This window comes from Drosophila willistoni (assembly GCF_018902025.1).
Source record: "Drosophila willistoni isolate 14030-0811.24 chromosome XL unlocalized genomic scaffold, UCI_dwil_1.1 Seg142, whole genome shotgun sequence".
Taxonomy (NCBI): Eukaryota; Metazoa; Arthropoda; class Insecta; order Diptera; family Drosophilidae; genus Drosophila; species Drosophila willistoni.
In genome coordinates this window covers 3054336-3198514 of record NW_025814053.1, presented here as the reverse complement: position 1 = coordinate 3198514, position 144179 = coordinate 3054336, and the positions used below count along the sequence as shown (strand labels likewise).

The 144179-nt window shown below is 36.1% G+C and overlaps 4 protein-coding genes across 4 annotated transcripts; 2 read left to right on the top strand and 2 right to left on the bottom strand.

Annotated features, from left to right (window-relative positions):
- Positions 1–75481: 75481 nt before the first annotated feature.
- Positions 75482–119948, top strand: LOC6652805. Its single transcript, XM_002075411.4, has 5 exons — positions 75482–75519; positions 86406–86541; positions 99686–99711; positions 115528–117520; positions 118661–119948. The coding sequence occupies exons 4-5, from the start codon at positions 115966–115968 to the stop codon at positions 119902–119904; spliced, it is 2799 nt and encodes a 932-aa protein (XP_002075447.3). The 5' UTR covers positions 75482–75519; positions 86406–86541; positions 99686–99711; positions 115528–115965; the 3' UTR covers positions 119905–119948.
- LOC6652807 (RING-box protein 1) lies at positions 87145–87834 on the bottom strand. The gene has a single exon (XM_002075413.3). It carries the CDS (start codon positions 87733–87735, stop codon positions 87253–87255), a length of 483 nt encoding a protein of 160 aa, XP_002075449.1. The 5' UTR covers positions 87736–87834; the 3' UTR covers positions 87145–87252.
- An 11518-nt stretch (positions 119949–131466) lies between the features above and the next one.
- On the bottom strand, positions 131467–132644 carry LOC6652803 (proteasome subunit beta type-5). Its single transcript, XM_002075409.3, has 2 exons — positions 132350–132644; positions 131467–132288 (listed from the first exon to the last, which is right to left on the bottom strand). Exons 1-2 carry the CDS (start codon positions 132494–132496, stop codon positions 131500–131502), a joined length of 936 nt encoding a protein of 311 aa, XP_002075445.1. The 5' UTR covers positions 132497–132644; the 3' UTR covers positions 131467–131499.
- Positions 132645–134842: 2198 nt separating this feature from the next.
- LOC6652802 (loricrin) lies at positions 134843–135468 on the top strand. The gene is made up of 2 exons (XM_002075408.1): positions 134843–134848; positions 134908–135468. The coding sequence occupies exons 1-2, from the start codon at positions 134843–134845 to the stop codon at positions 135466–135468; spliced, it is 567 nt and encodes a 188-aa protein (XP_002075444.1).
- Positions 135469–144179: the final 8711 nt, after the last annotated feature.

Below are 144179 nucleotides of genomic sequence, written 5' to 3'. Positions count from 1 at the left end.
ACCAGTTAGGATGAAATTTGACTTTTACAGAAGTGTTGTATGGTTCCCAGGTGTTAAATAAATTTTTCTGTTTTACCATAATATTGAAATGAAAGTTTGAGATAGAAAAGATTGTATAGATATAGATAGATGATATACAATAATATTACGAATGTTTCAATCGAATTAATAGTAAGTTATGTCCGTATCCTATAGTTCCGATATTTTGGACAGACTTGAAGAAAATAGTAGAAGTTGTGGCATTTGTGTGCGTGTATTAGATTTCAACGCAGAGTGGACCACCAACCCTGCAATCATTCTTTTCACATTGGTTGCATTTCACTTCGCGAAGGTGCTAAATCAGTGTGCCCGGTGTGTCGTACTAGCTTACAGTCCAATGTTCTTAATTTGGCGGACGACTTATTGTTAGCAGGCGTCGGCGACATGTGAAACCTTCGATCTTCACGTACCGTTATGGGATCGGCTGAGGCCGTCAATTCGAATGGATTCATTTGACTTTTCACTCATTCATGCAGCTCTCTAATATATCTCTCTAATATAGTTTTGTTTGTCCTATTAATTAAACAGATAAACTCATAGAAAAAACTGGGATTTTAAAGCAAAGACTTAATTCAGTGGTTTTATTTGCTTAGTTTCTAGCGCAATCGGTAAGATTAAAAAGTATTTAATGCATATTTTTGTCTAATCAAAATGGAATTTATGCACAAATTTGCATAAATAGTTTTTTACATTATTAAATTAAGTACCTACAAATTAGATAGAAAGTCATTTAATGCTGCATAATATGCATATTTATTTCTGCGAGGTATTAAAATGCATACACAGATAAAAGTCCCTACTGATCGCTATAAACACCCTGTATAGATGTCTGAGTGATTGTGTGAGTGTGTGTGCATAACTATGGTATTATATTCAATAGGATTTAAATGCTTAAACAGCGGCACGTGCACTTAATTTTCAATAACTAATATGAATAAAATATGAGTTTTGCAGTTCATTAACTAAACTTCAATTCATTCAACCCCCGCCAGCCCAGGCCACCGCACTTATTAAAAGAAACAAAAGCTAAAGCTAAAAAGACGCCGGGGTGCGGAAAAATTCGACCCTTTTCCCAGGCCGCCAGTTGAACTTAGCGAAACGAAAATTAATTAGTAAATCAAGTAATGAGAGTGACAGAAAACAGAAGGCAGAGACGGAAAGGACAATTAAGTTATGTGTAACACGTGCCCAAAGAAAAAAAAAACCTAAGGGTTCTTTTGGTTAGGAGAAGGGAGAAAGGTGATAAAGAGTCCAAAATAGCGAAGGGTGACAACGACGGGGCAAAAAAGAGAACAAACAAATAAACGAACAGACAAAAAACCGAAAGGAAAAAAAAAACAGAAACAAAACAAAACCAAAACCAAACTAGTTTTGGTTCTTGTTACAACTCATTAGTTTCACGTGGCCCCATACCCGACCAAAAGAACCATTGAAAATCCTTTGATGCAGTCGTAAACTTTACTACTCTCTTAAGAGAAAGGCAGAGAGATAGAGAGAGAGAGAGAGAGAGCAAGATGGTGTGAGAACCCAAAAAAGCCATGTAGAACATGTATTCACTTGGGTTTTTCTCCACTTTTTTCTCAGTTTACTTTTTTTTCGTGTCCGTGACGCCGTCTGTGTGTCAACGTGTTGATGATGAGGAGGGACAAACTTGAAAGCAGAAAGGAAAACAAGTCAAGGGTCGCTGCTAGACATGCCCAAACCAACGAAGCAACCAACTAACCAACCAACCAACCGACCGACCATCAGCCACCCACGCTGCACCATACTCTAACCAACACTGCTTAACCATCTTTCACTCCCAGCACCCACTCCAAGGACAGCAACTTTTATGTGGAATGTCAAGAAGTCAGTCAGATAGTCGGCCGGCCGTTTCGTTTCGTTGCTAAACAAACAGAAAGAATCGTGACAAAACTTTTTAGACTCTATTGCTCGAATGTCGCTTGTCACCCGTTTCTTTGAGTGTAACAATACCACACTTGAACCCAATGCGACTGACCTGGTCCTTTGCCTTTTGTCTCGTGTGTACAATTTTCTACTTGGTGGCTCCAAGTGAAGTTATGCCATTCTCCTCCTCCTCCTCGCAACCCCTTTCTTTTTCCCTACATATTTAATGATCTCTCAGCATACAAATGTAGTGTGAGAAGGTCCCTCAAGGTAGGCCCCAGAGTATGGGAGGAATGCTTGAATGGATTTCTTCCCTCGCTCTTCCTTTATCTCTTTTTTTTTTTCTTCTTTGGTCTGAGTGTTTGCCGCAATTAGCCAAGCCTAGGGGTAAATAAAAAAAAGAAAGAATACAGCGCACAGAATCAGAAATCAACCTAAATTAATTTGTTAATCTCTCTGTTTAAGGCATTTTTAAAGTTAGTATGAAATGGTAGTCGTAGTTATTAAATCATTTGTCTGTTTAAGACGTTATGGATTGCAAATTTAAAAGTATTTTCTAGAAAGCAAAGAAAAGCTCCTGAGAATCTAAATGATGTGGGAATAAACCGAACTTAACTAAATAGTCGCATAAAGTCTTTTCTTCTTCTTAAAGAAGATATCCAAAATGTGTTCCGTTAAGTTAAGTGTAAATCTATGGTCACGAAGAAGCAACAACTTGTTACAGAAAGATAGAGAGAGAGAGAGAGAAAACCCACACCCAGACATTCATTTCTGGCTGAATACTTTACGAGACCACCGAAATCAAATAACTTCACTAAAAATGTAAGCTTGTCCAAGTTAATATATATGCTCACTCCCCAGCTTCCCAGGTCACCCTATCCCTCAGTCTAACTCACTGGCAAAATGCGGTGAGGTGGGGCGAATTGGTAAAGGGATGCCTTAATGGCAATGCTCACCTGTAAAAAGCCAATAAAAATGCTGGGGCCAAAACAACAATAACATATTATGCTACAGCATGCATGCTCCATAACAATGAACCCTTCAATGGTAATGGATGGGCTAAAGGGAGCTGGAAAAGAGAAGAAGGGATGAAAAGTGTCTGCCATATGTGTGGGTGTGTGTATTGGTCTTTTTGGGGGGAGTGTGCCCCTTCGTGCGTGACCTTCAGAGGCCAATGTGAAAATGTCAATAAAAGGTCGTCGCATGGTAATACCAGAAACCCAACCAACAAAACCAAAAAAAATAAAAAAAAGAACACACTAAAAACTCACCAAGTACAAAGAAAAGAAAAGTTACGCATTTTATGCCAAGTTTCAGTCTCTCTCACCTTTACCAGCATTTGACTGAGTGGCTCCTGGGAGTGACAATATATGTTAGAGAAGTAGTAGCAGTAGTAGTAGACCTTCTTCCTCCTCCTGCACCGTTGGCAATCCAAGAGTAGTAGCCCATGCTCCTCCTACTTGTTTAGCATCCCTTTTTCTTCTTCCACTAGCCGTTCTTGACTTAGTCTTTTATTTATTGCTTTTTTCCCACTAATTGACAGCAATTTACCAGCTGAAGAAGTCTCTTCCGAACAGTTGAGAAAATAATAAAAATATATATACATATATTGTATGTATAGCAATTCTACCTATACCTGCATACATATATACAAACATATACAAATCTATATGTACGTACACTCTTGATATATATATGTATGATTGTATGTGTGTGGGTGTGTGTGTAGTAAAAGCCATTGCGTGCTTGGTGGCATCATCTATGTCTCTGTTCTTACTTCATAATTGACAGCTAATTTTGCGCCTTTATTGCTTCCATCGTGTAATTCACTTAATTTATTAATATTTATATGCCCAAATGCCCCCAATGTCGGTCTAGTCTTAGTCAGTGGGCATAGTGTCCATAACTGTCTACTTCTTTCCACACTCACTGCCCCGTGGTATTGTATAGTGACTTGTTTACTTTTTCCTGGCTGGGCAACCACGCAATGAAAATGTCAAAACTAAAGCCCATTGATGACTCTTAAATTAGGTGGGGTAGATGTCATTTGTGGGTGGCTAGTGCCTGGAACAAAATACCCATTAGTTCTTAAGCACCAAGTGCGTTAAAATGCCACTAAGAGCAAAAGAATACTTAAGACCCATGAAGTTTCAACTAAAGATTGAACCTCGACCGACTTTTGACCGACTTTCTAATGCCAAATGTAGTTAGTCAGGATGATGGGTAAAGGATTTCGAGCAACAGCAATCAGACGATTCATTTATAATTGATACTTTCAATTTACTAAATTGAACTTTTGTTCGATTTAATAGTTTATACTGAAATTCGAGTTACAATTGATTTTGGTGCTAATCGGTCAATATAAATTGCCTTTGTTCCTATGGTCAGACATTTTGCTCATTTCTTATTTAAAAAGTAATTGTTTTTATTAAAACATTTTCAGTTGAAAAAAAGAAATACTAAACTAACATATCTACTAAATTCTACAATTTTGTAGTATGATTGAATTTTCTGGTTGCCTAAAAAAGTGATAACAAGCTATGATCGATCTCTCTCTCTCTGCAAATAATACCACCAAAGGGTCATTGAAAAAAGTTCAATGGACATTACGAGTGGTAAGATTTTTGAAGTCTCGTTACTCGTACATATATACAAATGTACATATGTGCCAATATACATACGTATCGCATACACATATGCATATCGTCTAGCTTCCGGATGGATAAACACTTATATTAGTACTCACTGAATCAGTCATTTTCTTGGTTAGTCAGACAGAATTTGTCATTCAATTGCTTGATTGACTTGCAATTGGTCACGGATTGTTTGTGTATTTAGCTATTATATGTATGTATGTATGTATATGTATATGTAGATACATATGTATGTATACATAACACATTTATGTATATACAAGTCAATATAACGAAATCAAACCGTCTTCTTCTTCATTCATTTCATTTTCTTCTTTATGGGTTTTTCTCTTGAGAAACCACTAGCGACTGTCGAGACAGCGCGTCACAGAGGAAAACAATAATAACATCAACCAAAGGCAATAGCGAAAATTTCATTTTAATGATTTTATTATGGGGCTGATTTTACTTCAACTTGATTTTATGTAAACAAACAAATAGCAATCTATATATATGTATACACATACATATATACCAGTAGGTAAATAAACTTACATCAGTCTATATCTATATATGTATATGTATTTCCTGTTTAAGAGATGTAAATGACAACTGAAGTTCTATAAATTATGCAGAATTCCAATAGCCGATGGTGATGACAACTAGAAAAAAAGACTCCCGCTTCCGCTCCATCTTCTGGTCACTGTCTCTGGCTATCTCGTATAAATTGTTTTTCACATTTCCTTTCGGGCCAATTGACAAGAACGAAGACAGAAGCAACACTGAAATTATATTTGCCATCGACAAGGACATCGTGGACATCGTGGCTGCCAAGAATGTAAAAGTATAAGAAGGCGGCAGATCTTGAAGCTTGTGGGCGACATGGAGAAACAAAAACGAATCATTTTGACGAAATGACATTTGCAAAAATTTTAATGACAAGAGAAGATTAATCAATACCCGGGGAGGTCCATTTCCATTTTGACTTCCTTCTATGTCGTTTCTGGTTTTGTTTTGTTTTTCTGCTGACAAACGGAAAAATAGGCTCAAAAAATAGAAAAGAATGTGAAACACGCACGCATACAAAATGGCTAGTGAAATGATGGAAAAAAGGGGCAAGAAGTGATATTGAGGAGCCAAAGTTTTCGACTAGAACACGTATGGAACGACACGTTGTAAACGAAAAGTGCCGAAAGAAAAAAAAGTGCCGAAAATATATGTTGTTTTTGTTTTCAGTTTTTTCTGTTGCATTTTCTATCTTTTGACCTCTTTCATAGAGTTTATCCCATTGCCTGGTTTAGGGATGAGCAATCGATGCAACAATATTCAAGTTTAACCCACTTAATCTAAGATCATTTATTTTGATGTGTAGATAGATAAATGACTATTGACTGTAGTTTATTTGATGTCATAACCAAAAAAAAAACAAACCTGTAATTCGATTGTCGAACAGTTTTACCAGTTTTCAATTTGTGCTAATTCAACCTTTCATTCCAGAAAAGATTGTTGTATCATTTGAGAACTCATCGCGACTGACCCACACATCTCTAGTTACTTTGTTTATTGGTTTTCCCTCACATTTTTGTTTTCCTGCTGTTTCGCCTTTGTTTTACACTAGCAATTGTTTAAAGGCCTGACACAGGACAAAATTAAATGGGCTAACAACAAAAACGACACAAAAAGAGAAAAAGAAACATAAAACAGTAGGCCAAAAGTCTACGCGTGGGACACATCAACTGAATAACGGGTTTTTCCTTTCTCCACATGTGTGTATCCACTTATATAGATATACATATATACACATTTATATATATATATATATATATAAACTCGTAGACTAAGCAGCACCTCCAACGTCATGAGCCCCAGTCGTGGACTTTAACTGCTTGGTAATTTACTACTCTTACTATTGACCTGCAAAAGATAATAATAATAGACAATTTGGTTTTTGAGTTGATAATGTTGGCTGAGCCATAACAATTGCGTTAAGAACTAGGTTAAAGCTACTTACTTTAAATGGATGAAAATAATTTAAGAAACGAGTCAAACTTAAAGGCAAAAGACTGCCAAATCATCTGTTTTAATTGATATTCTACAAAAATAACGTATTTTGAATTGTTCTCAGATGTTTCTTTCAATGTTATTTATAATTATAATACAATTCTTCAAATTATAACAAGATTTAAAGATGAAATAAAAACTACATTCTTTTATTGTGTGAAAATTCATTAAGAACTACTTGAGAAACACAAAATCAATAAGTAGTTTGCCCATTTATGTATGCTACAAAAACAGAGCTGAGAATGAAAAGGAAACAGATTAAAAGAAGTCTCTTTCTTTTTGCATATTATCTGAAATTAACTACAAAATAATTTTATTGATATGTATATCCTGCAAGCATTCATGACATTCCATTTTCTAATTAGAAAAACGAAAAGTAAGTTAGTTCATAAATTGTAACTTGTCACCTCGTAAAAAGTCATCTAAAAATTTCACTGTGAAAATTTGTCAAAGTTCAATAAGAAATAATGAAACAAAAGTCATTCATCAAAGGACAATTTTGTGCTACATTTTTCACATTCTTTGCTACTTTCTCTTCCCCTTCACCACCCGTCGCTTGGTATTAATCCTCCAAAAATAAGTAACCACAAGGAAAGGAATGTTTTGTGAATTATGCACTTCAACATGCGTTTTTGTAATGAACTGCCGCCCACGCTCCACACTCTGCACAAGCTACCCCTTTACCTCATTTCGTTTCTTGTTCACCATTCTTATGCCCTGCAGTTGTGGGCCAAAACCCTTCTCAACCATTCCTCAACTCCTCGAAAAAACGAACCCTAACAAAAGGCACGCTTTGTGGTCATTTGTCCGAATACGCGAACAAAAGCCATCAGAGGAAAAAAAGTGAAGCAGTAAAAGCTTAATAATAAAACACTTCAAGCAAGGAGAACAAGGCGAAGGCAAAATATGATAGAGTGAGAGAGACAGTGAAAGAGCGAGTAAGAGAGAAGCGCGAGGAAGAAAGGGGAGCCTGCACTCTTGAACTTAATTTTTGTTATTGTGTAGAAGTAGTTAGTTCTCCCTTTCATGATGTAAAGATTAGAAGAAACACGACCAAAAGAAAAGAAAAACAAAAACAGTATAAAAAAGAAAGTGTGTTTAGTTTACCCTATCCAACGATTACATGCCCTTACATGTACCTTTTGCAAACTCTCAACTCTTCTAGTCATGAAATGAAAACCGAAGTTACAAATTATAGTTCCATTATGCGAAATGGGTTACATAATATTGATGCTCCCACTACTAGTATATGTATGTATATGTAAAAAAGAGCATCAAAAAGAAAATACTCTAAAAAAAGAAACCGAAACTTGTCATTTTGTTCAAGATTTTTTAGATCTTTCTTTGCTCTTTCGCTGCATGACCCTAAAACTTTATCATCTTGATCTTTGGTGCAGGACAACAATGACAGCGAATGCATTTTGAACTCGACGAAAGGACGAAAAAGAAAATGAGACACGCACACACACACACACACACACACCGAGACTGGAATAGACAGTGATGGAGAGCGAGGGTAAGCAAGCGGTAGCCAAGAAATGAGTGAGATATGAAATAATTTTTTATTAGTCCAGAAGAAAGGAAAATGAAGGGAAGAAGAAAAAGCCACAAGCTAGAGACTGAAATGAAATGGAATGGAAGTGGACAACGTGGCGAACTGCTTGTTAGTGCAACAAATTACTCAGAAAACACAGGGACACAGGGACAGCCCTGCAAGTGAATGATCGAATGAAGATGAAGGGGATAAAACGAGGGCGAAAAACAAAAAAAAAAACAAGAGACAAAGCTATATAGTTGGGGTTCATATGAATGCTTTCCCGTTGACCAAATGACTAAGAAAATTGCTTAGTCAAGCACTTTGCAGGCGTCACTTTTATGTTTTATGACATTTCTCTAGCTGACTGTCAGTTGTTTTTGCACCCTTTTTCCCCGCCCTGCACTCGTTTCTGTTTGCACCCTTGGAAAACCTACGGTTGGCCGATTTAAAGCTTTGCCTTACTTTGGCAAAGGGCAACCAACCAACTGTCCACTTTTCTCTGGCTATCATCCACCAAAATGAGCCAACATGAGTTTTGTAAGTACTTAAAAAGAGCCCCAAACTCTGACTACAAGATATTCTAAGGCTAATTAAAGTCACTCTAGACTGGCGCCATCTAGTAGACATAACCATTAGAAGTATTTTCAGCAGATTCCAGCAAACAAAGGTTTTGAGTGCTGATACCAATCAGGATGCTTAGATATATCCTCGAAACCAGATACGCCTTTAATATGAACAAAAAGGTTTTACCCTTATTTAGTTAAGACCCAAAGTCTATTAAAAACAATTCCTTCTTGTCCAGTATCTACTTCAAACATCTGCCTATCTCAAGCTAAAGTGTTTTGCATTCAAGAAACAACACAAAGTCATGTCCTCTATAATGACGAAAAGACAACATTTTGATTGATTGAGCTCATTAATTTGAGTGCCATCCATATGATTTTTGATTTTAATATCAATAGATAGATTTTTTGTTAAAATCTGACAAGAGCTCTCTTGACATTCCACAAATAGAAGCTATTAATATTTCAAAAAATTCAGCCATTTATTTAAATTTAAAAAGACAAATCCTTGTTAGCAATTCCAATGGCATTGCTGGGTGACATATGTATGTATTCATAGGTGTACAATCCCTGACCGACCGACAAAGTCCATCTGTCATCGCTCAACCCAGAAGACACCTACCAGCTCGTTCCGCCTTCTTCTGCCTATTACTTTATGCACAATCTGTGTCCATTTGTACATACCCCATAAGTATAACTGTCATCACCTTGAAAGGAAATACATACATTTCAGCTTGTATCCAACCTAAAGAAGATGAATTTGATACTCTGTTCTGGCCCATGCTGCTGCTGCTGCTGATGCTTAAGGAATTCAATTTGACTATGTGTGGATAGTACCTAAACATAACGAAACGAAAACCTTTTTTATTTCATTTTATTTTTCTTTTTGCCAAGCAAAACCATTTTCACACGTGAAGAAGTAGAAGTTGTTTCCGAGAGGCAACGTTTTGCTTTTTGCATTTTAAATATGCATGAAGTTGGTTTATGAACACACAACACACTCACCGCAGACACACATCACACACACAGAGAGAGAAATTCACATATAAGTGGCAAGAGTACCCCCAACAACATTTACGCATTTTCTGTGCTTGAATAAAAAAAAATCAAATGCGTTATGAAAATTCACTTTTTTTTGTACCCTTCACTTGAGTTGAAAAGGTATATACGTTTTATGTGTGGATATAAAATTCAAAGTTCATGCAGAAACTGATCAAAAATTACTTTTGAACTGATTAAGAATTTTCGATTAATTGTTTTCTTTCAGTTTCCTAATAAAGATGTTTCCTTTGAAATCAAAACAATACGGAATTAGAAATTAAGATGAGTTTAGATTGTTTAAAAATTCCTCGAAAACAGAATCGGGTTTACATACAATTTGAAAGGTCTAAAGCAAACGAAAGACTGAAATGAAGTTCTGCAAAACAAAAACACCAAAAAAATGAAGTAAATAAGTCGTCTCGCCGACTTAGGTATACCATACACCAGTAAAGCAAATATTTCAACTTTTTTAAACAAATGCATTTTCACATGCTTTTTACAAGCATATCTTAGTATCTCGCTCACTCAATCAAACGAGCACCCTAGCGCCCCCACCAGCCAACGGCCAACTCCGGCCTTATGGAAAAACGTTTATATGCATAACTCGACTGTTTTTTGTCCGATTTTGATCAAATTTGGTATTTTGCTAGATATTAGTATTAAATTTAAGTGTGCCAAATTTGATTGCATAAGATAAAAAAGACATAAAAATACGGGATATAATCAAGTTTTTCAAATTACGGGGGCGGAAAAGGGCGTGTCAAAATTTGTATGCATACAAAATGTGTGCATTTACTAAGCGAATATACATACCAAATATGGTGTCTCTAGCTGGAATAGTTTTTGAGATAAACGCTTTTTTTAAATTGCGGGGGCGGAAAGGGGCGTGGTAAAAATTTGAAATAAACTTGATCACTCTACATACTACACGAGTCTACATACCAAATTTGGTGGCTCTAGCTCTTACAGTCTCCGAGATCTAGGTGTTCATACGGACAAACGGACAGACGGACAGACGGACGGACAGACGGACATGGTTAGATCGACTCGGTTGTTGATCCTGATCAAGAATATATATACTTTGTGGGGTCGGAGATGCTTCCTTCTGCCCGTTACATACATTTTGGCGACTTTAATATACCATTTCACCCTATGGGTGTATGGTATAATAAAGGCAACATTTTTGTTTTAAAACTATTATATAAATGGAGTGACATTCCAAAAAAGGGTAAAATAAGTTCTTATAGTTAGAAATAATTACATGATCCTAGTTTATTTGTTAAATAAGAACAAACTCATATTCCATCTACAAAAAAAGGGACGAAATGCGTTCTTTTTAACTTAAATTTTGGTTGCATTTTGGGTTAGGGCTATTCATAGTCGAAAATGATGTGGCTTTAATTGATGTTAAAAGGTATCCTTAAGTCGAGTCCTGAAGTAAATTTATTCTTGCTCTCTCTCTTTTTACTTGATGTTTTGTTTTGCTTTGCCTATGGTATGGTAGTCACACACAAACACACACACACAAAATAAATGTGGCAAATTTTGTTGGCGCATCGATGAAATTTTTTCTTTTTCTCTCGGCCTCCTCCCCACTACAGCTCATCTACTTTCCTCCCGCACACCTCGTGCAATACTTTTTGCAAATAAAAAGTTAAGAGAAATACACACCAAAAACTGTGATATGATATGCGTGTGTGTGTGTGTGTCTATGTGTGAAACGTATTTGTGGCTGGCGAATTTGTTGAATAATTTTTGAGCACTTTTGCCCCCTTGCCCCACACCCGTTTACCAAAATGCGTGGGAAAAAGTCGGAATTAGAGGGGCAGAGAGGAAGTTTGGGGTTGCACATCAGCTTTTTTTTTTCTTATTTGTTTTTTGTTTTTTTACTGACGCAGCTGGCAACTTGTGAAGAGCCTTGTGCATGATTTCCATAGAGCATCACTCCATGTTCCATTTCATCCTGTTTTGGCAACCTAACCCACTTCTCTGTTGTCCCCACATCTCCCCTCACCTGGTAGCCCCCATTTTCAGAAGCTGTGCATTTGAGCGAAGTTTTCTAAGCCGCTTGCTAGAGATGGAAAATTTTAAATTTTGATCTCGTTGCATCGAAGAATTTAACAAACTACAAATGGCTCACTGTAGTTTGGAAAATCTTTTAAATTTTAATAGAAATTTTGACGTTTTATTTATCAAATTGCACTTATTCAAATGAGTAATTCCATATTCAATCGACTGCTATTTAATTCCCCTTTTAGTGATTTTTACATTACATATGCCTCAAGGGGAGAAAAGTATTTAATTAGTTTACTGGTTTCAGGTCCTAGATAAGTTTATTTTTTGTATGCCTATACAATCCAAGATTAATAGCTCAGATTGTATATTTCAACTAAGCCAATGCTATATTTTTTCAACAAGTCTTATTTAAACCGTTTGTTTTGGTTCATTATTTCTCATATTTGTGTATATTATTCAATTCCATTAAAGTTAAAATTAGAATTTCCCTAAATTTAACCTTACTTAAACATTTCAATGTCAAATCTCACTTGCTCTTTGTCCTCTCCAGTGCAACCCTGTAAAGTGATTTAAATGGGAACTCTGTCGTTTTGGCCCCATCTCTAATCGTTGCGTACCTTAACACTCACACGCACACACACACACACAAATTATCCAGTCATCTCTTTTCTCGCTCAAAAGCTGCTTTCATTAAGCCGCAGCTCAATTTTTTTTTTCTTGTGATTTTGCCGTATCTCTTACCTCTCGCGCTTGTCCATCTTGTCTGTAACTTTTGAGTTTTACGTCATGGATTCGAACAATTTTTTATATGAAAAATAAAAAAATTTTGTTTTGCCTTCATATGTATGTAATTTACATAACCACACATACTCCTTTTACACACACACACAAACATTTATTTTCCTCCCAGTTTTCAACGCTGAAATATAAACTTTTAATTGCAAAAAATCTCTCCCTCTCTTCTCTTTCTCGCTCTCTATATTTATCTCTCGCTTTAAAAAACAAAACCCCCTGGAAAAAATTAATGAAAAAAAAGCATTAGCAGGCAAAAAATTTGAAATTATTAACCATGCATGTTGTTGCACTTCATAAATGCTAGGGTTTTAACGCTTAATTTAAATATTTATTAATTTGCTAAAACTTTTTCTGCTCCTGCTCCATGGCGGCGGCACGCATGCTGGTCCTGTGTACCCATTAAAATCCATTGGGCTGGCCAAGTTTGCATAGTTTTTGCATGAAACTTTTCGGTACCCAATCCCCACATCATTGTGAGACTGGATATCAAATGAGTCGAGCTTAGTATCAAATTTTTTTTTTTTTTTTTTTTTTTTGATGCTTTGTTTTCTGTTTTATGGTTTTATTTAATTAAGTAGTGTCAAAATAATATGAAACATTAAAAGTTCCATTAAGCGTGGTGAAAGCATAATTGGAAAAATAAATGGAAATTATTCAAACTATCGTTAAATGTTTTTTATTGCTTGCATTTCGCACACCTATTTGCTGGTTAATTAGGCGAGTAACAAAAATATATATCAAATACAAGTTGGAAATTTATTCAAATTACTTTAGTAATATGTATAAAAAATTTTTTCTTTAGAAAAGTTGCCTATTTTTATTTCCAACTATTTTGACGCAGCTTAAATTTCTTCAAGTGAAGCAAATCAAATCACATTTAGAGTTTGTCCAAATATAATGCTGACCATTATCAATCTAATTTCAGATTTCATTTAGCGCCTTAACACTATTAGCCCAGATGAAATCTTACCACTAAATTTTAGACAAACAAAACACAAACGCAAATCCAATAAGAAAAGTGCCAAGTGACCCAAGAGAAAAACCCCTCCCACTCTCACTCGGCTAAGACTCAAGTGGTAACAACAAGGACTTTTGGCCACGTTCAGCCTACCCAGGCACACGAGTTTCAATTGAATTGAGTGAACCAGGCGAACGATGTCCATGTCCATGTCGACGTCGATTTGGATGTCGTTGCCAGCCGAGAACCTCCAGATTTCACTCTGTCACGCGTCGTCGTCGACGTCTTGGATGTCGTCTGCCGTAAATCGCTGCCGCCAAAGACCCTGGCACGTACGTTTCCAGTATGAATGTACTACGATATGTACGAAATGTCAGTGGTGTGCAATCCCAAAACTCGTTAAAAGTGAATTTTTGTGTGCCGGCCTGTGCGTTGTCGTCCAGCTGCCACTGCTACAGCAATCTACTTCTCCTTCTACTACGTCTCCTTCTGTTGCTCCCGTTTGTTGCCGTTGTGTCTACTTTAATTGAATAATATCAAGAAAAGCGGAATGATTTTCAATGGGCACTTGCATACAGTTCTCCTCGCATTTGTCATCATAATTTCTTTTTGGCAAAACCAAAACGCAATTGGCAGTCGATGTGCTAAGTATGTGCCAAAAAAGGTTTGACAACAAAAACAAAAGCCATGAATTTCAATCCAAAGGACAAAAGAGCAATCGATGATGTTTGGGCCAAAAGAAATGTCAAAATTGTGAATAACAAAAGAGAGAGAGAGAAAGAGAGCGTGAGAGGCGGAGGGAAAGGTAGAGTGGAAACATGATGCAACTTCTTTCATCGGACTTCATGTCTTTAAAATAAAGATTTTTCTTTCCCGTTTCTCAATAGTAAATGACAATTTAAATAAATTTTAAAAATATCAAAACTTCATGTCGAAATTTAGTCTGCATTCATACAACTCAATTGCATTTATGTTTTTATAAAAATACATATACATATATGTATGTATAATATGATAGTTATGTGTATATGATGGAATCGAAAACGATTAAAAAAATTAGCTGAAAGATGCATTCAATAAATTTTTATATTGCCAGCAAATAAAAAAAACAAAAAAAGAAAATGAAGAAAACTGGTGCAATTTGCGGTGGGAATTTTTAAAAAACTTCATGCATTTTTCATGAATTAAATGTGAAAATATATATAACTACAGGCCAGAATGAGAGTATCGTATGAGGGTGTGTGTGTGTGTGTGTGTGTGTGTTAGAGTATCTGTGTGTGTGTGTGTGTGTGTGTGTGTGTGTGTGTGTGTTTTTATCCATTTAATGACTAAAATGTCAAATGTTAATGAGTTTATTTCTGTTGATTTTTCCCATCAACTCGTTTATACCCTGTAGACAAATAATTTTGAAGTGTATGAAGTCTACACAGAGAACAAATCGCTGGACTTTTGAACCGATGTATGTATGTACTTATATATATTAAATGTATTTCACAGTCTTAACATTTAAAATAAATTGGCAGAAACCATTTTGAAAGTAAGAAAATTTATTATACCAACGCTTTACTAAGTTTTCTTACAAGTGGAATTTATAAAATTTCCATTTATATTCGATTCAGTTAAAGGATAATTCAATGTCGGTGTAAATTTTCATTTAAAGGTTTCAATGTTTATTTTGCGTTTTTGCTGTTTTCAAAAGACATTATTATGTCTGCCGGGCAAATTAAATAAAAAACTTCGTATGGTCAGGCATAAAAAACGCAAATCAGTTAAGGGCAAATAAAAATGATCTCAGAACAAATGAAAATACAATGTCCACATTTTTCATAAATACATCAATTTGAAATAATTTTACAACGAAACTCGTGACTGAATACTAAGGTAATTGCTGGTAGTTGAATTTTCATTTATAATTACCAAATTAAAAATTCATAAAAAAAAATTGAACAGTTAGAAAATTTTGTTTTTTTTTTCATAATTTCTACATGCATACATATACATATGTGTTGTGATGTGTGTGTGTTATGTGTGTAAGTGTGCATATAAAAGATATTAAATTTCCCTCTGTAATATGCAAATTTTCAATAATTTTCAACGTTTTCACTGCCCGCGTTGCTTCATAATTGAAACTGTCAACAAATTTGCACATTTCCAAAGAAATTTTTATATGTAGAGCCAAACCGGAGCTCAGAGCAGACTAAATCGGACCATAGTGAACCGACGACCCTTCCACTAAAATAATAATAATAAAAATATGGCAAACTATATTAAATGCAAAATTTCAGACAATAAACGGCTACATAGCCGACATTGAAATACCCTGTGAAATGTCCATACAATTGTAAGTCTATAAATCAGTTCAATTATGAGCAATAAATATATTATTTGGTGAGTTGGCGGCTTATTCCTTAGTGTCGTCCCCTTGGAAAGCAAAAGGACTTTAAAGACAACCCTCTGATCCTTCAAAGTATAGATTGCATCGTCCCAGTTGTTTATACTGCATTTCGATATACCCTTTTGACCAATGCATGGCTAAAGATATAGGGTATAAAAATGCTGACACAAGTCTTTAATAAAGTTTCCCCATTTTGTCTTCTCATCGCCTGCTGCCTCCGGTTAAAGTCTCTAGCGCCATAAAGGGCAGAAGAGAAAAAGTAACAAAAAAAAACAACAACAACAAGACACAGAAAAAAATCATAACAACAACATTTTCATGACTTTGTTTACATCGTCTTTGGGTTTTTATTCCTTTTGCGCTTCAGTTGTTCTTGTTGTTTTTTGCTGTTGTTTGCACATGCCAAGACAAGTTCAATATCCGCTGGTCTCACTCTCTCTCCATCTCTCTGTATCTCTACCTCCTCCGCCTTTGCTAAAGATCATGGGTGTAGTCAAGATTTTAATTGCCAGGGGCACATTACTCAATTGAGATTCAAATGAGAAAGAGTCAGAAGATAGTCTTATGCTTACAAAGGATCGCACAGCATTTCGATACTGTTTTTTAAGAATAAATCAAAAGTGATCCCACTATGAAAAAAAGTCAAAAGTCGATAGTATATGCAGAAAAAATGGTGGTATATTTTAACAGTTTCATAGTTGACAAATAAAACTGCAAAAGTTTTGTTCTAATAATGAAAGAATGAACATACAAATATACATATTTATAAATGGAAAAGTATATAGAATATTTAAAAATATTATATCAATGGTTTTACAGACCTGTTACTAGTATTTAATTTAATTTTCTATTACAGGTCATTGAAATTATTGAAAACTAAACCAATTAATTTACCAAAATTTGCGATATCCTAAAACCGCTTTATTTTGGCTATTATTGGCTAAAACACAAATAAAAATAGCCGAAGTGAAGCTCTTTTTTTTGGATAATCTTCGAAAAAAGTAATATTCGAAAAAACAAAAATTGTATTTATTTGAATTTTACGACCTTGGAAAACTAGGTTTTCTTTGGTACCCCGGAAATTATAGCTTAATGAAATATACTAAGGTCATATTAAGAAGCAGCGTAACCAAATTACCCTAGTATTGAAAATGAGAACCTTGCACTAAAATGGTTCTCTACTAGCAATCCTTATTCTAACAGAATTGATGCCCCTTTTTCGGAAAGTTTCAAGCATTTTTCCTAGTCCATTATTCCTAGGACCTGTGTTAAATCAAATCCACATATCTAGAGTTAAGTGTCTAATGTCTATTTCTATGATTGTTGTCTTTGGAATTGTTGTATCCTTTGCCCCCTTTTGATGCGGTCGTGGCCCATCCCATCTCCCCAGTCTGTGTCTTCCTGCTCTCTTCTCTTGGACGTTGTCTTTCTTTTTGATTGAGCTAGCCAATCATCATCAGTCCGCGGCGTTTAATTATCCACTTGAAAGGCTTTGTTCATAAACACACACACACACACACACCCCTACACACCCAAAGCGGTAACTTTTGCTATTTCTTCATCTTTTTTTTTTTTAGTTTTTCTCTTTGCCTCTCTCTTTACTTTATTCATTTTGCTGTTGTTGTTGTCGTTGTTGTTGCATTTTGTTTATCAAAATGCACTGCGGTCTCATCTCTCACATCCCATCTATGTATTTGTTGCACAGAGCTTTCAATTAGAGCTCATTAATATGGTGGAGCAGTCATCTATGGATGAAGCAGGAGGAGCACGAGGCGGCAATATCTATGGGGAGATGGAGATGCCGATGGTTGCTGGTGCTGTTGGTGGTGGTGGTGGAAGAGGAGCTGAAAGGTGAAACAGTTGGGGTCATTGTTTATAATTGGCGGCAAAGAGGCGGCGGATGTGCAGTCGTGTGCATTGGTCATTGAAATTGCTTTTTAATGTTCAACTCACCGCCCTGTGCAAACAAATCAACAAAGAATCGACGACGACGACGACAGCGACGACTATGGTTACGAAGACTACATAAATACTTCCATATAAGTACATGAACATAGTATATATGTACATACATACATACGTACATACATACAATGTATATTCGTGAGTTGTTGATGTTCTGATTCTGCTCCTTTCTTTTTTTATATGCAATACACTGAGAAAATGAGAATAAGAAAAACTCATAATGGATCCACTAAACTTCTGATTCTTTGAAAGTTAAACCAACCTTTTAAATGGTATACAAAATTCGGAGACATAAATAGGTATATTCATGATGTACATTAAAAATCTGTCAATAATTAACCTATTCTCATACCTGTAGCCGCATTTGCTCCTGTTGGGCCCATTTGGCCATTTTATTCTCTTTTGTTTTGCTGTGGTCCATTGACCATTAAGTAAAAGAATTTAAAATTTGTTTTTTGTGCGAAATATTTTACACATTTTAATCGATTTATTTAAAAATTTAAATGAATTGTAAAGAACATAATGGACTATGGTAACTTCAAGCATTGCATTGTAATTATTCATTAAATAAGGAATAAAAAAAAACTTGCTGAAATCAGCATAAATGACTTTACATATGGCTTTTATTTCAATGGCAAAATGAATGCGAATGAAATCGATGTCTTAATATTCGCTTTAAAAAGATTATTTTTTATCTTATTATTATATAATTGACTGAAAAAATATAATACATGTTAAGGTTCCATACTGACTTAAACGAATTTTGAATACATTATGACACGTGGGAATTCTTAAAAAGTAGATTGGGTAGATTTTTTTAAAAGGAATTTGTATGGTTTAATCTATATTTCAATGTTAGATGATTAAAAATCAGAGAGATACGATTTGTTACCTATGTATGTCTGAAAGAAAAAATATTATTCCATATTCCATGTATTAAATAATGTGCAAATTTTTATTTCAGTGCTTTAAAGTTTTCATATATTTCTGTTTATTTGAGTATGTAAACATACTTTGGTCGCATTGATAACTAACTGTTTGAGGATTTACTTTACGCCTCGAAACAAACTGTAAATATATATGTACGTATGTGCATAGATATTTATATATGCAAACTCTATCTCCGCCCTACCATCATATTTTCAATTGCTCCTGTTTCATAATATATCACAAACACTTTGAGGGTTATCAATCTACAAACACATATGCATAGGTTAGTTGTAGGTGTATGTATGTATGACTCCCTCTGTGTGTGTGTGTGTGGCTTTTTCATTTAACATATTACGTATACGTCGTGTGTGTTTGCCATTATTTGTATACACATACAAATATATATATTGTATATAATATATACATATGAGGAGGAGGATTTATAATAGAGAACTAAACTAAAGCCAAATAGACAACAGCAAGAACAAAAAGTGACATAAATGACCCTGCAGCTGCAGCTCTGTTGAGCTCAAAGGCAATCAATGAAATGCATGTTCATTGGACTGAACTGAACTGAACTGAAAGTGGACTAAAACTGGGCGTGTTTCTAGCCTGGTCGGATCTGGTCTGGTCTGGCCTGGCCTCGGCTTGAGAAGCAAAAGAGTTGAAATGCAGTTGCCCTTTACCACAAACATATGAGTCACTGGAGAGATATTGAGTTAGCACTACAATGAATTCCATAGAAATGTGACAGCCGGGGGCAAGGCTTACACACACACACGCACTCAATAAGCGAGTGTGTGAGACGCTCACACAAACACACACGCACTCATCATCATGAGCATCGTCATTCTTATTGTCTTTATTCAAGTCCAGCCCCTTTGGCCATTTTTCTTTTAATTAATTTATGCATTTCACTTATGGGGGCTTAGCTTTTGATCATACGGAAATCGAAATGAAAATTGCACATTTCCATGACAAACACACGAAAAGGCATTAAGGTTAAACTTTAAATTTACCTTCAACTTAAATCGTATTTCTATACAAAAAAAAAAAAAAACTTTTTTAGTACCACAAAGTTTTCAATTGGTCCTGTCTAATGAGAACTTTGATAACAAATTCCGTCCCAAAATGCAGGCAAGTGTTTAGTATTGGTAAATGCAACTAAGACACATCAGCAATTTAATCTCAGTTTCTCACATATCAAGTCAAATTGGCACGATATGCAAGACAATGGGAAAGTAAATTAAAAGAGACAAAAAAGGCAAGTAAAATGTGAGTAAAATTGAAAACTGAATGCATTTGCCACACAAGAACTTGGTCAGTCAAGACTTTCTTATTAGAAGGAAAAATTATTACCAATTATCCTTGACCAAAGTTTGTATGAATGTATGTATGTTGTCCAATTTGATTGCTTCAAAAGGTAAAACATTCCTTTACCTTAAATTAAAGTAAGATAAAAGTAACTAAAAGTGTTTAAAATCCAAACTAAATAAATCGGTTAGTTTCGGTTATTCATACAATAAAACCAGGTCGACACAAGATAATCGCATTTAAAGATTATTTGTCTTGAACGATTCATTAGCATAAGTGGCTTGGCAGCAGTTAAGTTTTCACAGCTACTTCCAACGGTTTTGATTTTACCTTTAGGAAAACTCTATCTCTCTGTCTCACTTTATCGAGTACACACACACACATATACACACACACACTTCAATTCTAACAATAGCTTTACCGCATTTACTGAGGCGTCACTAAAAGCCAAACAAAACATGGAAAATAGCCAAATGTATCTCTGTATCTGTATCTGTATCTTTGCTATATCTGCTGATGTTGATGTATCTGCATCTTTACACATGCTTTGGCCATGCTTAGTGAGCCGCTCGGTCGCTCGTTCGCTTGTTCGCTTGTTCGCTCAGTCAACACAATGTAAAATGCCAGCAAATATTAACAAAGGCAACAAAGGCATCAAACGATGATACTCAGCCTCAGTCAGTGAATGCAAAAGAGAAATATAAAGCTAGATACATAGATATATAGGTAGATATACATACAAACATGGCACATTGTTTGTGAATATGTCCTACTCTTTTCGGCTCGTTGCTTGCTTGATGGCTGCTTTATTTGATTTCGTTCTACTCAAACGATTCGAATGGACAACAACTGGACCAAATGGACAAAGCAACTAGCAACTAAGAGTGGCAGCAGCAGCAGCGGCTTTCAGTGTAAGAGATATGCATAAGTAATTATTAAATGGATCTAAATGAAACCACAAATATGTAGAGTATTAAGTAAACCCATAGCAAACACTATCTATGCAAATACCAATACCAAATATCATACTATGAATGATTCTGACATTTGAGCATATGGCTAAAAGCTTTGCCCAACTAACCGACTAACTAACTAACCATCTAACTACTATTCATGCACTTATGTATATATGCACTTTGCAAAGTAATGGCATGGCATGTTTCAATTCAATAGTGCCGCTTTTCGTTGACTTAAACCAAGTCATTACCATAACCATTACCATTTTGTAATTGACCAAGCAAAAAATACACACACACCCAAAAAAAAAACCAAAGAAAAACCAACTAACGACCAATAAACAATTAATGGCAAACTGTGCAGTATTTTCACCATTCATAAAAAGAAGCAAAGCCAAAAGCCAGGGCAATCTATCTATATGTACATATGTCTTTCTGCCTCCTTCGATGATTTGGTAAAGGAAGCCAACCAATATATATATGCACATACATATATATATATATGTATATTCAAAAACCTTCGCATCTTAAAAGAAAACTGGTTACTATGGCCATTTTGCATTGGAGTTTTTGGGTTCGTTTTCGTTTTTCATGGCCTGTGGCCTGTGGGCGGCAAAGGATGTGATGCCATAAAAAAGCACTTTCAAAAGCATAAATTGATAAATTGATAATATAAATTAACCAATACGGAGATATTACACTTGTCTGCTGCTGGGTGTGTCTGAACGTACGTGAACGTGTGTGTTTGTCTGCGCGAGTGTTGGTAATAACAAAAGGACATTACAGGAATGAGAATGAGGACGCACCCACACACACACACAGACTTAAGAACGTGCCACCTGAGTGGGACAGGTGTGATACATACTACCATTCTTATTCTTCCTTATTGGGTTGCTTTCATGATGTTGTGGAATCATAAAAATTCTTTGTACAAAGTCATTATATATACAGTCTATATATATGTATATATATATTATATACAGTCATTAGTATATAAAAAAAACAAACAACAGTCATGGAGGTTGCCCGCAAGGTCATCGATTTTCAATTAAATTGTACAATTTTCAAGTACTTTATTTTGATATTAGTTTGCATTGCAGTTGCTCTCTCTTTTGCTCCCTCTCTCTCTCTCTCTCTCTCTCTCTCATTATTCACAATGAAAGAAGTAGCAGAATGGTGGGGTAGTAAGTGTTTGAATTCCAAATTGTAAATGCATTTCCACTTAAATTGGCGCCCAACGTGGCGTAAAAATGAACACAGACAGCAGAGACCAATCATCATTCACACACATACAATATTCCTCTCGACCACATTATCAGAATACATATACCTACCAGGGACGGATGTAGAAAATATTTCTAAAGGGCTTCCAATCAAAGAATCAACTTCAACTTTGAAGTGTCTCTCATTGGGCCGAGAAAAGTTTAAAACTGTTCGATAGGCCAAAGTTTTGGGAGTACCCTCCCCTTTGGGATCCGTCCATGAGTCCTACCAACACATAGATGCTCATAAACTTTAATTAGACTACGTTGATTTTGTCATAAACCACACACAAAAACAATGCAGCAAATCAACGGCGAGTAATGACCCTCCAATGAGAACAATAAATAAATTTTCCTCCTCAATTAATTAATCACTTTTCATAAGTTGTGTATCGTTTAAAATTTTCAATTTGTCTGTTTTTTTCACGCATATGCAATTTGTTAAAGTCTGCAATTAGATTTAATATAGACTTAATTAAAAAGCAAATTGCGGAAATCATTAATTTTACTTTATTGTTATAAACAAATTTTGAAAATAATAAATAGAGTCAAATTGGAACTTCATTTAGTTTAGTTAGTTTATCAAAAACTTGTTCATTATCTTTCGTTTCGTGCAATTTAATGTGAAAGTTTCTATCTCTCTCTTTCTTCTTGGAATGCGTCTGGCGGTAATTTAATATTTTTGTGTGTGTGCGTGTGTGGGTGTGTGTGAGTGTGTGTGTGTTTTTTTTTTTTGTGGCGTTGTCCTTGCTGTGGTCTCTGCATAAAGTGAAACATTTTTTACATATTTTATTTTAGACAAATATATTCATTTGCCGTGAAAATAGGATTTACACCCACATGTGTGTGTGTATGCGAGTGCGTGTGCATGTGTCTGTCTCTCTGTGTGAGTGTGCGTTTGTATGGGCGTAGAGCAGGCATTTTTAAGCCTCTGCAAATCAAAAATAATGAGACACCAGCCGAAAGACGAGAGGAACATAGAGAGAGAGAGAGAGAGAGAGAGAGCGAGAAAGAGAGAGATAGAGAGTTTCAGGGAGGACAGCTGGGAATGTTGTGGGGAACATACATAGACCCTCATCCTGTCTCTGCCCACACGCTTGAATAACTAAGTCACAGGCACTCACCATATGGCAAGAAGAGAAGAGACCATGGGTTGCATGAAAGAGATGCGGATGCTTAGATGACGATGATGATGATGACGACAACGATGATGCTGTGCACCCAGCGTATCCAATGTCACCGACTGAGACTATTTAATAGTGTACTCGTACAAGGCAAAATGCAAAGAAAGAAAAATAATTGCACCATTAGTCAGGCGTGCGTGTTATTCTGGATGTATGACTCCCTTATATACATATATAAAAAAAAAACACATGGATTTCAATTTATAAATAGTTTAGTCTTGAAATTCTCGCCTAATATTATATCTTTCTTTTATATTTTCAGGTAAATACCAACAATTCATTAAAAACTAGCAAATAACCATTGAAATGTTCCATTTAACTGAATTCTAACTTTGGTAAGTCATACAAAAAATAATAGTAAACGATCAGCTCTAAGTTTCCATTTAAAGAGTTTCGAAATCACTCTGTAGATGATTTTATTAAATTCGTAGGATTTAAAGACTAGTTTTCTTTGTGAATTGGCCAGACTGAACAATTAGAAATCAGAAGACTATACCAAAATGTTGGCTTAAAAAGAAAATTACTTTGACAGTCCTGGGCAACCTTCTTTAGGAATCTTCTTTATCGATTCGTTCAGTGCCCCTATGTAAATGTAGAGCAAGTGGCAATTAACTCAATACATGAAATGTATAGCAAAGTTCCAACTTCAACTGGCAAACTATAATAGGGAGAACTTCTTCTTCTACTTTTGCTTCACTTATTCAACAGATGTTGCCTTAATACTTATGGGTTAGGGAGGGAAGGGGGATAGAAATAGGCGTGAAGTATAGAAACAAATGCTTGTCAACTTGTGTTAGCTATTTCCTTTGACATTCCCAACACTTCAGTGAGTGTGAAAAATAGAAAAATCATTGCTCCCTCATTTCCATTTCCACTTCCATTTCCATACATTCATAGACATTTCGTTCATTTCATTTCGTTCGTGTTTCCAATTTTACCATGAGTCATTGGATGATGCAGTGGCAGTGGCATTAAAATATTACAACAATTAACGAAAAGTTGAAATGTTGTCAACGCCATTAACTAACCAACTGACTAAAGCCCCCGGCGGGACTCTTCAGAGACCTGGCATCAATGTCAACGTCATTGTCGACGCCGCCATCGTATTACAGCTGATGATGGTCGATCCCTGGGCAATGGAATTTTGACAGTGAGAATAATTTCAATTCTCTTCGGGCATCATATTTTCCACAAGAAAGTATTTCAAATTGATTTCATGGGAAACTGACAAACATGTAGTTTCCACATACATAATTCTCGTATGGGAATATTCTAGAGTAAGTAGCTCGGCCAGTCCGATAAGATCAAAAGGTCTATATAGTTTTTTTTTTATCATTTTTCTGTTGTTGTTGTTGTTGTTGTCGTTGTTTACCACTTTTACCACCATAAACTGTACCCATTAATCTCTGTTGTTTCTTTTTATTTAATTTTTTGCGTCTTTTTTTTTCTTTTTAACCTTGTTCCACATATGGATGGAACACGCACCGGCACTGCATCGCCATGGTCTAATCAAGAAAACCACTTAAAAGTCTGGCCACAAAAGCCACAGCAAGCTGCCGCCACTCCTCATCGGCTTACCCCTCCCTGCCTCCCGCACACACACACACACCCACACACCCCCTTATCCATTTAGGCTCCTTTGGCTTTAGCTCTGCTGCTTAAAAACTGAAAATATTGTGGCACAAAATTTCATTTATGAAAATCCAAAACAGAAAAAAGCAGCAGCGAAAAAAAGCCAAGACGCCAGCCGGGGCACAGCACGACACACACAAACACACACACACACATATATACATATATGTGTATAGAGTAGGAGATACAAGTATGATAAAGCATTGTCTCATGTGCATAAAACTGGCGGCCAAAAAAGAAAAAAAAGAAAATACACTCGAATTAACTGCGCGTCGATTTTTAGATACCCTGTATACTACTGTTTGGCATAAACAAAACATTTCAGAATCAAGCATAAAAGTTTTACAAGTTTTCTGAGAAATTCATCTGTTATGTTGACGATCCAATACGATCTTTAAGCTATTACATTTTGATGGCAAACAACTTTGTGTTTTTCTTTTTTGGACCTGTCAAGGATTTCGTCAGATAACTTAACCCAAACTTGCTATACGTTATTTAATTGCCAATGTGGCTCGAAAAAATTTGATGGTCACGTACTTAGATAGATAGATTTAGTTTCGATTTCAAAGTATTTGTATGAAACATACCGAGATTAAACTTTTATATCTTGAAGATAGTATCATGAGTTAAAGTTATGTTGGCCCGCAACTGAGTTATCGGCGAAGACAATCGACTATAAATTCTGGCAAGAAATATTCAATAAAACTGTCCAGAGTTTTGCACCGAATTTCGCAATGACAATTTGTGCATTTCCATTTAACCGATAAATAACACGGTATGCAGAAAAACCGAGCAAAAAAGAAAACCGTGTAGAATCAGAAGTCAGGAGAGGGGCTAGCGAGGGGATAAAGTGGCAAAGATGTGGAAGGCGACAGAGCAAGAATGATGGGTGACGGGGGAGTGCTAGAGTAGGGGGGAGGGGGCAGCTCTTGTTATAAGTAGAAAAATGACAAACAGCCGCGACAACAGCAACAAGAACTTAAGCAGCGCCCATGGGTGCGACAACAATATTTCTTCCTGAAGTTCTTTCTCACTGCCTTTCAGTCTCTCACTCTCCCTCTCTCTCTCTCTCTCTCTCTCTCCCTTTCTTGCTGAAAAAGCTAATGTAGGCAAATTTCTTAACTCCCCCCTTCTCCCTAGTTAAGTGTGGGGCGTGGTCATAAAAAACAAAAAAAAAATTATTATACTTATATAATTTAATACTTGCTAAGTATGAAAGTCACGCATTGTAATTAATTAAGAAATGCAAACACTCGCAGAGCAAATACCCAACCATAGATAAAGAACCAGTAGATGAAAAGAAAGTAAAACAACAAGTCGAAAATAGGCAAGTCAGAGTACAATGCGTAATGCAAAAAAACAACAACAACTAATTACAAAAGAAATGTGTAATGCAAAGGTTAAGATAGTGTTACATGTTTTCTGAAAGTTGATTTTTTGTCTCGCTAAACCGAAAACGATTGCAAATACTTTTACCAAAATTTTTTACAAAATATTGATGACCGACATTCTGGGCCTCATTTCTCAATTAGTTCAGCTGTCGATATCATTTCTAATCGACAGCTGAACTGAATGAGAAATGAGGCCCAGAATGTCGGTCATCAGCAGAAAAGAAAGAATTTTATTGAAACTTACCTCTATTATCTTCTGTGATTCGATTGGAAATATTTCTAAGGACTTTACTCTGCCCTATATGAAATAAAACTCTAGAATCTAGATGATAGTGTTTTCATACTTTGCCAATTTTTCATTTATTTCCTAATATGTACTTACTTTATATTCTGAATTGAAACGTAAGTTCAAATAACGCTTAATTCTTAAATTAACTGTAGGTAACAAGCCTTAAGGTAGATTATTTTACATAAATCTAATTAAAATTATATTTACAGATGAGACTTATAAGAGAGTTATTTCTTGTAGAAATTCTTTCATGGTTAGGGCATTGGAGTTGTTGAGGAAACAAAAAGAGTAAGTGAAAGGGACTTGCACTTTATTTGGACTTTATTTCTGAATTAGAAAGAAATTCACTGAGTCACTTCCTCATAAGAGAAAAACTCATTCATTCATCATACTAGGTTCACTTAATCAGTCAGTAATTCAATCACTGATTCATTTGCTCAGTTGACTCACTGACTCACTTGCTCAGTCTAAAATGACTTTGTTGTTCTTCTCTAAGGTTCCTGAACAGTTCTTTTACTGTTGTGGAGCAAATCCGACTGTAAATTTTAAAATTAAGAAATCAAAATTTCAGATTTGTTTTTTAACTTTTTTTTGTTAAAAATATAGATGGAGCATTTTGAGCAAAAGCACAGGAAATAGTCATTGAACTAGTGAGTGCAGGAACAAGCAAGTCAGTGAGTTACTCAGTGAGCAAATGAGTAAGTCATAAATGAACATGTTTAGTGATCATGTTCATTCACTCACTAAAAGAAGTCGTTAAATTTTGTTCACTCATGTATACGTACATATCTACTTACGCCAAGTATTAAGAAACACAACAAAGGAAACGATCAAAAATCTTGGATTGAATTAATCAATACGTGAGAGGGCTTAACGGATTTTATGTGAAAACCTTTTTGTGATAATCAATTAGTAAATGTAAATGTAAAGAAGAATAAATGAAAATGCAGAAGAAAATGACTGTTATGTGGCTTTTTACTTTTCACTTGATATCGCTTCCTTGCATGAATTGCTCTTAAAGTGTGTGGGTTCCCTGCCCAAGCACCTCCCCCACAGTGGCATCCATCCATTTGACCGAATGCCCATCATCTTTAACCTCATATGGCAAGTATAACGAGTAAAATGAAGTTGCCATAAAAATTGACAGCAATTTTTGTTTGGACTTTATTCTTACTGTTATTATTATTATGATGGGAGTGAGCTACCGACAGACAGAAATATCTTATGGTACACCCATTCGGTCAACTATGATTAAAATGAAAAGAAGTGCAAATAAATAACAAGTGAAGTGAGTATGTATGTATGTGTATATGTATGATGTATATCATTTTTATCTCATGACAACAATAAAATCGTGCAATATGCCACATGCATGTACGTTTATCCGTCTAACATTCTTGATTTACCATCTCCAACTCCTTATTCTGTCCCTAACCTCTCTTACCAACATCATATAAAGCATTTTCATAATTTAGTATATATATGTACGTATATGTAGATGTATGCATGCGTTTGTGTGTTGCATATATACATACATATGTATGTACATCATTCATATGGGTTACAGTGCGTGTGTGCCTTTCAACCAAACCCCCACACCACATCACCCCATTCCCCCCTACCCATCTGGCTGTTATTTGTCAAGGTTGAAGCTGAAAGCAACGAGTTCCCGTCTTCGTCCACATCCTTGCACTCATCGCCCTCGTCCTCGTTGTCGTTGTCGTATGTCACGTGACTTATTCAAATTAGCAAATTTTATGTTTGCACTTTTACCGTTTCAGATGGGGACTGTTTTTTTCTTCGTTCTCTTCTTTTCTTCTTCATTGTTTCACCTTCTTGGAACTTAGAATGTTGAAGCAAAAACTTTGAATATTCTTAGAGTGATTAGCATTGCCCCTTAAATTTATCCTTTCCTCTCATTCGTTTTACTAATTTATATTGTTGTTTGAGAATAAGTTTATGGTGCAAATGTGTAAACTATAAACGACGCTGAAGGCACATTAATAATGTTTTGGGCTTATTCTATGAACTAATAGTTGTAATAAATTAGTTGTGCCCAACTTTGATGGAATATTCCAAGATACACAAAGGAAAAAAACGAATCAATCTTGTGTTTATTTATAGATATCCCATCGTAACATGAAATTGTTGTCTTTAGCGAAATGAACCTTTTTTTAAACTTTTGTTATTATTATATTAATTATTTATTTCTTTTTTTTTTTTAATTTAAAGAAGTCTTTAAAGATAATCGGGCGAGATTTCCAAAAAAAATTCAATCCAAATGTATTTTTACTTTTAATTTTGCACTATCAATTCGTTGTAAACACTCAAAGAAGACAGAAGGTTAAACACTCAAAGAAGACATAAATTAATAAATGCATTTCAATCCCTTAATCCAAGTTTGACGTATAAATATTTCGTTTCATTTCTAAGCAAATGTTGTTGGAATATTTGTGTTGCCATTTTAAAGTTAGTTAAAGACTTAGATGAACCACATCTGTGTTTAGTGCCTTGTACAATCGATTAATTTGTTGGAACTAAAATGTCCTTAAAAAAACTTATGCAGCACATTATTGCAATTATAGGAAGCTAGGACGGCATACGGTTATCTAATGTTTATCTTATACTTTTTGCTGGCTGGTCGAAAAAAAAATCCCTGACCCTTTTAGCAATTTTTGTACCCTGTATCTAAAAGGGTTAACAGAAATATTAAAGCCACAAAATGGTAGCGATATACTGAAGTAAAGCTTGCCAACTTTATATACCACCTGTACCTGTATATATTTTCAATCAGGAGCAGTAATCAACATCGAGATCTTAGGAACTATAAAAACTAGAGAATTCTTTTTTGGGAATGTAGACTTATCGATAAAAGTAAATTCTCTAATTCTTTTTTTTCATTAAAATGCATAACCCAGATATTATTGTCTGAGATTTTGAGAAGAATTAGACAAAATGGTCAGTCAATGAGATGGCCTGCTGCAATGAGAATGAATTGCATATGATGCAGGGTATGTCCAAGTCCTTGCTACAATTTACTTAATTCATTTTTTCTTTTATATATTTTGTTGGGTAGTTTCTTCCTTTGTGTTCCTTTTGCCCGCATCCTGAGATTTTTGTTGTATTTCTTCTTTTTTTTTTTGTCTATTTGTATGCCTGGCGAAAGGTCAGTGTACAAGGCTCTTGGCCAACCCAGTGCTGCTGGCTAAATATATACATACATATAACAATATACAGATATACACATGTATATATACATATATACAAGTGTGTAAGTATATCTGTTTGTTGTCTGTTTGCTAGCCTTCGTGTTGAATCTGTTAATAACAGGCACGCGCCCATTAAGTTTGTTGTGGTGGTTGTTGGGGTTGTTGGGTTTGTTGGGTTGTCGGAGTGTCGAGTTGTTTGGTTGTTGGGCTGGCTGGTTGGTTGGTTGGTTCCACTTCATTTTTACTTGCTCGACCATTTTGGCTTTGCCTCATTTTGAAATCAGTTTTCGTTGGCCATTAGATTGTGCTCTTGCAGCACTTAAAGTTATATGTATATGAATGTTTGTAGGATATTTATCTAGGTCACTAAGTTGGCCATTTTCAAATCCGGTAGAAATGCAGCTAATTAGTTGGGTCGGTTTGAGTTTGCTTGGCTTTGCTCATAAACAAAATGCGGAAGTGCAAACAGAACGAAACAGAACCAAAGAAAGTCCCCGTCCATAGTGACCAACAAATAATAATAATAAAAAAACAAAAACAAAACAAAAAGGAAAAGATGCCATAAAAGAGACAGGTTAAAAATGAAGCTATAAGAGTCACAAATTTATTCAGCCAAAAGACCGAGAAGAAAGAAAGAGATTCAAGAATAAAGAACAAGTTTTTCTTTTGTTGACCTAGGCCAAACCAATCACATTTATTGTGATCAAAATCAAAAAACGGCCAGTTACAGTCATGTTACATCAAAAGAACGGATAAAACGCCAGCCAATGACCGCATTTTTCCCACAACCCATACCAAGAGTCACCCACAATCCTGCCCTCTTCTGTTCTGTTCTGTTGTGGGACAACGAGTTAAATATTTAGATATTTTCTCTTATTGCCGTTGCCGTTGATGTGACACAAAATATTACAAAAACCATACATCATGGAACTGTCACATGCTGTTCACATGGAGACAAACACGAGCCCAGTAACCAGTCAGCCTCATCGACTTGCCGCCGCCCCAATCGCAGTCCCAGTCCCAGCACCAGTCCTTAGTATATTCTATACGATATATTCGCACATTTTTCCTCTCTCCTCTGTCGTTTGTCTAACTCTCTGACTGGCTGACTGTTTGTCTGTCAAAAAGGAAAGCGCCCATGACGATGACGTCGACGTCGACATCAACATCAACATCGAGTCTTGTCGAGGAGCATACTCATTCTATATACCATATACATACATTGGCTTTTTTCCTCTGCCTGATACCTCTGCAACCATGCGATTGCCTTGAACATGTAATGGGGATTATGGGGAAAGAAGGCCTACGCCTCATTAAGACATTAGAAATTGTGTCACCAAAGTTTTCAGATAGTCTATCATATCGAGTTTTAAAAGATTCTGCAGAAGATTAAAACCGACATGGACAGCAATCGATTGAAAGGTTATCCAATATACATGAATCTGAAAAAGACTTAAATTAAATAACTGAATATTAACTTACTATAACATTGAGTTGCATCATATCATTTATACTCATGGGTTGCTAGATTTAGTCAATTGACAAGCAATAGTTGGATATGAATTGGGTTCACTTTCCTTAAGTTAACATGTTATAGAACTATATGATAAACATATAGAACAAATATGTAACTGGGAATGAAACGGAAGATATGAAGCACCCAATTGTTTTAAAACAGCTGTGAGGGGCGTAAGTAAAAAGTTATAGCAAGTTATCGATATCGTTGACTCAGAGATATAATAGAGAAGTCATGATCGGGTGTGTGTTCCTTGTAGCTGCTTGAATAAACAATTGTCTATTATTGGCAAAGACTTTATACTTAAGTCCCTAATCCTTTAAGTCCTTTAACAAAACTGTTTTGACTATAAGGTAAATAGGCCAGTTAATTTTAACCATTTAAACAGTTCATTTAGTTGGCTGGAAATAGTTTATTTCTGTAAATATGTATGTCTTGCTCAAAATTTTTACGAGGTAAATTCCAAAAATTTACAACAGTTGCAATTTCTGAAATTGTTCAAATGCTTATCGTATGTAGAAGCTGCAGTCAAATGCATAGTTCTGAATCCAAAAAGCTGTAGCTTTTTGTGTGAATCCACATTTTGACCAACTTGTTGGGTATTTGTGAGTAAAAATCTGCTTTCATCTTTGGACCCGTGTATACAAAATGCACAAATGTATTGGAAAAACTCAACTGGATGCATAATACATTTTAGTTATAGATGCAGATATACATACACAAAATGCACAGAGGATGATGTAGAGTACGAGTATCTCATGGATACGCATGGCTACACGTTTATGTTTTGCCACTGATGCTCGTTTACCAGCCAGTCGCATCTGTCCGTTGTATTCATGTTGGTGTTCTCGTCCTCGTCCTCGTACAGGGCACTAGACAGCAGTAAAGCCCTGGCCAGACCAGGACAAAACAGAAACAAACTAAAGCGAACCGAATGGCATAACACACAGTAATTGGAGTTTGGTTTGGTTCAGTTCGGTTCGGTTGGGTTTGCTTTGCTTTTGTTGGTCGTGTCCAGTCCTTAAATTTTGGTAACTTGTTCTTGTTGTTCTGTTCCAACTGTTTCGTTTTTGTTCGTTTGTTTATTCATTTGTGTTTGCTTCTTCCTTTTTTTTTTAATATTTATTTTGCTTTTCCATCAGCAAAATTTGTTGCATATTTAATGGATAACTTTGGGTTGTCAGAAGAGGAAGGCAGGGACAATGTAATTGACAATGGCATATGGATAGCATTAAAAATTGAAATAAAAGTTTACAAAATAACATTCTGCAAAATCCTCTTCTGTTCAGTTATCGCCCCTTCTGATGGCACACGTCGAATTGAAGCTACATCCATTTCGGGTGTAAAGTGCAGCGAATAAAACTTGAAGCACTCTGCATAAAACGTCGCTCAATGTTTAACGATCCAATCAAAAGGCAACTTCTTTACTAGCACCAAAGCAGTAGTGTCAGGGAGTCAAAATCCTCAAGAGTAGCCAAACAATTAAAGAGTTTTTATTCACAGATAAGAAAGGGGAGTCTGGTTTGGTCATATGTGGCTATATTTACTTGGAAATCGGTATAGAGTTGAAAGACATGAGTGTCGTTTGTTGTATTTTGACGATAATGATTTTGGAAGTAGCGAGTTGAGCATCAGAGATGGAATAATGCTCTGGTCTTTACAGAGATTTTGGCATGCGATTGGATAATTGTACTTAGTCAAGGCGTCTAAAGCAGTGCCACCAAGTGAATCCTATTTTTCGCATCCCTCAATGATATTCCAAGTAATTCAAGAATTGTCCATGTAAGGAGAGGTTTTAAATAAACGATCCAAAGTATTATTATTTAAATCAGTAAGAAACGATTACTTAACCAAAAAAAAGTTCTGCATTGCAAAATTAAACTGCTTAGGTTCAAATAGAAACTTTAAGACTTTAACTAAAATGAAAACGAGATCGAAACTAAAAAACCAGAGACGCAAACGAAATATAAAACCTGAAAGTAATATATGTATATGTATACCCAACGAGTAAAATACAATTTCAAGGCTCTTTGCATTAGCCGAAATGCAGGCAGACAGGATGGGGTCTTTGTGAACACGAGAGGGCGCGGCGGGGCAGGAGTAACAGCAAAGCAAAAGTATGAGGTATTAAAAAGTGGACACTGAAGGAAGTGCAGAAGTTATAGGGGAAAGTTGAGTGTGGGGTGGGGTGGCTTGGGTAAGCAGCTTCTGTACGGGAGGTTATTTGCCTGCCAAAATGGCCAATGCTGCTTGTTGGACTCTTGGACCAAACTTTGTTCCCTCTGTTCTGTCCATAGCTCGTTTGGCATTATCCATTATTACGATTTCTGTCTGCGTGTGCGTGTGTCTCTGTCTGTCTCTGTTTGTGTGTGTATGTGTATGTGTGTGTAGAGGACGCATTTGTTGCCTCGTCTTGCTTTTGCTTTTTTTTGTGGCTCATTTCATTTTCTCTCTCTGGGTACGTCTCCCAGCCTTTTTTTACAGTTTTGTTTAAGCATTTTTCATATTTTATATTGTTTAAACTTTTGATTAAGGGTTTTCCAACTAAAGGCTCTGCTCTGGCTGCTGCTGCTCTCATGCTGTTTTTCTGTTTTTATGCAAATTTTTTGTACTGCTTTTGACCAACCGACAAAAAGATGGCAAAAAAAATTTTATATATATATATATATATATATATATGTTCTAAACAAACAAATAAATGACAAACATGGCATAAAAGGGACTTGTGGATACGCATGACCATGGCCAGGATGAAGCAGCAACCCCTCATCCTTACCCAGCAGTGAGCAGAGTAGAAAGTAAAGTGGGTTGGTTGGTTGCTTGTATGGATGGATGGATGGATGGATGGATGGATGGATGAGGGAGGGTCTGTTGGTGGGGTTTTTGGGGTTATTATCATTTTAATAATAATAACCCAAAAACAAATTCTTCAACCACTCCCCCTTCATTCTCTTCATCTTTCCTCTTCGTCTTGCATGCTCCCTGATGCTACGTCAACCTCTCAAAAATTCATTTGCTGTTATGCTGAATGCAGGGAGGGTTTTAATTAGAAAGTTTTTGTTATTTCTGTGGCATTGAAATGAAATGCTATATTGTAACTAGTACTTGCACGAGTGGTACTACTACTGGTAACAGTCTCTGAATTCCACTCACTCTATCCTTCAATTGCTAAATATTTTTGCAAATTGAAATGCATTGCTTTGTGCTCTGTCTCGCCCCTCTTTGCGTCCTACCAAACAATTGCTATTTTAGTTGACAAATAGTTGGTTATAATTAGGATAATAGGAACAAGAATACAAAGAATAAGCAAATAAGCATTTGTGTTGGAATTATGTAGGTCAGTGGTGAAATGTGTAGAAATTAATATAAAAACCTAATCATGGTAACAAAAGTTAACCTCCGAAGAATCAAACTCTTACGACTGATTGACAGTAGCGAGTGTAGCGAGAAGCGACGAGAACAGTCAGCAACGAGTAAGTCAAAAGACATGACCAAACACTAAAACTATTCACGAGATATAAACTAAATTGTCATAATGGTCGGTTGGCTGTACTTAATGGACACACTTCCTATTCTTCCTATATTCCATGCTATTCTTTTTAACTGTCTAGCCACCCCCTAGATAGATATGGGTTCAATCGATTATAAACGAATGCCAACAAACTGCTCGCGCGTTGAACTCAACTCAAAACTCAGACCACCGAATGTCCAATGCAATTATACGTCATTACTTGCCATAACTAGTTGGCATAAGTTAGCTTTCGGGTCAGGCCACAGCAAAGCACACACCACACGACACATACAACATGCCACAATAACAATACGTAACACACATATGTATGTGTATACATACATTTATAGACCCATACATATCTAATCCCAATTGGACTTTGCACGTGTGCATTACAGATATCGCAATAAAGAGAGTTTATAATTACATTTGATTGATGGCATTATGCATTCATTTAGACGCGCACACTTACTCGTTCGACAGGGTAAGGGCAGAGCACGTCAGTCAGTCTCTCAGTCAGTCAGTCTGTCAGTCGTTTAGTCGGTGACTTAGTCGGTTGGCTGGTTGCCGGCGTCTGGCAGTTGGCGAATTGACTGCTTGGTTGGTTTGGTGCCAATCAATCGGTTCATCGTTACCCAATGCCCATTAAACAGATTAATTAATCGCGATTAGAAAAAAACAAAAAGGAAGCAGCAACAGCAACAGCAGCAGAAAAAAATACAACAAACACACACGACATACACACACAGACGAATGTATGAAATTGATACCCACATTGACTGTTCCAAATACTAAATGTATATATATATATATTTATATGTTTAGATATACATGAAGGCCAATGAACAGAAAGAGAACGAGAGAAGGACGAACGTAAATCGAAGCATCTACCACAGGCCGATACAATTAGCACCCCACTTTAGATGCGATAAAGTTCACATAACCAGACATTTGGTCTATAGGAATTCCTTTTTTGTTTTTATTTTGTTTTTCGCTGCGCTAAAAGCTTTTTCTAATTTCCAAAATGCTTGTGAATGTCACATTTAATTATGACAATTGACACTTAACACGCAACTAATAATCAGTCAGTCGGATGGTCTTTCGGTCTGTTGGTCGGTTGGTCGATGGTCGTTCCTAAGTATTTCCGTCGTTCATTAATATAAGCTTCCGCTCTTAGTATATATGGGTCCTTTTCCGCAACAAAATGTATCTTTTCCAGTAAATTAGATACAAAAATAGCAACACCATTAAGACGCAAGTAACGAGTAACGAACCCCATTGAGTTCCAACGAGTAACGAGTGGCCAATGTCAAATAAATTTTGATTAGTAGACTGACAATTTTTGTCCATTACCACTTTTTTTTGGGATCATTATAAATTTTTGTATTGTCCTTGCCCTCTTTGTCTTATTGCAACACGTTTCGTCAAAGCTTATTAAATTATGAATATTATTCTTTGGTCTAATTACATACTCCCATTGGTAACGCCTTCAGTATATACATATGTACATACCATTTGGTACTTTTGTAGACTTCTCCCTACATAGACCCCATTGATTCTAGGAACCCTGAGTAATTAGGATATAATTATTCTTGGTGAAAGACAACAGTGCATTAGGCTCTCCTTTCTAAATGGCGAGGTGTCAGACCTTGTCATTCATCATAGAAAGGTCGATACTCCATTTTACTCATTGGGAGGTTTGGGACATAATTCTTCCTTTTTGCGATCCATGGATGCCCTCTGTTGGCAAAGGTTAGGTATATGCATTTACATAATTAGCTAAAAATATGACGAGTGGCTTACAACGATAAGTTATTTTTAAGCCGTTAATACACACAGTGGGCGGAAGGGAAAACTCTTCTATGACGAGCGATGATATTATACAACACTTACCGACACCCATTAAACACCTTTACGTCACAGCTTCTTGGCCTAAGACACATGTAATCCCTTCTTATAACATACACGGGAATAGTGTGAAGCAACAAGAGAACGGACACGAATACAGACAGAGACACGGATACGTTATACGGTCAACAAGGACGACCGTGCTTAACCCAACTTAGCCGCTGTAATCACTTCAATAACTTGGTAAAAAAAAAGGAGAAACGAAACAAAAACAAGAAAAAAAGGACACGCTCAGTTCAAACTGGAAAAGCTTGAAAATTAATTGCCTAAACGGAGGACAGTGTATTGTCAGTCCCCAGGGCTGAGGGCAACCCTCGACGACGCACCCAAACAAAGCCACATAAGTAGTTGGCATATAAATAGATTTGCATACACAAAAACTTGTGCGTGTGTAAAGTACGAGCAACTTCTTCTCATGGAAAAGGGGTATCGGCCGATGAGGATGCGGATGATGATGATGAAGATGTCGGCGGCGACAACGACGACGACGACGACGACGAAGAGGATGAAGATGATGATAATGACTAGGAAAGACAGGGCAAGGCGAAAGAGGCCAATGACTTTTTAAGGATAATGACATCAAAATGCGCATAACAAATTCGTTTGAAATCCTTTTCAACTTGCTTTTCCCCACATTATACTCCTTCTCAACCATATGATGCTGCTCCTTCTCCTGTGCCCTGCTGCTGCTCCTCATACTTTACAAAAGCTCAAAAGCATTTATGACGCACACTGAGCACCAAAAATGAAAAATGTAAAAAGAAGGAAAGAGAAATACCATTTCGAGACAGGCGAAAAGAGGCAACCCCCTGGGGGCTTCTTCTTCTGATTTTTTCTACGTTTTTCTCTTGGTTTTTTTTTTTTTTTTTGTTTCCCAGTATGTATTTTTCCCTTGGTTTTCATATCTGTCAGAGACTGCTGGCAAACAAAGTTATGTGAAAACACAAACAACAGCGAGAACAACAGCATCCAAAACAAGAACAACTAATGTACCGAAGGAATTTGTCATAAATGAATTTAGATGGCCAAGCAACAGATTTTTACTTTGCTTCCTTTTACTTGTTCAACGAGATTACCATTTAAGTTCGCCAACAAGTAAAAACAAATTTAAATAGAAAGCCTCCTAAAGGGAAAGCCAAGGAATTTCATAAACAATATAAATTAAAATTTCACACACAATGTAGAGCAGTATAAAAGAAAACAGGACGAATATAGCATTTGACAAACAGAAACTCAATACTCCTATACAAATTTGTGATCCAAGTGTTTCATCCTTCACTTAACCTATTGTTCAATTGCCATTTGAAAACAAAAAAAAAATAGTCAATCTACGAAATCCGTAATTTAAGAACAATGAACAGATGAGACAACACTGTGTGATGTTTGCCTTGAAAACTACTTTACCTTTCACGCTGGGACACAAAAAGTTTCCATTGATTAACCTAGTTCGAAGAGGCAACTCCCCACATGGCTTTGTAATTCATTTCTTAGCCACATTTTGCATAAATCTCATTTCCTTCGCTTAATTCGCTGCTCACATCGGTTTTCTGTATACACAACACACATGCTAAATATTTATTTACCAAGCGAACCAACTAAAGTGTTAATTATGTGGGCGTATGTTGTGTGTGTGTGTGTGTGTGTAAATTGTGGTTGCATATATGTGTGTAAGGCTGTGTGGGTGCGTGTTTGCCGTGCTGAGCTCATCAATTTCTCCAGGGAGACGCCAATGTTGCCTCTACCTTGTATTTTAGCCTCTTTCCTCCTCCTTCTAATTCGATACGAAAAGTAACTTTTGTTTTGCCAGTTGCTCTTGAATCCCCAAGAGTTTCGATTCGGTATAAATGGCAGAGTAAATCGGTTTTGAATTGCATTATATTTACGATATACACATACACAAACAATTGTTATACCAATGTTTGAGTAGATAATTATAGCCACAACAATCAATCAATGACTAATTAATGTTGCTAACGCCCGTCGACAAGGTTCATTTGCTATTGGTGGATAATATACAAGTTTCTTATATCACATTGATTTCTTTATAGTGATTTAGACACTATCAGGAATAGTCTAATGGATTTTGTAAATGGAATGCAAACTGTTTTTGTCTTTTAGAATGCAAACATTTTGACAAATTCATTAGCATTTTAATAATTTGGACATTGCATGTTTTTCGTCTCCCAACTCTGAAATTAAGTTTCCGAAGAAATGCTTATCTAAAAAGTCCAGTGAAGTTGAGTTTTAAAAGATATAAATTTTAGGTCACGAATATACATATATTAAAGTGTTTCTTTTCTCAGTCGTATAAATAAGTCATAACAAAATGATAGAAAGTTCTTTAATGAGAATGAAAAGTCGAATTTGCTTATCTGTTTTTTTTCGGTTTGATGGAAGACTTTTACAATTGCATGTTGATTGCAATTTCAGTAAAATTTATATCTTTTGAAAGATTTTTTTAGATTAAGCCATTATTGACTTAAATATACATATATGTACGAATAAAGGTATGTCATTGAAACCTCGCGAAAAAGAGTGCGAAACTGTGAAAAAAATACATTCTAATTTGATTATTATTCAGTGTTGATTCTAGCTTGTTTATGGGCAAGGTCAAACACCGCCCACTAGTTTTCCTTTATGCCCTTTTTTCTCTCCTATTTGTTCTATTTCACTCAATCTGTCTCCCTCTTCCTTTCTCTCTCTCTCTCTCTCTCTCTGTCTCTACACACTCTGAATAGCCAATTTACACGACACTCTGTATGTAAAAATGTTTTATGTTCTGTTTCGATATTGTAATTTATAGCCTCAACAATTTATAGCAGAAAATTAAAATTCTCGTTTTATTTCTATTTTTTGCTTTCTTCGTGTTCCTTTTTTCCATGTTTTTTTTTTCTTCTTTTTTTTGTATGATTTCCATAGTATATTTTTTTATTACATAATTGGCAGTGGCTGTTACTGCTCCTGCTCCAAATCCTACTCCTACTTCAGCTTTTCCTGGTGTTGTCGATATATGGCTAAAGGTCAGCTCGAACAACATGAAAAGCAATCAAGGTACTGGGGGGGAGGGTAAAAAAAAAGAAAAAAAAAAACAGAGAAAAGTGAATAGGCCAGGCCAAAGTTTGATGGAAATGTGGGAGCCAGCTGGCTCAGCCGCATTTTGGGGGCGTGGCATGGCGTGACGACTACAACGACAACGACTACAGCAACAAAAATAACAACAACAAAGTCGACGACGACATCCGCGTGAACCTTTTTGTGAACTACACCAATCCCAAATGCCGCCTACTAACTAACCATCATCCAACGACCAACGACCCTCACCAAGCCAAGCCAAGGCAAGCCAAAACCCAACCCGACCCAACCCATACCCATCTAGCCAACAAATGCCCATCAACTGATAACCTAGTTACATATGGTACCGGTTAGTGAACCACCCCGCCCACCCCTTCCCCCACCACTCTCATTGCTCCGACCGTTTGCCTTCCTTGCTTGCTTGTATTGTCTATTTTTGATTAAAACAAAAAACTGGAGTAAACACAAAAAAAAAAAAAACGAAAGCGGAAACTCTCATGCTGAGCCGCCGTCCTGCCATAAATTAAATTATTTTCCAATTTAACAATTTCAAACGATATTAAAACCCCAGGCCCAATGCCATTGCCCATTGCCTCCCAGGCCTCTCGTATGGCTATGGCCAATCTACCTTTTCATATTGAATAATTCTTAATTTTTGTTCATTTATTTTCTTATTTCATTGCAGGTTCGTTATAACAATATAAATTTTCATCCGACTAAGTATGTCAGCATGCAATAGTAGTCAGTGTAGCATATGTGCATACCATATATAGTAAGTAGATATTCATGTCTATTCAAACCTCTTATTATATAGTTTTCATAATAAATTATCACAAGACACACATATACATACATAGGTATATACGTGTATATTTGTTTGATTACACAGTCGACGACCCAGCCGATTGGACAGACAAACTGACTGACTCAGTGGTTGACCTTCACCTCAGACAAAAAAAAAAGCACATATTGTAATATTCTGTTATGTATAAATATGTCGGGGCGGCACAGCAGCTGCATGCACTTGATTCGTGTTCGATTTAATTAAAACAACAAAAAAATACGATGGAAAACACTTTGAAAACCCTGTACTCAATGACCTATATGGTTAGATTTCTACATATTCTTATCGATCTTGTGGCGATCGTTGATGAAACTCAAATCCCAAATCCCAATCAGGGCAAAAGCTAATACAATTGTTAAGAAGCTACTCTTAGATAGATTTAGATTGAGCAACCAACTTCATAGACAAGCTTTGGTTATTCACTTGATAGTTCTTTAAGTCTGAATTCAGTTGGAAATTACAATGGCAATCAATCCACTTTTCGACTAATATTTGGTTTAAGGATTAAAATATTCTAAAGTCTGTAGATCATATACTAACAAACTTTATTACAATTCATAAATTTTGAGTCAAACTGGGGTAGAAACGAAGCCTTGGACCCTTTTATCAAACTCATTCATTCATATTTAATAATTCTGACGCAAATGTTACACACAAACAAAGAATTAAATAGAAAACCCGAATAACCCTTTCTGTATTAACATTCTAGCCCTTTCGTCATTTCATATCTGACATCTTGGAAATTTCTAATGCAATTAAATTGTAATTTATGCATAGAAATTATGTATTACCATTTCTTTTTCGCTCGGTGTATTTATATATCATTAAATCCATTAGATAACAATATGTAATCGGTTCTATGTGGTCACATTTAATGGTCGGTAAATTATGCATAATGGGAAGCATTTACATGAGCCTAACCAAATTCAACCTTTCCTTCTACCTCAGTCAATGAAAATGAAATTAGTCATGACACAGAAGAGGGAACTTAATGGGTCACGCATGCGTGAAATGAACATAAAGCAACAATTTATAGTCATATACATATGTATGTAGGTACAAACATATATAAATGTATACATACATATATATACATTTATGCCTGATCACTGCTGCATGTGAGGAATTCTCAATGAACTGACAGTTTTTTTTAAGGCCTTTTTGTTCTTTGTTTTTTGCTTTGTTCAAGTGCAAATGTGTGAACAATTTTGTTTGGTTTTTTCTTTAGTCATTAACGGTTAATAGGTCCCATTGCAAGCAATTAAAATCATTAACAAAGAATCGATTGACTGACTGACTGACTGACTGAGAGGAGCACAATCTAAACGTGTGTGCGTGTGCCTGTGTGTGTGCTTGTGTGTGTTTTGGGGCTAGGGGAATCATCAAAAATAATCAAAGTGATGACTTTCATCATAACAAATTAATTTTTGTCTTGTTTTTGCTGTCATGTTGTTTATACAAAATCTCCGTGGATTAAAACAAACGAACTCCACTGAAAGAATCAGTTTCTCATGATTGGGACTTGATGCTTTTTATTTAATAAGGACATAATCCCTAAGGCATTTTTATACCCTTGCAGAGGGTATTATAAAATTGGTCAGATGTTTGTAACGCACAGAAGGAGACGTTTCGGACCCCATAAAGTATATACAAATATATATATATAAAAATAAAGTATGAAAACCATCAGGATCGGACCACTATATCATATAGCTCTAGAAGAACTAGAAGAAACATTTTCATAAAAATTGGAGTATGCTATGAAATTTACATATGTGATAATATTAGATATAAAACCCCAGATCCCAAAATTTGAATGTGATCGGATAAATATAACACAAGTTACAGTCAATATAGTCAATATCGGCTCTGCCGGCAGCGCTGCTTGCTGTCTACTACGTCTTTCGTCATCAACAGAGTACATACATGCATACACACACAGACGCAACGCTACATAAACTGTATGTGTATGCGTGCGTTGCTTTGCTTTGGAAATGAGGGAAGAAGAAGAACAAATCATAAAATAGAGAGTAAAATTGTTTTGTTTGTATATTGATGAATTGAGTTGCAGAAAACAAATTTTGAACATGTAAAATTATTATTACCAAGGACTGCAAGGGTATATAAACTTCGGCATAGCCGATGTTAGCTTCTTTGCTATTTTTTATTAAAAAGTCTAGATTGGTGATTGTTAAACAAACAAAATCTATTAAAATCAATAATACAATCTTACAATTCTATATACCTACAATGTAGTTTCTGCTCGAATTCATTTTCCAAGCCAAAATTGATTGCATTGTAAACCAAAGAACATAATAATCATAGAATTTGTCCGATCACACCTAATTGAGAACATATACTTATGTAAGTGTATATAATGCATTCATTTGCCTGTTACACAGACTCAAAGAGATATCAAGACTATATGAGATATAATTTCTATACATCACTATATATTATTTCAATGAAGTAAGTAAGTCGTCTCGCCGACTTGGGTATACCATACACCAGGTGAAACAAATATTTAAAATTTCGAAAACCAAATGTATGTCTACTAAATTGTTTTAACATGCTCATACCATTTGCTATCTCGCTCACTCTACAAACACACAAGCACTCTAGCGCCGCCACTAGCCAACGGCCAATTCTGCCCTTATGGATCGCGTAGCAAAATACGTTCATACGTATATTTTGTATGTTTCTAGTCCGATTCCAATCAAATTTGGTGGTTTGATAGAAATAGATAAGATTTATTAGTCTGCCAAATTTGATCGCGATGGTCAAAAAATTGCAAGAGCTAATCGGTTTTTTCTAAATTATGGGGGCGGAAGTGGGCGTGGCAACATATTAAAATATATGTATTCTGCGCGCATACTAAGCCAATATACATACTAAATTTGGTGAGTTTAGCTTTGTTAGTTTTCGAGAAAATCAGTTTTGTTTAATTTTCGGGGGCGGAAATGGGCGTGGCATAATTTTTAAATAGTCAATATCTGCGCGTCTATTAAGCTAACTTACATAGAAAATTTAATGTCGGTAGCTTTCATAGTTTTTAAGAAAATCAGAGTTATGTAAATTCCGGGGGCGGAAGGGGGCGTGGCAAAAAGTTGGAACAATTATTTTCTGCGCGCTAACTAAACGAGTATATAAACCAAATTTGATGTTTCTATCTGCTATACTTTTTAAGAAAAACAGTTTTATGTAAATTCTGGGGGCGGAAGGGGGCGTGGCAAAAATTTGAAACAAACTCGATAAGCGTACATACTACACGAGACTACATACCAAATTTGGTGGCTCTAGCTCTTATCTCCGAGATCTAGGTGTTCATACGGACGGACGGACGGACGGACGGACAGACGGACATGGCTAGATCGACTCAGTTTTTGATCCTGATCAAGAATATATATACTTTGTGGGGTCGGAGATGCTTCCTTCTGCCTGTTACATACATTTTGGCGACTTTAATATACCATTTCACCCTATGGGTGTATGGTATAAAAAGTTATTCTGATCTTTTGACGTATACTATACGTTTTATATACAAAAATTACTTTAAAATTACTCCAACAGGATATTTATCTAAATCAAATTCATATAACGATCTTTGATATCTTCTTCTTCGATAACATAAAAGCAAATACTCAAATAATTACTTACTTATTAGACTGAAATAAAATAAAATCGATAATGTTAATGCAATTCTCTCTTGCATCAATAAATTTTAGTATAATGAGGGCATGGCCCCAAAAATTTGAAAGGCTGATTCCTTGTTCTTTTTCCTCTACTATTAAGTTACAACCACACATCATTATCACTTCATCATTTCGAAGATAATTTCTAGGTTATTATGTATAATTTAGTCATTATGATGATCACAATCTCCTTTCATCATATTTTTGCGAGTTTTTGCGAGTTTTTACTGTCAAGTTGAAGCCGTTTCTTGCCGTTTTTCTCCTTGGCCCAATCATCTTTCAAATTAGCTTAAACAACTTTGCTTTATTGGCAAGGGACAAGCCAAAAGCACGCTGGTGAGGATGCTAACGATAATTATGATGGTGATGATGATGATGAAAATGCTGATGATGACAACGACAATGTTGTTTGTTGAGGAAAAGTTATCCTGCAAAATCTTATTCTATGCCATCCCTTTCATATACAGCCACACCTGGGTGTATCTTCTTTTACGTTTCTAGTTTGTATTTATCATTTTTAATGACAACACCTCGAGAGTGGGTTGGTTGGTTGGTCGACTTTTGGTTTGTTGATTCGTTTGGTTTGGGTTGGCAAAAAAGAAAAAAAAACCCCTCATTAGTAGACAAACTAAAGAAAATAAAACGAAAATATAACTCAACCAAGCAGAAAATATTGCACTGGACATAGTCAGGGACCACATCCTCATGCCTCTTTGGTTCCGAAACTCTCCATGGTAATGGATGTTGACTCTGATGATTCTGAAACTTGGTGGTGGCATTCCTTCGCCTGTGGCAGCGTCGCAAGCTATTAACAATGCCCAAAGCTGAGAGGCAGCTAACTACCTTCTGCCCACTCCATCTTTCCCCATCCCCCCACTCCCTTTCGCTACCCCGCCTTCTTTCCGTGTTCTCTTTGGCCCATTACATGGCCACATTTTGCTGTCATAACTTATTTATTAGACTTCAAATGTCAAATGTTTGTGTAAAAAAAGGCAAGCCATCATCCAACTACAAGAAGACTGTTGTTGGTTGCTTCATCATGAAGTTCAAAGATACACTGCAAAAAGTTAACTGACCAGCAGTGTAAGTATTGAATAAAAAACTGAATTATTGAAATTGCAATAATATTTGAACACCTTTTGCTAAGCTTCTTAGGTTTCTCGGAGTTCTCGAATTGCAAGTCACTCTGTGGCGCTTTTCAGTTCCGCTCAGTGTATTCTAGAAGTAGATGCTGCATAGTGTATTAAATTGGATGAAATTTGTGGGACTTACTTTTCCATCATCTTCTTCGTTGGGAACTTTTTATACCATACACCCATAGGGTGAAATGGTATATTAAAGTCGCCAAAATGTATGTAACAGGCAGAAGGAAGCATCTCCGACCCCACAAAGTATATATATTCTTGATCAGGATCAACAACCGAGTCGATCTAGCCATGTCCGTCTGTCCGTCCGTCTGTCCGTCCGTCCGTCTGTCCGTCCGTCCGTCCGTCCGTCTGTCCGTCTGTCCGTATGAACACCTAGATCTCGGAGACTATAAGAGCTAGAGCCACAAAATTTTTTATGTAGACTCGTGTAGTATGTAGAGTGATCAAGTTTATTTCAAATTTTTGCCACGCCCCTTTCCGCCCCCGCAATTTAAAAAAAGCGTTTATCTCAAAAACTATTCTAGCTAGAGACACCATATTTGGTATGTATATTCGCTTAGTAAATGCAAACATTTTGTATGTACAAAAATTTTGACACGCCCTTTTCCGCCCCCGTAATTTGAAAAACTTGATTATCTCCCGTATTTTTTTACCTCATGCAATCAAATTTGGCACACTTAAATTTAATACTAATATTTATCAAAATACCAAATTTGATCAAAATCGGATAAAAAACAGTCGAGTTATGCATATAAACGTTTTTCCATAAGGCCGGAGTTGGCCGTTGGCTGGTGGGGGCGCTAGGGTGCTCGTATGATTGAGTGAGCGAGATACTAAGATATGCTTGTAAGAAGCATGTGAAAATGCTTGAAATACTTGCTTTACTGGTGTATGGTATACCGAAGTCGGCGAGACGACTTACTTACTTCATTTCTTTCATTTTTCGTTACCTCCTGCTCCACTACCTGCCCCCCCGCCCTGCTGACACTTTCTTATTATTTAATGTAATTTCATTAAATGTAATTACATTAAAATGCGTCGAAGTCTGCGAGACTTTCTTTGACATTCGGGAATATTAAGGGAAGGAAGTTGGACGGCAGCAGATTGCCCTATAAAATGGGTGGGGTTTCCCTAAGTTTCGTTCATTTCAGCTCTCAAAAATTGCATTTTCCTTCTTCTTTTGGGAAAAACATACGGTTTTTCTTTTCTTTTTCGTTTTCGTTTTGTTCGCTTCTTGGATGGAAAACAAAAACTAAGGAAAACAAAAAAGTTAGTTGTTCCCCACATGTTTTTCTAACTTACAGAAAAATTTCTGTGCAATTTACTGACAGCTTCGAGTGAGAGGTAAGCGGACAGAGGTGGTAAAGGCAAACTTTTGGTTGTTTTCCTTCGAAAGAAAAACTTACGTGTACATTACAATGTCTGCCCATTTGATTGACGTGGCGCTCTTAGCGGTTTTGTTTGCATTAGCGGGTATGTGAGGGATGGGGAGGGGAGTGGGGGGCATCATCATCAAAGAGGGGATGAAAAACCAAAAAGTTTGAAAGTGCCGCCGTAGTCTATATACCCTTATTAAGGATTTACTCAATTTAGAAATAACACTTTAAAGTTTCTTTCAAACTTATGAAAATATTATCTTTACACCTAAACGGGTGTGGTAATCCTAAGAGATTTTACAATAAAACCTGAATTTCATAAGTATTTGGTGTGCTTTATTTGACTATTCCATGTAATAGAAATACTAAAGAGATCCTTCTGATTTATACCATTTTAAGGCAAATCTAACTTTCTTTAAATGAAGTCAAATCAATTTTCAAAAAACTATGTACCTATATAAAAAATCTTTACAAATTGAATTGAAAGGAAAATAGATTAGTTAATAAAATTATATATTGTTTGGGAAACTAATATTGATCCTGTCATTGTGATCTATATTATCACAAAAAATGAGTATACCCTCTGATTGTTAGGTTAAAACGAAACTTTTTCATTGCTTAAAGTGTTTTTGTTTTTCAGTTCAGAATTTGCTGAAGCTCTTCTCAGTTTCAGAGACCGGCAAAATTAATAAAAAGCAAAGTCCAATTTCATGTTTCGTTATGTAGTAGTTAAAAATGCAAAACTTATTAGTGAAATAAGGCAATCCCAAGAATTTTTGCCTCTGTCTATGGCGCAATGGTCCTTAGGCTGCGATTTCAAATTGTTTGCTTGTTGTTTCAGAGTCGTTGTCCTCCCTCCGCCAACGTTTGAGTTTGATTTTTTTTATTTTTTTTGATTTCCAGAAATCATGAAATCAAAAATAAATATAATTTCTCACACTTAACACTAAATAGGCTGAGATTTTTTATGGTTCCCAAACGACTATTTAAATCAACATAAATTAGACAATTTCTGATGACTTCTTTTTTTCGCCCCCATGCTCCTGCTCCTAAACGGTCTTCTTCTGCTCTTTATGCCATGCGTCCAACAAAATGTAAGAAACAAAACAATTAACAAGAAATAATATAATTTGTTTACTGCTGCAGAAGCAACAAAATGTAAAAACATAAACATAAAAGAAGCCGGCAAAAAAAAAAAAAAAAAAACGCGTAAAAGAAAATAAAATTCAATTTTCCTTGCTCTATTGTCACGATGTCTACGCAGAGTTTTATATTATCTGTTGTTGTTGTTAGTACCTACTTTATCATGTTTTTTCGTATGTATGTCTTGTGTGAGGTGCTATTTGTTCATTTATTTTATTCTATTATTCGGTGTGTTTACTTTGTTCACTAATTTTACTTCGAAAAATGTGGTCTAGCAAGTATGAGTAGGTATTTTATATTCCTAGCCAATATTATCAGCCGTGGAAATACAATAGAAGCACTTTTGAGCAAATGCCCAAGGCGGCAAATTATTTATTTCAATTTAGATCCAAAATCCGTTTCGATGTCAATTGAAAATCCGAATTTTTTAATTCTGAAGTGTTATTTTTCTTAAAACAACTAAAGAAAGTGAATCGAAATTCGCAAATTTTAAGGCATTTTTGATTAAAATTGGATTACAAAAAGATATCGTCATCGTCTCTCAACAGTATGTACTTTGTAATGAGATAAGATATTTATCTCTCCTCTCTTTCTTTTTATTCAACTAAAGCCTAGCAACTTTTCTGTCTAACCTCAATATAAACCCTTAAAGTTTAGCTATATCGGCTCGAAAATATCAATTTTAATTATTAAGACTTAATTTATTTATCGGAAGTATTCGTCTCTCTAGTCACAAGAAATATTAGTCGTTTATGGAAAAGAGTCGATACTCTTTATATCGGAATTTGAAACTGTTTCGATGGATTGGATCTAGAATATGCATATATAGAATATGCATTATATCTAGATAGAAGTTTCTAATGTTTCTTTTCTGTGACATACTTTGTGGTTACTTCTCTTGAATTAGTAGATTTAGCCATCTGAAAGCTCAATGTGCTCACAAAAAGATAAAAAGAACGCTTACGTCGACTACAGATAGATGTAGAATTTGTGATAGTCATTGCTACCCTGTTTGGTCGTGATTGCCATCTCTAGTCTATGTACCACTCCTCATCTAGGTACATAGTATTTCTTAAGTCGACGCCTTGGCGACGCCTTCCTCATTTCCATACTCATACCCATTCCCAATGCCATTCACAAATTTCGCCTGCTTTTCCCATCTTCATTTGATGCGCCTTCACGCGTTGTCTTCGTTTTGTTGTCGTTGAATTTTATTTAATTTTTAAACAACTTTGACAGATTTATGCGTTGTTGTGGCGTAAATTATTGCATCTTTTGTTGTACCTTAACAGGCGTCTCCTCCTCTTTGTCTTCCTCCGACTTGGCTTTACTTCCACCTCCAGTTTCTGCTCCGCCGTCTTCTCGTCTTTCACCCACCAGCTAGTCAGCTGGGGGAGGCCCCTCACCGCTACCCAACAGCTTAAGTGGAAATTAGCCGAATTCTTTTTTATGTGTAGGTGTGTGAGGTGACGGTAAGTCGTATGTTTATTATAAACATATACACATACAGACACTGACAATAAGTGTGTGTGAGAGGAATGGATTTTGAATGCTTCTTTTCTTTGCCTTTTCTCCACTCAAATCGAATTCACTTGCACGTTGTTTGAAAAGACCCAACAACAGAAAGTGGAAAGAGAAGCGGCAGCAGCAGCAACAGAAGAAGAAATGTGAGTGCGAGTGCGATTCCGAGTGGGAGGACCAGCAGACTCCAGGAGTTTTCTCCTTCTGAGAGGTTATTAAATCGAGTATGTATTGTTTTCAAGCACCGTTACCGTCATAAAACGTAGTTTTCTTACTCTCTCACGTAATGCATAAAATGGGCAGCAGGTGGGCGTGTCAGCATCTTTAAATGCACCAGAAGTAGCACCAGAAGCAGCACCAGCTGCTACTCAACTGCTGCTCCTTTTATGCTCTACTGTACCTTAGATTTTTTCCACTATTTTATTGTTGTTCCTGGTTATGATTAGTATGTGTGTGTGTGTAGATTCATATGTGTATGTAGGTTACCACATACAGGGCGGAGAGAAAGAGAAACCGAACAAGAAAGGTCTCCGGCAAAACATTTTACGATGTTAACCAACAGAAAATGCAAGAGCCAAAAGATTTTTTCTTTTTTTTGTGTGCCAGAAGAAGAAAGAACCAAAAAGGACCTCAGAATCAATATCTTGACAGCATTTGGCCAGCACTCAGGGGTCAAGTCGTCGACTTCGTCGTCGTCGTCGTCGCCATCGGCAATAAAAATGCATGGCCACAGACACAAGTTATGCGCCAAAAAAACAACCTCAACCGTCCATATAGTATGCTAGAAGGTACATCCCATATATTTGTGAATAAAAACCGGTTGAAACTCTTATTGAAATTGCATTTTTTTGCCCGCCCAGACCTATATAGTACATACAAACTTGCATAGGAATGGGTTATAGATAAGTAAAATACACTTTTCGCCTTGCAGTTGTCTTCCCAAATTTCTCTCTCACACACACACACACACACAGAGAGTAGAAAAATAAAATTCAACAAAAAGCCAGTGCCTAAAAACAACAAAAAGGGCTGCCTAATAAGTATCCTAACAGATCACTCGGAATATATGCCACATGGACAAGAGACAGACGAGATAGTCACATCTAGATGAATGAGATGCGATTATAATCTCATTCATTTACATATTTTCATAAAATATACAAAAGATTGTCAATCTCTATAGAGGATGGAGGCGGTGTATTGGTAAGGTCAGGCCGTGGTACTTGTCATACGACCCTCGTTATATCTAAAGAAGATGTTTCTTCTGGCTCTTCAAATCCATCTGCAAACACGCTGACTCGCATACCCATGGCCCCGTGAGCAACTCGTTTTGCACAGGAAACAACCGTTTCAGCCAAAAGGAAATGAAATATGCGCATAAATTTCATATCGTTTTTATGATTTTCTTTTCTTGTTGCTGTTTCGCTTTCTGTTATAGTTTTCCTTCAGGTTTCGTTTTTATTTATTTTCATGTTTCTTTATATACACATATACATATATGTATATATATTTATTTTTTACACTTTTATTGGTTTTGCTACAATTTCTTTGCAAGTATCCCAACAACAACAAACACACTTGCATTCAAAAAGTACAGAGGAGATTATAGGAAAGGGAAGGGAAAGCTGCTCTCCTAAGATCAATGTGACTTTGAAGTGCTTTAAACGTGTGTATCTACAAAGTTTTCCATTATACAAACTGTCAAACAAAAAAAGAGATTATTTCGAATATGATACAAACAAAAGAGAGAGAGAGAGAGAGGGAGAGACGGAGAGGGATAGAATACTAATCATTGAACTCAATAAGAGAAAATAAGAGAAAGAAAGCTCTCAAATCACCAATAATAAATTTATCAAAATTCACGCAAACAAACAAAAAATTGATAATCGATTGAGATATATGTATGTATTTGTTTCTGGGTTTTACATATGTGAGAAACCGCTAGAGAAAAGAAAACCTTATGATTTATCTAGTTAGTGAAAAACTTCTATACTATGTAGTACCGGAAACTTTAACGGCTAAATACACCATGACAAATAGACAAATGGACATCGGTCTGTTGGAAATGCTGAAATTGAAAATGAATTGAAAGAGATGGCAAGCGAGTGGATAGTACGAGATGCTATTGAAAGGCACAAAAATGTTGATGAAGTTATCTCTTTCTGTGAATGAATGAAAGGGCTTGGCATTGCAAGAGCTAAAGTAAAAGTTGGTAATAGACTGGGAAAATGCATGACGTGGCATACTAGAGGGAGGTGGGTCTAATGGGGTACACTCGTTAGGGGTATTATGTAAAAGGAATTTTTCATTTACACTCACATTCGTTTGCTCTGAACGATACGACATAAAATGGTCAAGGCAAAAGGTTTCTGGCTTCAATTTTGTGTTTGCAAAAGAAAAAAGTTTTTGCCAAATCGAACATTTGTCACTAATTAGAGCGAAATCTTTAATATGTATGAGCATGTGTGTGTGTGTGTGTGTGCTTAGGCATGTGTGCGGGTGTTTACATGTGTGGGTTCTATACCCTTTTTGTTTGCTTCCCACACAAATCAATCAAATGAGAGAGAAAAGTTTCTCGTACCCATAATATGTTTTTCCAGTATGTTTAGCAATTTCCGTAAATGACAGCTGATATAGGTTCCTGGACTTGCCACACACTTGCCATGCCACACCATGCCGTTGCCTCAATTGAAAATTTCATTTTATTTTGTTTTTCTCCCCAATTTTCGAAGGTATCAATAATTTATGGCTTTTCATTTATTTGATATGATTAAGCGGTTATTTTTGAAGCCACAGCAAAAGTTCATTTTGTTGAAAATTTCGTTGAAAAAAGTTTGCCAACATCAAAACGAACGTTCAAATTCTCCACGTAAACAGTTCTTCAACATTTAATACAACTAAAACTTTTCCCTGTAACTGTTTAAACATCATATATTTATAACTTGATATGAAATCACAGAGCCTTTTTCATTTCCAAAGTGAAGTATCGAAGTGAACGCATAGGCTGCGAAATACGATACTTTTGAATAATGGGCCAATTGTGGAGAGGGCAATAAAAAGCAGAGACGAAAAAAATGGGTCGAAAAATATAAGAACTTAAACTGTGACCAAACAAAAAACAAGTGATCAGAGTTCTGCCCTTAGTTGGTTGTGTGTCTTGCCATTGCCATACAGACATTCATCTAAAGTATGTACTTATATCAATTGTTGACTTGACACAATCCCGACTATTTTTGAACTCATTCAAGAATGGCTTCAATATAATGGTTTCTAGCGTCAACAGTGTTGGCCACTTTACTTAGATATTCATTCATTCTAACACCATCACTTACTTTCGTAATCCACTAACACTAATAGTACAATGTTAATTAATGATATATGATGCAACCGTGAAACATGATGTAAATACTTTCTCAGATTTTTGGGATTCTTGTGGCAACAAACAATTAACATATTTTACCTGGTTTAGAATTAAATATTATTTTCACTCTCCTTCTTTGGCCAGTTTCTCGCTTCTCACGATGCATTAAAATTATTTCTCTTTCAGTAATTAAGAAATACTTTCGCTCTTCTTAGTTTGAGCGTTGTAATGCGAAATCTGGAAAATATTAATTAAATGTATGTACAATGCATGCAGAAAAGGTGAAATAAAGTCGGAATAATTGGGAATAAAATGGGCAAATGGTGAAATATGGTGGAATGAGTTGAAACTTCTCGTGTGGTGTGGTGTGGGCGTGTGGTAAACACTAACTAAGCGAGCAAAGGAATGTGAATCTACATTGTTAGCAGAGTGTTTAATTAAAACCCAGAAATGAAGCAAAGGTAGAGTCATATACATACAAACATACATAGTGGGATAGGTGCACGCACAGGATACTCCTGCAACCAAAACGAGGGTTGCTACAAACTTCTACAAAGTCAGCCAGATCAAAACTAAAACTCAGAAAAAAAGAAAGACTTTCCCCTTAATATTCAAACATATGCCCAAAAAAATCAACGTCAGTTGTAATAATTTTCTAAAACAGCCCTCGGCACATCAAGATGGGTAACGATGCGACGTTGTCATGGCAATTTGATGAAAGTGTTAAAAATTAGATAAAATATGCATAAAAATGACGAAACTGGAGAGTGACTTCATTTTACATGGCTCACATTTTCACGTGCACGTTCCTTTTGCCAAAATGCGTGACTGTACCATCATCTCCAGTTTCTGCTTCAGCTACTGTCTGCAACTGTCGTTGTCGTCTCGTTTCTGTTCATGGCACATTTTCTCTGTCGATTTATGTCATATTAATGGAGTTGCTACTTCTACTTCGAAAAGGCATCAAATAATATGTAGTTGCAGCTATGTCTGAGTCTGCCTTTTCGGCAATGTCTCTAATGAATATGCAAAGTTCCCTTTTGAATATGCATTCTTCTGCATATCCTTTTTTTTTTTTTTTTTTTTTTTTTTTTTTTTTATGTATTGTATTTTTATTGTATATGTATATGTATATGTTATTGTATATGTATATGTATATGTATATTATGTATATGTATATGTATATGTATTTATATTGTATATGTATATTTATATTGTATATGTATTTATGTATATGTATATGTATATGTATATGTATATGTATATGTATTATTGTATATGTATATGTATATGTATATGTATATGTATATGTATTTTTTTTGTATATGTATATGTATATGTATATGTATATGTATATGTATATGTATATGTATATGTATATGTATATGTTTATATGTATATGTATATTTGTATATGTATATGTATATGTTTTTTTTTTTTTATATGTATATGTATATTTTTTTTTTTTTTTTTTTTTTTTTTTTTTTTTTTTTTTTTTTTTTTTTTATTTATTTATTGTTATTTTTTTTATTTATTTTTGTATATGTTATGTATATGTATATGTATATGTATATGTATATGTATATGTATATGTATTTTATGTATATGTATATGTATATGTATATGTATATGTATATATGTATATGTATATGTATATGTATATGTATATGTATATGTATATGTATATGTATATGTATATGTATATGTATATGTATATGTATATGTATATGTATATGTATATGTATATGTATATGTATATGTATATGTATATGTATATGTATATGTTATTTTTTTTTTTTTTTTTTTTTTTTTTTTTTATTTATGTATATGTATATGTATATGTATATGTATATGTTTTTTTTTTTTTTTTTTTTTTTTTGTATATGTATATGTATATGTATATGTATATGTATATGTATATGTATATGTATATGTATATGTATATGTATATGTATATGTATATGTTTTTATTTTGTATATGTATATTTTTTATGTATATGTATATGTATATTTTTTTTTTTTTTTTTTGTATATGTATATGTATATGTATATGTATATGTATATGTATATGTATATGTATATGTATATGTATATGTATATGTATATGTATATGTATATGTATATGTATATGTATATGTATATGTATATGTATATGTATATGTATATGTATATGTATATGTATATGTATATTTTATGTATATGTATATGTATATGTATATGTATATGTATATTTATGTATATGTATATGTATATGTATATGTATATGTTATGTATTTTTTTTTTTTTTTTTTTTTTTTTATGTATATGTATATTTATGTATATGTATATTTTTTTTTTTTTTTGTATATGTATATGTATATGTATATGTATATGTATATGTATATGTTTTTTTTTTTTTTTTTTTTTTTTTTTTTTTTTTTTTTTTTTGTATATGTATATGTATATGTATATGTATATGTTATGTATATGTATATTTTGTATATGTTATATGTATATGTATATGTATATGTATATGTATATGTATATGTATATGTATATGTATATGTATATGTATATGTATATGTATATGTATATGTATATGTATATGTATATGTATATGTATATGTATATGTATATGTATATGTATATGTATATGTATATGTATATGTATATGTATATGTATATGTATATGTATATGTATATGTATATGTATATGTATATGTATATGTATATGTATATGTATATGTATATGTATTTTTTTTTTTTTTTTTTTTTTTTTTTTTTTTTTTTTTTTTTTTTTTTTTTTTTTTTTTTTTTTTTTTTTTTTTTTTTTTTTTTTTTTTTTTTTTTTTTTTTTTTTTTTTTTTTTTTTTTTTTTTTTTTTATTGTATATGTATATGTATATGTATATGTATATGTATATGTATATGTATATGTATATGTATATGTATATGTATATGTATATGTATATGTGTTTAGTGTTACAAAATATTTCAAATTAAGTCAAATTCGAAACCAAGAAATAAATTTGTCAAGTTATTCACTAGTTGTTGTTGTTGGGATTATGGAAAGGCTTAATTGATAGAATATGCAAAACTTATCTATGCGAAATTTTCAAATTGGCAATTAACATTTACTCGGCCAAAGGGCCAATCATTTCTGTTAAATGTAGTAGACTTTAATCAATTATATTAAAGCGCCAAAAATCATTCAGATTCAAGTGCTTTAGATAAAATACATTGTAAATAGATGAAAAACTAATCGATTCAATGCTAGATATTAATTACTGGATATTAATCTAACAAGTAAGATAATAAAATCAGTTTAGCATATTGTGTTTGTAGCTAAGTTTTAAGTTTCATCATCTGCAGACTTAATTATGAATTTTTATACCATACACCCATAGGGTGAAATGGTATATTAAAGTCGCCAAAATGTATGTAACGGGCAGAAGGAAGCATCTCCGACCCCACAAAGTATATATATTCTTGATCAGGATCAACAACCGAGTCGATCTAACCATGTCCGTCTGTCCGTCCGTCTGTCCGTCTGTCCGTTTGTCCGTATGAACACCTAGATCTCGGAGACTGTAAGAGCTAGAGCCACCAAATTTGGTATGTAGACTCGTGTAGTATGTAGAGTGATCAAGTTTATTTCAAATTTTTACCACGCCCCTTTCCGCCCCCGCAATTTAAAAAAAGCGTTTATCTCAAAAACTATTCCAGCTAGAGACACCATATTTGGTATGTATATTCGCTTAGTAAATGCACACATTTTGTATGCATACAAATTTTGACACGCCCTTTTCCGCCCCCGTAATTTGAAAAACTTGATTATCTCCCGTATTTTTTTACCTCATGCAATCAAATTTGGCACACTTAAATTTAATACTAATATCTAGCAAAATACCAAATTTGATCAAAATCGGATAAAAAACAGTCGAGTTATGCATATAAACGTTTTTCCATAAGGCCGGAGTTGGCCGTTGGCTGGTGGGGGCGCTAGGGTGCTCGTATGATTGAGTGAGCGAGATACTAAGATATGCTTGTAAGAAGCATGTGAAAATGCTTGAAATATTTGCTTTACTGGTGTATGGTATACCAAAGTCGGCGAGACGACTTACTTACTTCATTAAAATTGCAATGCATATCATCGATGATAAAACTATGTAGTTGGAAATGATAACTCATTTTGCGTCATCAGGATTAGCGTAATCAAAATATGTATATTTTGTTGAAGTTTTTACTGAATTTTTAATATTTTATGTTTTTTTTCGTGCTGGTTAAACTGTATATTGCTTGTTTTTCATTGCTGGCATTTTTTTGTGGTTTTTATTTACAATATTATTTATTACGATTTTTTGTTGCCCAATATTTCATCGACTACTCGAACTTACCACAAATAAATCAATGTAATTAAATGCTGTTAACCGTTTGGTATTTTTTTTTTTTCATTTTGTTCTTTATATGTTTTTTTTTCTGATTGTTCACGCTGCCCGTAGCCATTCATCCGTAGATTGAGGGTTATTGCCCCTGCATGTGAAATGCACTATCTATATGCGTATATCCGTGTATATTTGTGTATATATTTTGTATCTTTATCTGCAGTTAGCCGATTTCAGTTGAGAACTGAGTTGAGGCTAGTGTCAATTTGAATTTGCATTTTTGCATTTAATTTTAATGCATTTTATGGCCGCATTATGCACTTATTTTATTTTACTCTCTTCACCATGACATTTTCAATTGATGATTATATTGATTTCATTTGTTTTATTTATTTATTTAGATAGATATTTCCCCTTTTAACCAATCTCTACTATTCGGCTCGTAGTTTTGGTCATCAAACTATAAAATCCATTTAGTTTAGGTTTTTTTTGTGCTGGTTTCCATTTTGTTACTTTTTTTTCGTTTTGTGATGTTTGATGTATGTTGATTTATTCATTTGCACATTTTCTATGCAAATTAAGTGTGGCCAGTTCCATGATGGGCAAACAAGAGCAAGAGCAGGGCGGGGGACAGAATTAGGAGGGCGTTGAGTAAGGATTATTCACTCATTTAGATTATTTGCCATTTGATTTATCTTAAATATTGCTATTATTATTTTCAATCTACAGTGCTAAAAACGTATAGAGGACGTAAAAAGAGAAAGGGCGTGACATGAAAATACTTTAGCTAATTCAAGCAATTTATGTTTATTTATAAACATTTCAAACAGAAATTCATGCTCGAACCGTAATTAATTGAAATATATATTCTTTACTTTCAGGTAAACCGATCAAACCGTTTTATTTTTGGTAAGCTTTTGTATGTTTGGTTAAGTGAAACATTAATGGAAAGAAGGCATATTTGATTTTAGTTGGGTTAATTAAAACTAAACTGTATATGGTTATTTGATTATGAGATAATGTGTGCATTTGAGGTTTCTTTCTTTTCGAGTGGCGACTGTAATTAATTGGCTTAATTTTAGAAATTGTGCGTTTAATTTAGTTTTAATTAACCTTTTGGCAATTTGTGCACAAATTTGTATTAAATGGCATTAAAAATGTTTGCGGCTTAAGCTAATTTTAAACGTTGCCAGCGGGCAGAGATCTGGGGACCCGGGACATGGGACCTGAGACCCGAAACCCGAGACCCGAGACCGACCGAACTAACCAGTCGACCCAGCCACAAGCCTAAATTTAATTATGAAATTAAATTAATTGAAAATTTATAAGTGGACCTATAGCACACAAACGGCCACGCCAACGGCAACAACAACAACAACAAAATTAAAAACAACGAGAACAATAACAAAGGGCGAACAAACATTAAAACGTTAAATATTGATAGCCAGAGTCAGTCTATAAATAAAAAAATACATACATAAACATACTTATATATATATATATATATCTATATATATATCTATATATAGAAATGGGGAGGCCAACCACCCAATCATCCATCTATCGAACCACCGACCCAAAGAAGTCGAAAGCCAGTAAATAATGGTTTATGCAACAACAACAACAACAGCAAAGAAGAAAACCAAAAATACAAAAAAAGTAGATACACACACAAACAAATTTATTGCAACCGCAGAAATTAATTTAAATAACCTCTTCAGAGTCAACCAACTTGGCGACAAAAATGGTTGAAAAACGAGCAACCGAGCCAAAAGCAAAAATCTGGCACAGCAACAAGGACAACGTGCCACATGAAACAGCAGCAACACTAACAACAACAACAACAAAAGGTGCCCACTGAGCGAGTTAAGTGAACAAACCGAAAGCCCACGCCCACTCCCATGCCGACGCCCACACTCACGCCCATTTACCGATATACCAAGATAAGGCACGACGTCGCAGCATCAGCAGAAAGCAGGGAAACCCTACCAAGTCCCCTAAACCTCCCGTCCCTTTCCACCCAGAAAAATAAAAATAAAGAAAGCACAAAAAAAAAAGGAAAAGTTTCACGCGCCGGGCGGAAACTTTCGCACCAGATTGAAAGATTGGGCTCGGGCTTGGGCTCGGAGGTTCGACTTGAAGTTGGAATTGGGGTTTGGGTTTCGGTTTCAGTTTCTGGATGGATATTGGGAATGGATACGGTGTAGATGAGTATGGGTATGGGCATGGGAACGGAGTTTTGGGGTTATTTCTGTCGTGGCAACATCCATAAATAAAACACTAATGTTACATAAGTAAGACAATAATATGCACAAATCGTATCGAAAATGGGGCAATACGACTACACCGCCAAATGTCTCGATAAATTGTGCGATATAGTTGGAATAGGATCTCCCATTTTTCCATCCCTTTTGTGTGTTCTGAGTGTGAGATTCGTCATCGAATTGTGTGTGACCCATAAGTTGCTTATTATGAGCAACACACAGAAACATATTCTCTGACTTTTGTATTCCCGTGTAGGCAAATTCGAGGTCAATGTTTAATTGAATATTGTGAACTTGTAAGCAGTAACGACTAGACCTGTATTATCAAAATACTACGATTCCAATTTTTTGTAACCCATGTCCAGAAAGGGGAGAGACATTTACTTCGGGCTGATTTTTTCGACTAAAAGTTTGCTTTTTTCTAAAGTCTAAACTATGGTGTTTGATACTCTAAAGTGGTGCAGGAACATTGGACAAAACTAGCTATGTTTTGAAATTTACCCCAGATCGAGTGAAGAATCCTTGAAAGTTATCGACCTGACCTGCTATAAAGTTCCCCGATAAGTAAACTGGACTCTACTCTACAAATATTTATCGACCTAGTCCACTATGTCGCATGTTAGCTCATGGTATTTATGCAGTCATATTAAATGCGAGTGCAATACTTTTCTTTGGCGAAAAGCGACTGAAAAGGGTCTGACGGTAAACAGCTTAGAGCGTCTGTGAGTACCATTCGAAATGGTTCAAAGGAAACAAAACGAAATGTAACGCAACGAAAAGAAATGCAAAGAAGAGAAACGGAGAAAAGAACCTGATTTCATTGACATTTAAGACTGTGAGCAAAGTTGAGCTGGTAAACCACCCAACCGGCTCGTCTTGGCGTTCGTTGCTCTTACCAATCAATAGCACCAACAAAGCACTCAATGAACACAAAAGAGTGATGAAGGCAAAGGTCTAATAGAGAAGAGCCTCAAACATAAGCACTAAGAATTGGGGGAAATATATACATAAATACACACATACATACATCTAGACGGATTGAAAGTTCAAAGACGATGACGATGACGAGAAAGCGCATTGTCCCTGACACTTTTGGCATTGACTCAAAACTCAAGATAAGTCATTGGACAGGCCTTCCTAGTGAAATAGAAAACCATTGTAAGCGCCGAGCTGCCATTTCTGCGGTTATCAACAAAAGAAGACGCAAAACGAACTATGTATGTATGTATGTATGTATGTATGAATAAATGCCAATGACGATTCTTGTGCCCTTTTGAATTTATGAGCAACTTTAATTAGCCAAACGGAAACAAGAACTAAGAATAACTCGAACCTCTCTAAGGGACAGGGGAGAGGGAGAAAGAGAGAGGGCAAACTGATTGATGGATTGATTGCTTCAAATTGAGATTCAGACAGTTTGCCTTAGTTAAGAGTGGCATATTTGAGAATTGCTTGTCGTCATTCAGAGTCAAAGTCGAAAGTCTACAGAGAGAAAGAGAGAAAAGGAGATGAGCCAAAGGGAGTCTATCAACTCAACTGAATGGTCATTCAAAATATTCCCTTTCTTTTCTCCAGTTTCCTTTCTTTTTTTGGTTTTACTTCTCATCTTCATCTTAATTTTTTTCGTGTGTTTTTTGTTGTCGGTTTTTCTTCTGTTGTGGCTGATTTATTATGCGTTAAGACAAACAGATTTACTTGAGACTACAGATTGACGATTGGTTAGTCCTGGCACAGGACTTTGACGAGCAGGAGAAGGATGAATAAATGAGGATGGCTGGAAGTGGAAACTGTTGACAGCAAGATTTGGCCTATGAATAAAGTGAGGAAATTAAATGAAATGAAAGGAAATTAAATATAAAGTGATGCCAAAGACAACAAGCGGACATAAATGGGCCAAGTGGGAGTACTTAAGAATTTAAGATAGGACTTAGTCAACAATTTGTCAGGTAATATAAGCGTAAGTGATAATATTAGGAAATGTATAAATCATGAGCTTAAAATTTTTCGAATTTAAGTGTTTACTAATTGAACTCTTCAATACACATTCCGAAAAGATTCCGCTCACATTTTCCAACACTAGGCAAAGTTTTAACAATTCTGTTAAGCAATAGCCAGTTTTGAATCGACGTGTTAACTTCAAATTTGATCACGAGTACACAAAATGTAATATCTCTTTCTTCCGTTTCTCAACCCCACACACCGCCTTCACCTCTATCCCCATTATTTCGCCCACCTAACAGCCTCATAATATTTTGGCAAAAGTTTCCTATTTTCAGAATGGGGAAAGTAGCAAATTTACCAAAGGAATAGAACGACAAAGAAAGAGACAGAGAGAGCAGAGAGAGTGAAGAGTGAAGGCAAAAGTCTCTCACAAGTCCACTTGACACTAATAACAGATTTTGTGGTCGCTGGCAAAAGTTGTGTAAACACTGCAACAGCAGCAACTACAATTGCCCCTTCTTCATCTTCTTCTTGTAATACTCTATAGTACTACTACTACTATTTCTTCGTCTCTTCTTCATCCTCTCCCGACTTTCGTCCTTTGCCATATTCTGCTATTGCCCCCTTGCAAACCCATTTGTGGCCAGTGTTGGGGAGGAAAGAGAGACCGAGACTGTCCATCAAAGGGTTAAGTGGCTTGTGGGCCGTACACTTGGCCAGATGGGGTTATGGCCAAGGGAGGGGTTTGAGAGCAAGTTGGAAGGTGCTCGTTTCGCACAGTTTGAGTGACCGACCGAAAATAAAAAAGAAAAACTATTTTTGAGAATTATGATTGCACTTCCTAACTGGCAACTCAAAACGTAAGATATGATGGAAGCGACGTGAAGAGGAACGCCGTAAACGAATCTCAGGCAGAAGTGGGGTCAAAAGCGAAAGTAACGAAATGGAACGAAGCAATAAGAAACTTTTGCTCAAAAGTTGTATTCAAGATATTTTCGCTCAATCAACGATATAATGAAAATTGATTTTTCTGCCAAATACCAGTTAAAACTGGCTTGATACGATAATCGTATAGACTTATAATTATTAGTAATAATCTTACAAGACTAATTATTATTTGTAATAATAATAAGCCTATAAGATTATCATATCAAAGTAATAATAATCGAATAGTTTTTAAATGAAAATAGTTGTAACACCTTATATGCAGACTAACTCCATTCTAACTCTTCACTTTTGTATCTGACGATCTTGTGATAGGTTTTGTACTGGTTTACTTTTGACCCTGTGGCGTTGCCAAATTGAAGCATATACATACTATGCACCCGTATATATCATTTTATCTTTTTAGTTAAAAAAAAAAGTTCTTTAATCAAAATTTGTTTGTTTTGCTTTTTTGGGGGTTTTATTTTACTTTTTTATGCCTCCCATTGGACATTTTCCCAGGCAATTAATTCAATGCAAAGATTCATTATTTCCATACAAAATTTCAACCTCTTAAATCTCTATAAAGTGTTTTTTTTTTATTCTTTGTTTTTGTTTATTTGCTGTTTCATTCTGTTTTTATATATATTATTTGTCCAATAGCTTGGGCTATAAACTCATAACTTTAACTTTACGAGTAAAATTTTTGATGGTTCTGCCCCCTTCTCCTTCTCTCTCTCTCTCTCTCTCTCTCTCATTCTCGCTCTGGTAATTCAAATTCCAAAAACAATTGACCTTGAGCAAAAGTTTTTACATAAAAATACAAAATGTACAAAAATAAGACTAAAAGTATATCATGGAAATTACTTATATAATTTAGAAGAACAAGCATAATTTACAAGAATGAAACCAAAAGTCTATAACTCATATGGTTGAAGGGTGTGGGGGACATTTACCGAGCGAAAGTTGGGAGGGAGTGTGTGAGGGGTAAGGCGCCACAAAAAAGCAGCTAAATTATTTTTTTATTGCCTGACACAAAATCGGATGTTAGGAAAGAGCAGCAGGACAGGATGAGAATGGAAAGGATGATGATGACGATGACGAGGATGAGGACGAGGAGGATGAGAAGAAAGATGGCATAGAAATTGGTAAGGGAATAGAAATGACAGTAAGCGTTAAGTATGTACAAAGTGAAAAGTATTGCCAACGGGCGGAAAGTTTTGCCGTCGTCGTCGGCATCGTCGTCGCCGCCTAACAACGTCAAACAAAGCTGCAGCAGTGGCAGTGGCAGCAACACTTGAAAGTGGAAACTTTTGCCTTGCCTTGGCTTTTGTCGCGTTTTTGTCTTTACTTAACTTGGCTGCTGCAGTTTTGCAGTTTGCAGTTCCACCAGAACAGAATGAAAATACAAAAAAAATAAAACAAAAAATACTACTCAAGTCATCGCTTTGTTTTTCCGCAACTTTCACCCGCCCACCAGGCGCCCCAAATGCCGCCCATCCTTTGCAAAATGCAAACATCATCTTGGCATTATTACATTCCGCCTTCGGTTTTACCTGAAATAAGCATAAGTATAAGAAAAACGAAAAGTTCTGTTGGTTTGCCAACTTTTGCCTTAAGTACAGTCACCACCGCCAACACCGCCATGGAAAGGCAAAATGATAGTTGGGGGTGGGGTGGAAAACTCAGTGGGGAAAACTCTCTGGAATGAGTTACTTAATTTGCTTGTTTGCGGCTTCTTTAACGCACTGAACTGAGAAGCTGAGCTTCAGGAGCCTTCTTACAAGGCGATAGGCTGATTGGCGTCTCCTCCTTCATCATCCACAACCACATCCATACCATCTTCATCATCATCATCATGTTGTCTAAGAGGATTTTATGTTCTGTTTTTGTATTTATTCATATCTATCTATCCCACCCATTCATCCATCCATCCATCCATCGACAATGACCATAGACTGCTTGTTCGTTTCACTTCAGATTCTGTTTATTTTTGTTTGTTTTTTTTTTTTTTTTGGTTCGCATCTCTATGCTTTTTAATGATAATCTCATCTTCGGTTTGCCAACCCACACATTTTGTCTCTTTCAGCGTTTAACTCTGTGGTGTTCTTCCTTCACTTTGCTGATTGTTGATGGACATGGCAAAAATTTAAGAAGCTTTCGGGTAAACTAATAAAATCACTATAAAAGTTATAGTAGATTATGAAAGTTTTATTACGAGCATAACAAAATTGTATGAATAATGAAAAGTCTGTGCCACAAAATGGATGCCGCCACGTCCGTCTACAATAATTATCATAAATTCCATCCAGTGATTATTTTTAAAGTCATTTGTTTTATGTATAACGAAAATACCGAAAAGTTGATTGGAAAACTACATAAGATAAGACCCTAATTCAACTTTTCAATTATAATTCGCAACTGGTTTTAGCGTTGCCATGTTAGAGCCCTAGGCAAAGTCTGCCGATGAGAGGAAATTCTCTGTTAAATACCTTACTCTATATAGTTTTAATAGAATATTAAATCACATGAACTAAAGTCTTTTGACATATTTTATCGATTCTATTCACTTGGCAGTTTAGTTTAGTATTATAAAGCCTAATTGATAATAAATTTTTTTTTAATGTGTTAGGTATCATATTTAATTATACGAATACTGAAATCTAGAGAATCATATAACATTTAATTATTCCCACTTATGTTTAAGATTCATATCTTTATGTCTGCATTTAAACTCTTTTTTGGAAAATTTGTTAAACTCTCATCGTAAAACATTCGAAGCCAATCAATTTGAAATGCAATCGCTAACCATAAATCAAGAGGCCATAAAAATGCTAACCGAAATGTTGCAATCGCGGGTGCCAAGTGACTATCACCGACTCTAAATATAAACCCAGAAAGCAAGAGTGACAAAGAGACAAAACTCTTCTCTGTCTCTCTCCATTTATTAATGTGTGTGTGTGTGTGTGTGTGTGTGTGTGTGTGTGTCTGATAGAGGGAGATAGCAGTGAGGGTACAAGTCGTAGTGCATTTTGGGGTTCATTGGGTCAGTGTGCCATTTGTGTTGTTTCTTCGAACGCTTTGATAATATTTAAATCGGCTTGATAAATGCCACAAAAGCGGCTTATCTCCCGACACACACAGGAAAACAGAAAAAGCCGACAAAATCAGCAAAAAATACATAAATCAAAAATGAAGTGACTGAGCCTTCCTCCCCTTTAAAAATAAAACTAACGACTGTGTCATGCCCTTACACTACTTATATGCTCTAGTTGAATATAGAACAATTTCTAAAACTATTTTTGTTTGTAGAGTCTTTCTCTGTAGGGGCTTGTAGAATATATATTCAAATATATGTGCATACATACATACATAGGCTATATAAATAGTCGGATATTCCCTTTGAAAAGTGTAGATTTAAAGTGCATAACAAAGGCAAATATGTGTAACCAAGCGAATGACTAATTAGGAAGGTGCCCGAAGGTAAGGCAGAGTTCAGGAAAGACCGTATGAGCAATGGAGATTGCATGCAGGGATTGGGGCTTCCAATTAAAGAAGCATTAACAAGCCTACAAAAACGCAAAAAAATAAAACAAAATTAAATGAAAATTAAGCTAGAGTCAATCAATCAAAGGGGCAGTGCAAAAACTTTTCTCATTTCTGTTTCTCTCCTATCCGTCATCACCTCGTACACTCTAGATGGTACGAGGTATTCTGAAGTTTATAAGGTGTTTGTTATAAGAAGTTTAGTCCAGTTTGTAGTTGGGTCTCAGTTTCATTTAAGTCTTGGAACTTTCTATCTATACAGCTGTCTGGACTAAACTATCAATAATAATCAATTCTTGTTATGAGGAACTTTTACAAAAACGAGTCTTTATTTAGATTGTTTTTAATGTTCACATTATTCTTTAGATTCCATCATATACACTTCAAAGAAAATGTCTTTTTGACAAAGCTGTCTCTATGTATAGGGTATTATAAATTCGTATAGCAGAACTCTCACATCCTGGTTGTTTTTCTCTTTTGCGTGAGCAAATAAATTGTGTGGAAATAAATTTTTTTATGTGCCTCTTTTTTACGATTTTCCTTATTTTCTACAACACCCAACGAAGCCCCCAATCCATCTCCCCTATACCCGTCTGTTACATGTTGTTTTCGGCCTTAAGTAGATTATTTGTTTATTAACACAAAAGGAGCAGTAAATTGACCAACGGCAACAAAACAATTCGCTTACATTTTCAGTCAACAAGCAGCAATAAAAAATAAAAGACATGAACAATTTGTTGTCCTATACTTACAGACATATTTATGTATGTTTGTACAATATATGTACACTTTGACTTGTATATATGTATGTACTTATGTATATATGTAATTATTATAAATCTAGTCAAGCATTAAATCGCTAAATCTAAGTCAAGTTATGTAAGCTAAAGTTGAACAATCATTTACCAAAAACCTGAGAAGGAATCGATTCTGTTCGATAGAAAATTTATTTCTATTTTTATCTGACTGAAAATGACATGAAATTATGACAAATTTTCGTGATATGGCCTAGTTGATTGGAATTGAGTTCAAAGACTAGACGTACCTTTAAAGCGATATTAAAGGCAATCTAAGTAATTCAAGAATCACATTTGATTCTCTTACCTTCTGTTGCAGTTGAATTTACATTAATTGGGTTTGTTTTTTCATTCATATACAATTTTGCTGTCTGCTCATGAAAGAATTTCATTTACTTTCTTTTCAAAGCCTTTTATAAAATGTTTCTCTGCAAGTTTGCTGTTGTTGGTTGTTGATATTACCGGGGCTGGCAAGAAGCATTTTGCATCCGCGCATCAGGGGAAAAGTCAAGTGTTGTCAGTTAAGGGATTGCAATAAATAAAACTACTACTACTACTATAAGCAGGTTGAACGATGGAAACGGCGTATCCAGGGGTGAAAGGTGGAAGTTGAATAGTGGCGCTGCTGACAATTTCTTCATTGATTTCGTTTTTTGACATGGCAACGATGACTTTTTTGGGCACTGTATGATAAAATTAATGAACATCCTTTTCTCGCTAGTCCTTTTGAAATGTGGAAAATGAAATGCACTTTAACGATTTTGCCGCCATGTTGCGCATTGCTTATGCCATTATTGTTGTTGCCGTTGCTAGTGTTGCTGTTGCCGATGTTGTTGCTTTTGTGTTGCCCTATTGCAATTGAATTCTAAAGGCAAAGCCAAGTAGTGCCAGAGCGAGAGCACTCGGCCGGGTGGGGCAGTTGCAATCTTTTGATAGATTGCTAAGAGTCAAAAATCAATTTATTTATGAAACGCAATCTCAACCGAATGCAATCCAAAAACTTACAAATCGTTTGAGATATTTGCTTAAAAAGGGAAAAAGGAGGGATAAAAAATGAAGTAAGTAAGTCGTCTCGCCGACTTGGGTATACCATACACCAGGTGAAACAAATATTTAAAATTTCGAAAACCAAATGTATGTCTATTAAATTGCTTTAACATGCCCTCATACCATATGCTATCTCGCTCACTCTACAAACACACAAGCACTCTAGCGCCGCCACTAGCCAACGGCCAATTCTGCCCTTATGCATCGCGTAGCAAAATACGTTCATACGCATATTTTGCATGTTTCTAGTCCGATTTCAATAAAATTTGGTAGTTTGGTAGAAATAGATAAGATTAATTAGTCTGCCGAATTTGATTGCGATGGTCAAAAAATTGCAAGAGCCAATCGGTTTTTTCTAAATTATGGAGGCGGAAGTGGGCGTGGCAACATATTAAAATATATATATTCTGCGCGCATACTAAGCCAGTATACATACTAAATTTGGTGACTTTAGCTTTGTTAGTTTTCAAGAAAATCAGTTTTGTTTAATTTGCGGGGGCGGAAATGGGCGTGACAAAATGATTAAATAGTCAATGTCTGCGCGTCTGTTAGGCTAGCTTACATACCAAATTTAATGTCGGTAGCTGTCATAGTTTTTAAGAAAATCTGTTTTTTGTAAATTGCGGGGGCGGAAGGGGGGGTGGCAAAAAGATGGAACAATTATTTTTTGCGCGCTAACTAAACGAGTATACAAACCAAATTTGATGTTTCTATCTGTTATACTTTTTAAGAAAATCGGTTTTTTGTAAATTCCGGGGGCGGAAGGGGGCGTGGCAAAAATTTGAAACAAACTCGATAAGCGTACATACTACACGAGACTGCATACCAAATTTGGTGGCTCTAGCTCTTATAGTCTCCGAGATCTAGGTGTTCATACGGACGGACGGACGGACGGACGGACGGACGGACGGACGGACGGACGGACGGACGGACAGACGGACATGGCTAGATCGACTCGGTTGTTGATCCTGATCAACAATATATATACTTTGTGGGGTCGGAGGTGCTTCCTTCTGCCTGTTACATACATTTTGGCGACTTTAATATACCATTTCACCCTATGGGTGTATGGTATAAAAAGGAGAGAGAAACACTAAAGATTAAATAAATAATGTATTAAGTAAACTAAAGTGCAAACCCATTTATTCCAGCCACACATAGAGACAGGAGTTGGGAGAGAGAGAGAGAGAGAGAGAAACCCAATCAACTTGTTGGTAATAATTTATTATCAAATTGCTGCTGCCTCTGCTGCTGTTGAAACATTAGCAACATCAATGAAAATCTCGTGTGACCAAATAGACCAGACTCTTAGCAATTGACAGTACACTGTCCGCATTTGGTCCAAAGAGGGATATAAACACAGATTGAAGCATTTTCATTTGCACTGAAGAAAGTAAATAGCAAAATCGCATAACTCTGTAAAATTCTCAGACATTCAACTGAGTTTCTTCATATCAACGCCAAAGGGAAATTATTTTGCTCAAATTCGATATTGGTAAACTAAGAAGCATCAGAAATTTCCACTTGGCTAACAAATAACAAACTCTATATTTATACCTGATAAGTTACAGGGTATTAGCAAAATAACAAAAGGGACTTAAGAATATTTAAAGAGAATTTCATTTAAAATTACTATGTCAGTTGTCACAAATTGCCAACACATTTATTTGCATATATTGAGATGCAATTTTTAACTGTTGTCGTGTTACTTTTGTTTTTTTTCTTCTTTCGTTTCTCCATGTCATTTAAGAGCCTTTTACCTTGGAATTTGAACAATTTCATTTGACATAAATTAAAAGACTCAAGCAAAATGTTTGGCATGTTGGCGTTGCCAGTAAAAATCACCTCATTTGAAGTTCTCGCGTGTTGTTAGCAGCTTTAATTGTTTTTTAAACGCATTTTAAGCACTTTCAATAGAAAGATTGACACAGAGAAATAGAGAGTGAAATGAACAAAGGGAAACGAAAGGGATAGACAAAGTGAGAGAGAGAGAGAGAGATAGGAAAAAACCCCGTCTTCGACAATAAACAAACAACGAACAAACACAAACAAAAATGTGAGAAAAACAACTTGAAGATGTTGATGATGAGACGAAGACGACGACGACGACGATGAAAATGACGGCAGCAACATCATTGAAATGTTCCATGCAAAAGGCTTAGAAATGGGGCGTTTAAGTATCACACATCCACACACACACACATACACACTTATACACAGATACTTAAAGTCAGAGATTTACCTACAAGTGAGCAGCTTTTTAACGCTTTTACTTTTTTTTTTCTTTGCAAAAGACAAAAAATAGGCAAACGACAGCAGCGGCAAACTCATTTAATTTGTTGCTACCCCCCAACGCTTTGCCCTGCCCCGCCCCATCAGCCCATAAACCTCACACCGCTAGCCTAATTGTCGACTATCTCAAGCTCAACAGCCTACCCCACCCAAAAAGGCAATACCCATCGTTGCTACCCGCCCCCACCACCCTACCTACCTACCTACTCTTTCACTTTCCACCCAATCTCCATCTTCTGTCTCGCAATTTTTGCTTGCTTTTCTTCATCTGTTTGCTGTCTCAGCGTATAAATTTGTTGCTGCTGCTGCTGCTCTAATTAGAATGAAACGATTTTCATTTCATTTTGCATTTTCATAGTGTCGTCGTCGTCGTTGCCGTTGCTCGCAGGTCGTTCTCATTCTGATTCGCATTGCTGTTGCTGTTGTTGCTGTTGCTGCTGCCCGGCTTGGCCCAAAATGAATAATTTACGCTGCTTGCTGCTGCTGCTGCTGCTGATGTTGCTATTGCTGCCATTGGTGTTGGGTGTTGGGTGTTGGTGCTGCGGCTGTTGATGATGTTGCTGCTGAGGCAAGCAAAATTCATAGAAAATTATAAGCTGGCGATTGTAGAAGTAGATTTTCCCGCCATTTTCCCCCTTAGCCGGTTTACTTTTAATGTAATCGTAACTATAATCGCCTAGCCCTAGTCTCATTTATATGCCCACAGATGTATATATACATAATTACATACATATCTATGAGAATGAGAGAAAATGTGTTTAGATTTAATTGTTAGCAACGACAGCAACATTAAGACATTTCATTTAAATTGTGTTTGAAAATAAATGAACTAAATCTGTTCAGCATATGTATGACCTGCATTATCTTTTCCAACGAGAATGAGACACACAAATTGGGGAGAGGAAGAAAGACTGGCAACAATCTAAATCACTAACTAAAAAAATGTACAGCAATCGAATTGTACTCAGGTCTTACAATTGGTTATCCATTGCAGCTGATGATATCCACTCGTTAGAGAAATTTATTGTAATATTTTGCCATGTAATTTCCTTTTGGGGAGTTGCATTTTTAATTTTTGTTTTTCAATTGTTTTTGGCCAGATTAAAATTTAACTTGTTGTGTTTGCGGTTGCTTTGCAACAAAAACTAACAGCAAGAACAACAGGCAAAAAAAAAACTGAAACGAATTTTAATAACAAGCCAAAAACTTTGCTACAATTGTTCATTGTTTTTATACCCTACACAAAGTGAAATTTGAAGGTCTCCATTTATATATGTACATATCATACATATGTATATACCAAATATTATTTATTTTTACAAAGGAACACATAATTTGAAAAATGTACATTTTGAGATGGATACCAATGAAATTGATTGATTTGCATAGTAATTGAAATGAAATGAGATATATAAACGTGATATACTTAGCATTATATGGTCAGGGTTTATCATCTGATTTTACACGTCGATAGTTCAATCACACATACATAGGTACATATATCTACATGCATCTGCTTATCTGCATATTGAAGGGTATAAAGCCATTTATGTATATTGTTTATGTATATAGTAGTTTATGATTTCGATTTTGTGCTCTGACCTAATGGCTTAATTTACATTAAATTACCGCAGAATTGATGTCAACATAATTCTCCGATTTTTTTTTTGTATATTTTTTGCTGCCGTTTGTTAACAACAAAAATCAGCAATAAAACCGGCCAAACCGCAACAACATTATCGTCATCGTCATCGTCATCATCAGCCGTAGCAGCTTACAATGATGTTGTTGTTGTTGTTGTGAGTGAGCCAGAAATTGCTTGGCCAATTCCATCCACATATGAATGTCTGTTCTTTTTGTTGCTGCTGTCACAATTATTCAATGAAAAGCAAATTTCCGTCTACATGTTGATAATTATGAATGGCAATGCCAACAACAAAACCAATTTCACAAATGCTGTCAATGCAGTTTTCTGGTTAGATTATAAAACAAAACAAAGCAGCAAACAAAAAAAAAAAGAAGCAATTTGAATCTGAACTAATTGCTTCTTCCATAAATTGAAATTATTTCAATTGTATGACTTTAAATTTCATTTTGAATTTCATTATCTAAGATATATACATTTCTTTGTTAAACTTTTTGTTTCTGACTGTTATTGTAAAATGTTTGAGAAGCATTTTCTTTGAGTCATCACGGACTTTGTCAGATTTTTGTCATTAAAATCGCTTAAAATTTCCAAGTCATTAAATATTCTGTCTCAAAATTCACATGGTTAACTTTGGTTACTTAAACTTATAATAATCGATCGATCGACAACAAATCGAATAAGTGACATTATTAAAGTTGTCTTATTCATGTGTTGTTGCTTTTCTGGAAATCTAATTAAAAGCTGCCACCAACACAGAAAGTAAAGCAAAAGACACAAATGCAATAACAACAACACTTTCGACTTTTCCTTTTGGCACATAAAAATGCTAATAAATGCATTTCCGGTGGATAAGAAAACAGGATGATGTTAGACAGGTAACAATTGCAATCCAAATCCTTGGCCATGACAATGCCAAAATGAGAAAGCCGAATCGACTGTGGGTCATGGGTGGTGGTTGGGGTATATGTACATATATAATGGATGGTGAAAATTTCGTGGGTGGAAACGAGTGGGTTGTATTTTTTGGGTTAAAATGGGTGGGGTTTCGAAGTGGCTTGTAGTCGATTCTTTGCGATTTTTGGCACGATTGTGCCACGTAACATGAAATTAAGTAAAATACACGAATTACATTTGCACTTTGCGTGCCATGCGCCATTTGTTGCAAACGTGACAATCGCTGCTGGTGCTGCTGCTTCTGCTTCTTCTTCTGCTGTTGCGGCAATTCTGACTCCGATTTCGAGTCCAACTCTGAGAATGAGTCTGTGACTCTCTCTCTCTCTCTCTCTCTCTCTCTCTCTCTCTCTCTCTCTCTCTCTCTCTCTTTGAGACATGGAAACTGCGACCCCATACCTACTCATGCACATATTAACTTTCATCCGTAGGAGCCAATACGTTTTTTCCTCTAATGGGTCTAGTCTAAGCAATCAAAATGCTTATTGGACTTTTCCGCGTTTTATCGCTCTATTGCTCTTTCTGTGTAAAAGAACTTTGAATTGGAAAAGTTTTAACTTAATTTTTTTGAAGTTTTTTTCTTTCATTGAAATTAATTACAAAGTTCCCTTTTCGAAAACAATTACCCAGATTTATATTAATCAAAAGTAACTAAAAATCTTTTTGACATATAATTGTGGCTTATTGAGTGATCAGCCAACAGTTTTCTGTATATACAGAGACATTTCGAATATGCTAGATGTTTTACTGACTTTTTGTGACAGATTAAAGACATTATCGTCAGGAAAGACCTTCACTTGCAGAAATTCTTATGTACAATGTACATAAATATATTTTCTTTATGTATTTGCTCAGTACTTTCCCAGATGATGATGATGATGATGATGATGATGATGACGATGATGATAAGGGGAAATAATGCCCTGCGAATTGTTGAATATGCAGTAAAAGGCGAAAAAGAAGAGTTCTGCCAACACTTGGACCTAACAGGCAGATAGACTAGTAGAACAACAACAACACTAAGTGGAAATCTCGTTGCTGTTGCCATTGCTGTTGTTCTCGGTATCATTGTCGTGGCTTTTGACGTTTCTGTTGCCGTTGCCGTTGCTGTTGTCATGGGCAACACAAAAATTGCATTTTGAAAAATGTTGCATATCATAAATAAATGTAAACGCAAATAAATCAACTTTGCTGACATTTGTCAGTTGTCGTCTCTTTCCGTATACCCTTAAACATACGTTTGTACGTATATGTTTGTTGTCTGCAGCGTTTCTGCTTTGGACTTGTATTGCAATATTTTGTTGTTTTTAGTGAGTTTTGCCTGTATCTCGTTGCTGTTGCCGCCTCTTGCCAGCAGCCTGGGATATGTCAAGCGCACTTGGTTCTCTGCCTGCTGTCTGCTGTCCGATTTTGTCTGTCGTCTAACAAAATGCTTTACAAATTGCATATTATTACCTCCCTCTATCTCTTTTAGACATGTACATATATAGAGGTATGTACGTTTGCCCCATCATATGATAAGTAAGTCGAGTGGAGAGGACTGAAGCGGAGTGTAGATGGAAACAAAAACAATAAACATAACAAACGCTTCAAGAGACATAAAACAGTTGTGCAAATAAACGACAAACAGATCCAAATGTGGTAGATAAAGAGCATATGTATGTCCATGCCCATATATGAATGACAATCTCAAAAATCAAGATTATGTGAGATTCGAGATTTGATAAAGGATTTCAGCACAAGCATTAAATAGTTAGTTAGATACTTGTTGAGTTATTATCTATTAGAACATAAATCGAATTCAAAATGTATCCTAATTTCAAGCATTTTACTAACCTAACGTGATAGAGAATAGTTGTGACTACAGGGTGTTTCTTTATAAGCCATTAGTCAATGGATCTTTAATTATTTTTAGCGTTAGTGTTACATAATATTATTATTGTTATATAATATGGAAATTGGAAATGGAATTCAAATTTGAATATTTTAACTAATTTTTATACAGTTACTATATGAATTTAATCATCAGTCTGATATTCTCTCTCAGTTCACGAGTTTCTGCTGTTTTGCTCTGATCTTAGTCTGTTAATATACAGTATTGATATTATGACATTTGGATTGGATATGACATTTGGATTCAAATTTGGATTGGGGAATGTTGGATCAGAAATGTTGGCTTAGTTGAAAATTTGTGGTAGGCAGTTTAACCGTAATTTTGCTAGATCTACAACTCTTTCAAAGATATCATACATGTACTTTTTCGTTCAAAGGTAGAAAAAGAACCAAAAACTAGGATGAACACATTTACAGTTCGTCATCCGAATACAATAATTAACAAATTACTGAGATTGTATGGAAGACGAGAAAATTAGAACTAAAGTCCGAATCTCTAAATTTTATCAATTTGTGGCCACTAGTGTATGCAGTTATAAAAATATTCCTATGGTTATAAACATAAGATTCCATATCAATATATTACTTTTGATCCTTTGATATCTATACAATTATACAACAATCACAATTACCCAATTATTCTTCTTAATTCCAGGTAAGCAGATGGACATTATTAGAAATTAACTGGAAACTAACTCTTTAAGGTATGAAATTCTAATTTAATTGAAAATGATTAGCTTGATGGTAATTTAAATTGATAATTCTATGGACGATATACAGTTGTATCGTATAATGTAAATGTGATCAGATATATTCTGTAGTTAGAATCTTTTATTAGGCCGGCTTTCTGTTATAAAATAGTGGAAACTATAAATTTAAATCGACCCCCTGGGGTACAGGTGTTTATATATATTTTTTCACTGCTATAGGAAATAGTTATTGCCATATTTTCATTTTCGTTTATGTAATTTTGAAAACGGATTATGTTATTGCCGGTGGACATCAACATAAGCAACGGCTACGGCAACAGAATCAGCAGCATCATCTACCAAAAAGTTTCATGTATTGCAATTTACTCCCTTTTCCATCAGCTTCTCCATTTCTCTCTCTATATACACGTGTGAGTTGAAAACATTTTTGGCCAAATGCCATTTATAATTATGTATATAAGGGTCCATATAGTTGCGATATGTGGGATAGTCAGACTATCTGGTTATGTTTTCCCTTCCATTGTTGTTACCGCCCACAACGCAAATAAATCAAATTGCCTTTTAAATGGTTTGAAAAACAACTCCACTGAAAGAAAAAAAAAAGAAAACAACCAAACACCCAATCCACCCACCCACCCATTCTTTCAGCGTACCAGGCTCGGTCCTAAAATACTGATCTGAATGGAAAATATACCGTAAGCAAATTGTCGATATGAACTTTGAGATACCCTATAGCCAGTACGAGTTAATACACTACTGAAAAAATTTGATCATCCTTTTCAGTGAACAAAGAAAGACCTTTTTAAATATTATATATGTAAACTAGATTTTAAAACTTGCTTACGCCTTTGGCATATACATATATACTCTCTTTAAGTACAGGGTACGAAAACCGGAAAAAACAAGTACATATATAAAACTTGCAACCGAATTTTGTGTCTGTTTGAGTTTTGTCAAAAGGCAAAGTTAATGACCCCGCTGACTGGCATCTGGCATACGTTTTCAACAGTATCTACGTCCATATTTGTATGGGTATCCCGTATCCCGTTTGTATTTGTTGTTGCTGCCACACTTTTGGTCCTCCTTTGGTCACCTCTATGCCAATGCCGCCGCCCATCCGCCTCGAATCTTTCAAATATTTGCAAAGTGCAAAAGTTTTATTATACATGTAGATACATATATTCGCTCAGCTCTTGAATCGAAAGACCATGAAATCATGAACTTTCATAGAAGACATGAGAAAACAATTTCAAGACAAAAACAGAAACTACTTTAAAAAAAAAACTTATACAGATTAGTTTCAACTAGTTTTTAGATAGTTGTTTATCAAAGAACAATGCATGGATCGATGCAATTATTTTTCTATTAGTTATTCTCTTGAATGACAAGAATTGTATGAATTAATCGATTCAACGCAGTTCTCCCCCTTGACACACACGCACTCAACTTGCCTCGTATGCATTCAAAACACTCTCCCAGGCAATTATAGGCAAACTTTTACTTCCTCATTATGCCAATTTTCAATTTGGCAGACAAAAGCTGCGTCGGCAACGACAGCAGAAACTCGCCCACATCGACTCCAGCATTACTTGTGGCCCATTGTATTCCATTGCTTGACTCTCTAAAAACATAGACCCAGTTCCCACACATTGTTTAATTGCTCAAAAAAACGCAGCAGCTATAAAAATTCCCACTTTTTCAACTTACCAGACATGTATATACAGAGGTATATATATATATATATATATATATGTACAAATGTGCATGTATGCTATATATTTCGACATTTACATGAATTTTGCGCTGTTTATTAATTGGCAACGTTTCGTTAAAACATTCACAAATTGAAGTTAGAGAGAGGACGCGAGAGGAAATCAAGTTGAGCTTGCGTTGATTGAAGTAATACAAACTCTACTTAACTCGCCGCGTTCCTCTTCCTCAATGGCTCTGCCTCATTTTGGCTTCGTTTTCATCAAGGACATAGCCGTTGGACTTATTCGCACGCAACTCGCTTGATTAAATCGTATGCTAAAAATTCATCCACACGAAGCTACATATACGATATTGCATATACATAAAGCCCACAAGGGTCCATTAACTTGCCACTGGTTTGATTGATCATAATCTATGGAATATATAGCCATGATGGCTACATGAGTGCGAAACAGTGTTGAGTAATGCTTCAATCGATTTCACAATTCCCTATTCCATTCTTAGGCCCTTCGAGTTGAGTCTTCGGAGCAACCTAGAGTGCAAGTGCCTAGTCCAATGATTACTAGTACGACCCCGACACCGATCCAGTCCATCCGCAGTAATGAAATTTTCTTATATTTTTTTTGCACACACTTTTCACTTAATAGATTTTTCCTTGCCGTTTTTCTTGCATATTTTTAGGCGTCAACAAAGTATGCAAAAAGAACAAAAAAAAAAAAAGAAAAATAATAATAAAAAGTTACAAAAAAGAGAGAAAAAAGGTATATAGTCAAGCAAAAGCCGCGTGTTTTTTGTGGGCGTAAACATGCTAATGTTTCTAGGGGCGTGGCATTAGTTAAAACCACGATAGAAACAGGGAAGCAAAAACCTTTGTGGTCATAAAAGTCATTTGTATGCATATGTACGACAAAGACAGAAACACAATGTAAAAGAGTAGGGGGAGGGGCAGAGAAAGAAGCAGAGTGCGTGCAAGTGAAAGAGACAGAATGTTCTTGGTAGTGGGTAAGTGGGTGCACCTCAAAATATGTCCAAGTGAGAAATGTTTAATGTGCTGACTATACACGTAATAACCATATCATTCCAAAAGTTCTCCACTAGAGTAAGCCAAACTTTATCCCCTCCCCCACGTACTCCACATTGCTCGATATTCTTTTACTCCCACTCACTCCTACTTTTAGTCCTGCTCCTCTAAATACTTTTGGCCCGTTACTGAATAGATTTTTTTTAGGGCTTGAAAGCAAATAATCCTCGGCGTAAAGCTCTAGGGATTTAAGAACTTTCACTGCTTCCTTTCTCTCTCTCTCTCTCTCTCTCTGTCACACTCTCTCTATCTGTGTCTCTCGCGACCAATTGCGTAAAGTCTCTTTCCCGGCTCTGTTTCAGTTTTTATTCTGTATGCGATTTCAGTTGCAGTTCTTTTTTTTTATGAGCCAAATTTTTATTGTTTTAAATTTTGTGTCACAATCTTTTTATAGTTTCTGCCGCCAAACCGTCTCTCCTTCATCCTTCTGTTGTGTCTTGGTTCTATGGAATTGTCTTAGAACTAAAATATGTTTGCCATGTAAAGGCCATGAAAGTATGGTTTCGCTCAATAAAGCTTGAACACTAAAAGCGAACGTGCCCAGCGGAGTTACAGGCATAAAATTTGCCAACTATAAAGTCAACTGAAAGCCCCATTATATAGTCATCCAATCGTTAGAGCATTGGGCAAAAATCTAATAAACTCTTATTTCGCATACATGTGCCATAAATCAGATAATCTAACTTATAAACTAACTTATCTAAACTTATTAATAAAATGAAGTTGTGAAATTTTCTTATCTTAACTTTAATTAAAGAGTTTTTAAATTGTACATCAATTTGCTGTCATTTCCATTGCCATTTTCCGCATTTGCGGCACATTTCTATCATATTTTCTTTGATTGCCGGCAAGTTAATTGGCACTGTCATTCGGATCACGCCCCCCCCATCAAGGGCCTTAAATGGGCATCATAATTAATATCACTTAATATCAATAAATAATTTACCATAAGAAACAGGTGTAAAACCAAAAGCCTCTCCCCAACACGACCACCGAAACCTCTTCAAAATCCCACAACTGAAACCTCAACCTCAATTGACCCCACCGCAAATTTTTCGAATGGGGGTTGATAAAATGAAAATGGGGAAAAGCATAAACCCCCTTCCCACATACATACACACACACACACACAACAACAACTTTCACCTCAAGCAGCTGTTATTGCCGCTCAATAAGGCAGACACCCCTCTCCTGCCACAATCATCCTACAGCTACAGCCCCACCGAACTACCTCATACCCCCAAAAACCTCAGACGAATTTGAAATTTGCAATTTACATCGCTGGAAGGTAGAAATTTTGACACCCAACCCCGAAGCCCTCTAGTCCCATTTTCGTTGAAAGAGGCCATCAAGTGTTTTAATTAGCCAACCGGCCAGAAAGGCCCAACCACCAGTGAGGCAGGCAGCCAGCCACTAGGATTCAGAACTCAGACCCCCTATCCCAGGCCAGGACCCCGACCTGGACCCCGACCAGGTTCCTGCCTGTCTGTTATTTATGTATTATTTATGCACAGACATTGAGCGCTTGGTTTTGCTGCTCCTATGAGCCGAAAGAGCCAAGTTACGGAAGTTAGCGGCCTGCGGGCAACGGGCGATGGGCGGGCTGAATGCTTTTTAAGGGTTCCACATTGATTGGAGTTGGAGTTACCTGAAGGTAAGTCCAGCGGCGCGTTAATATGCAACATTGTTCCAACTGATTGCAACGCATATGATGCACGCCCATCCACAAAGCCCTCATTTAAGGGTTGTCGCCCACTCTCCCTGCCTCATTTACGCTACAGTAAGTCCCACGATTATATAACAAAGATCAAAATGCATCTGCTGAGCAAGGAAAAGTATTTTAAACCAAAGTAATGACATAATTCAGGCTGATTATAATTTAAGTAGATACATGCATATTGTGTTAGATGTAAGAAGAAGATTATGAGTTTTAATTACAAGTTTACTCACTATCAATAGGTCGCACTGTATGTGGGTAAGTGTGTGAATTGCAGTCTTTTGGCCAATTTTCTATGCAATCGCGGTTGAGAATCTTCCACACATGGCATTCATTATTTGCCAGTTATGACATTGTAGGCACAGTGGTGAATGACACGAGAAAATTGATGTTGTGAAATTTTGAAGATATGACAGAAATTGCTTTATCTAAGACATTTGTAGTTACATAGGATAAACTAGTGTTTTAATGAGGTCTCAGTGGTGTCTTAAAATGTAGGTTTAGTTTTGCCATTATGTCAAATCGTTATAATCACACAATTTGCATGCCAATGTCCGATAGTCAACAACTTTAATATCTATAGCTTTTGTTTTGCAACTGGACTCAACATAATGTAGAACCTCTTACTCCGAACTCTGCTGGCCTGCGGTCCTTCTCACCACTTTTTGACTTGGATGGGATTGCATAAAGTCATGAAAGGTAGTAACTCGGCAGGCAAAGAGCATAGTGAAGTTGTGGTGGGGTGGGGTGGGTGAAATAATAAAGTAAAAAAAAAAATACCACCCGCTGGCCATAAATCAAAGAAACTCTGGACGAACGTCCTTGTATTGCCACGCCTCTGCCACCCAACTCCTGTCCCTTACCCTCCACTTTATCTAACCCCATCATACACACACACAGACACATACACCAAGAACAAATAAAATTGCCGTTAGGCATATAAAACAAACAGGCAAATGAAATAAAAGCCAGGCTAACAAAAAAAAAAGAAGGGTAAAAGAACCATGGCCCAAGAATGAATGAAGAAACAGGAGGATAGAAGTAAAATGCCATGGACTAGAGCCAAGTACAGTTGGAATGAAGTGAAGGATGACTGCAATTTTAATCGCAATTGGTGCAGCTAAATCAAATTTATGACTCTCAAACTGTTTTGGCCAACACATTCTGTATGTATGCATGTAGGTTTGAGAGTCATTGGCCCTTTTTTTTTTGGTTTTTGTTGGCCAAGATGCAAGCACTGGACTCTCTGTAACGCAAGAAGAACATACCAAATTCATGGCCCACACTTGCATAGTTTATTATGCAAATTTCGAGCTGTTACCCAAACTGTTCCGTCTCTCCCCCTCTTTGCTCCAGTCTCCCTTCTCTTAGCAACTTCATTTTCTCTCACCGCTGTGTACATTTTGCATATTGCTGAAATTTATTCAATTCTACTTTATTTTTCTTTGCCTTATTTACTTTACTTTAATTTCTATTTGTTTAACACATTAAAAATGACTGTTTGGGGCAGCGATGAGCATGAAGGTGATCACTGGGTGGGGGGAGGAGCAAAAATGCATTCCGCACAGACAAACCAAGGCAAGAAAAAAAACAAAAAGGAAATGGGTAGAGGAAACAGTCTCCACCCTTTTCACCGCCTTGTCCATGCTGACAATGGGTTGAAGCTTGGCGAGAAGGGACGGGACCTTATGCGGGTGCCAAGAAGCAAGAGGCGAAGCAAGTGCGCGGAATATATACTATATACTATATATATGTGTATAGGGTATTCAGGGTAAAAGTATGTGTAAAGGCAACAAAGTAAACTTTACTTACCAGCAAAAATTTCAACCAAAATTTCATCCGAAACAACCAAAATGCAGCAAAAAAAGAAAATCTGAACCAAAAACCTAAAGAAACAATCACTATACGAATTGAAATACCCTTTTTCGGCTAGTTCAATAATAATATTCAAAACTTTAGGAAAACTTAAATTTTGTTCTACAATATGTAAAACTATATAATTATCGATTTATTTTATTGTGAAATATGATAAATAATCGATAAAGTTCCCTCAAGATTGTCTCTAGAATTGAATTCAACTCTATTTGAACCTTATGAAATGTTATGGCTCATTATAGTGGGGGACTTATGGTGTTTGTTAATGATCGACTCCATAATCGATATAGGATATGGTATGATAAGATTGGAAAGTCGTTCCCAAGGGTAAATGTGATCGACTCGAAGGTAATGACCGGCCATTTGTGCTTTATCGAAGGAAGAGTAAAAAATGCAAGAACAACAGCAAGAAGAAGAACAGCAGTAGCATCAAACTCATCTAGAGGAGCCAAAAAAAGAAGTTGATTTTCCTCTTGCTCTGGTTAACTGGTAACTCGTCTCCATCCTCACTGCAATCCCCCCAACCATCCCTATCCCAAGCGCCATCCACTCGATTCTCTTCTCTCTGTCGCCTTCGTTGCTATATGAAAAGCTGCAACGAAATTTGCATAAGCAATTACGAAAACGCTGCCGAGCGAGGGATGGGCAAACATTGTCGCCTGTTGGTCTGTTCCGTCCGTCCCCACCTTTTTTGCCATCCTTTGGCTGTTGTCCTTTTTTCTCGACATCATTTGAAGGTCTCTCGGCATCTCCCTCTCTGTTGCAGTCTATCGTCTGTCTCTCTCCCTCTCTCTCTCTCTCTCACACTTGCTGGTTGCATTTTGAGTCTAAGTGCGTTGCATGAAAAATTTGCAATGCATCAAGCAGCAGCTTCAGCAGCAACAACAACAATAACAACAGTGGGCATCGCCCGAAGGAAACTTTGTTGCACTTAAGCTGAAAGGTGGGAAAAAGCTTCACTAGAGTACAACAAGAACGAACATGGAGGAAAAGAGACGGCGCGAAAATGATGGAAAGAAGAACTAAAACAGCCTTTGGGGCATCTTAGAGCTAAGTCATGCAAATTTACTTAGTCGTCTTAGTCGCCTCCTACCTGCTTTCATTCCTACTCCTACTCCTACTTATCATCCCTCTTCTTATATTTTTGTTTCTTGTTTTTCACTTACTCAAAAATTCCTCAGTAATTTTAATAGTAAAAATCAACGGAGTTGCACCACAATCTGAGATTTTTTGTTACGTGTAGGAGAAGCAAACTTCTATTAAGGTCGATGGAAAAAGAAAACTATGGAATGCTTGCGATTCTGATTTTTTAGGAAATCATTAGATGATCATTAACTGCTATATATACATAGGTATGTTTATGTGTTCTTCAAGTCAACTGACTATATATCTTTCAATCGAGTTAATTGGCATTTAAATCTCCTTACCAAACAATAAATATATTTGCAATGCAGAAAAATGTTTATTGATTCTTCAATAATTTTATTCTTTCACTTTGTCATATCAGCGTTGGCTTTCTATATTGCTTCAGACGATTGCCAAGCTTGGTCAATTTCTTTCATCTCTAAATTTTGTTTTAAACTGACAGATTTGCACTGCGGAAATATTGATAAAGAAATATGAAAACCGTCATGCAATATGCAACAGTTTTTTGTACTCTACCGAAAGGTATTATAAAATTGGGCAGATGTTTGTGATGCGAGAGGGAACATAAGTTTTAGAGGCATTGGCCCTTAGGCGAAGGACTTAAGAATTATTTATTTTTGTAGCAATATCGCATGAAGAATTTTTAAAATGAAGCAACTAGTAGAATCACAAATGTCAGAGTATAAAAACTTCGTTAACTATTACTGTTTGCGATTTGTTGATTGTTCATGAAAGTCACAAACGGAATATTTCTATTCAAATCTAAGCTGACAATCAAATTTCAACAGTTTCTGCCATTTCTCTCTTTCTCTCTTTTTCTGACTTGATTTTCCTCTGGTTTTGCAAAAATTTTGGGGAAAAAGAATAGAAAATTTGTTGATATTTATTTTCTGTGAAAACTACACGAGTCACATCGCCAAGAGGGATGGTAGGAGCTGCGGAAAGGAGGGTAGAGGAGGGCAAAGAGGGAGAGTGATGCGGGGATAGAGGGAGGCAACATTGACCATGATGCATTTTTGTTGCTGATGTTAGTGTTTGATATTGCAGCTGGCAAACTGGTGCAGCTGCCCTGAAGGAAGGGACGTATATGTAGGTAGGACCGACCATCCCCTGTTGCTGCTGCTATTGCAAAAAAAAATGGCAATAGGAGAATAACAAGAACGAAAAAAGTGCAGCTGTTCAGAAACTGTTTGGCTTTGTATTGCATCAACACTTTTAGCAATGAAAACAGTCGAATTGCAAGTTAAAGATACTCGGACAATATATTTTAGTGTTGCTGTTGTCGCTTTTAGTTCAACATTGGCAGCATTTGCAGGCACATTTGCAACAACAACAACCACATTTGCATCAGCATCATCATCACATTGGCATATTGGCACATCAGCAGTAACACATCCTAATCAAAATGATAGACTGACTAGTTAATTGGCTGTGGTTGCCAATAAGCACGTCTCCACGTGTCCATGTCGTAGTCATTGTTGCCTGCCCACCCCCTTTACATTACTCCACTCCACATCAGTTCGGTTCAGTTCAGTGCAATCCCTTCTTACCATCATTTGGTCTACCAAATGAGTTTAGTTGCTGTTCCACATGCATTCAGTTAGCTAAGCTGAAAGGTGCTGAGACTTTAAGTCCATTGTGTTAAATGAGCTGACAGCTGAGGAGGAGTTGGTCGTGGAGCTCATGGTCCTGCTGCTGCTCATGGGCGAGGAATTGTGCATTTGGTAAGTGCGCAATGTAAGTGAATCATTAAGGCAACATCGAAATGTTGAAGCCAATTCCAAATTAGTTCTAAATTAAGCTCATTAAATCGAGTGAATTGAATAAAGCGCTTTATATTCATACAGATAATTAGACATTAATGTTGCATGCAGAGATAAGTTGCATAGTAGCTGCATTCAAAAATGAATTTCCATAGAACTCTCTATTTCGATCTGCAAAGCTGATTATTGAGTCTCGTTCAAATAGAATGAAGTATACCATGCACCAAGTGAAACAAATATTTTAAATTTATAAAACCAATTCAATAAAATTCTTATTGCAAACTTACATTTGTTATCACGTTCGTTCTTACGAGCACTCTAGCGCCGCTACTGGGCAGCGAACAACTACGACCGTATTTTTCGATTTTAATCAAATATGGCAAATTAAATTCCAGTAGTTAAAAAATTGCAAAAGACAATCCGTTTTTCATTTTTGATTTATTTTACTGTTTTCTGGTTAATATTTATTTAAGCCACTCAATAATACGATAATTCAATCTGTATACTCATTTCAGTGTTGAAAAGTGTAACAGAACGGAAAGTCGGCTAAAAGTGAGCTTAAGCGTTGGTTAAAGCCTTTCTCTTATGGATTATGGCGTTGCCATGCTGATGTTTTTTTGTTAATTTCTGGACCATTTTTGACCACTATTTTGTTTTATGAAATCATACCAGAGCATCCAAAAATTGTATACTGAATTTTAATTTAGCTTGATGAATCAAGAAATTATGTACTGAACTATATTTGTCTTATTAAAACAAGAAATATTGTTTACTGAACAGTATTTTTTTTCGTGGAGTATAATGAGAACTACTATTTCAAATTCCCATGTCCCTTTTAATCAGTTTTGCCCCTGCCCAACACCATCTTCAAATTTTACAGCTCTTTTTTCTTTAAGGCTCATTTGGGTTCGAGTACCTGGCGTAAACTTGACCCCCGTTTACCTCACACATAATTTTACAGACGACATTTTCTACCTGTTACATACATTTTGGCGACTTAAATATATAATTTCATCCTACATATATGTGCATGGCATAAAAAGCTCTTGATGAATGGGAAGACATAACCATGCAATCATCAATCGTTCGGTTAGTGAGAGCCAATAGATTTACATACATTGCAATTGATATGACGGAACTTAAGAAAGGACCCTCTGGACTCATTAGAATTTCGTATCATTCTTTTTACATTCAGTCAAATGGAAAGCTGAAATAAATGTTTTGATCTTTAAACTGTGAAAAACTACACAATAGAGAAAGAGAGGGAAAGAGAGAGAGAGAGACCAAGGGACTAATTGTCCATTGAGGACAACACAACCGAACAAAAGAAGGAGCTCGAGGTGGCGAGATGGGAGGCAAACATTTTGTTAATGGTTATTGTTATGGGTCTTCGGTTGCTTTTGGGTTTTTGGCTGCTTAACGGCTCGCCATTTGACTTCAATCGAATATCAGCAAAGCTAATTAAAAACACTCGCAATAAAACGCAATTTGCCAATTGCAATTTAATGCCAATTTCCCTGTTTTCTGCTTCTTTTCTTTTTTTTTAAGTTTTTATTAAAAAATATATTTTGCCATTTTCTTGCAGGGTCCTTGCCTTATCCTTGTCGCTGTCGTTGTCAAAGTTCAAAGAAAAAGACAGCAACAAAAGCGAGAAGAAATAGAAGAAAAACGAAAATTAAAGAAAAACCGAAGAGAAGGAAAATTTTGCAAGCAAATAATTGGTAAGTTTTTCTGTCTATAGATTTTCTTTTTAGCTGGACTTTTAATTGCTTCAAGAAAAAACTTCAAAAAACTTGAAAATGACACTGGCCAAACAAAATGAAATGGAAAAGATTCAGCACATCGGTTTCGCAAATACCCTTCCGATTGTTTGATTTCTTAGGAAATTGATTTTACATAAATTATTTATTACATCCCCTAATGTATATAAATAATATCTTGTAATCTCAATCTGTATACTCATTCGACACAGCTTATAGCAAGAACAATTTGGCAAGACCCAAAAAAGAATAAGAATTCACACTGGATAAAACAACTTTTGAGTAAATTTTGTGTACCCTTTTTTGGCAAGTGTATTACCAATTCCTTCAATAATTTTCCATTTTAAATTTTTGCATTCGTCTTCCTCTACGTCTGTCTATTCTTACTTTGACACTCTTCTTTTCTTATCCTTAAGGGCAAACTGAATTTCTGGTTATAAATATTTTGTATTTCATTTTAAGCTTTATATTAATTTATGCCCGTAAGGTTGTCGCCTTTCTTTAGAATAGAAAAATAAGCAAAGGATAATAACATTTATAAAAGGGATATAAGAAATATAAAAATGTTTTTTATGTTTTTTATTTTTGTGGGGATCGATTATACACATATATGGTGGTGGGGGGGAGGTGGAAATCCAAGTGTATAACTATGTTTTTTGATTGATTGATGTTTTAACGTCCATATTTCTGAAACTCCCATTCGCGATTGTCCAATGGGCAGACATGTCGCGTCTTCAGCCAACGCGAGATGCAATGGAAATGAAAGGCATGATTGCACATGCCCCAGGCCACGGTGCATTCATCAAAGGAATTTAAATTCTGAGTTGCCTGACACTCGATGCACAAGTCCATTATGTGATTGCGGCAAATGGCGCAATTATCCACGGCTATATCCCAGGCCCACAGTGCTACAGCATTCCATTTCTTAACGACAAATCGTTTGTTGCTCGGCTGGCAGTACTTACTGCAAGTCGGTATATCATCCAAAATTTCCATTGCCTTTAATTTCTCCTCCTCTGTCTTCTCATTCATCTGGTTAGTCGAACTTGAAGGCTGCGGGACCTCAGTGTCCTGAGTAGTGCCGGTAGCGTTGGCTTCCTCCTCGTCTTCTTCTACATAAAGATCAGCCGAACTATGATCGCTTTGATCATCCATTATAATAATTATGGAATATTTCGATTTTGAATAAGATGTTGTCTTTAAAATTATTGTTGAGTTGTTAAAACAATGAGCAGTAGAATTCTGGCCAACTAGACGACAAGTAAGTTTGTTGAGTCATATTAGAGCTGGGAAACCATCGATAGTTTTTATATTTTTCCGATATATCAATTGATTTTTGTCGATTTCGATATATCGCCGCTTTATTGAGAGTGGAAGTATCGAATTATTTTTTCCATATTTGACTTTTTTTATTATTTAGTGAATAGGTCACTGGTATAACTTATATTTCTCTTCAATGGATATTTCGTCTTCAAAAACTGACAAACTTGTCGTTCCATGAAGTTCGAATTTTATTCTGCAGAGGGAATAAGCTCGTTGAAAACCGAAAATGGATTTCTGTCTAATATTTAGAAGTAAAGATCTAAGATCATTATGTTAAATATTAATTTGACATCATTTTTATAAAAATGGATCTCTGAACGAAATTTAATGTATGATCATTTTGAAATGAAATTCAGTTAAGGAATAAATTTGTATAGTTTTTATAATTTTTTTAAATTCTTTGTTCTTTTTCATTTAATATGTACAAAGAAAAGTATAAACTGAAAAAGCTTTGTTTTAGCTTTTTTTATGCCAAAATGAACCATTTTAACAATGGTTTCGATACCCAATGAATAATGGTTGATAGCAATAAACCTAAAGGCCGTTGCAATTCATTGAAATTCAACTTAAAATTGGGAATGAAGTACATTCTCCATCTCTACATTCCATCTCTTACATAGAAAAGTGGTCTCTTTCTCTAGAATTCAAATTAGCATCTTATTTTTAATCATCAGACATAGCATATGTATATAAAATATCAAAGAAGCTAACTTCGGCTATGCCGAAGTTTATATACCCTTGCAGTATACTTGGCAATAATATTTTTCCTTTTTGAAATTTCTTTCCCTGCAACTCAATTCATCAATACACAAAATATTATTTCTCTTTTTACCACAAGTTTTTCTTCTTCCATCATTTTCTAAGCAAAGCACGGCACGCATACACATACAGTTCATGTAGCGTTGCGTCTGTGTGTGTATGCGTGTGCTCTGTTGATTTGATGATGGCAGTAGTAGGCAGCAAGCAGCGCTGCCGGCAGCGTTTGAACCGATTTATATTGACTGTAACTTGTGTTCTATTTATCGGATCAGATTCAAATTTTGGGATCTGAGATTTTATATCTATTACTATCATATTGGTAAATTTCATGGGGATACTCCAATTTTTGCAAAAATGTTTCTTCTAGAGCTATATGATATAGTGGTCCGATCCCAAAGATTTTCATACTTTACACCCGGGTAAAAAAAAGCTCCCAAAAAAAATTTCATCCCGATAGCTCTTAAGATGGCTGAGTAAAACGCGTACGCACCGACGGACAGACGGTCAGACGGACAGACGGACATGGCTATATCGACTTAGCTTCTCATGCTGATCAACAATATATATACTTTATGGGGTCGGAAACGTCTCCTTCTGTGCGTTACAAACATCTGACCAATTTTATAATACCCTCTGCAAGGGTATAAAAATTCATCAACTCGGACAGGATTGTTTTGATCGTTTCTCTTGTTTCCTTAATAGACCATGTTTGACAGTTTTTAAATATTTTTACTTTCTGAAGCAATTCATCTATCTTCAAGGATGTATAAGAGGAATTCCGTAACAAAGAAACTTATTAAAAGATGCATCTGATGTACTTATGTATGTATATAGTGTCTTGAAGAATACAGTATATGTATATTTACTATATATATGTAGGTATGTATATATAGTTACTATATGATTGCTTTCATTAGGCAAATTTAAAAGTTGAGGCTTTAAGCAAATGAAATGAATGACCGTTTATCTGGTCCTTTTTCACTTTAATATACAACTATCCCACATCACATCAATCGGTCGAATGACCTTGTCATGCCTGGCAAACCCTATCTCAAGTCAAGTCTCACACACACACACACACACACTCATACACATGAAATGTTTTCATGTCTACCCAAATTATTGTAGAAGCAAAGTTATCAAGGTCAGAATGCCTAAATTACGCTCATTTTCAGATTTATTTAAACGGTCGGCAGAGTCATGCGATGACGATGATGAGGGGCGTTTGGCATGGCACACGGGGCTCAAATTATTTTTGTTGTTGTTATTCTAGCTGAAAAAGGATACGATGAAGGAGCCCAACTGGTTGCTTGTTTGGTGCGTGGCATGCATTTAAAATATGTTCATTACAAAAATGTTTTCTGGCCCTTTTTCACCTCCGCGCGCCGTTGTTGTCGTCGTTCCACCCGTCACAGAACTCAACAGATCAGAACCTTTTTTCCCTTTTTGTGCCCTGGCAAGAAATTTTTGGCATTTTATTAGTAAATTTATTTGCAGTCAGACAGACAAACGAACAGACAACACAACATCGAGACCCTCAAACGCTCAGACAAATCGAAAGCAAAGCAAAGCAGAAACGCCTGTAGCCTATAGGCATAGCTTGGAAAAACTATTTCCGGCATTAAATTGTCTCCTCCCACCTCGTTTTCGATTTTGATTTTTTTTGTTTTTTGCCCTTGCCCCTTACCGCCATTCCCAACCTTACGGCGCCCTCCATCCACCATTCTCTGCGCTTTCATTTTAGTTGCAATTGGGTTCTACTCTCCATCATTTTTTACTCCCATGGCTTTTCTTTTTGTCTTTGTTGTTGTTTCTGTGAATTCCTTTTCTGATTTCGTTTTACGTATTTGATTCCGTTGTGCATTTAATTGGAATTGAAATTGGAACAGTTATTCGTTCATTCGATGCCATTTCGTCAATTTGCGATTACACAAAGTGCAACACAATGAAAAATGAAGTAAGTAAGTCGTCTCGCCGACTTTGGTATACCATGCACCAAGTGACCAAAATGTATGTCTATTAAATTCTTTTTACATGCCTCCATCGCTCACTCCTACAAACGCACGTGTACTCTAGCCACTAGACCAGGGCCCGGCACAAAGAGAGCGCTAAAAAAGTTTAGTTGTATGTGTGCACTTGCTTGTATTCGTATGTTGCTTTACACTGCGCAAAATTAAACTTCATCAAATTCTGCCTCGAATCAAGAAAACGAGTGCAGCAAATAATCTTATGCAAGAAAAAGATAGAGAAAACAAAGCAGCGATCAATTTTTTCATGTGTGTTTTCTCAACAAAGCGACATAGATCTGCTTGCGTCGAAATGCTGAGGGAAACTAAATCAACCCTCATCCTCTGTGTGAGGACTTCGGCAGCCGTTCGGTTACACGCATACGAGGTGCCGAACGTGTTCGTCCCCCGGGGGATATGAGTGCCGGGCTCTGCACTAGACTACGGTCACTTCCGCTCTTATGGACCGCCTAATATACATACATACGGACGGACGAACATGGCTAGATCAACTGGGCTGTTAATACTGATCAAGGATAAATATACTTTATGAGGTCGGAAAAGCTTCCTTCTGCCTGTTACCTACATTTTGGCGACTTTAATACCATTTCACCCTATAGGTGCTTGGTACTAAAAGTTTGAAAAAAGAAGAAATAACTAGACTTGACTAGATTTCAAATTAGTCAACTCTCAGTGCACCCCTTTAATCGATTCGATTATATATTAGGATTTCTCTCGATTAACTTTTCTAAATGAACACTGGTTTTCGAATAGTGTGACCCATGCATTAGAATGGTAGGACTTTGGAATCGACATTTCAAAATTGATTTTATGGAGTAATTGGTATATAAATATTGGGGCGATAAATTCGAGTTATATATATGGTCTTAAGCCTCAAATTGATACCTAGTGATTTGATTGCTAAAATTTTTCTACTTTTCCATTTTGCCCCCAAAGGTATAATCCATAGTCAACTTCCACTTGAGCCCTTGCGTTTTAATGTTGTTGTTTTTCTTTTTGTGTGTTGACTTTTATTTTGTCATTTCTTGTTCTGTTCCTTGCCTCTCTTTCTCTCTCTCTCTCTGGCGACCCCTTTTACTCCCTGTGGTCTCCTTTTTGTCTCTTTCTTCTTTGCTGTTATCAGACAATCGAAATCAGAAAGAATTTTTGTTATTATGGCTTGAAATCGAGGAGAGTAGAATAAAATTAATGCATACTTTGGTTGACTCGTGTATAAAAGAAACTCGGTAGTTAAATAGGTTGACAGATAATTGCAGCCTGTCATCCATCCAAGTACCATAACTAACCGTCTTGTAGCACGTGGTGTTATTAAAGTTCAAGAGATTTACACATAGACCAATAGATCCATGGCTAGGATACCCTCTCCCTCTCCGTGTATATTGCTTTGGCTTAGGCGCTGGTTGAGCTTTCTCAGTATTTGCTTTAAGACTTTTTGAAACCGCACACATATTTAATTAATGCAAATTATTATTTGGTACCAGTTACAGTTAATACACTTGATAAATGCTTTTAAATTCTTGGAAAATTCTGCCGATTGTTGTTTTTTTCATGTATTTTGATGTAAATGTGTATAGATAAATATAGATAAATATATAGGTATACATATAAATAATATATAAATGTATAGGTATATATTTATCTATATACATAGAATCGAAACAAAAAAAAAAGACCTTCAAATCTCCTAGTCACTATCGGAAGGTACTTGTTGTTGCTGCTCTTGTTCCTGCTGTTCCTGCAAGGGTTGTGAATGCTCCCGACGCCATTGCTCCAGGATTCGTTTCTTTTGATTGAAGCAATGTGGTGATTTCGAATTATTCGCCATTGTAGTTGAAGAGAATAATGTGGACGAAGATGATGGAAGAGTAGTGTGGACCAGGTTTCCATTCATTGTGAAGTCATCTCCATGATGGTGCTGATGATGCTGGTGATGCTGATGGTGATGATGATGATGCTTGTGACGATGATGATGGTGATGGTGGTGGTGTTGGTGTTGGTGTTGATGGTTTTGGAGATGCTGATGGAGATGCTGGTGGTGGTGATGATGATGATGATGTCGGGGTTTTCTCTTTTCTGAAACCAAATGATGTGCATCATTTGGAATCTGCTCCACGTCATCCAAAGAGTTGGACACAGCGATTAGTGTATTTCTCACAATGTCTTGGAACTGTTGGACATTTGACTCATCCTCTTCCTTTGTATCAACTTGCACTATTTCGGCCTCCGTGTCGATCGGATCAATCACCTCGTCCAGTTGCCCCTTCTCTGGAGTCTTGTCCCGCTTTGAGTGTTTTTTAGATTTTTTCGACTTTTTGGATTTGCGTTTTACCCGCATTTCCAAAAAATTGTCTTGCATAGAATCAGCTTCGGCCAACACTGGCATACTGGGCAACTTAATGACAGAACTCTCTTCCAAATCTTCCGCAATCGGTTCCTTGAGTTCTTTGTCCATTTGATGACGCCTGGTCTTGCATTCTCCACTAAATGACGAGGCATTTCGTTTGCTTTTCTTTGGACTCTCAATTGGCACCGCTTTTGCTATGTATATATTATATGTATGTAATAAATATAATTATGGGTATATAGGTATTGGGATATTAAATGACAAACTTACTAGTTTCACTTCCAGCTCTTTTAATTAGGCTCCCGTGCCATATCTCGGTATTTGTTGATTCCATTTTTTTTTTTTATTTTTTTATTTGTTTTTTCTGTTAATTTCGAGAACAACTGCCAGGTACGAGCTGAAGCAAGCAAATGCTATCCCCCTACCCTGTATAGCTCTGACTTTGACTTTGCTTTTTGACTCAAACTCCACAGCCTACTTCCAATCAAATTTCTTAAATACTCAAATGCTCTCCATCCCTTTTTTGCTATCCCCCCTTTCTCTCTATCTCTATCTCTCTCACTCTAACAATTTGATTTGTGTGAGACCATACGATTGAGTCATGAAATTGTATACTCTCGTCCAGACGCCGCCATTTGTATTGAAACACTATTTATTGTTTACGCGTCTTCCACAGAAATTGTTCTCACTAAAAAACTGCATAAATATACATAATTATTTATCTTTAATATATAAACATATATCAAATCGAAATCAGTTGCCCATTTTAGGGGCGGGGAATCGAGATTGAAACCTCAGCATATTCGATTTTGAGGGACATTGAAAAAATGTAAGAGTCAACGAATTTGCATGAAATTATCTCTTAATAAAAGGAAGAAGATTAAAAGGGAAAACTGTATGCTAAGTTCCAACAGATAAGAAAGCTAGATTTAGTGTTGGCAAACGTTATTGTTTATGGATTATAGCGTTGCCAGTCTGTTGTTTTTTTCATTGGCGCTGTGTTTGAACTGCTCTGGCAGCCGAATATTTTGCTTTGAATTACAATTTGTGTCAAGGAAAATTCAACCGGAAACAGCTACTTTTAGCCATAATCCCGCTAAAAATAAAATCATTCTTCTGGTAATTACACAAAAACTAGGAAATAAATCGCCAAGGTGCAGCCGAGGTCTTGCTTTTTCACTTTCGTTTGATACCAAATTTATGACTGTTTTGGGCCCGAGTAGCTTAAGTAAATATTTACTACATTTTGTATTTTTGAAACCAATCAAATGTTTCCCATGTTTCCAAAATGGTTTGTTATTATGCGAACGGTCCCGTTATGTTAAGTTTCCGTTTGTTCTCAGTGTGTTGTTTTATTATTGTCACTACTAACATCTATGTATGTAGGTGCAAAACCTGCCAAGTTGGCTTCAAAGTAAGCAATCGAGCAACTATACAACATGTGCACACTTTGCCAACTGCCTAAAAAACAGAAGAAGAGAAAAAACCAAAAAAATGAAAGCCTTGCAAATACGAGGTGTGTTCCAACAGTTAATCTGACTGCAGGCAGTCTAACAAAGGCTCATGGTGAAGAAAACTGTGAAGAAAGCCTTGTCAAATAAGTGGAATTTTCCTGTGGTTGCCTTGGCCCTTTTTCAAGCAACGAATTAATACCAAAATATCGAAGTAAACAAGCTGAATGGAATGTCATTTTCTACTTTCTAGACAAACCTCGTTGATATGTATAGGATTAGATCATGTTGCACACATAGTACACTCTCTCCTTGACTGTCAATGCTGTTCGCTTTTAGCCGGAATATTGCATGGCTATCAAGTGTTTGACATGGTTGTGGGTGTCTGGAGTGACGTCGTGACGGATTGAAGGAGTGTACTAAAAAACAGAGAATCAATTTCATAAATCATTCAAAATGTGTCGACATGACAACTGTGTGGCGATATTAGTAGTTGCCTTTTGTCGTTCCGTTGTTGCGAATATGCAGCCACACTTCTAGTTGTGCTCCAATCCAATATCTAATTATCATTAGCAGTAGCTACAGCCCAATTGAAAAAATTGTCACTTCGCCGCATTACCAAGCGGCAAACGAGCTGGCCTAATCGGCGGCCCAACCACTCGCTTGCTCGACACTCTCTTGAATCTGGCAACAATCAGTTGTGACATTTCTAAGCTCCAGGACCAGGTTGTTGTGCCTAAACGGACTGCCCACACCACATGTCCCCCTCGGGAAGAAGTGCTCTCAGGGGGTCCGGTGCGTAGACAATGGGGACAGAGTGAAGCGTGTGATAAAGAAATAAGGGAGGGGGCAAAAGCGGACCGTTGACAGCAGCTCAGAGGACCCAAACACACGTATAACACACAGTTTTCCCAGTGGCTTTCGGTATGGTGTCTGTGTTTTTTTCTTTCTTTGTTTTTCTTTTTTCGGCCTGTGGTAAGCCGTCTCAGTTTTTCTTTCTCTCTCTCTCTCTCACACTGACTCTCCCACGCTGTGTCTGTCTCTGGCTATATCTTCTGTTCTTATCATTCCTGTCTCTTTTTTTCTCAGGGGTTTTCCCAAACTTCCTGTCAAATTTCATTTGCACTTCTTCCGGCTGTGCTCCTCTTTAATAATATTTGTTTTGTGTGGGTGATGACGCCTGCTCTTTTTTCTCTCATGTTTTTTCTTTTCTTCACGTCTTTGTGCTGTATTTTTTCCTTGGTTCGTCTATGTTTTTTTTTTTTTTTGCTTTCGGCTCATACTTAATCGCCGTGCTGGAATTTAATAATTTTAAGTGAAAAGCCAGGGTCCTTGCCATTAATTTTTTCCCGTTTTTCTTTTTCTTTTCTCTTCCTTTTTTTCAAGACAGCTTTTCAACAATTTTTACACCTGTTTGTCACTTTTGTTGTTGCTCTTGTTGTTGCTCTTGTTGTTGAGTGAATAAGTGGCGAGAGATGCTCCGCTTTCAGCTCCATCTCCGCCGTTCTCTGATGGCTCGTCTTCTCCTTCATGGTGTGCCTCTCCCTCCTGCTGCTCCGCCTTCTGCTTCTCCACATTGTTCACTCATGCCTATAATTATATTAGGGCTAAGAGCAGTTCTCTCACTCTCCTCCTCGCATTCTCTTCTCCTGCCTTTGATCCTTTTTCTTAGACTTGGCTCAACTTTGGTTTGAGCCACTTTTTTTGTTCTTGACTCCTCCATTGTACGTCTCAATGGCCTCTTATTTATTTGAAACGTTCTCATGTTCGTGTTGCTTTAATATTCATATTTCACTTCAAGAAGCTACCTTTCTGTTAGCCAACAGAAGTGGACAACATATCCGCAATATTTGTCCATGGTCCTTGAATATACTGCACGCGCGTGGCCATAAATAAGAGTCAATCCATCGAAAAGTTATCTTAGCAAACTTGTAAACAGCATGTGAGCTGCTTGTTGACCTGAACGTAGATGTACACAGGTTGTTCTTATTTAGAAATTCTCATCAAACTAAAATTGAATACATATGTTTCTTCCAATGGACGCTCCCGTTGAACACCAAGGATGAAAGAGTTCGGAAAGGCATTTGTTTTATCCTTGGCATTAATCTCAGATCCTTAAATATTTCTCGATGGAGGCTCAAGTGATTTGTGAACCTGAGTGAACCAAAGAGGTGTAGAGAGCTTTCTGCAATTTCCTAAACCAAAAATGGTGTATGAAAATAAATAATAATATCCCATCAAATTGATATTAAATTAGTTGTTGAGCCCCTAAACGGATATCGAGAGCTTAGTCTCAGCTCCTCTACGACCTTTGACATAGAAACGGAATATTGAAGGTGCTAAGTTCAACAATGGAGATCCAAAGGCCATTTGCCCCATGCAGTTGCTATCATTAGCTCCATAAACAACACAACAGACACACGCACACACCGATAGAGGAATATATGTACACATATTTTTACAGCATTTTATTATAGTTGGCGTATCAGCTTTTTCTATATTTGTTTCGCATTCGTATCAAATGGCATTTGCACATTCATGGAATTGTTTTTATTACTACACACACACACACTCACATCTATATATATACATGGATATAAGCATGTAGGTATGTTTACCTACGTATAAGCCAGGCAATGCGTTTGTTTGTTTGTTGTTTGTCCGTTTGTTGGTTATTCTTTTATATAGAGAAATCGCTGATATAGCGTAAATAAATGGTACAACATGGCGTTTATATGTTGTAACACACAGGCGTACTGAATAAACTCGTACATCTACCTGACAATAAGTATTAACCTTCCGTTGCCCCACGTTGGGCGCCAACTTTTCATTTGGTTTGAGTTAAGAGGGATTTCCGTTGGCTCTACTGCATTCTTTTCTTTCTTTCTGTCTTTTTTTTTGCGTATACCTCAAAGTCCATGCATTTATATATACATACATATACACACATATATGTATTCGTATTGTGTGTGTTCCTTGTCGATATTGTTGGCATCGTTTCCTTCGTTATTGGCTTTAGCCTTTGGAGCATTGCTGTTGGCTTTTATCTTCTCGCTAGTTTGCTGTCCATGCATTTGGCTCTGTCGCTCTGTTCTTATCGTTGCAGTTGTTGCATTTCATTTTCATTTTTCCCATTTATAGTTAGACAAAGCTTACACCATTACTCTTTACCCTTCCTTCCACTGACATGTCATGTTGTTTATCCGTTAGTTCGTTCATTCGTTTATTTGTCCGCTCGCTCGCTCATTTGTTCGTTTATTTTGTAAAAATTTATCGATAATTTGTCAATGTGAATTATACTATTAGACGGAACAAAACGTGGATTAAGTTGCCATGGCAAAATGCAATGCATGTACAAATGCCAATCGCTCATCTTTTTTGTTTATGTTCACGATTTTGGTGAAATTTCAAACATGTAACTTGACCCTATTCCCTTTTCAAATATGCAAATATTTTACCATAACCATGGATATTGTTTTGACAAGAAAGTACCATAGCAGGGACACGGATACTTGGAATGAAAATGAGAGATATATGTATCTATACATGGCAATCGTTTTGCATTTGTGTTCAATATGAAAATGAAAGCCAATCTTTTTTTTTTGTATCAATTTTGTGCATCAAATTAAACATAAATCTATAAAATCAGTTAAGCATTACCTGATCATTTGCCAATATTTAATTTCTTAAGGCTTTTCACATGATGTGCAATTGTTTCAAATAAGTTCTCTCATTTGGACTTAAGTTAACTTCCTCATGGCTGACAAATGGCCCATTGCTAAGGCTTAACTTTGATATATTTAGCTCATTATCAATGCGACAATCTCAACGTTAAGCTATATATAGAAACTGATAAAATTAAAGCCAGAGATAAAGATAAAGCTAAAGTCATGTCAGGGATACGCACAGCGTAAAATCGAATATAAACTCCAATGAAACTGACTGAAATAATATTTCAAATCACTTCGAGTGCACAAACAAAAAAAAAATGATAATAAAAATAAGCATAAAAAGTTAAATGCAAAACCAAAAATAAAAAAAAAACACACAAAATGGGAATCAGAAAAGTTTTTCAGTTTTATACACACACACACACACACACAACGCACCCAGATGAGAGGGGCAAATGGGAAATACTCCACAAAACAGTTTGAGAGGCAGCGGGGTATATAAATCTAAATGAGCTTACTGTTTGGGAGAACCAAGAGAAAAAAAAAAGAAAAAAAAAATAAATGTCTACATACATATATATAAAATAACACACATACACACTGATATAAAAAAGAAGATTTATTGTTTGATTGTAACACAGAGTCACGCCCCCTCCCTCTCGCCATTATCCGTGGCACAAACGCCCCCCAAAATGCCTGTCGATTTTATGAATTTTATTTCCAGTTTGAAACCATAAAACATTCAAATACCCCAAATGCCGCCAAGTTGAGTAACAAATTTCGTGCGATTTTATCCTTTTTGGGTGAGAATTGAATTCTTTTTTTGTGTTTTTTTTTTTTTTTTGATTATAAAGCCAACATCAATTTGCCCAGAGCCAACAGCAGCACCCTTCGACTCCGCGTACCATTCACATCCCTCTACTACCCACATTTATTACAATTTTCGCAATTGTTCAACTGAAAAACTGAACAAAAAAAAAAAAAAGAAGAAACCAACAAAAACAATATGTGGATAAAGAAAAAGCCCAGTCGATGAACGCCATCAAAGGGGGAAGTAGCCGATATAAGAAATACCCTGTAATATTCTGTATGATTAGCCTATAAATAAAACAAACGGATAATAAGTATCTATTAATAATACCCTGTTTAGTTCATTTCAACGTTGCCAATGTTAAGATGTGGGAGTTTAGCCCGAAGAAATGAAGATATAGAACATATAGAAGATATACCAGATTTTATATCTAACCATGTCAAATAAAAAAGACTAACGAATAAATGTTGAATTCTATAGTTTCTTTTCTTACTTCTTTTGCTTATCACAATTTGTCGATCGTTATCTACCATCTCTGCGGTGGATACAGGGTATCGAAAATGAAAGGAAAGGAAACATTTTAGCCCAACCAATGCACACATGAAATGCGCATTATATGTACATATATCGCTTATATGTACATATATATACATATATATTTATAAATACATATATTCATTTGTGTAATGTTTTGTAATATTTCTATTATTTTTTTGCAGATTAACATGTTTACGCTGGACAACGGGTAAGTTGAACCCCCTAACACTTCCCTTTAGCCCTAGAGAAAATTGCATTGTTCTTGAGCTTTCAAATGCTTAAAGCACGGGCAACTTATGTTAATCGAGGACTTAGCCTTTTGACCAATCGCCTCTCCTTTCCCTCCCCTTACCTCCCCTTATTCCATTGTGTAGAAGCACAATGTGTGCCTGTATGTGTGTGTGTGTGTGTGTGTTATCATTGAATTGCTTAACATTTGAATCCTTCTCTAAATTCAAACAATCAGTCAAACCATTTAACACAATGATTTAATTTTGCCTTAGGTAAATTCGCATTTAGTATCGCGGATTTTTCAATTATCCGCCAAAGTGAAGTCAGTTTGTAGGAGAACAATAGAAATATATGCATAGCCAACTAACTTTCTATTTAAAAAAGTTCGAAGTTTATTGTTTTATTATCTGCATTGCTCCATTTTACGAACAACTATGTTCTTCTTTCATCAGACTCTAGGATTGTTATGTCAGAATTGTATTTTTCGTATAAAGACAACCTTCGAAAGTGAATACAATATACATCTGTATATGTAAATATATATAGATATTTAAAACTTTAAACTATACGTACTTTTCAAAATAATTAAAAATTTTGTTAGAAGAAATTCTCATCTTGTCGAGAGTATCTTATGCACATCTCTAAACGACTTTAGGTTAGAAAGCACTTAACATAACTCTATCGTTAGGTAGTTAAAATGAAACTTTTCACACTTCATCTAAAGGTCGAAGCATTTTTCGTGAGCTTATTTTTCTTCGTTCTAATTTTTATTTTGTCTGTTTGAAACAGACCAGAAAAATAACAGAAGAAAAAAAGGCGAAATGTGCATAAAAATTTCCCAATTTTCATCTTATAAATATAAACATTTCATTTTCCACTTTTGCCAGTTTCCTTCGTTTCGTCTTTATGGGAAAAATAATTAACATGTTAGTTTGAGTTTGAGTCATAAAATACTCACACACAGCCACTTCCGCCCTTATAAACCTATACATGTGTAGAAACACACTTTTATGTATGTAGGTATATAAGTATGTTTGTATATATATCTAGATACATATATAGGGACAAAGCGAGAGAGAGCGCTGAACAATTCCCGTTCCGTTGAACAATTTCTGATTCTTCCTTCTTTCTCTTTTACTTGCCTTATTTCTTTTTTTCTTTTCCTTGTGTAAGAAAATTTTCTGCATTTTAATGGCAAAAATGTGTAAGAAATCAAAACATGCCACAAGGAGAGAAATGAAAGAAAAAAATAAACTGGAAAGTAAAAATAATGCAAGCAACATTACGACAACTTTCAAATGCCCTACAAAAAGGTGGAACCCACTCAATGAATACAAAAGTAGGCAAACCGAAAGGGTAACAAACGAATTGACTGAGCTCCAGCTGTCAGTTGGTGCCAACGATTGTTGATATACCCTGCCCTAAGCAAGTGTATGCAAACAGTAAGAAAAGGCAAGAAAAAGGAAGCCGGAGCAAACGTCAGGCAACAAGAAACAAGTTGGCTAAAAAGCAAAAGCGGCAACAACATGAGAACTTCTCGGCAGCAGCAACAATAAGTGACGTATACAAATAGTCGTAAATATATGTAAACATACACATGCATACAAACAAACATACACACAAATATATATTTTTGTTTGTTTCTTTGTATACTATAGTTACATACATATATACTATACTTTCTATATGTTTAGAAAGAAACTTAAAAACAAGCTCACATCCTTCACATACATACATATATATAGATTCATATGTACGTGCACAGTGCATGCAAAATGTATGCAGATCTGGTCGGCCTCCCTATGGCATTTTTTGAAGAGGCAGACAAAGTTAGTTAGTTTTGTTAAAATCAGATTTTATTTATTTTTTTTGGACTCTCCAAATCTGAAATATAATTTTAGTTTGAAAACATTTCCCAAATGCCATAAATATGGAAATGAAATGAATTCAAGTTTCACATACATACAAATATACATACATATAGAATGCATATCCAGGTGTATATAAAAGATAAACTTTCTGAAGCCAATTAAAATGACTTTGGCATTTTACAAGAAGAAAAAATACAACTCTGTGGTACTTTTATAAAAGAGTTCATATAAAGATGGTTTTATAAATATTTTAACAATTTAAAACTGAGAAAACTTTTGCTTAAAATTTGTTAACCAACTAAATTATTGAAGAAAACTGTCCAATTTCATGATGGTAGAGCTTTGCCAAGATAATAATTTTTAATAATCTTTTAGTCATGTCTACTTTTTCTTTTGTCTTCACTCTATTTAATGAGCTGAACTAGCCAGACAATGTCGGAAATGTCAACGACATTGCATCTATTGCATTTCTCACTTTTATTCGGTGTCTGCTCTTCTTTCTCGGTTCCTTTTTTTTCTCGCTCTCAATCGTTGTCTCTCTTGACGGCACTTTGTATGCAAATTGCACTCGATTTGCATACTTTTCGTATGCAGTGTACACTTATACATGTGTGTGTGTGACGTCAATGTCTCTATATGAAAAGCTCCCATGAGCAGTAACTAAAGCAACAGAAACAGAAACAGACCCATGCCCTATCAGAATGCAGCTTTACTCTGACCTAACTCCTCTCAGCTCCCTTTTTACTTCTCCCACCAACATTATCTCGATTCACTCCTTTGGCCCCTGCTTTGGGTTTACCTCATTTTGATGACAAATCGAATTCAAAATGAAAATGAAGTAAGTAAGTCGTCTCGCCGACTTAGGTATACCATACACCAGTAAAGCAAATATTTCAACTTTATTAAACAAATGCATTTTCACATGCTTCTTACAAGTATATCTTAGTATCTCGCTCACTCAATCATACGAGCACCCTAGCGCCCCCACCAGCCAACGGCCAACTCCGGCCTTAAAGAAAAACGTTTATATGCATAACTCGACTGTTTTTTGTCCGATTTTGATCAAATTTTTATTTTTTATTTTGCTAGATATTAGTATTAAATTTAAGTATGCCAAGTTTGATTGCATAAGGTAAAAAAATACGGGAGATAATCAAGTTTTTCAAATTACGGGGGCGGAAAAGGGCGTTTTAATACATACAAAATGTGTGCATTTACTAAGCGAATATACATACCAAATATGGTGTCTCTAGCTGGAATAGTTTTTGAGATAAACGCTTTTTTTAAATTGCGGAGGCGGAAAGGGGCGTGGCAAAAATTTGAAATAAACTTGATCACTCTACATACTACACGAGTCTACATACCAAATTTGGTGGCTCTAGCTCTTACAGTCTCCGAGATCTAGGTGTTCATACGGACGGACAGACGGACATGGCTAGATCAACTCGTTTGTTGATCCTGATCAAGAATATATATACTTTGTGGGGTCAAAGATGCTTCTTTCTGCCTGTTACATACATTTTGGCGACTTTAATATACCATTTCACCCTATGGGTGTATGGTATAACAAGTCTTAGTGCTCATTCAGTGCAAGACCAAACAAAGGATTGCCATTCACTTCATTGCCTTATTGATATTTATGCATAATATAACAACAACAAATAACAGAACAAGAAAAGTCATCAAGCATAAAAATTAACAATATTTCTCTTTCTGTTTTATTTATTCAGAGAACAAAACACAAAAACAAAAAACGGCACAGAGAATAACGTAATTCTGTTGTCTTGTTGCCTCTGGCTGCCCCAATTCGTCGAACTGGTTAATTTAACTTTGTACATGACATTTGACCTAATTGCATTTTACGACATTTCAACACCAATGTTCGACAAATTAATCAAAATACAATACCCGGCAAATTAACCCCACTTCAAAAGTGACAGAAATAATTAAAAATCAATATGTCCATCAGAATTTGAACCATATTAAGTTAACAATATTTATAACTTTAGGCATAGTCAATCATGGAATTCAACGTGATTTTTTTTGCGGTAAAAAAGTAGCGAGTTAAATTTATTGGACAACCTTGACTATTCTACATGCACTAATTAGTAGTTAGTAGATGGGTCAAGCCAGAGCTCAAGTCAACCAGAATACACATTTATCCTTGTATCTGTTAATTTCCGCATTACGGCTAGCGTGTGGCTCAAAAAACCCTTTTAATTTTCATTAGAGCCAAAAAGTCAGAGGGCTGAAATAAGTGAGTGTGAGAGAAATGCACTGCCCACTGAAATAAATTTGCAATTAAATCAGTTAGACACTAAAATAATTCACTAGCTGAGGCTAAGGCAAAAAATAGAGCAAAGGAAAATTAGACAAGTCGTCAGTATGCGATTTAGTTTAGATTAGTTTGGCCTCTGGTATTAGCATATTATTTAAGGCATTAAGCACCAAATGGCAATTAGCTATTATCGATAACATATCGATACTTTCACATGTAGAAAACCTTAAACTTGGCTGCTTAAAATTGATTTAAAATTTAAACTTTATTGACTCTACCTGATAACCATAAAACGTTTGCCACGAATGAAACTTGGAGTACTTGCACAAGACTGGCCAATTTGTCAGGATAAAGCAGTGACGTCATAGCCATATTGTTCTCTTTCTTATCAATTTGTCAACGCCTTCGTTCTGTTGAGTTGTGGGAGGCAACTGAAGCAGACTAACTAAGAGCTTAGCTTTACATTGATAGTGAACGAGAAAGAGAGAAATGAAATTACTAAGCAGCTCAGACTTCGTCTTGAAAGTGTGTGTTTGTGTGTGTGTGTGTTTGTGTTCTTTTTCTTCTATTCTATCTATTTTTCAAACATTTTGTTGTTGTCGTTGTTGGTCTCAACATCAAAGTAGTCGCCGTCGTGGTCGTCTAGACGCGACAAATGGCTCTACTTCTTCTCTGCCCGCTCACTTTGAATGTCGCTAGATGGTATTTTTTTCCTTTTTACACTGTGCGAAAAATTGTATATGTGTGTATAAATAAACACATTCCCTTAACGGCAGTAAAAAAAATTGCTTAGAAAAGAGAAATGGCAATTTACTTTTCCTGGGTGTTTTTCTCATCTTTTTTCACTAAGCGACAAGAAAAACATGAATAAACTAAAGAAGAACAATAAAAACCAGAACTAAAATTTTATGCCATAAAAATTGTTGTCTCGAGATTTGAGGAGAAAAACCAAAATAAACAGAAAAAAAGGGTTCAAAATGCTTTTCCGGTTTAACCCACAGGTCTTTAGCATGGCCAATAGAAAAGAAGCCGAATGGCTGCCAGAGACTTAGTTCTGATGGAATAGGAGGGAGGGGACAGGTATCAGAAATTATTACTGATTGAGAGCCATCAGGCAAATATCAAGGACATATTGAAGACAGGACAGAAGCTCAAACAATCTGCACAAGCACTTTACGTTTTAGGTATTAATAATATGGGATCTTCTGTCAAAAGTAATTTTTCAAGCTCAGCACCAGCTCTGTACCACAGCTGCTGTGCTGGCAAAAGCTGGCTCTACAAACAACAGGGAAAACAATAAAAAATATGTATTGTTTAATAGCTTAAATAACTCATCAACAGGACACAAGCGATAGACGAAAGTTGAGAGGTAAAAAGTAAAATAAAAAATCCAAAAGTACCTCGATGAAATGAATTAGCGGAGAAGGACATTCTATCACTTGCATTCTATGTATATAATATATACATACATACATATGTAGATATATCTAAATTTTCGTAAATGCCTAGCTAAAAATTCTCTACATCACATACACTCTCTCTCTCTCTCGCTCTCGCTCTCGCTCGCAGCCTCTGACTTTTTGCTACGTTGCTCATACGCCGTATTGGCCTCAGAGCAGCAGAAATAGCACCAAAGGCAATAACAACAATCCTCACTGGCAAAGTGAGGTCAAAGCCCACATCCGGTTTGGCTAGACCAAAAACCGACCACACAAAATTGGGCTAAACAAAACGAAAACGAAACAGCCAAAAGGAAGAACACAAAGAGAACAAAAAAAGCTACCTTAAATCGCAATAAGTTCAAAACAAAACAACAACAAAAAAACAGAATTGCTTGAAAAATTAATTTCATTTCCATTTGTTAAGAGCTTTTGAAAGAAGTTTTCTAGGCTCCTGCAATTCCACTCAAATGGGTTCAAAGCCCTGGGTTTCAGTTAGAAGACGAAGGTTGAAAGTTTCTTGTGTTATGAATATTTAAATGTCTACAATAAGTCTAGATCCATATGCTAATGCATATTGATCTACTGCCTTTATTGATACATTAAATGATGTTTTACATGAAATTTGGCAAGGAAATTCGCAATGTTTAACAATTCATTAGGAATAAATGTTGAACGAAAATCGTTGCCTACTTATCAGCTGATTGAACGTAAATCTTGAACTAATGATGAATTGCAGTTAACATTTGCATTGGCCTCCTTCCGTGTGTGTGTGTGTGTGTGAGTGTGAGTGTGTTTGTATTGTAACATTCACATACATTGATTCTCTTGCCCAACCATCCCCTCGATATGGCTAGTCATTACAAACACATGTGTATATCCATGTGTATATGTGTGTTTGTATGCTTCGCGTTTTGTATCTCATGCATATTGAACGAGATTGCTTGTAAACAAAGCCTAAGCATTGTAACCACAACTTAACCACAGCCCCTCCCCCCATCCACATTGTCAGCTCCCGCCTCCATATTGCCCCTCAACGACCCACCCACCCCCTTTTGTTTGCTGTGTCTCAATCTGCTTGCTATTAATACAACGACTTGACTTGGCAGGCAACCTGTTAGTTGCACATGCCGCCATTTCGCATTAGGCATTAGACATTAGACATTGGCCGACCATTCCATACACTTGAGGGCCCCGACAGCCAACCGATGCGGGGGCTAGAGCCAACATTTATACTGTCAACATTCTTGCATTGCGTTGTTGTTGGTCTTGCTGTTGGTGTTGGTGTTAGTGGTAATGGTCATCGTGGACGATTCTCCACTTTGTCGTTGCTAACAGCAATTTGTGGTTTCTTTGAATTTTCTTTTGACTTGATGATGCAATGGAATTTATATCTACCCGCACATACATACAACCATGCAAACATTCATATATACACACATACATGTACATATGCACATACTGTTGTGGCTCCTCCATTTGCCATCAAGATAGATTTACGACGGGGTCAGAAAACAACAAAAATTGTTCAAATTTTCCAGTTTACTATGTGACAGTCCAGTGAAAGCATCTGTCTTTTACACTGAAAGAAAATTTATCAAGTAATTGAGACGAATATTGCCAAAAGAAACAAAAGACCCTTTCCCTAAGCTCCTTTAAAGCATTTAGCAAGGCGCCAGTGGTGGGTCTTCAAGGGAACTGATAAATCAAAAAGATCTCAAATTAATTTCTTATTCCCAGCTCTCAAGGTTGAATTCAGAATTTCAGCTTAAATATTTCAATTATATTTTAAAATCGTCAATAAAACAATAGTTTCAGTCTAACTAATTTTAATTACTGTTTATGGATTTCTTAAAATTGGACAAGAAATTAAATTGAATATCTGTCAGAGGGTATCTTTTGTGTCGGCATCACCAATTGAATTATGGAATTTTTATTCTTTCATTCATCTAGTTAATTTTGACTCCATATCATATATATGAATCTAGGCAACTTTATTTTATAGTCCAACCACTTTACACTTTGTTTTTTTTGCATTTGTTGAATTTCCTTTTTGTTTTTCTTGCAGAAATTTCCATTTGACATACTCGAATTTGCATATTTGGTTCTTTTTTTTTAGTTTTAGTTTTGTAGGTTTTCTTTATGTTTCTATGATTTTTAGTTGGATTTTTTCTTTCATGTCAGCTTTTTCTCATTTATTTGCAGCTGTCATTCGTAACAGAGTGTCAAAGGCGAGAAGGTGGGGGGAGGGAAGTGATGGGCAGAAGGCATCGGCCCGGGGTGAGACAATAGTAATTTTATTTGCTTTAGCCTTTACGGCTGTTGGTCCTATTGTTTCACTCTACCGCCAATTTCAACTCCAACTCCAACTCCAGCTCTCTCTCTTTCTTTCTCTCTCTGTCTATTTCTCTTTCGGACACATTTTGTTTTTGACAAAGTTTTGGCGCCAGAGTTTAGGCAGCTTTTTGGTTGTTGTTTTACTTTTTCTGGTCATAGACAAGTTTCAAGCGCTCATTTGTTAAGTTTGTTAGCAGCCCAAGTACTCCAGCTAGAGATGGGGCAGAGACTACATAGAGACAGAGTGGAGGGTAGATGGATAACGAGAGGTAGGAATGTGCAGTAGTTATATACTACATACGTACATCCTAAATATATACACATATATGGAAGATAAGGCAAAGGCCTTCTTCTTCCAGTTCATATTTTGCTACTGCCACACAATCTGCCATATGTTAATGCATATGCACATAAATTTCATGACAAAAGTGGAAGTTGAAGTGGAAGCACCAGAAACAAAACGACAAAACGGCAAAAAAAGCAGCTAAAAAGGATTGTCATATATCCTTGGAAGCCTCAAAGTTATGAATTATGGCATTTAATTTAACAAAAGAGAGAAGGGCCAACCAAAAAAATCGTTGATTTTTAGCAAAAAAAAAAAAAAAAAAAAAAAAAAAAAACTTATGAGCTAGAAGGAGAGTTTTTTCTTTCAAGACAGGAGAAAAGTGTTTTTGCCATCCTGCGAAATACTATGGAATAGTGTCACACATTGAATTTAAAATGCTTGGCTATTTGGTTCCTTTCCCCATTCACCATTCTACGATAATTCCTAAAGGTTTCCTGATAATCTTAAATATTCAATAATAACATACATTAAAAAAGATTTATCGGTAATTTTAATGGCCAACAATTATCTTACATCTGATTGTGAATATAACATAATTATGACCCTCTAGTCCTTGTGATCGTCGGTCGTCATATAATTTAACAAATAATGAAAACTAATGGATGTTTTTTAAAATTTGGGAAATTTATTTACGTTAATTTTCCATATTATTTTAAAAATGATTAACAATTGTATACGATATCGATATGTGCATTCTAGATAGTTAGTTGAATAAAACAAACTATTCGAGTATTCGCCTTTGTTTTGGACTTTCTAGGACATTGACATTTTTTCAAATTTTTGGTTTCGCTTGGTTATGTTTAGTTTTGACATATAGTTGATCGATTGATTGATTGATTGATTGATCCACACTACACCGCAGATGCCTAATGTGTCGGCAGTAGTTAAACGGCAGCTTCAGCCCTCAGCCACAGCCAATCCTCCCACCCATCACCGTTTATGATGCATTTCACTCGCTTCCAATTGGCTGTTGCCTGTTGCCATTTTGTGCCAGAAAACTGCTACACAGAAAATTGCGCGCATTTGGTAATTTTGTGCCAACATTTTGGCCAATTTTGGTAATACAATTTAATTTATTTCTCCATTTTTCTCTCGTTGTTGTTGTCGTCGTTGTTGGACGGACGTGCACTTAATGCGACGCACATATACATCATATAAATGTGTGTGTGTGTGTGTGTGCGAGCTCGGACGGAGGCACTCACGTAATGACATGTGCTTAATATGCATAATAATAAAAACTCTGGTTGAAACACATGGAGAAACGGAAGGAAGCTAGGAGGCACCGAAAGTAACTTATGGACAGAGGGAGAGGAAAGAGGAAATATACAGAAGATGAGGGACTGAAGTTGATCGCTCTTTATAGGTCCATGGCACGTACTTACATACATACATACATTTATACACTAACACATACACATAGACATGCACATGTATGTATGTACTGACTTGTATATACATAGGTTGTTCTCTATAGGTTGCATATGTCAAAAAGTTCATCAATCATATCATATACCAAAATGGACAATATAATTTACACACCATATTCCAACACACAATTTCTACAATGGGCCTGACAGGCATAGAAAGCTAACAAAAAATGATTATTCCATCAAGAATTTCTTAAACTATATATTATATTTTAATGAGTCTAAAACCCAACAACTTTAGACCTTAATTTAATGCCTTCTTTAGACGTGTTTAAGCTTCTTCACTAAATTGCCTTGTATCCCATAGTACAAAGGTCTGGCGGACGTTTTCTACTTCCCTTCCGCCCACTCGATGGACTGTGGGCATTCATCATACAAAAGTCGAACGAATATGCTTTATTTATGCTTTCGAAATGACCGGTCATCAATGGTCAGTTGTTTGGTATCCACTCCACTTATTAATGGGTCAGGCGTGTGGCCAATTTTATGATTGTCCACTCTCTCGCATTTGCTCTTCTGGTCTGGCCAATTGTAGGGAGGATAGGATACTACCCAAACTTCCACGCAACAAAAAAAATAAACACACACATTCACACACACACGCACACGCACACAGAAATGTTTCATGTGAATTTCATCGCCTATTTTCATCTATTATTGACATGTTCACTTTACTTTTATGCCTGGTCATTGTGTGTCCATTCAGGCAAAAAGTTCATTAATGCTAAACATTTTTCTTCTTCTTTTTTTTTGTATTGCCACTTTTACCCATTTATTTTTCACTCTCTTTCCCTTCCTCTCTCTCGTTTTTTTTTTTTTTTTTGTATTTGTATTTGTTTTTACGAATATGTCAAATGTGCGGCCATTACATAAACAATTTACATTTGGTCGGAACGATTGAAATCGACGGAAACATGTGTCCAGATATCGTACAATATTTTAAGTAGGTATACAATGTGTGTGTGTGTGTGTTTATATATTTCTATATCATTATATTATAATACTCATAAAGATCTTGATAAGAAACAAGACGAAATGTACGCCAAAACTTAAATGTAATCACACAAACCGAAACGTATCCTTATCCCCGATTTAAAACCTAATTGAATAATCACTTGTCGAAACAATATGTACAATTTAAGTTCAATTAGATAGTTCTTAACGTCCAACACTTTTGGGTAACTTTAGATAATTGACAAAGTATTAGCACTTAATATGTAGAGGAAACTGTTTGGGATGACCCTACGAAAAATTAATTTTGAATTAACCACCTTCGCCTGCTGCATCCGGTCGTCTGTAGGGTCGTCGATGGATCGACTGTGCGGTTATCTGTTGGTCTGTCTGTCTGTCTGTCTATCTATCTGTCTATCTATCTGTCCAGCTGTCTATAGTGGTTTTGCTTGCTACATCCTGGACCCAGATGGTGTTACCTAAAATAGTTAGCCCAAGAGCTTCAAGAGCAGCAGCAGCAGGAGCAATCAAGTTTTCCCCTAACTGAAACTCAAACTGTGAACACAATTCCAATCAAGTCGAACCACGTAGTTGTGGGTGAAGTGTCTAGACTATTGGCGTTCAAATTAAATTCAAACTTTGCCAGCCAAGAAAATGAATTTTTAGCTAAACGTGGCAAAGGATGAAGGACCACTCCAATCACTCTTTCTCTCGGTATCGTTTAACTTGAAACGAAAAGCAATTTTTTTTTGCTTTCTTTTTGGTAAGCTGCAAACTACTCAATCTCCTCTCAACCACATTTTTTGTCTCTATCTCGGTTGGGGTTTCTTTTTTCTTAGTGAAAGTTTTAACGTCTAATACAAGGATTAGTTCGGTTAGATTAGAAACAATATTAAAATGTATTACTTGAAATAAAAAAAGAAGAGACAATGGGATATAAAATCAGTCACTGCTGTTGCTCAATTGAATCGAAACAACAAATTGATAATGGAATATTTGATTATTTGAAAAAGTGGTTAAAATTTTGATTGCATTTCCCTCATGATTGCCAAAGAGAGAGAGAGAGAGAGAGAGAGAGAGAGAGAGAGAGAGAGAGAGAGAAAGAGAGAGAGGCATGACAGCCGACAGAAATACAGATGCATAATCGACTAAAAGAAGTCTGGCAACTTCAAAGCAAACAAAATTCATCTGAACGAAAAAGTGAGTCTTCTATTTTACTGTTGCTGTTGCAATTTTCCTTGGCATTTGCAATGTACCAAGAAAACTGCAAAAAAAAGTCGAGACGAGTCGAGTGGAGTCGAGTCGAGTCAAATCTTTGGCATCCTTTCAATTTCCGTTTCAAGTAGGTATTTTTGCCTACCTCTGACTTTGGCATGTTTTAAGCTCATTGGTAAAATCCATGTTAGTTGCAAACGCTTCACTCAAAATCAGAAACAGATATCTTCCGGCAAGACAGGTAATTGCTATCAACGAAATATTCAATCACGTTAAATAAGTGCAAATTGGGTAAAGAGAATACAGAGCCAAATATTGAGGATAGAATTCCAAGACATGACTTGGTGTGCTCACTAACGAGCACTTACCACCGACAGTCAGAGATTATGTTCCCATAGACCACTTAAAATTATAAGAAGCTAGTTTCATTTTCCGTTTATTACCCAATCTATACCTAATTGGTCTAAATAAAACGCTAGGTCAGCATTGAAAGCAATAGATCAACATCTTTAACATTGATCGACGAGACGATCGATTGACAATTAGTGCATAGTTTTAATTTAAAATGTTTTCCAAGACAATTGTATTTAATCACATGAGTAAAATGTGTGCTTGGAGAACAGTCAAAAGTTCATATAGGCAAGAGTAATTTTCTAGAAACAGAGTCATTTTCATAAGATCCTTCCTGCTTCAGATTTCGCGTAGAACTGCCAGATCTGTCGATTCCATTTCATATCGCTTATGCCATCATTAGGCGTGACTAACCGAGCAGGCAAACGGCTTTTCTTTGATACTCAAAAACTTAAATGGTACATAAAAACAATTTGCAAATAGGCTTTCAATTTGTTCTAACAAATGTAAAAACAAAAGTAACAAAAAAGAAATGCGCTTCATTTAGCAACAAATTGTTGTGACGACGACGACGACGTTGGCGGCAACGAGTGGAAATTGTTGTCCATTTTTTGACGGTTCAACAACTTTTGTCGCACAAAAAGATAGGGAACAAGTCAGACGGAGAGAGCGGGAGATAGAAAGAGACTGAAACACGAAACACACTTAAAAAGCAATTGCCAATTGGAATACGACGAGAAAAAAGCTCAAAACAAAAAGCGCATAAAAATCGAACCCAAAAAAAACAAAAAAAAAAACGAATAAAATGGAAATGGGTAGAAGCAGCAGCAGCGACAGCAGCAGCAGCAACCAAACCAAAGCAATTAAATTTGTTCAAATCGATTTAAGCTGACAATAGACACAACCGGGCTAGCTAAATGGTCAGAGGCCAAAAGGGGGTAGCGGGAGGCGTGGCACTTCTCTCTCTATATAGCAATTACAACCGCAAATGGCAATAAAATGACAGCAACAGCAGCAGCAAAAACAAACGAATCGTTACATTAAACCAGGATGCCAATGTCGATATACCCTGTATCGAAATCTACCACACTTTAATTGTCACACCAAAAGCTCAAACACACACGCAAAGTCGCGGGCCATTATCAGAGAAGTTAACCATGGTTTGTGGTTGTCTTCGATCTTAATATGCCTGATTGGCGAAATGAATGTAAAGGGTATATCACCTAGGGTCACCTAGGCAGAAATGGCAGCAATTGATGATAATGGGAAGAGCTGAACTAAAGGAAATAAAGACGTACATGCCTCGAGGGCTAAACACAAATACAAATTGACAGCCATTTAAGTTCCCTTCGATCATGAGATCCTGTTATCTATTTAGTAGGTAATAGATGCATGAATGCTGTGGCAGGAGCTATTGGAAATGTTCGTGGAAAGAGTGAAAATGTTTAAATGAAGGAACATCCAATTTTGCCCTAGAATTTGTTTTCGATCTGCATCCATTCTGAGATCCAGCATCTACGTACCTCTACATCATTTCACTTCACATGACTGCTATCGTCTCCACTTTGTTTCCTTTCCTCTCCTTGTCTCGTCTCGTCTCTGCTCAGTAAACAATGCAAATGGTAAAAACCCATTGAGCAAATATTTAACAAAGCGCAAAATTGCAGCATTTTTCTTTCCTTTTTATTTGCATATTTAATTTGTTTTGAGGTTTTTTCTCTTGCCAACGAACAAAAACCGCTGACACAGCAACAACAAAAGCAACGGGCGCAAAATGTGCACAAACAAATGCACACACACACACACAAACACCCAAAAACAAAAAAAAAATACAAGAACAACAAGAAAATACATAGAAAAACCCTCAACGAACCGCGTTTTATGGGTCGATTGTGAGCAGAAAAATGGCTTGAAAGGGCTGGATAGGTAGAAAACTGCAGAAGGATGATTGCAAGGACGAAAAGGAGGCGAACCAACATCATCGCTTAGCAACAAAAAAACTTGTAAATGTTGATGCGGGATATCAGTCCTGATGTCGGAGAGGGGGGGAAAAGTTCAAATGATATCAAAGACTAAAACTTAACTTAATGGCAACTCAAATTGTTAACTTATCATTTTACTATTTAAGTAGTGACTACTTTGGCAACCAAACATTCCATTCAAAGTATTTAATGAAACTTCTAACTTTAGGTTGTTCTTTTCAAACTGTATTCAAGTTAAAATAATTTGAATATTGAGTAGGTTTTTGGCCTACTAAGCAAAAGCCATCCTTAAGTAAATCTAATCAAAATCATGATCTTGATCCTTATTAGTAGCTATTAAGCTAAAGCCAAATATGTAGTGTTCAATTAAAAGTCCACATTGTATCACAAAGCATTAAAGTCTGGTACACAAAAGCCAAAAACTAGCCAAATTGTTGGCACTGATTATCGCCAGTGCAGTTGCTGTTGCATTTAGCAACTAAAATGTGATTGCAATTGCTATTAATTTGTAAATAATTTATTTTTGGGGTCCAAACTTTACAATGATAATGCGCGTATTTTATTTGTGTTTGCCTTCTCTGGGGAAAAACCGTGTTGGGGTGCAGCAACAGCAACAGGAGGATGATGAGGATTGCCGCAAACATTTGCGGTTGCCTCCACTGACTGAAAGCGTTACATGATGAAAACTGAGACAGGAATATATTTACAGGAAAATGGACCATGCGGGAGATGTGAAGACGGGAATCAGTATTTAATTAAAATTGCAACCAAAAAGAAAACCTCAGCTTGAGTTTTCCTTTAACAAAGAATTTTGTCATGTTGCTTGTTCACACTTTTTTTCGCCTGTTTCTTTTTTTTTGTGGGTTTTGTTTTATTTTTTTGTTTGTTATCCTACGCATTCCTCTCTTTGGATCCTCTTGTTATCCGTACCGCAGAGCGCACAGCAGGTGGGCGTGGCAAAAGTTGTCAGTTAGACAGCCGCAAACTGCTGTCAGACTTTAACAACATTTTCATTAATCAAGTCCCACCTGACGACCATCCTCCAAGCATCCCTGCCTTCCTCCAGCCGCCTTACCACTTTTTCTTGTTGAGCCAGAAATTAAGCCAAGAAAAAGCGCAAAAGAAAAACCAGTATGTGGTTATTTTTGTTGTTGTTGTTGCTGTTGTGGTTGGTTGTTGGTTTCTGGTTTGTCCCTTTTGTTTTTTAAAAGTTTTCTTCAGTCATTTGTCAATTATTCAATAAATGATTCTTACATTGACCTTTGCATAAATCTTTCACAATCTTAGGCGGAAAAATTTGTCCAGATCCATGAAACCAAAAGGTTTTTTGAACTCTGGAGAAGCTCGTACAAATATTATTAGACCGATTCATTAGAAAACATAGAACACAAACTTTTAGTTCCAACTTTCTTCCATTCTAATCTTACAAAAGTTGACTATATATGTACATAATAATAGAGGATCGATCCACTGTAAACGGTAAATGATTTTCAAAAAAGGTCGTTTAAATTTTTGTTTAAAATGTTGGCTTTTCTTTCTTGCTGGTTAACTTTTTACTAATCTACACAATTTTGTTTTCTTTACATCTTTTTCCAGTTGGAAATGCTGTGCGGCTGCTAATTGCGAGGAACAACAACGAATGAACAGCAACGACGACGAAAAAAAAGGGTCTCTGAAGGGACATTAATTAATCACAGTCTTGTCTGTCGAACGCACACACACAAACACACCCGCACACTGCTCTGTAAGGGAGCAAACAAGTAAGAAGGAAGAAAAAAATCAAATTAACAAGGCGTCAAAAGGATTAACAAAACCCATCGAAAACAGTGGGCTTACTCCCCCCTAATCACCGTCTGGCCAAAGGAACGGGGGAGCAGCTTAAAAAATACGTGACACGCAACGCGCGCAAAAGGGCGTAAAGGAAACGCTGAAACGGAAAACAGGCACAGGATTAGGTAGCTTCAACGCTGCGCTGGAACGTGTTGGGATTATCTAAGAAAGAAAAGAGAAGCAAATACCACAGTAACCAATCAAATGAAAATGGAACTGAAAGAGCAAAAAAATCAGCGGCTATTTGGCCGTTTAATGGGCATCTATCTAGTATTACTTGTCATTCTACTCCAAGAGACAATGGCCCACACGGATTGGATGCAGAATTGCAGCAGTTGTCACTGCCATTGGAATTCGGGCAAGAAGTCGGCGGACTGTAAAAATAAGAAACTCATCAAAATCCCACAAAATATGAGCAATGAAATGCAAGTGGTTGATTTTTCGTCTAATCAGATACCCGAACTTCGTAGCGAAGAGTTCCTGCGGGCCGATCTGCCCAATTTGCATAAGATCTATTTGCGCAACTGTACCATACAGGAGGTCCATCGAGAGGCATTTCGTGGCTTACAGATATTAATTGAACTGGATCTATCGAACAATCATATACGTGATTTACATCCTGGTACATTTGCCGGATTGGAGAAGCTGCGGAATGTTCTCATTAATAATAATGAGATTGAAGTCTTGCAAAATGATCTATTTGTGAATTTGAGTTTTCTGGTACGTGTCGAGTTTCGAAATAATCGCCTCAAGCAGGTCCAATTGCGAGTATTTGTTGGATCGTTGCCTCTGTCGAGCATTGCTCTGGATCAGAATCAATTGACCCACCTGCACAAGGAAACGTTCAAGGATCTGCAAAAATTGACCTCGCTGTCGCTGCAAAGTAATCAATGGAACTGCAGTTGTGAGCTGCAAGAGTTTCGCGACTTTGCCATATCAAAGAGATTGTATACACCGCCCACCGATTGCCAGGAACCGCCTCAGCTGCGGGGTAAACTCTGGAGCGAAGTGCCCACTGAAAACTTTGCCTGTCGCCCACGAATTTTGGGTTCGGTGCGTTCGTTTGTCGAGGCCAATCACGACAATATCACATTGCCCTGCCAAATTGTTGGCACCCCCAGGCCAAATGTCACTTGGGTGTACAACAAGAGGCCGGTCAATCTGAATGATCAAAGGATACGAGTGCTGAACACCATCGAACAGGGTTATCGTCAGGCCATGACATCGGAGCTGAGGATTTTTGGAGTACGACCATCTGACAAGGGTTCCTACATATGCATAGCCGATAATCGTGGCGGCAAAGCCGAGGCCGAGTTCCAACTCTTGGTGAATGGAGACTATGGCGGTGTTATCGGTGGCGATGGATTGGGCCTCAATTTGGGCGGCATGAGTGGCTCCATTGGCGCCTCGACCAGTGATCCCCAGACCAACGTCATTCTCATTATCTGCCTTATCACTACTTCGATTCTCCTGTTGCTTATCGTTTCCGTACTGACTCTATTCTGGTATTGTCGCCGCATTAAGACCTATCAAAAGGACAACACCATGATGAGTAACGATGGTTTGATATCATCCAAATTGGAGAAAACTCACAACGGCTCAATGCTCGAGGGTTCGGTTATAATGGAAATGCAGAAGAGTTTGCTCAACGAAGTCAATCCGGTGGAGAAGCCGCCCAGGCGTACGGATATCGAGAGTGTTGATGGTGGTGATGATGGGCATGAGATTAAGAAAACGTTGTTGGACGAAACAGTATATGGTAAGTAGACCAAGTTAAAAAAAAAAACATTTCTAAAATGTAACAAATGAAACAGAGAAATTCTATAGACTAAACATTAATCGGGAGTTTAAAATTGTTAGCTGTCGTTTGATTTTTGCCAAATTTAATTAATCATTTAAGAATTTCCAAGCTTGGCGTCATATTATTTTCGTGTGACAATACTAATTGCTTGCATACTTTTAGGCTGTGGCTTAAAACCCGTAAATTAAATTAAATTCAAAGCAAAAAGTTTTAATTAAGAAACATTATTTAAAAGTAGAAGAGAAGTAGAAGTATTTGCACTCTATTTTTTGTTGTGAATTGGAATTAGTTTTATGAATTTTGTTTGGGAAATTTTAAAGCTAACTCCAAATTCAGCAGAACGTAAAATGGAAGAGAAATCTTTTATAATGTCATGAATTGTTAGTTGCATATTTCTTAAACTAAATTCATTTGGACAGTCAACATTATCTGTTAGCTGGAGTCTCAGCTATAATGCGATACGGCATGTCAACAAATGTTCCATCTGCTGCCCTCAAACCCTTTCACTCACCCCGCTCACCAACTTCCTCTTAACTCATAAAACGAGCAGCCAACACAACACCAACGATAGCAAACTGCATCAATTGCATTCAATTGGCTTTTCAATTGTCGTTGGCAATTCAATTGCCATCTGCGGCAATTGGCAAATCGAAAATTTCAAAACAAACATCCGTTGGCCTTTGTTCGTGTGTTTGTATTGGCTTCTTTTCGTATGACCCTTGTGTGTGTGTGTGTGTGCAACCAGGGAGTGAGTGGTGAGGGGATATCTAGTGTTGGCTAATGCTGTGGAAATAATAAGTGTGCGGAGGAGAATGGGATAAGGTTAAATTATCAAAGTGTTTTGTCATTGGACTGTTAATATTTATTCATTAAATAGATCAAATTGCGTAAATTGTCCTTTTCTCTAACTCTCTCAACGTACATTAGGTTAGACAAAGTGAGTACCTAATAATGCTAGAATGCACTCTGTTTGGTCGTTTAGCCATCTTAGTAAATTGAAAGATAAATGCAACACATGGAATGGATATTAGCTACTAAAACTTTATGCCTAAAGCCCTGATTACTCATTTTGTTAATTTCTTACTTCTCTTTTCGCAGTGGCCAATCATTCTCGGGACGATGAGACACACTCGGTGGCCCTTTCGGATACAACAACCACACCCCGCTCTCGTCACACCTATGTGGATGATACGTATGGCAATAGTTTACCACCCGACTTGCTGGCCTTTCCGGCACGCGTGCCACCTACTTCGCCATCGATGCAATCGTCGCAATCTAATATACCCGATCAGGTGATCTATGGCATACGTTCGCCACCACCGCTAACCAGTCCCGTCTATGCTCACATGACTCCGCACGGCATCTATGGTACAACCACACTGACGGCGGCCCACACACACAACGGCTTCATGACGCTCCAACATCCCAAGACTCGCAATCTCGCATTGATAGCAAATCTGGCAAACAGCCGGCAGCAGCAGCAGGCACAACAGCAGCAGCTGGCGGCCTTGCAGCAGCATCAGCAATCCTCGCAAGCATCACCATTTCTGCCAGCCCCAGTGGTTTATTCACCAGCCGCAACGGCTGTGGTAATGAAACAAGGTTACATGACCATACCTCGAAAACCCCGTGTACCCAGTTGGGCCCCAAGCACTTCGGGGGCAGCAGCTGCGGCGGCGGTGGCGGCAACGCATTTGAGTGAATTCCAATCGCCCACATCGCCCAATCCCAGTGAGACGGGAACGGCCACTACAGCCGAATTGCAAGCCGAGCCGGTCTATGATAATTTGGGTTTGCGTACCACAGCTGGAGGCAATTCTACCCTCAATTTGAATAAGGTGAATGGCAGCAGTACAGGAGCACAGCAGCAACAGCAACAGCAGCAGCAACAACAGTATACAATGCGGGATCGGCCATTGCCGGCCACGCCCAGTCTCACTTCGGTGGCCTCGGCGGCGAATAACAGCAAGATCTATGAGCCGATACATGAATTGATACATCAGCAGCAACTGCAACAGCAACAACAGCAGCAGCAACAGCAGCAGCAGCAACAGCAGCATCTTTTCGCTTCCGATTCGGAGCCATTGTATGGTGGAGGTAGGCATCATCATGGTCATGGCATAACCATATTGCCAGCAAATACAATTAGCGGGGTAGGGTCATCGGCCTCGCCGACTCATGGCGCCACCGCGAATATCGGTGATTCCCCGAAAGTGGCTAAAATACCCCCGCGACCACCACCGAAGCCCAAAAAGAAGATGTCCGTAACGACAACTTTACGGGGTCAGGGTAGTACAAGTCAACTCTTTGACGATGAGGGCGAAGATGGCACCGAGGTTTAAGCGCTAGCTGCTAACAATTAAAGGAAAAAACTAAAAAAGAAGAAAAGGAAAAAAAAACGACAATTCAATTGCCTTTAAATTTAAAAATTAAACAAAGAGAAAATATTTCCACTCCCATTTCCATTTCCTCCGTAAAGAATAGAAGTCGCGAAACGAAACGCCGGAACATAGAACGTGAAAGTACAGTATCGCGAAATGGAGAAAGAGATGAGAATATGCAACACTGCATAAACCAATACATAAATAAGAGGCACAGCGTTGCCACCTTGGTTGCATGAATCGATAGCGTGTGTGTGTGCCAAACGACTGAATTGTAGATTTTTAGAGAAATTCAATTTGCAAAAATGAAATCCGAAAAAAAATTAAATAAGAAAGAACAAGAGAACAAAGAAGACAGCAGATAGAGGAGAATAGATTAGAAGAATGAATGAGCAGCAAAGAAGAATTCAAGTTTTAATATTAACATCTATTAAACTACTCGCGATTCTTTAAGTTTTTTTTTTTTTTTTTTAGAAAGAAATCAGATTATATATGGATATAGAAATATATGTAAACCTATATATACTTATATCGATAATTAGGTACTACGAATGCATTAAGAAACGGAATATTAGCCTTAAGCGAACATTAAATTTTGAAATTAAAAGGAAAAAACAACAAAAAAAAAATTCCTCTCCCTAAACAATTTAAAAACAAAAGACGAAAAAAAAATCTGTACCAATCCCAACCCCACATCAAGTGAAAGTGTTTTACATACTTATCTATATACATACACATACATATATATACATATATATATATATACACCTCTATATATAAAAAAATATTATTTATAGTATAAATTGTATATTATGTTAGAAAGAAATGTTTTTTTTTTTTAATTTTTAATCAATCAATTCAATTTATTTTTTTTATGAATGAATGTAATTGCAAAAATGATATGGTCTAAGGTATGTAGAGAGGTTTCTATCGAATTCCTTCGATAGGTTTTAGCGCCGATATTTTGGTCCTATAACCGGTTACGAGAATTCAATGGGGCCCATAATTACAGATATTTAATAAGATTTGCATTCGCAACTAAAAAGCAAAAAGATTACTGCAGAAAAAAAAGAAAGAAAACAAAAAAAAAAACAAAAAGCGGAGATAATATTAATAATTAAAATTAATATAATTCGTATATTTAAATAAATATATATATTTAAATTGTCTACTAGCTATTACAAACAATTATATTAAATCAAATTTACATAAATATATATGTATATGAATGTATTTTACCAATTAAAAACGAAAAACAAACTAAAACAAAAACATGTTAATTCAGCATAAGAAAATGAATCGGATGCGGAAACGAATGCGAAAGCAAAAGCATAAGCTAACGAATGAAGAATAATATGTATTACGATTAAGAGAAACTGTATTTGTATATATTATAAGCATGAATCGATCTGCATATATTGAATATACATACATACATATATGTGTATACTAAATATATGTTTTATTTGTAATAATTAGATGTACTAATCACACACACAAACACCCACACCACAAACATATTTCAAATCTTAATCCAAATAGACACAGAACGTGGCAAACAAATTTTACATTGTGCGAAATAGAAAAAAAAGAAATACAGTTAGTTATACATACTTACAACAAACTACAATATAAATACAGGCTAAATGTAGTAACAGATACTTTTCGATACACACAAACACACACCCCAACCACTCCCCTTAGGGTTATTGCAAATTCCTTTTTTTCAAATGTTTTCCACTACTTTCAATCGTCAATGATCATACAAAAAGGTGGCAACGCCTTTTTCCCTTGACTCAAATGGATATTACACGAGTGATGTAATGTACATCTAACTACCCTACTAGATGAATATTCTGAAAAGTTATCCCAACGAAGTTTCCAAATAATTTTTTCACAGTGGTCTATAGCATTTGCTGAGACGTATGATGAACCTTCTGATTAAAAACTCTTAGGATTTCGCATTGAGCTTAGTGAAAAGCAACAAAAGCAGCAGATGTGCCCATTTTAATACGATTATCATCCATGCCATAGTGGCAACCCTATGCTTGGCATAGGGCATAGAAGTGTGACCATAGTTTTTGCAGTTTAAAGTGGCAACTCTATAAACTGCAAACATTTGAGAATCAAAGGAAAGAAAATGGAACACAGAAAATTGGTTAATCATTTCGCCAAAAAGAATCGAAAAACTTCTGACATGAAGAACAGAAAGGAACCAAACCAATTTGAAATGAGCTTAAACCATACACACACAGACACACACACACACACACACACACACACACACACACACACACACACACAAGGACACACAATTTAAATTTATGTTATAATTTTTTTAATTATACACTTCTTTGGCGAGGCACATGCAAAGCTCAGTTTATATTTAGTTTTAGCAAACAAAAAAAAAAAAAAGAAACAAAAAACAAGCCCCAAACTTGCCCCCGCAATGAGGCAACCAAAACGAAACGTAAAGATCAATACCCAAAAAAAAATTATTTTGCAAAGTATTAAAATTATATATAAATATAAACTATATTTTTTTTTGTCGTGCTCGTTTTTTATACACATCTACACATAAGTATTTTTAAGTTTTGCCTTTTTTTTATTAAACAAGCGCCACATAAATCGAAAATAAACTACAAAACATAAAAACGATCTCGAAAAATGCTTAAAAAACAAAAAAAAAAAAGAAGAAAAATAATAAAAGTATATATAAAACATATTGCCAGCATCAGAAAACAAAAAACTGTTCACATTAGCACAAAAATCAAATCAAAAAACAAAAAAAAAAACATTTAATTTTAGCTAACTAACTATAACTGTAAAGGGTTCTCTATATAAGTACATAAGTTTCATATCATATAATTTTTTGCATTGTTTTCCTAACACCTTTCAAACAACAAAACAAAAAGAAAAATATATATATAAAAAACCAACAAACAACAACAAAAAAACAACAAAAAAATGCAAAAAAAAAACAAACAACAAAAATACATACATATATTACGAAAATAAAGAAAAACATTAAAACAAAAAAAAAAACAAACAAATATTTTTATTTTAAGAAATTACTAATTATAGTTATTAAATATGTGTCGCCTTTGCACTTTGGTCGAAAACTAGATTTCTAAGATAAAATAAATAATTATACCATACACCCATAGGGTGAAATGGTATATTAAAGTCGCCAAAATGTATGTAACAGGCAGAAGGAAGCATCTCCGACCCCACAAAGTATATATATTCTTGATCAGGATCAACAACCGAGTCGATCTAGCCATGTCCGTCCGTCCGTCCGTCTGTATGAACACGCAGATCTCGGAGACTATAAGAGCTAGAGCCACCAAATTTGGTATGTAGACTCGTGTGGTATGTAAATATATAGAGTTCATTGGAATTTTGGCCACGCCCCCTAACGCCCCCTTACGCCCCCAGAATTTACATAAAACTGTTTTTCTTAAAAAGTATTGCAGATAGAGACATCAAATTTCGGGAAAATGCCCGGTAGGCCCGCAAGGTAGGAGGGCCTTTATTTGGAAGATACGTTTGAAACTATATGCATTAACTTCTTACGTTAAAGGGTCTCTTGAAACGTTTGAAATTTTTAGTATTGAAAAAAGTTTTTATTTACGAGATGAAATTTCATGAAGTAGAGTAGCAGTTCTTAGTCACTGCGTCCCTTTGTACGAGGTTCCCAGTAAGAAACATTTTTGTACCATAATAAATTGATGGGCGCTGGAGCCCCTGGCGTTCACAGGCCCTGCAAGCTACTAGAATTTCAGGCATTGTTTTCCAAAGTGCAGAAATATTATGTAGCAGAGGACTTAATTTGTTGAAGCTTTCTTTCAGATTGACAACAAAGTGAGGTAAACGATTTTTCCTCGACTGGCAAAATGTTAACAGATACAATAATATGAATAAGCCCAAATCAGGTGAATGAAAGTTTATTTCGGAAAGTAAAACCCATAAATACTTTTTTAAATAATTTTTGAAAGATAAGGCTAACAATCGGAAAAGAAGCCAGTGGGTTTTAATACTTTATTCATTTAAGAAGTAAGTAAGCCATCTCGCCGACCCAGTAAAACAAAAATTTCAAATTTGTAATAACAAATTTACGTAGTAAATTCTATTCACATGCTTTTTACAAGCATATTTCAGTATCTCGCTCACCCAAGCATATGAGAACACTAGCGCCGCCACCGGCCAACGGCCATCTCCGGCCTTATGGAAAAACGTTTATACGCATAACTTGGGTATTTTTTGTCCGATTTTAATCAAATTTGATGTTTTGCTGGATATTAGTATCAAATTTAAGTATGACAAATTTGAATGGACAAGGTGAAAAATTACGGGAGATAATCGAGTTTTTTCAAATTACGGGGGCGGAAAGGGGCGTGGCAAATTCTATACACAAAAAATGTGCGCATTTACTAAGCAAATATATGTACCATATATATGGTGTCTCTAGCTAGAATAGTTTTTGGGAAAACGCTTTTTTTAAGTTGCGAAGGCGGAAAGGGCGAGAAAAAATTTGAAATAAACTTGATCACTTTACATACTACACGAATCTATATACCAAATTTGGTGGCTCTAGCTTTTACAGTTTCCAAATCTAGGTGTAGGACAGACGGACAGACGGACGGACGGACCGACATGGCTACATCGTCTCGGCTGTAGATGCTGATCAAGAATATGTATACTTTATGGGGCCGGAAAAGCTTCCTTCTGCCTGTTACATACATTTTGGCGACTTTAATATACCAATTCACCCTATGGGTGTATGGTATAAAAATTTAATAACCATTCATTGGCTCACACTTGGCAAACAATGATTAATGAAAATGGATTTTAAAATTTAGGTTTAAGTTCATATTAAATTATGAGATGCTTCTTTTTTTCTGGCGTCTTTTTTGACGTCTTTTTCACGTTTTTTTTGGTGCCTTTCTTGGCTCCTTTTCTGGCGACTTCTTTGGCGTTTTCTCTGGATTTTTTCATTCTTGTTGTCTTGTCTTCATGTCAACAATAGGATATGGACAAAGCTCATCTTGATCACATTTCCTTTTTTAATGCCTTTGGTTTTCGGTTGAATTCCTGCAAGGAAGGTACAAGGTAACTAAAAAACATGGGCTAACTTAACTAATTTCCTACCATTAATTTGTATTTCTGTTGTTTTGCACAAGTTAGTCGATTCCGTTGCCTTTGGTCCTTTACGGACAGTCTCCTGGGGCGAAAGGCCACAATTTTGTTCCTTAAGCTCACGTAAAAACTTTAGGTATCCATTGCGGGTTATTCTGACGACCTTTTGGCATTTTTAGACCGACGATTTCTTTTTTGCTTTGGCACTTCGAGGTAGCCATAATTCTAAGATTTGTTTTATTAGCTTCTCAACCGAAATTTTAGCTTAAAAATGTTGTTAACCTACGTAGAATTTTACAACGATAATGAAATCGGATTCATGTGCTCCACCAGAACAAGTTCAGACGGCCTACTGTTTGCCTAGCTTTCAGTTTATTTGTATAAATATATTGTCACATGGTGCTTGGTATACCGAAGTCTCGCAGACTTACCTTACTTCATTAGGACTTAAGTCGACGGAAGGACAGACGGAAATCTCTCGGCTGTTAATGCTGATCTCTTCGTTACAAACATTTGAACAATTTTACTATACCCTTTTGCACAAACAAACAAAAAAAGCTTTGTATATTAAGTACAATCCATGCCGATCCAAGCCCCTTGGCTTGGTGATGACGAAGCAACATTGCCGCACTCTCGCTCTCCCCCCAGCACTCAAAACAATGCTTCTTCGTTTCTGCATACTCTCACTCCAAGTGCGTCGCCTCGATCGGTCAGTTGGTCTTCTTTTACATCGCGCTTTTTGGTGCACTGCAGTTTCTTCCTTCTTATAGTACATGGTCGAGCGCATGAATTCGATTCCATTCTCGTTGTAACATTCTACGTAGGCTAACATTTTACAGCCAAAATTTCAGTTAAAAAACTAATAAAACAAACTTTAGAATTATGACTACTCCGAAGTGCCAATAAAAGACTCAAAAAAAGACGTCAGAATAGACATATGTAAAAAAAGCTTCCCATAATTAAATATAAGTTTAAAACTCAGTTTTTAAATCCATTTTCAAAATTCATTGTTTGCCAAATGTGAGTCAATGAATAGTTATTAAATTAAAGCATAACAGATTTGAGGATCACTAATTGCAAGACTTATTTTCCTATAATCAACAAAAAGGCTCGCCAAATTGCAATTTGGAATAACCTCTTAAGATCTTACTGGCAGCTTAAGAACGCTAGCTAAAACAAAGATAATAAAAGATTGAAAAAACAAACTTCGTCATAACAAAGAGTATCTAAGTAGACGTAATGTCACAGTTGGTTCATTACCTCGACTAGTTGATCGACGTTCATTAAGAACGTGGGAAAAGAAAACGAAAATTCTTTTCTAAATGACATGTGGAAACACTTAAAGCTAGACCAAATATCGTCCACAGGACTTAATCTTCAATACAAATAAATCATATACGATTAATAAAACAATACTAAAGCCGGTTAAAAAGAAGAAGCTTTGTATATTGACTAAATTGTCAAAGAGAGACTATCATTCGAAAAACATAACTCGTTACGACAAAGTGCACGAAGATGTCATAAGTGACAGAAGTTTTGATTAGAGGCTTAAATTTGCACTAGTAGACCCAATTGGTCCATTACCTCGACTAGTTTGGCAAAGAATACGCAGTCGCTACAATATGATGATCTTACAGAATATTTACATGACAAATGTTACATTTAAATCCTTTATTCTGAAATACAGTCCAATGAAGTCGTTCATTCTAAATGACATGTGCAACTACATCAAAATACGTCCACAGGGCATCATCGAAGCATAAAAACAATACAAAGAAATCATACTTTATACATCTTTATTATCTGCAATTTGGATACCCAATGTTTTAATCATCGTTTTGGGTACTTGGGTTGGACAATGTACTGGAAGACACTGCACACTCCAAAGCAGTCTCATTGGGGGTAGCTCGGAACCAATCGTCTTCATCCATCATAATTCTTCGCACATCGTCCACATGGGTGTTGGCGTAGTAAAACTTATTCGCCTCCTGTATAACACCAGACTTGGTGGAGGTTTCCAATACTTTAAGCAACTGCAACACCACCCCAATACGCTTGATCGCATCCGTGGTCTGATTATGAAAGTGAGCAACAATCTGGTCCAACTGTTGCGGCTCGACCTTCTCTCGCAGAAATTTTAAAACATTCCTCTCGTTCACTAACATTTCCGCCATTATGAGAAAAGAGGAGAGAACACAAAAATTGTAATTCTAAAAAGTTCAAGAAAGCACACAAAATGATCCGAATTGAGTGGAATTTCAAAATATAATGAGACTACAAATCTATCCTGCTCCTAACGTTGACTTTGCAAAGGCATGATGAGTGAAGGAAAAAGCAAGGCCAACCTGATATCTCTATTTGTGTTCGAAATTTTTTTCGCCTTTGAAGTGATATCGTCTATTAAATGTTAATCCCAAATAAAACAAAACAAAATCAAAATTGCAAACGGAATCAAAGTAGCACAGTGGAATATAGATTCAAGACGAACAAAATGTCAGATTGGCCTTGCTTTTGCCCTCACTTATCATGCCTTTCGCTAAAGTCAATGTCAGGAGCTGGATACATTTGTAGTCTCATTTCAATTTAAGTCGTCGTTCAGTACGAATCTTTTTCTGATTTTTTGAAATTGTTTGAAATTTTATTAGTAGGAACATTTTTTTTGAATATCATTATTTTTCTTCTCATTTGTAATAATGACTGAAATTTTAGTGGACAAGACTAAAATTTTGAGATTCCTTCGCGAGCAGGTGGAGCCACAAACTTCGTGGCAGACTTATCTTCACTTTCAAATGCAGACCACGGATCCGATGAAGCGTGAAATGGTAGAAAAGCAGCTGGTTGATGTCTTGAAGACCACCCAGTCTGGTGTCATTCAAAGGAATAATGAATATTACTGCGCCAGCACTTATGTAGAGGATGTGAAAAGGATCCTGATGGATGATAAAAAATGGTTCACTCCCAGTGAGATTTCTTTGGGACCACGCAGTCAAATCTCTGTTGGAAGTCAGATGAGCGTAAGCAGTGCAGTGTCCATCAAGGAAGCAGAAAGCAGTGTTAACAGTGTGGTGTCCACTTCAAGTACATTGTCCAACTGCAGTGGCATGTCGGCAGATGCAACGATGCTGTCAACTACTTAAGACGATGATTAGAAATTTAGCTATCCAAATTGTAAAGAATGCAGATGTGTTATAAATATATTATATTATTTCTATTGGTCTAGTTTTAAGTTTTTTCACCTGTCATTTAGAATAAAATTCTTTTATTCTGTTCCCATGTGCATAACGGACGATTTTGTTTGCAACTGGGATGGCTGATAAATGTTCTGGTAGATCAACTGGTCGAGGTAATGGACCAACTATGTCCATTATCGCTGTGTTGAAAGCTTTTAACCGCAACTACATCTATGTTCAAACTCTGTCATGACGAGTTTTGTGTTGATGCCAGTATTATCTTGTATTCATAATTCCAAGCACCCATGTGGTGATATGGTATAACAAAGTCTCCAAAATGAATGTAACAGGAAAAATGATGCTTTCTTGATCAGCATCACCAGCCGAGTCGACCTAGCCATGTCCGTTCATTCACCTGTCTGTATGAACAAATAGATCTCGGAGACTATAAGTGACAGAGGCCAATTTTTATACCCTTGCAAAAAGGGTATATTAATTTTGGTCAAAAGTGTGCAACGCATAGAAGGAAGCATCTCCGACCATATGAAGTATATATGTTCTTGATCAGCACGACGAGACGAGTTGAAATAGCCATGTCCGTCCGTCCGTCCGTCCGTCTGTCCGTCCGTCTGGATCAACGCAAACTCCTCCTAGACCGTTTGAGCTACAGAGCTGAAATTTTGCATGTAGGCTTGTATACTCTGCAGGCGTTGTATATCTCGGATTCAGCCGGATCGGATCACTACATCATATAGCTCCCATACAAATGGCAAAGTCACGAACAGTGACTTTTCTTAATAACTTTGTTATTTTCTGAGCTATTGTCATGAAATTTAATATTGGTAAGTTAATTATACATATAAACGATTGTGCCAAATCTGGTCAAGATCGGGTGACTATATCGTATAGCTCCCATAGGAACGATCTTTCGAAAACAGTGACTTTTGTCAATAACTTCGTTACTTTTGACGCGATTGCTTTTAAATTCAACATTTATTGGTTTAATATATCTGTTAATGACTGTGCCAAATTTGATAAGGATCGGGTTACTATATCATATAGCTCCCATAGGAACGATCGGTGGAAAACAGTGACTTTGATCAATATCTTAGTTTTTATCTAAATCTATGCTAAGATTGTAGGCCGTTCTTTCGCAAACATTAGCCTTTTTAGCTTGAATGTTTTTTCACTTTTATGGCTATAGGTAAGGAAAAAGTTACCAAAAAAGTTGCAAGGGTATACAAACTTTGACGCGGTCGAAGTTAGCCCCGGCCCTCTGGTTATAAGTAGATATGTAATGCGTACAATGATCGAGTTTGTTTTAAATTTCTGTTACACCCCTTTCCCCAGCCGTTATTATTTTCAAAACGTTTAACTCAGGCTTGAGAAAACTGAGACTTGAGGACTTGTTTGGTATTTGCCCTGATTATAATTATTATAAAAATCTTCCGTAATTTCTAAAAAAAACCGATCGCTTCCCTCAAATGTTTGACCATCGCAGTCAAATTCGGCACTTTTTAGTTTTATTCATTTCTACCGTCTAAACAGGTAGGTGTTTTTTCAAGGAGTTCCTTATCCTGGGGCCGCGCTAGAGTGCCCGTGTCTTTGTAAGAGTGAGCGAGACAGCATATGCAATGAGACTTGGAAGTTCCAATTGTTTCTTCACCTTTTTCTTGGTATACCGAAGTCTCGCATTCGGACATGGCTAGATCGACTCGGCTGTTGGTGCTGATTAAGAATATATATACTTTATGGCGTCCGAAAAGCTTCCTTCTGCCTGTTACATACATTTTGACGACTTTAATATACCATTTCACCCTATGCGTGCATGGTATAAAAACTATTATATTCTATTCTATTGATTAGAAGCTTAAACTTACACTAGTAGACCCAATTGGTCCATTACCTCGACTAGTTTGGCAAAGAATACGCAGTCGCTACAATATGATGATCTTACAGAATATTTACATGACAAATGTTACATTTAAGTCCTTTATTCTGAAATACAGTCCAATGAAGTCGTTCATTCTAAATGACATGTGCAACTACATCAAAATACGTCCACAGGGCATCATCTAAGCATAAAAACAATACAAAGAAATCATACTTTATACATCTTTATTATCTGCAATTTGGATACCCAATGTTTTAATCATCGTTTTGGGTACTTGGGTTGGACAATGTACTGGAAGACACTGCACACTCCAAAGCAGTCTCATTGGGGGTAGCTCGGAACCAATCGTCTTCATCCATCATAATTCTTCGCACATCGTCCACATGGGTGTTGGCGTAGTAAAACTTATTCGCCTGCTGTATAACACCAGACTTGGTGGAGGTTTCCAATACTTTAAGCAGCTGCAACACCACCCCAATACGCTTGATCGCATCCGTGTTCTGATTATGAAAGTGAGCAACAATCTGGTCCAACTGTTGCGGCTCGACCTTCTCTCGGAGAAACTTTAAAACATTCGTCTCGTTCACTAACATTTCCGCCATGATAATAAAAGAGGGAAGACAACAAAAATTGTAATTATTAAAAGTTCAAGAAAGCACACAAAATGATCCGAATTGAGTGGAATTTCAAAATATAATGAGACTACAAATCTATCCTGCTCCTAACGTTGACTTTGCAAAGGCATGATGAGTGAAGGAAAAAGCAAGGCCAAGCTGATATCTCTTTTTGTGTTCGAAATTTATTTTGTTTTTGACGGGATATCGTCTTTTAAATGTTAGTCCCAAATAAAACAAAACAAAATAAAAATTGCAAACGGAATCAAAGTAGCGCAGTGGAACACAGATTGAAGACGAAGAAAATGTCAGATTGGCCTTGCTTTTGCCGATGATGATGTGTTATAAATATATTATATTATTTCTATTGGTCTTGTTTTAAGTTTTTTCACCTGTCATTTAGAATAGAATTCTTTTATTCTGTTCCCATAATAAACACTGTAAAATTGGGCTATCGTTCATGTATCCAACCGAACCTGGAAAAAACCAGAGCTAATTAATAAGGAACAGTAACAAAAACTCCTCGCGACCGAGATGATGTTGCCCTGTGTTATGATTCGTTTCAATCGTTTGGTACACTATTCGATATAAACATTATTGGGGCAACTTTTGCCTAGAAAGTTTAAGTGAGAAATTTATCTTATCTCACCCGTTAAAGAAAAAACTCAATTTATTTCGAAAATAATCTTTATTTTTTTTTTTTTTTTTTTCTTTAATCAAGCAAATAAACTTATTTCTATTATGTAGTGCCATCATTATTGTCTTCATCCACGTCCATTGGTTCCAATGGCCTCCTCTGGAACTCATGTTTCATAAAAAGCTTCTTCTGAGAGTCGAGATCCAACGGTGGTTGGTCGTCAAAGGTCTTAAAGCGGTCGTGCAATACGACAGAATCTGTACATGAGATTTTTTTCCAACCAGTTTTAGTGATATGATAGACGCGCACAAATCCACCCGTGTAAATGTCGCTATAGGTGGCATAGTAAAGGGCACGCTCTGCCAACTCGAAGGCCTCCTCGTTAGTCATGTCGAATCGGAAATTAAAGTCAAATACTCCCATAGCAGCATCTGAACCGCTTCCCACTACGAAATTGCTGCCATACAAACGCTCGCCATCGGAATCGACATAGGCGAGTTGAGGACCAGTTGGACCCCAGCCTGCCAGCATCATGCCCATTGACAAGCCCATTCCCCGAAACTGGAAGGCCGTATTGCAGATCATTCGTGCGGCTGCCCGCACTGGCAGTTTGCGCTTGAAGCGCAATTCGTAGAGGCGACTCTCCCGCATTAACACCCGATCCCAGTAGCAGCAATCGCCGGCACAACCGGCCATAGTGCCCAGCAGGTTATCATTGATCTCGACAATTTTCTCCATCTCATTGGAGCCAATGAAAATGCCGCTAGTAGCACGCGAATCGGCACACAAAACAATGCCACCTTGGAATATAAAACCGAGCGTGGTGGTGCCACGAGTAAGGTTTATCTTTGTGTTGGTCTTCTCGAACAGCTTGTTTATATTCCCAAATGGCTAGACATTAAGTATTTGTACTTTAGATAAATGAATCAAACAGAATACTTCACTCACTCACATATGGTGTTGGCGGCTTCATCAGTCTGAATGGATTCTGAAAGTTAATGGAACCCATTGCAACTTCCCTGCGCTGTCCGTGGTCGAGTTTTTCATATAAAGTTGCATATTCCAGTTTGTCCATACCGCAAATACCTTCCAATGCCATATTGGTAAATATTTGTAATTAGCAAAATAAATATATTCGTAGGAAAATCACAAAATTTTCATGTACTCAAAGTTTGTTTTTAGAAAATATAATGTTATACTACTCCAGTTAAAACAGCTAAACTAAATATTTGCTTAGCTGCCTACAATCTGTAAAATCACTGATGACACTTTTCAATCAGGTTGCTTAGCTTTTATAACAAAGGTCAGAAAAAATCGTATATTTCATTGAAATTTGTTTGAGTATTTGTTCTGTTGTGTCCTCTGGTCCGTGTAATCATTCTTTTTGCTCTTTTATTTCTGAGACATGTCCTTCTTGACTCCAGCAGAGGGCTTATTCCTATAATATATGTAGAAATTGCAATACACTATTGACGAATGATGAGCGCCAGGAAGTAAAGGGAATTTGATGGCCAAAAAGCATAACCCATCAGGTGTTGGACTTTTAGCACTTGAGAAACCTGCTATAAGAACTAGTTATCATGAAGAAGTTATCAAGAAGTAGTTATCAATAAGTTGTTATAAAGATATACATATGTAGTTATCATAGCACTTTGGGCTCATGATATGGAGTGTTCATGTAGTTGGAATAGGAAATGGAAACGAAATGACACTGGGGGAAATGTCAAAGAGCAGAGCCGAAGAACTCGGGAGAATAAAAAATGTACTGGCCAAATTGTTAATTAAGCCAAATCAGAGCTGTCAGGGTACTTACGTTTTTAGGAATCCTTAAGACAAAGTGGTCAGCTAACCGAACAGAAAGTTCAAAAGAGATGAAATGGGAAAATTTGTTAAAGGAAAGGCAAAGCAGACTCAAAGGGTTCGTGTAGGAAGTGGTTACTGTCAATTTCGAAAGTTTTCGCAAACAGTTTTGATGTTTAATCATGTTTCTTTTTCCAAAAATCGGTACAAAATTATTTATTCAGATATCCAAGTGTCTGATGTTTTTTTAAGAAAATTACGTTGCATCATCAAAGATTATCTTCAAAATATCGTCCATATTCTCAAATAATCTTTATTTTACCACGATTTTCAAAATTCATATTTTAGTTTTGTTAAAAGAAAGTCATCTTAAAGTTCGCATCAAAACCTTAAAAAAAAACCTTTTTATTTAGTCTCTAGAACCGAAATCAACTGTTGTGATTTTTTTGTGGTATAAAGAAAGATTTTGAGAGCAATACTTGAATGTTTTGTAATACATATAAAAAAGAAGGATCTTAATATTTTGGATATAAATAGTATATAATAGTTAGGTAATAAACTACGAAGACATTTTCGATAAATTTTGATCAACTACTTCTTTGATATAGCCATTTCCTTTAGATGGCCCAATGTGATTCCCTTTAGTTTCATAAATTAACAAAATTTTATCGCTTTAAATATACCCTTCTGGCTTATGGATGCAGGGTATATAAATAGTTTTATGCTTATTTTACAATACTTGTAACATTTTATCATTGCAGAATGTAAAAGACAAGTATTTGGATACTTGGATACAAGTTTCATCGGGAGCTATGTATATTTGGAGCTGGCTTAATAGAATCAATTAACCTGCCAAACACGACACTACTTGTATCGTTGGCACACCATTAAAGTTGTGAAATTGGACAAAAAATAAGATATATATATACACATATGTAATATAATTTATTGTTGGGTTAATTAAGCAACAGATGCTTACTATAAAGCGCAACATTAGTTAATGTTAATTCATTTTTATATCTCTCACTCTGACCCCTTTTAATACCTCCGCTGAGAGGGGTCAATACATTTGAGCAAACTGTTTGCAATGCATCAAAAAAAGCCAAAAGCTCGAAAGCAAACCAAAACATGGCAAACAAGACGGTTTGTTTATTAATTTACTTGAGTGGATAATTTCCGAACGATGGTAAATAAAGTTCTTTGACTGAATTTACATAAATTTGTATCAGCAAAATCTATAAGATTTAACTCTCTTTAAGACATATTTGTATTAGATTAAGACTGAAGAGTATTCATTTAATGGGCTATGAGAGTCTTGGTAGTAAAAGGTATTCAATTTTTTGCATATTTTTAAGCCATTTAAAATAGTTTGCCAATTCGGTGCAAATAATCTGCATTATATATATGTAGTTCAAACCGAGAAACCGGTTTGTCGTTGGCTTTGTTTGTGATTCGCTTGAATCAGCTGTTCAACTAGCTATAACTAGTCAGGTCAACACAATACCAAAACACCAATACTAACAACATTATGACCACGATTTTCGAATGTCAATTTCGATATAAATAGCTGCCCCCGGGGCAGTTGTAACTAAGTTTGAACTTCATCCAACAAGCGCTTCAAATTAACCCACACAACCAAAAAAAAATGAAGGTAAATAAACCGAACCTTAACTGAGTTTAGTGTTAATTTCGTTTCATTGATTTCCATAGGTTTTCGTTTGCCTTATTGCCTGTGTGGGCCTGGTCCAAGCTGGATTTATTGGAGGTGCAGGCGGTTGGTCGTCGGGTGGTGGCGGCGGTTCAAGTGGTTGGTCTTCGGGCGGTGGTGGTGGAGCCATTTCGGTAGAAGGACCCACCATTGTCAAGGTGATTAGTCAAGAGGATGCTGGTCACGGATATGGTGGTCATGGTGGCTACGAATATGGACACGGACATGCTGCTGCCGAAGAAGTGAAAGTCATCAAAGTTATTAGCGAAGATGGCGGGCACTCTGGTGGCTACTCTGGTGGCTATTCCGGTGGTTACTCTGGTGGCTATTCCGGCCACTCCGATGACCAGATCAACATTGTTAAGGTTATCCATGAGGAAAGCTCACCAATCGATCTGGGTCATCATCATCACGAGCATCATGAACATCATGACCATCTCCAAGAAGATGTAAAGATCATTCAAGTAATTAGCTCTGGTGATGATCATTCCCAGTACAACGGCGGCGGTTGGTCCTCTGGCGGTGGTTGGTCTGCTGGCGGTGGCAGCGCTGGCTGGGATTAGGTTCCAGGCGGCCTTTTCGGTGAACTCATTTATCTCATGTTGTTAGTCATAGTCTATGAAATATACAAGTATACTTAAGACAAAAAAAAACAATTTAAATTGGTTTTCGGATTTTATTTCAACTAGACAGTTACAGAAACAAATATTTTTCTAAACTATTTGTTATATAGTGCACCCAACTCTAACAATCAAGAAAGTTCAAAATCTACTGAAGTCTAGTCAGACCTGTAGTCACATGTTCCCTATTAAAAGTGTCCACAAACTCAATTCCTCGTTACTGTTTACCACCGATTGTTCCTATTGGAGCTATATGATATAGTCGCCCGATCTAAGTCAAATTCTGCACAGTCATTAATAGTTATGCTAAACTAAGAAATATCAATGTTTATGACAATTGCTTCAAAAGTAACGAAGTTATTGAGAAAAGTCACTGTTTTCAACCGATCGTTCCCATGGGAGCTATATGATATAGTCACCCGATCTTGATCAAATTCGGCACAGTCGATTGTTAGTGTAATAAATTCATAAATGTTTAATTTCACAAAATTCCAGCTCTGTAGCTCTTACGGTCTACTAGCAGATCGCGTCGATCCAGACGGACCGACGGACGGACGGACATGGCTATTTCAACTCGTCTCGTCATACTGATCAAGAATATATACTTTATATGGTCGGATATGCTTCCTTCTATGCGTTGCACACTTCTGACCAAAAATTAATATACCCTTTTTGCAAGGGTATAATAAAACATTTGTTAGCAGGGAGCAACTTTTTAAAAGGACAAACCCAATTGGTAGAAATTAATTTTGTTCAAAATATGCTCCAAATAATTATTAATTATGTACTAAAAGATTTCTTAAAAAACTACTTAAAACCAGTTTGAGTAATTCCTGATGCAATAGAACTTATATTACCCAATAATTATTTAATAAAAAATCATATTGTGTTTAAATGTGATTTAACTCTTACAGAATTAAGTTCATGAATTTAATCATATTTGATGAAGCAGATAAAAAAAATTATATATATTCACATTTTTGTGATCTTATTAAAAGATATCTTATTAAAAGATCTAATAAAACATTTCTGTATTCCATCTAGGACTGTGTCGAGTGGTCAAAACTATATAAACATACAATAGTCTTTCGTAACAAAAGGTAGAAACTAAAAGTAAATTCATTCAGATTCGAATGGAAATTGTAGATCAAGAAAAAAAGATGCATATTTAATTAAAGATTGCAAATTTAAAAGTGATTATATGCATGCAATACCCTTCCCAAGTGGAGGGTACAGCAATGTCGTTTTCCCCTTAACAAAAATTAACCAATAAGATATTTTCCTTTTTTGGGTGTCAAAACTTCAAAGTATTCTGCGTGGCCCGCAAAAGTAGGCAACAAAACCAAAATATACACACACAGTTGGAGATAGGAAGAAGAAGAAACCGACCAGAGCCAGACCGAGTGGATGAAGCAAGTAAGAGAAAACTTTGCATATTTTGTTGCTGTGGCTGCTGCTGCCGCTTAACTTTTCCAAAAACACTTTGGCCAAGTAATAATTACCGTTTTGTGTATATGAGGCTCACACAGACACACACACACACACATACACGCAAATGGGCACTGAGGTGGAGCGAGAGAGACGGACAACTCGAACTAAATCTTTTGCACTCGTTAGCCTGCGGCCTTTTTTGGTGGTGTTGGTTGTACATCAACAAATTAAAGGCACTAAACTTTGATTATCAGGCTCCCTACGCACACACATACGCACAGAAACACAGACACGCATACATCTGCATAGATAGGTACCTACATATATATACATATATATTTTAACAACAGTTCTGTTGTTGTCTGAGAGGCTATTTAGGGCGTGGCAGTCATAAAATTTGTGTCATGTAAAATATGGAATCCGAAAATGAATTTATGAGAGTTTGTTGCGGTTGATAAACCCCGTCACCTCCTTTTCCCCTCATTCATCCCTTCCCTCTGCATGCTTGCATGTGTTGAGGCGTGAAGAGAGGAGTGAAGATAGTGGAGCAGGATCCGCATTTTGTAAAATTTTCACAACCAATTCGCCTACATTGACTGGAAGCCGAAACTCCACAAATAGATTTACATATTTATCAAAATTTTCATGGGTTATTAGCGAAAACAAAATAGTAAAAATTAGCACAAATTATGTATACGATATGAATACACAGGATATGCATACGGGATAGCACCTCATCCAGTATGGTTTGACCAATTTGAACGGAAGTTCATCAAGAACTGGCAACTGAAAGAGACAAGTAAGGAGTAAGAAACCTCCAAGTGATCCAAGAGACAGAGTGGCATAAAGGCTGTAAAAGAGAATAGATAATTTATATACATACCTATTTCGGTTGGCATAATGAAAACGTTTTGGCCTAATTGATATTGATATTACTTCCTCTTCTTTCCCTTAACCCCGTGCCTGCCTCTGTCTTCTTATACGAGATAAGTACTACTCCAGCTGTTTTTTTTTTTTTTTATATATACCAAAAGTTATAAATCTATAAAATTTGCTCTTTCGCCTTTTGCTTTCTCGTTGTATCCCTACAAAAGAAAGGGTACAATCAATTTTGATAAAAAGTATGCAACACACAGATTTGAAGAAATCTGACTTGTTTTAAGGACCTTAAGGACCTATGTATATTCTTCTTGATCAGCGTAAATAATTGGTTGTGTTTGATCCCTTAAGAGTGATTATCAGGTAAACAAACATGGATAACTCTCTTCAATGCTTGCTGAACTTCTTTCTTTTTTACCCACTCACTTCATCATTCGGTGACTCACCTGTTCACTGACTCACTAGTTCCTTGCCTTATAATGCTCCAACTTCATTACAAATTCTAAAGCAAACTATCACACTACACTTTTTTTTAATATATATCCTAAATAAATTTAGAATTGGGGTTTATACAGAAATTGTATATTTTTGGTATAAAAGTGATTGAAACTCAAAAATTCCTATATAATATATTTATATACATATATTTAAATATAATGCTCAAAAGTCCGCCGATCTTAGGATTACAAGACAAGTGTAACAACTATATGGAAAAGGCGAAAGAATTCTTTCAAATATCTCACAACCCTGTAAAGTTTGCATCTTTCTTATTTTAATCTAATAAAAATTCAATACATATTAGTTACTTTTATTTCATTGAGTTAAAGTTCAAATATTACAATATTAATAATTATTTTTAATATAAAATAATAACAATAAATATTGGCGCGTTCGATAAATATCCTTCAAGCAAAAAACCCTTCTAACATGATTTAGTTATAAAATAGGCGAATCATTCCACAGTACGAAAGGTCAATATCTGTATTGCTTGGTCTCAACAAAAAGTGCGATAGTCTAAGGACTCAGGACATGCTTTTTTAAAGTGCGAATGCAATCTTTTTTTATGGAAATCGGTTGAAAATTAGCCAAAATACAGCTTGAGAAACCCAAAGATATAATTCGGACTAATTTTTTCTGTCCGTAACGATTACGAAAGATTGAATTTCGAAGATGCTCTTACAAAAATTAAACTAGAAGTATTCAGAACATTCTCAGATAGTAATTTCAATACCTTTAAGGAGTTGATGCATAGCCTAATGGCTATGTTTCAAAATATATTCCAATACCTGCTTAGCTGTTGTCTAATAAATAAATACAAGCCAGTGAAACTTGTGCCTTTAAATTTAATTTAATTGTGGAAACTACCATTATTGTTGGTAAAGGTTGTGTAAACAATCGTTTCCAAAAGGTTGGTTAAAGTGGGAAAAACTTGTTTGTTTCTCTGCTCGACGATTGCTTAAATATTTCGGGGCAATGTATGTATTTGCCTGGACCTTAAAGGGTCTTTGCACTTTGCCGCTTGTAGTTTGAGAGCAGTTTAAACAAAAACTTGCAAGAGTATAGAAAGTTCACTACGGCAAAAGTTGGCTGGACCCTTTGATTTTGATTTTTATTTTGTTGTTGCCTGTGTGTGTGTGGGTGTGTTTTTCATTTTGAAGAGCAAAAAAGTTAGTCGGTAGTTTATGAAAAAGTCTTTGGGGCTGTCAAACTGTCCAATTTGTAGATAAAGTTACCAGAAGTCTTCTTCTTTGGACATTTACAGCTTTAAACGAGACGAAAAAATATAATGAATGAAACTTTTGTGAGTGAAACCCCGAAAGCTTGATGTAGTCCAGCTTGATATACACACATACATAGATACATAGATACATATGTACATATGTACATTGTACATAGTCAACTAATTAACTTTTTCCGAGTCAATTAATTGGCAATTTATAATCAATATTTTTACAGACCTCACTGCAAATCAGAGCAAACTGCCAGCAAAAATCTGGAAATGTTAATTCAATAGAATATTCCTTTTTTGCTAGGTGATGCTAAAATGTACTTCTTTCGTTTCACAATCGCTTTAATTCTTGAGGTTTCAAGTTAGTTTCACCTATCTTCTTCGACATCTACATATATCCTTATTAGCATCTCATTTAATTCAATCTTTCATTTTCTTAACTTTTTCTTGCATGGCTACTCTTATCTAATCTGAAAGCATTTCCCTTTTCGAATCTATCAGCAAACTTGCCTTTGTATATTTTAAGACATTTTGACAATTTTCTGAACATTCTTTTGACAACCTGACGACGACAATGATGGCGGCTGCCAATTATGTTTTAAATTTCCAAGTGGCTTTTGGCATTTTGTCCGGAATCTTGTTATTCTTTCTACTTTTTTCCTTGCCTGTCATCTGTTTATGTGTTTGGCTATGCCATTGTCATTTTCCTACCTTATGTACCTTGTCTGTCACTCTTTTCCTCTCGCGTTCTTTCGCTTTTCCCCATACCGGCGGCAACAATTAAAGCACATTATAAAAATTGCCATGCCAAAAGCGGCAAGTCTCAGTCTGTGTCTCCTCACATTTGCCCACATTTCCGGACTTTTGCAGGCGCAAAAATTAAGTGCCACAGTCGACACACGGAAGTGTGTGTTCGGTTCAACACAGAAGGAAAGAGACAGATGAGGCGGACAGGAAGTGGGAGGGACCGAGAATATGCACCGAGAGAAATTTTTGTCATGAATAATTACCAATATTGCATCTTGAAACTGCTCGTCTCTCTCTCACTCTCTCTCTCTTCATCCCTTTTTCTTTCTCGTTCTAGACATTCAGGTTAAACTTTGGGAACTGGAAGACTCCCTTACCTTATACATACCTATATATACATATGTATAAGAAATATTCATTGCTCTTTGGCTGATTCAGCTAAATTCTGAGTTACTTGATTGTGGAGAATTATACATCCTAAGTTATTGCATAATTCGTTCATTATATAAGCCATTTCAACTTACAATTAATAAGATTGGGAAAAAGTTAAGACGTCTAATATGTGTACATTTGAAAGTGCTTTTGCCTAAACCAACTTGTGTTCCTTTCCTAGTTGCATTCCTTTCCTTTGCCAGCATTTTAACAGTATTCACTGATTTTTCTTATCAACGTTGAAGCCTTGAATTACTTCACATTACTTCACAAGTTCAGAAAGTCAATCGTTGCAGAAATTTTGATCGATCGATAAGTAAGCACAATGCAGCTAAATGTTGAGCATGTAAAAGAAATATTTTAAACATAACTAAATATTTGTGGAAGTTATCAAAAGATTGAAACTCATTTATTTCTTAGTTCTCATCTCATTTCACCGCTCATATATTTATGCCATAATTTCTTCTCCTTTATAAAGGCAAATGTTAGACGCATTTGCAGTTTTTTCACATTAGATCAAAAGAAAGCCTAGTAAAAAGGCGTAGTATTGTCCTAGACCACAAATTTTCATATTTCAATTTCAGAACTTCAAGCGTTGAGACTTCTATATTTTTTAATTTCCTTAACTTGCAGGTGAATCCTGATTATATTTATCATTGTTATATTGATAATTATTTCCATATATCCATTAACCAACATTCGCTTTCATAAGCAGGGTATACGAATTTTCAAGTGCTTTTGTTGCGGCGGCTGGCTAGCCCCTTTTGGGTAGGCAACAAAAAAATATATACTTTTTTTTTCGTGTGTTACCGTTGAGTGGCACTTGCATTATGCACACATATACACACCGATACATACACGTGTTTGTGTGTGTGTGTATACGTGCATGGCGCGTGGCTTTTGACACAAACACACACACACACACATGGCACTTGAGTTGTTGTTTAAAAATGATTAAAAGCTCAAAAGCCCGCAAGCAGCAACAAACAGCGAAAAAAATAACACACACACACACGCTCAGAAAACGCAGAGCACAAATTATACACTCAAAGTGTATGAGACGGCCAGACCAGACCAGACTCGGGGGTGAGAGCAGGGAGTAGGTAGTGGTAGGTGGAAATGAGTGTGGATGCCGGACTCCAAACCGCTGCTGAAGCAAAATGAGTGGCACTTGCAATGCCAAGCGACTGTATAATTTAGAAGGCCCAAAATTTGTATGTAAACACTCACACACACACACATTTGAATACTTTTATGAGGGTAAACGCACAGCTGATCACGCACAATGGGCAAACAAGAAAAATGGCAAAAACCGTAATGCACAACGGTTAACCCAAGGACAAGATAACATAAGGAGGGTTTAAGTGCATTATGTTGAGCCACAGCACTTTACGTGGGAACCCTTTTACTGCGAAGATCACTCAGTTGCTTGCACAAAGTTGCAAGGAAGAATTTTATGAATGGTACAACAAATTTCCAAGACTGATTTGCCCATGCAATGTCATCTAAAAAACCCACTGCTTGTTACTCTACTAAATCTTACCTAAATAATTTGCATGCGAAAGAAAACGTCCGCTCTACAAAGTAGATGTGAGAATAAGTGATCACTTATCGGTTATCTGCTAGTTTATGGTTGTTTAAATATATTTGAAACACATCTTCATTTGTTACAATTTGGATACCCAATGTTTTAGTCATCGTCTTGGGTACTTGGGTTGGACAATGCACTGGAAGCCACTGCACCATCCAAAGCAATCTCACTGGGGGTAGCACGGAACCAATCGTCTTCATCCATCATAATTCTTCGCACATCGTCCACATGGGTGTTGGCGTAGTAAAACTTATTCGCCTCCTGTATGACTCCAGACTGGGTCGAGGTTTTTAAGACTTCAAGCACCTGCTCCACCACCGCTACACGCTTGATCGCATCCGTGGTTTGATTATCAAAATGAGCAACAATCTGGCCCAACTGTTGCGGCTCGACCTTCTCTTGGAGGAATTTTAAAACATTCGTCTCGTTCACTAACATTTCCGCCATTATGATAAAAGAGGAGAGAACACAAAAATTGTAATTCTAAAAAGTTCAAGAAAGCACACAAAATGATCCGAATTGAGTGGAATTTCAAAATATAATGAGACTACAAGTCTATGCTGCTCCTAACGTTGACTTTGCAAAGGCATGATGACTGAAGGAAAAAGCAAGGCCAACCTGACACCTCTTTTTCGTTTAGATTCCACTGTGCTTCTTTGATTGCTTTTTTTTGCGTTGGATATTTTGTTTTGCAGGATTAACATTTAAAATTCATGTTTCTCCATCTTCTAGTTCTACTCCTACTCCTATTTTAAATGATTTGCTTTCATGCCTCAAACACTTGGCACTTGTCTCAAGTATACACAGCTGCTTTGAGGGTTCTCTTCTTTCTCTATCTCTCACCCTTTCTCGCCCCTTTATCTATCACAATTCATAAAGCATATGACATAAATACGTCCTGATCTAGCAGATATACATTCAATATATATTACTTTTACGTAAATTTATGGCTGTTTTCATTGGCTTACATCTTTTAGCTTCTTAGATAGCCCAATAAGTAAGTGCAATAATAATAATTTAATGAATGGAATTTTCAATAGAATCGATTATAGAATTAAAGTCATCTTTCGTTTATAGGAGAATATTCTATTTGCATTTAAGTCCTGCTTAATACACAGTGTTTAGATAATTAAATCTTGAATCGTCAGTGACTAAATCTATTGTTATTGAAATATAATAGAAAAATCTCTTTCCCATTCAATACTAAAGTTTGACTTGAATTGAAGCCAGTTCTTTATATTCCAGAAATATAAATAGTGATAAATATGTAACTCCAAGTAACCATTCGGCATTAGCCTCAAACCTTATGCGAGAATATGAGCAAAAATCACATCAAAACATATTATAAACCAGAGGGCCGGGGCTAACTTCGACCGCGCCAAAGGTTGTATACCCTTGCAAGTTTTTTTGTTACTCGTTCCTTACCTATAACCGTCCAATTGGAAAAGGATAAGGTTCGCTAAAAAACGGCCTACAATTTTTGGCTGGAGCATTTAGATATGCTGTGTATGCTTTTTTATCGTGTGTGTTTGTGACAGCTTTATAATAAAGTTATCTGATGTTGATCAAATTTAGCACAGTCACTAGAGATATATCTGGCAAATACAAAACTTCCATTACGATTGCGTTAAAAATAACGAAGTTATTGACAAAAGTAACTGCATTCCACCGATCGTTCCTCTGTTCCTCTGTTTAAATTTGGTATACACAACTAACAAATATTAATATATATGAAAACATTTTTAAGCTTACCCTTTTTGGAAGGGTGTAAAAAGTTAAGTCGCTCAATGAACTCTGAAACCGAGATCGCGGCGTGCATCTAAACGACTATTTCGGGGTAAATAC

Excerpts from the sequence above, each read along its gene's own strand:
- LOC6652803 (XM_002075409.3), bottom strand. The coding sequence starts at position 132,496 with ATGGCATTGGAAGGTATTTGCGGTATGGACAAACTGGAATATGCAACT. Across the intron at positions 132,289-132,349 it reads TGAAGCCGCCAACACCATAT|CCATTTGGGAATATAAACAA; the intron begins GTGAGTGAGTGA and ends CTTAATGTCTAG.
- LOC6652807 (XM_002075413.3), bottom strand. The coding sequence starts at position 87,735 with ATGGATGATCAAAGCGATCATAGTTCGGCTGATCTTTATGTAGAAGAA.
- LOC6652805 (XM_002075411.4), top strand. The coding sequence starts at position 115,966 with ATGAAAATGGAACTGAAAGAGCAAAAAAATCAGCGGCTATTTGGCCGT. Across the intron at positions 117,521-118,660 it reads GTTGGACGAAACAGTATATG|TGGCCAATCATTCTCGGGAC; the intron begins GTAAGTAGACCA and ends CTCTTTTCGCAG.